Genomic DNA, 116,701 nt, shown 5'->3' on the forward strand with positions numbered 1-116,701 from the left:
AACAAGGAAATGGATTCTAGCCACTACTTGACTTCTTCTATTCTACGGAAATCGGTAAAAACAAGTTTTCTGTTAGTGTCTTGTTACCAGGATACCATTTTTCCAATTACTCAAAGAGCAGAGATTATTAACCCTGTGATTTTCTTCCAGTGGGACTATTCAAGATCGCACTTCCTGCCATCCACCGAGGTTAAATAATGAATTACGCATGGCACAATGGTAATGAAATTCTCAGAATGAACTTCTGTACGCTCCAAATAGGTTTTCTGGGCAGGGTGGAAGGGGGCAAAGAGAGGAAAGGCAAGCATTAAGAGTGTGAAGGTCTGATGGACCCAATTTGATTTTGTAGAACAGTGAGGAAGCCCCCAGAGCCTCTGCGAATGTACCCTAATTCCATTCAACAAACATGAAGCCACAGTATCTGGGAGATTTTAGAATGAAATGCAGCAGGAACCAGTTGCAATGGTGCCCGCTGTAGAACCTCTTTGCAATTTCCAGCGAAGGAGGACGGCTTGTCAAACTCTGACCTCAGCAGCCTTCCCTGTACAGAAAGGGAGTCGGTCTAGAAAGGCCTGCCCTGGCTCATTATCCCTTATATTGAGTTCACGGGAGATCTGTGAGGCCCTCAGGTGAGCCCCCCACGTGCAGGTCATTGAGGGGCAGAAATGGCTACAGCTGTTCCTAGGAGGGGCTGAGGGCTGAGCCTGGGGCTCTGGCTGTTTATCACACCAGCAAGCCAAGTAAAAGGCAGAGCAGCCCGAGAGCTTGTCGAAAATGCAGAATCATGGGCCCTACCCCACACCTTCAGAAAATGCATTTTAACAAGAACCCCAGGTTATCTGTACGCACATATAATTTGAGTGGTACTGATGTTAAGTAGCAGCCATGAGAAGTGCTGCATTGAATACAAAGCGGGACAGGGGGCGGGGGATGCCTCCCTTTTCAGCCTAAGCTTGCAGAATGTTCCAAATTTATTATTTTCTCAAATTTTGGCATGGCACGGAGGTGTTGGGAAGATACTCCTGCCGAGAAGCATGGCCTCCCTAGTTCACCCTGTGCCAAGAGGTGGAAGAAGTAGGAAGACTGCAGTAAAGGTTCTGTTGCAGGTGTAATTACTAATTCAGTCTGATGTCAGGCAAGTTCTCTGCCATTTCTGCATCTCATTTTCCCCGAAAGTGACATGAAGACTTTAGAAAGAGACCATCTTCTAAGGCAGTGACTGTCTACAGTTCTATCCATGACAAGAACAGTATCTGCTATGAGGTCTTCAATTTCCCCCCTTCACTGGCCCCTGGATTAGACAAGGCCCTCTTGATGGAGCCTGTTTTGATCTTTTAGGCTTTCTTGGTTATGCTTAGCAGCCTATCACTGTGCCAGAAGTACTCAGATTTACCTGGAGGCCAGCCTGGTCAGCATTTCCAGGTCTCTTTGCTTTAGGGGACCTCTTAGTCACTCAAAGGCACAGATTATGAAAGTCTAAGCTTCTCTCAGGACATAAGGCTCCTTCACAGAAGGAGGGATTGCACCAATACACAAAGACAGAGTTTATGAAGATGAATAGTTTAGCTTCTCTGGTATTTGCTATGTGGTGATAACTGCTAATATTTGCTATGTCGTGATAACAATCTACCACAACATAAGCCCAGCTGATTACCCTGAACACAGAATCCCAGGGTGAAAAGTCTCCATAAAGATCAAGTACCCCAATTATTATTTAAATATCCCCTTTAGAACACAATGGCAAGCACATCTTTCAGTCACTGTTTAAGTACCCTGATTTGGGGGAAACTCTCTCCTCCAAGAGAGCCCATACCATTCCACTTGCTCTCTAGAAGTTTCCCTCAGCTTATGGGTCACTTCTGGTCACTCTGCCAACTGGGTTTGTTCTTCCTCCTAAAGCCCCCCAGCCCCTCTTCTTCTGGGTAGGCTTCCAGCTACTGTTTTCTAATGAAGCGGTCCCATCCCCAGTTCCTCCTAAGATGTCGTTCCACCCGAACTTGACATCTGTACTCTGGCTGTGGAAGGGAACAGGACTCATCGTCGCTGTTTTGCTCGCTCTTTTTCGGGAAGGAGGTGAAGGGAAGGCATGATGTGGAAGGATGATGTGTTGAGATACATTTTATGTTTTGTGCTTCCTCTTTGTCTCACCATGCTACCCAGACCAGGTAGGGGGACCTTTGTGCTCCCACACTTCTGGGGTAGTTTGCATTGCAAAATTAAGAACAGAAGTTGCTCTCAGAACATTCTTGACTTTTGTTTTCCAGGATCTTATGCTCCTTGACAGACTTGGGAAATGGCAGGAAGAGCAGAGAGAAGGGGTGATGACCCTCGAAACAGAATGGGTGAAGCCAAAGAAAAAATTGAGAGATTCTTCTAGAATGAAAAGGGGATGGAGGTAATCCACAAAGTAGTGGTGACCTTTGCCAAAGTGATGTTTAAGAGATGTGGCATCCCATGCAGAGGACCCTATTACATTTTTAATAACCTTTCAATATATTGCTTAGGCGATGGTTTAAAACCTTGAGCCCAAAGCCAGAACATCTGGGTTTAAACCCTGGCTCTGTGTGAGTCTGTGTAACTCTGGGCAAGCTCGCTACCCAGCCAACATTTCAATGTCTTTATAAAATGGAGATAATAATAGTAGCTGGTTTGCAGGGTTTTGTGAAAATTAAATAACATAATCCCTATAATGTGCTTGGTACATTTCTAAGTGTTAATTAACTATTATACATGGAGGAAGTTGACGTGAAAACATTTGACAAAATTAAACACATCATAAAAATGTAAGTCATCATTATTAAGTATTTGGTATTTCAGTTGACTTGAAAAGAAATTTCCCCATTTCCTAAAATAAATTAAACATCTGGATCTAAACATATAGAATTATAACAACAAAAGGAGAGAAAACGTTTACATCCACAGATGGGGAATATTACTTATTTAGGCCTAGAAATAACCCAACACTGTCATATAACTTGGATCCTGTTCCATAAATAATCATAGGAAGGTTAGTGAAGGGACATTAAAGTACAGTATTCAAAACTTCTTTTCTGCATATACATCTGAATACGAACATCTTTTAAAATTAAAGTTTTCCTTCATCTGCCAGGCAGATAATACAAAGGTCTTATCAATAATTCATCCTGCCAAAGAAACTCATTACTCAGCCAAGGCTATGACGAAAATCCTGTCAAGAAGCCTTGTTTTGGCTAAATAAGACAACTTAATTTAGTGCAAAGTGAATAATCCGACTCTAAATCATTCATTCTGGGATTAAACATTATGGATTTCTCCATTATATATGCATCCCAGGCCTGGACATGTATTAACTTCTGTATTGCTTGGCCCTGAGGGATGGCCCCAAGGGTGGCCAACCCAGTGTTCTTGGAGCCTCTCTGAGGCTACGAGGTCTGGTGGGCAGAACAAAAGTAAAGGAGAGTTTTAGAGAAGCTAAGAATTTAGAGTTGGAAGTTCTCAAAGTCAACCTTTTGCATAATCTGGGTGTCCCCTCCGTAACTACTCTGAAGGTTGGTCATCCCCTTCTATGGGAATACTATCGTGAATATGGAGTTTCTTACCCATTTTAGTTAAAACTTTCTACATTTAAAAGAACAGAAAAGCCAACTCAAGCTAATAAAAGCAAAATGGCAATTTATTTCCTCATATAACACCACAAGAACAGTCTAAGATTATACTTTCAGTCTTGGCATGATGGAGGCTCAACCAATGTCACCAGGGTTTGCTTTTTATTCCCCTGTCTGAGCTGCACTTCCCTTTGAAGAGTCGCCCTTGTTTGTGCAAGCACAGTGGCGGCAGCAACCTCCCATTCTCTTCTTCACAGTCAGCAGAAAAAGATCAACATCCTGCATAACTGAAACAAAAGGCTTGGAATTGGGTCCTTGGGGCTCTAATTGGCCTAACTTGGGTCTTGTGTCCATCCCTGACCTACTCATTAGTGCGGAGAAGAGGGGTAGGGTGATGCAGTGCTCTGATCCCCCAGGCTCGGCTGGATAGCGGATAAGTCAGGTGCAAGGAAACTACAAATAATGGAAAGGCAGAAGAGAAGTATCAAAAAATCAGAACAGATGAATGCTAGGTAACCAAAACCCTATTCACCACATATTCGAAGTTATTCTGGTAAAGCATTCCTTTGGTTAGATAGAAATTGATTTCTGGAATTTAAAGTTCCCAGTCCTAAATTTGCCTTCTGGAATTACATAGAACAAGACTACATCCTCTTTTCAGTGGCAGTTCTTCAACTGTTTGTAACATATATCAAATCTCCCTTGCTCTATTCTCCTCCGGTTAAATGTACCAACATACCAGAAAGAAGACTTTTGGGATTAGAAATAAATCAATGCATACTATTAAACAGTAGAATCTTATTGTGGAAGTAAATATATTTTTGTTCTGTTCATCTTTGTTTCAAAGAAAATGGTTTTATTAATAAATTTGGTAATGATTAGTATTGGCAAGGCTATTGGGGAAATATACATTTTTAAGACCAATGAGTTCTGAAAATGTCCACTGGGTAATTTGGACTAACCATTGAAGACACGGAAGCCCAAACAAAATGCTTCTCAGTGTTCTTTAAAATATCAAAGAGCTGGGCGCCTGGGTGGCTTTTGACTCAGGTCATGATCTCAGCCAGAGTCCTGGTCTAGAGGCCCGAGTCAGGTTCTCTGCTCGGCAGGGAGCCTGCTTCCGCTTCTCTCTCTCTGCCTGCCTCTCTGCCCACTTGTGACCTCTCGCTCTCTGTCAAATAAATAAATAAAATCTTAAATAATAAAATAAAATAAAATATCAAAGAGCTAACAAAATAATGAAAAATCACTAGGCCTAAAACCAAAGAACATGCTAAATCAGAAAGGAAGTCTAGAACTCAAAGTTGCCTTTGTTTTGGAAGTGTTTTCTAATCTGGAAAAATATATCTACAAAATTAAATTGTGGTTTTGGCTGCCTCGTGAAGTTAGATGAAAAATGTCAGGGTGTAGAACTCATCAAATTTAGGGAGGTTGATAAACCATTCTCAGTATTAGCTAGATCAAAAAGGGCTATATTCTCAGGATAAGGGTGAACCAGTAGGAACTCTGGGCTCTCAGGAGCTTACAACCTGACTTCAAGTCATCTACGTAATCCGTGGAACTTGAAGCAGTAGACTTGAGTTATGATGGTCCTAGACTGACGACACACAACATAGCAAGTGCAAGTTCTTTCTGGAAAAGATCACAATATGCTGGGACTCAAATTATTCCTACAAATAAATACCAAATGCAATAACCTTCATACAATCAAGATAGCCAGGCAGACAAGAAGTTAAGACACCATGAGTAAGAATATGACAAGACAAAAGACAACAAAAACAGAGCCCAAAAGACCCCAAAGAGTGGAATTATCAGACAAGCATGCATAGTATTTTCAAAGAAATAAAGTTAAGCTTGAGTTCCAAGTCCATTCAATGGCAAAAAGGAACATCTCTTTAATAGATGGTGCTGAAAAAAAAAAAATAATAATAATAATAGATGGTGCTGGCACAATGGGACATCCACATTCAAAATAAATAAATAGATAAATAAAGTTGGACTCCCTACCTCATACCACACACAAATCAAAATGAACCAAAGGCCTAAATATAAGACCAAACCAAAACACTCTTAGAAGAAAACAGAGGTATATTTTCATGACTTTGGATTCAGAAATAGATTCTTAGATATGACACTAAGATAACAAGCAACAAAAGAAACCATATGCAAAATGGACTTGATTAAAATTAAAAACCTTTGTGTAAAGGACACTATTAAGAAATTGAAAGACTAAATATAGAATGGGAGATATTTTCCAATCATATGTCTGAGAAGAAATCAATATTCAGGATATATAAAGAACTCTTACAACTCAGCAACAAAAAAGACAAAAACCCAATTTAAAAATGAGCACAGGACTTCAATAGACATCTGTCCAAATAAGATGTACAGATGACCAGTAAGCATATGAAAAAATGCTCAAGAGTAGTAGTCATTAGTGAAATGTAAATCAAAACCAGAAGATAACACTTCATACCTACTAGGATGACTATATTTTTTTTTTCAAATAGGCAAATAACAAGTGTTGATGAGGATATAGAAAAATTGGAACTCTCATACATTGCTAGTGGGAACTTAAAAAGGTACAGTCACTGTGGAAAATGGCGGGATGGCTCCTCAAAAAACTAAACACCCAGAATTACCATATGACCCAGCAATTCTACCCTCAGGCATATGGCCAACAAAATTCAAAGCCAGTACTTGAATAAAGACTTGTATGCCAATGTTCACTGCGGCATTAGTCATGACAGCTAAAACACTGAAACAACCCAAGTGTCCATCTTTAGACGAATGGATAAACAAAGTATTGTATATGCCTACAATGGAGTGTTACTCATCCATAAAAAGGAATGAAGTTCTGATATATGCTGCAACACAGACACACCTTGAAAACATACACTATGTGAAATAAGCCATATATCAAAGGACAAATAGTATACAATGCTACTTATATGAAATATCTAGAATAGGGGAATTCATAGAGGCAAAAAAAGTACACGGTCATCATCAGGAGCTGAGGGAACAGGGAATGGAGAGTTATTGCCTAATAGTTACAGAGTTTCTGTTTGGGATGACAAAACATTTTGGGAATAGATCATGGTAATAGGTGTACAACATATAAATATAATTAATACCACTGACTTGTATACTTAAAATGGTTAAAATGAAAAATTTCATATTATATATATATGTGTATATATATATATAAAAATAACAGAAATAAATAAATTTCATTTAATGAATTTTTCATTTTACCCATTTTAAGTATACATATATTTAAGTGTACATATATATCTCTCTCCACAATGTTTAAAAATTATATATCTATTTATCTACCTATATATCCACAATGTAAAAAGAAAAAAAGAATCCAGATAGAACTCAGAGCCTTTTTCTTATATTCTTCACCATTTGGCAGAGATGAAAACACCCCTACAATGAACCAAGATATATGAGGTGGATTTAAAATTGAAATGAAAAGTAACCCAGCATACATCTTAGGGGCAATAAAAATTCAGTGCAGGGTCCACTCTCCACGTTTCTGGTGCTTTAAAATTAGGATTCAAGTTCAAAATGGTGCCCCTGCCATCTTTCTAGATCTTCATCCCATTGGAAGCCCAGAGGGGTGGCGAGTACAAAAAGCATGCATGAGAGGCAGGAGACAATGGTAAATGACAGCCGTAACTAGTACATAAAAGCTTCAGGAGTGACAGGGTCACTTTGATACAGTTTCGTGTGGAACACAAGATTAAGCCAGAGCCAAAGCTCAGGCAGGTAGGGGAAGCTGAAGGTATGAACCAGAGGGTGAGAATGTTCTGGGGCTGGCTATGGTGAACCAAGAAAGGACAGAATCAGAGCAAAACCAGAGCAGGGCACAGGGTCTGAAGACAAAGGAAGGTAAAAACAGGATCAGAATCCAGGAAAACGTGTCAGGGCAGAGTGGTCAGGAATCAGGCTAACTACCATGAAGGCTGCTTAAATGTCAACCTGTGAGACACACTCTCAGAGGATCCATTGCCCCATGCTTCAGATCTCTACCAAGATCATTAAAAATTCAGGTAGCAGGGCCCAATTCCAACTCAGTGAATCAGCATCTCTGGGGGGTGGACCCAAGTAAATGCATTTTAACATACTCTCAGATGAGTCTTAGGCCATCTAAAGTATGAGAATCCAGATCAGGGGACACACGTGTGGCTCCTGAGGTAGACCAGAAGTCTACAAGTTCAACATTCCAGTTCTGCAAGTGCACCATATGTATCCTCAGTGTGGAACTCTGCAGATCCTGCCAGCAACTTCCAGTTAACATAGACTGATAACTCTACACTGACTAGGGCTGTGGACCTGAGCTAACAACAGTGCCTACTAGTCCTAGAGCCGCTACCCTGTACCAAGCACCAGGCCAACTGCTTTTCTGGAATTGCTACACTTAAGGATGCTCCCATGACTATCCCATATTTACAAATGATCAAGCTGAAGCCTCAGCTTGAGATGGCAAGAGATGGCAAGCAACTTGTCCTGGGCTACCCGCCGGGCAAGAGCAGCTTTGGGCTCTAGGCCCATTTAACTCCAAGACCTGTGCTCTTTCCACACACCAACACATTACAAAATTTTCCACAATAGTTTAAAAAAAAAAAAAGGCCAAAAAGCAGGGGGCTGGCAGTGGAGGTTATAGCATTAATTGATGGTGAGTCTTAGGTTAATTAAAAAACTTTTTTCACTACAGCATACCCAGGGCATGGTGGTGAAGCAAGACTCTGCTCTCTTTTCTAATCTTCTTGATCCCCAAGCCAGAAGGTATTGTCAGGTAATGTAATCTTGTTCTGGCCTTTTCTTCATCTAAGTGAAGAAGGGGCTGAGATTAAGTTTGGGAAGAGATTGAAAAGCAAAGCTCAGAGGAACAGATTAAAATGATGCTGAGGCATCCTGAAGCAGGAGAAAAAAAAATGATAGGACTTTATTGATGGAGCTGCTGAAGGGAGATAAGACACATCTCAGAGGGACCAGAGAAGGGAAGGAAAGAAGCTGAGGAGGGAACAGAGATAAACAGAGTAGAAAGAAGAGATAAGAGGCAGCATGAGGGCGAGGCAGGGAAGAGGAAGACAGGATCAGGGGCTCTGCGGGAGAGTGGGACCCGGCCCTCTGCTTTCTCTTTTCTCAGGTACATTTTTAAAGGGGGAGGGAGCCACACTCATGGAATAAGTTAAGTGCCAGATCCTGATTCATCTCTGAGCCCAAATAGTCCCATTTGAAAGTAAGGCTAAAGTTGAGTCTCTTCAAGAATGTGAGACCCTCTGGCTTTGTGCCCTTCACACTCCCCCATCCATTTCCAGGTTGGCCCAATCAACACCGAACCTAAGACCCCCAGTGCAATCCCATCCACCTCAAAAGGGAGTAGAGTCATGAAAAGCTCACGAAGACCCTTCATACACCTGGAAGGTCCAGAGTGCAGGGTTGGAGATCATGGGCTTTGAAGCTGCTCCAGGGTTTGAACCCCAGCTCAACCGCAGGCTACCTATTTTATGAATCTGGACTTCCATTTCCTCAGCTGTCAAACAAGGATAAAACTGGCAACCCCCTCATAGAGAGATTCTTACGATTCAATACAATCATGCATGTAAAGGGCTTAGGGTAGCATCTGACATCCAGAAGGGGCTCAAGTAATATTAGTGATGACTACTAGTGCTGTTATTAGGCTCAGGCACAAAACTACATACACACAGTAGGCACCCCATGAAAATACTTATCCATTGGGTTGAGGGGGAATCAGGACATTTGTTTCTAGTCCTGTCTCACTCACCATGGTGGGAACACAGGCCGTGACTTTACTTCTTTGTGCTTCCATTTTTCTCCCCTATCAAATGGGGATGTGCTCTTGCTCTGACAGAGTATTGTGGGTTTGGAAACTCTTAGAAAAGTAGGAAACTGCATAGAAATACAGAAGAGGTTATTTCCCTTACTCTACCATTGCACTTTTACTCCTAGCTGCCTACTCTCTGACATACTTATGAAGTTTCACCATGGCTAAGAATTTTTGCCACAATTTTCTTCACTGACCTGGGCTGAATATTTCTGCCTCATTCCTCTATTGATGCCTGACATTCGCATGAGAGGTTCAGTTCCCCAACTTCAAGAAGGTGTGTATGCAGAAATCCTAAGCTTTTATCCTGTTTATATCCCTCCATTCTTTTTGCTACTCAGGTACATTAAAAATGATCCAAACATTTGGAATCACAAAATGCATAATACAGACGGAAGTGGTTCTGTAGACTGTAAGCCGTCAGAGAAGAGGGACTAGGTCTGTCCCGTTCATTTACCTGCCCCAGTACCCAACAGGACCTTTGACACACAGGAGACATCCAAGATACTTCCACTGGATGAATGTGTCAGAAATCAAGGTCGTTGACCCAACAGCCATTCCCAGTTTCTCACTTGCTGATTGAAAGTTTTGGCTAAATGGCTATGTGTACATCTTGGGGCTGAGTCATGTTTGGTGTAAATTAGTCCCAGATATTTCATTCTCCTTGGCCAAAGGGTAGGCATGTGATCCAGTGAAGTATATGGCCGATGAAACATACGGGAGGGTTTTCTGGTAACTTCTATGGCAGATTTTCATTTTTGATAAAGGATAAGAGTTATACTAGGGGGAAAGTCCTATTCCTTTCCATGTCCTTCCTTCCTGTTTGGGATCCTTTGGTGTGAGGGCACATCAGAGTTGTGATAGCCATCTTGCAACCATGGGGGAGGAGCCAAAAGAAGTCACAGAGACTCTAATAGCTCATTTCCATGAAGCTGCTGAACCAACCCTCAAACAGCCTATATCCAGATTTCTAGTTACATGAAATAATTAAGTCTTTAAGTCACCACTTTTTAGTGTTCTCTTACTTGCGGCTGAATACAATCTTTCTAAGACAATGAATAACTGTGCCCTGAGAAGGGTCTCCCATTATTTTTAGGTACAAGAGGGCAAAGAGTTGCCTATTTCCAAGTTCTTTACTCTGCAATGAAGGTTTCCACTTAACCAGTCTTCCATGTTTCTCTTATAATCTTAGCATCATTCCATTACCCCTCTGATGTCTCTGAAAGATTAATAGTACCACCTTGACCCCCAGACATTCTCTCTCCGTTTATCTTTTCTGTTTTCTTGTTATCACTTTCCACAGACCAAATATTATATCTTGGTTTTTAATTACTTTAATGGGCCTCATCCATAGTAATTGGGACATTTAGGTCATTATCATGTCTCCTCAGATCTTCTTGAACAATTTTATTGATCATCTCTTTGAGCAAAATCATGTGGGGGTACTAGACCCACATAAACTTGTAACTTAGGCCAAAAGTTGTCCTGATTAATTAGCAACATTTCCTTCTGGCACAAAGCTGCCCTCCCTTTAGAATCGTGGTTCTCAGTCATTTGCGTATTGAGGTGGGCTAAAAACTCCCCTGATAGCCAGGTCTCACCCATGCCCATTAAAATCAGGATCTCAGAGGGGAGTCAAACATCATTATATTTTGTTACTGAAATCCCCATATGATTTCCATATGCAGCTGACTTTGAAAATCAATCAATGCTTTAGGCCAGTTCTCAGTCTTTAATGTTCATAAGAATAACATGGAAACCTCGTTAAAATGCAGATTCTGATTCTGGTCTCTAGGGTGGAGATTGACACTCCGCACTGCTAACAAGCTCACAGGTGATGACCATGATATGGTCTGAGCCCCATGTATTGATTAACAAGGGTCTAGCATCTAGATTTAATAGTCTATTTTAAGACTGGACCATAGCAGCGAAAAAATGATCACCGCAAGAGAATCAAGAACTCAGGGTGGTTGTTTCCGTCTGGTTTAGTTACAGACTTCAGTGGACAAATCATCCCAGTTTGCCTGGATTTGTAAACATGTTATGGTCATTAGGGGTTTCTGAAGGGGTTCCCAGCATGCGGGACTTTGAGTTTTAAAATGGGAAAAGTGGGGCGCCTGGGTGGCTCAGTCGCTGGGCATCTGCCTTCGACTTGGGTCATGATCCTGGGGTCCTGGGATCGAGCCTCGCATCAGCCTTCCTGCTTGGTGGGAGGCCTGCTTGTGTTCCCTCTCTTGCTGTTTCTCTCTCTGTCAGGAGTGTGGATGGAATCTTTTTAAAAAAAAAAGGGGGGGACAAGTTGGTCACCCTCATTACAGGGTGTTCTTCAAAAAGGAACAGAACAGCCAAGCTTCACAGTTCCACATTCTCATTCCTCTTTCTGGGTACGGCAGTCCACCCCAGGGTCAAGGGTGTTCTGGGAAAGATGGTTCAAGGGAAAGAAACACTGAGTTGCATGCACCAGGAACTTAATGTGACCTCAAAAGGGTAAACAATCAGGTAGATCCAGGCTGACCTAGAAAAATCCAAGAACAGTTTTATGACATGGCCACAGAGAGAAGTCCAGGAGACGTGGTTTAGGTCTGTCATCTGGCCCCTTGTAGCCTGGGGTAACTCAGTCACCTTATCTGGGCCTCAGTTTCATCAGATAAAACATGAGAGTTGAATTGCTGGATGTATCAGGATCTTTCCTGGACACCCTCCCAGCCCCCACTCCCCACGCAGCACCAGTAAAGCACACAACTGCAGAACAGCACCTTTCCAGCTCAGATGGAAAGTAAACGCATCTTCTATTTCATGAGCAGCTAGCTCCAGCACACCCCAAGACCCTCATAACAATACCAACATTCATCTTACTCCAGCATCCTTCTCTTTGCTGCTTTGATGTTCAGAGAGCTGAGAACTCATGATGCTTTTTTTTTTTTTTTAATGGCAATAATATGTTGACAAATCCAAATGAAATTCTATTTTGAGACCCAGCCTTTTGGTTACAAGTGGCTTCCTCCTTCTGATCTTGCCTTCCCCCAGGGAGCTCACTTCTCAACTTTTTGTTTTCTTTGGAGAGACAAAGAGTCTCCCCAGCCACCCATTGCTGGATTCCTGTTAACCTTTCATTAAGCCCGCTGACAGCTGGCTCCAGCTCTTCATGAGTTAGTTCAACACATTCCCATTTAAATGTGTCCCACCTGGCTTCATTAAGGTTCCTGCCAGGTTCTCCACTTGCGGCTTCCTCTGCAAATGCAAATAAGATTCTGAGTAAGTAATATGGAGACAAGGGAAGATTGAGCTATAAAGGGGTTGGGATGGGGTTTGGGATGGGAGAACCATCAAAACACTCATGTCGCCGTGGATTTGAGCAAACTGAAATCCATTTGGGACCCACGCAAGCCAATACTGCAGTTCTATATGCACTGAATGTTAAATTAAGGCCCTGGGTGAAGTACAGGGTAGTGGTTAAGAGAGTGGAGTACTTCCAGCCTGGTTCAAGGCCCCGCTCTGTCATATGGGGTTGGTCCATGCGACCTTAGGCAAGTTCCTTCACCTCTCTCTGATTTTGTTTTCTCAACTCCAAAAGTAGGAGTAATATACCTGTTTTGCTGGGTTGCTGTGCGGATTCAGTGAGAAATGGCCTTGAAACAGTCAAGTACCTAGACCATAGCAAATGCTACTTAAGGATTGGATGTTATCTCTGATTTAGCTTAGAAAGACCAAGGTCAAGGTTGCAGAATTAGTTTGTCATAAATCCTCAAGGTTGGATTGTGGACCCACCATGTAAAAATCAACTGTAAGAACCGCATCTCCATCAAAGTCCTTCCTTGTGCAAATGGAAAATCAACACTGATTCCATTCTGTTGCATTACCCATGTATGTTTCATCTCATTTAAATTTTTAAGCTCTCTAAGGGAAGTGATCCTCTCTCCTGGGCCCTAGATATTAGGAAGTTATTTGTAGGTGGCTACCAATTCATCCTGATTTCATGGAGAGGGAAAGAGGAATTACTAGACCAACAGTCTCCTCTGAACAGGGAGTCTCAGCTTAAAGATTTATGTATCTTAATTCTTCATTTGGTAAAACCCACACCCTGCCTCCTAGACTTTGAAGTCTCAGACTGGTTTCCTTGTTCTAGCCTGTCATCCTGGGTTGCCCAGGACATTACTCTCACTAAGTTGGAGTGGTAAGTCCGTCCAGTGGACACAGACGCGTTCCACTCTGAACAGCACCAGCACTTCCCTAGCCTCACTCATCTGTAGTAGCTGCCTGGCCTCAGGCAGAGCCCAGGGGCTTCTTCCACACCATGGCTAGAAGTCAGGAGATAGGACTCTCTGATCTGCATTTAGAAAAGGAGATTTCTGCCACAGCGTAGAGAACAAATTGGAGGGGGGAGGACTAAAGATGGGAAGTCCAACCCACGCAAGCTTAAATGAGGGCTCTGACACCCACCTCCACCTGGACCTTTACCTCCTGCTGCAGGAAACTCCTGACTCTGTGCCACCACACCCATCCCCAGAGAGTCCTGGGTAAGGGAGAACCTTTTCTCAAAAAAAAAAAAAAAAAAAAAACGTGAGCCAAAATGATGGTGAAGTTCTATATTGCTTCTGGCATTACTGCTGAGACCCAGACCCAGGGTTGCTCTGACCATCCCTGGAGGGGGGCATGCACTCCAAAAGTTGGGCATAAACAGAGAGATACAAATGCATAGGAGGCAAGGGCAACTAGGGTCAAAAAGGAACCCAAAATTGTGTCCCAGATGCAAGGCAATTTGGAGAGACATGAGGCCCTTCTTCCTATATCCGGATAGCTGCCAAAGAGAAGAGAGATTACACATGTTCTGTGTAAACACAATGAGTTCAGCTATGACCCATAAGCAGATGCTATCTGGAGACAGACTTTGTTTTAAATATTTCTAAGTCTCAGAACTGTTCTGAGATGGAAGGATCTCCTTTAGATGTGGTAGTGAGCTCACCATCACCAAAATTATTCAAGCACAGTCTGGAAGATCACTTAGCATGATGCTACCTGGGAGATTAAAGCACCTGGCAGAGAAGGTGCTAAAGATCTCTAAAGTACTTCCACTTGTGAAATTAAGGCAAGACTGGACCATGACACCAGTGGAATCAACAGGGCTTTAAAAACAAAACAACACAAACAACACATTCTAAGACTTGTTTTGACTATCGATTCCCACATCATGTCCCCGTCCCCCATCCTGAGAAAAGGTGGCGCATTAGAGCGTGAAAAGACTGTCTTCGTCTTCTCTTCCATGCTGCATGTCACCAAAGTTGTTTTTACATTCTCCAACATTGTCTAGCCTGCAAGGAGAAAGGGGAGTCTGAGAATGGAAAACGCAATGACCAGAAAGAAATGGACGTTGTTCACCCACAACATAACTAGCCACGGTTGTTAGAGTTTTGAAAAGGGCTCAGACTCCGTCCCATCTAAGCCTCTTCATTCACACATGGGAAAACCGGCACTGTAGGAGATAAAGGGCTTTTGCCAGTCTATTCCAATAAGGGAATTAAATGTTTCTATATTAACAGAATATAAAATCAATATCACAATGTGTGTATGACTTTGGAAAGCTGCCTTGCTGAGTCTCAGTTTCCCTACTTGTTAATATTTATTTGGTAACAGATAATTTGGTATTGATGCAATTAAGGGAAGGCTACAGTCTTCAACAGAGTTTACACCGCTTCTTTTCATTTCTTTCCCCAAAAGCTATAGAACAGGACAGATGTCCAAAATCTCTTTCCAGAGATGCTTCAAACTATTTAAAACAAAACAAAACTGTTCTGATGGTCTAATATTGGGCAGAGGAACCAAACCCGAAGAATGATATTCTACATGTTTTTCATTTTCCACAGTGCCAACTCTCTTTCTCCATAAACTCCTGTTTAATAATGTCCTTTTAAAACGAATTGCCCAGAGTTGAACAATTCTGAGCACAGAGGACAGAGGCATATCACCTTCTTTCTTTTGCATGCCATGCTTCTATTAATGCAACCTGCCTTTGTATTTATATTTAAGAGAAATATAACAGTGTTAATCAAGACAAGGGTTAATGCGAGTTAAATCCCACAAATTTTTTTCACCTCTAATGCCACACTTCTCTAACCCTTAATTTAAACAGAACACAAGCACAAGTCATTAAACCACTGAGTAGTATCTAATCATTTGTAACAGCTTGTACAGTCATTACAACAATCAGTCATGCAAGATTAATTACCTTGTGTGTTTCGAGAAACAACTGGTTTTCATGACTTTCCCTGAAAAGACAAGGCCATGGGTAAGCAGGGTAGCCGTGCTAGAACATGTGAAATCCTGGGAAAGCCCAAAGCTGCCTTACTAAGAGCAGAGTTGGGCCAAAGGTGAGAATTTAGGGGCTGGTTTTGGCAGACAAAACCATTCCTTTTATTTTTTCGGGCCCCAAGGCAGTGCCCATCAGTTACGCATCTGTTCCCGCATTGTTGGCAATAATGTTAAGCTGCTTCATTCTTACGTCTTTGGCCACCCAGAGTTGAAGCACTCACTTGAGTTTTAAAACACTTCCTTATGAGACATACTCACAAATTCCAAAACTGTATGAGGACCAGTGGCCTCTGCCTTTACAAAGGGCTTTGCAGGAAGGCTAATCGCAGGCTTCCTACTGAGATCGGAATTTCCTTTGTCCGTGTTCACTAGGAACAGGTATTGAAACATGCAAGTTTCACAACTATTGCGTGAAAGGGCCAAGATGGTTAGCAGTTCTATTTCCTCATTTACCACCTCAAAACAGTTTCTATTAATGACTACAGAACAATTTCCCCCCATTTTACAAACAGAACCAGATGTCACAGACCTCTACTTTGCATGACAACTATAAACCCTGTTCCATGACTCCTTTTTGCAGTGTGTTAAAACTATTTTTTTGAAGAGGTGTGGTGGGGTAGGGAGGTGCAAGGTCACAGACAGGTGAGGAATCTAATATGACTGTGGGTCCCACCCCCTGAAAGTGCAAATCAGAACACGCAAGTACCTTTGCACAGGATTCCAAGGGAATCCCTTTCCCCTGAGGTCTCTCTGTGGAGCCCAGGTAAACAAAGCTTGCTTTAAGGCAAGAAGAAGCCTGAGGTCATTCATGGCTTTCTTCCTGGGGCAGTCCTAGCCAGAGCAGCAGGCTGGACCAGGGTTTCCTCCACCCTAAGACAATGATAATAATAGCATTTTTCACTTAAGGCAGTCATGAGGAAGAAAGGAGTTAGACACATCAGGAAAATAACAGCAGGACTGTCAGTGATTGAGTTTCCAGAAAAGTTCTTGCTTTTCTTTTCCAAAATATAAACTCCATCAGGAAGATGATACGTGAAGGTTTTAGCATCTGAGGGAGCATAAGTTTCCCTGCTACGGCCCTGAACAGGATGGAGTCAGTGATGGAAATGGGACTCTGGGGGAAGGAGACAGGGGCAGGAAGTGGAATCAGTCCACTCCCACATCCTCCTGGATGCTCCCCAATTCCGAAGGGCACCATCCCACCTGGGCCTGCCCTCCTTACCTTGAAGGAAAAGCGCCACAAGCAATGCCAACAGTACGAATCCCAAGGAGGGACCGATGATCATAAGCAGGTCGGAGTTGATCATTTTTACCTGGTGAGACACAGGGATGGCAATTGGGCCAGTCCTTTCTGAACATTACCCCTGCATGATTTTCCTGTCCCAATCATACCTTCCACTCGCCAGCAGCTTTACTGCTTCCCCCCACCCCCAACTTTGCCCAATAGGGCTCAAGATCGAGGCAAAGCAGCCTTGCAAATCAGAATTTTTAAAAAAATCTTTGCAAATCTGGAACATTTACCCAGACCACACAATTCTCTTGTCTTTGACATCAGTCATATGGGCTGTGGGGTTCTGAAGGTAGGAAATCTTCTGCCCAGTCCTGGGCAGCTCTCCTCACAGCTGATTTAGACCTCCAGAGGCAATAAGATTCAAGAGAAAAAGGAACTCATTTCAAATTTTCTACAGCACTGGTTCTCAAAGTGCAGCCAGGGGACCCATGAGATCAAAATGATTTTCATGAACATTATTTGCCATTTTCACTGTCATTCTCATAAGATGGACAGTGGGGTCTTCCCTGAGGTGGCTTGACCAGTGATGTGCTGAGGTCATCCTTCCAATACTAGAATATGTAAGCAGATGCGACATTCTCTCTGCTTCCCACGCAGCCAGATAGTCGAGAGATTTGCAGAAATGTAAATAATGCCACTAAGGCCATTTTTCTAATATGGTTTCATTGGGGAAAATATAGTTGTATTTCACGTTATTCATGTTCACATGTCATGGATTTGTTTTGTTATTCTTGCTTTTAAATGAAGTCATCAACATCGTTTTCAATTTCCGTTTTAATGTTTGTGAGTATAAAGGGGTCCTGACACCAAATCGTTTGAAAAGGGCTATTCTTCAGGCAACTCCTAGTTCTGGGGGGGCCATGTCACCCCTGCTGCCCAGGCCACGTCCATTTCCTCACCTGCCTGGCCCTTTCTCAGACACAGCAGCAAGGAGAGCCAGCAATCTCCCTCTCAGGAGGGAGAAGGGAAGGAAGAAAGAAGGGATGCAGGGGGCCTTCCCTTTTCGCTTATAGGTGTCAATTCTGCCTGCAGTTTTTACTTAAGCAGCTTGAATCACTTTGGTGACAATAAAAATTAATGAAGGGTACAGTCAGCAACTAAGAAGGATGCTGGTGGAAAGTGTCAGTCCTGCAGGATGTCACTAATCCTGGGCCACACACAAGGCACACAGGATGATTTTTCTATGTTTTTGTACTTTTTATTTCTTTTTGTTTTTCAAAACGTCTGCACATAGAGAGGTAACGATAGGAACATGATTTCTGCCAGGAGCACAAGGCACCAGCCTACAGATTGCTTAACTATTTCCCCTACCTACAGTTGCTGCTCAGATGTATCTGCTTCCCCAGTTCATTTCTGCAAACCTCTATTGTGGTTAAAAATCAAAGTCATATGCTTCCAATACTTCTCAAAAATTTTACCTGTTCTGATTCAACTCCATTTTGCACAAGCATTTCTGTCTCCGTTGCTGGGAAGGAAGAAGAGTGGGGGAGAAATGTTTATATTTCCTCTGGGGGAATAAAATACCACATCCTGCAACAGGCATTTCAAAGCTCATCTGGAATTTCAGTTGACATGTTTAATCTTTTAATCCCATCTTTCCTTTTTCATATAATTTATTTACAACACATTTGTTTTGAGATGGTTTTATCTGAAGCTCACCAGCTATCAAACATTATCCCCCAGGAACATCTCCATTTTATAGATGGATAGGACGGGGCATTGGTCCAGCAGGAGACTGGGTCTAAATTTTCGGCTGGTGCCAGCAATGTGTCTGGGGTTTTTATCCAGCAAGAAAACAGTCCGTCTATCAGTTAACAAATACTTTTTAAGCATTTGTCTGCTAGCTATACTATCACCCTTGTTGACAAAACTTACAAGTTAATGCAGAAAAGCAAATTTAAGCAAATAAGGTGAATAGCTGAAAAAATGTTATAATTGTGCAACGTTCTGGGAATAAAGAGTACAATGGTGCAATGTTCTAGGAATAAATAGTACAATAATTGTACAATAAATAGATATGTTTAGGGACATACCACAAGGATGGCTGACCTATTCCAGAGGAACAAGGGTAAACGTCCCTGAGAATGTAAATTTTAAGCTGAGACACGGACTCATTTATTTATAACTGATAGCTGAGTTCAACAAGCGAGACATACTCTGCTAAGCACTGTTCCAGGCACTAAGAATACTAAGATGAATTCAGCCCCTCCCCCCCCAACCATGAAATTCACAGTACATTAGAGAAGGCAGACCAGAAGGTCATCGCAACCTCACAGGCCACTGGTGATGATGGGGTATGCGAGGTTGCCAGGGAGCACAGGAGGAGGGAGAGGCACATAGCCCAACATCGTAGCTCAGTGAGAGCTGTTAGAATCAAACTCCTTGAGGACAGTGTCCCTCTCTGCTTCCTCAACAGAGGGACCCTAGCACACACTCGGTGCTCAATAAGTGTTTGCTGAATGACTAACATCTGAGCTGAATTAAGATTGTGTTAGAATTAGCAAAGAAAGATGGTAAAGGCCTCTTAGGTAGGGCAGCAACAGCAAAGCCATGGAAGTGTGAACCAATGTGATTCCGTGTGGAATGGCAGGCAGCTGTGAAGGTAGAAGATGAGTGGGAGGGGGGAACGGCAGGGATGACCACAGAGATGGGCAGGAACCAGTCAGGGAAGGCCTTTGTTTCATGCTGGTAAGTCTCCGTTTAATTCTGTAAGCAGTGGGAAACTGCAGAAACATTTTAAGCGTGCTATGGTCCAGTTAAGAGGATAAGGAAATAGCCAAGATGAGAAGATCAATTATCCTCTGATGCCAGGTCTGAAATGCAGAGCTAACAGAAATGAAGGGAGAGAGGCAGATTCTAGAAATGCTTGGAAGGGAGGTCAAGAGGATGTGGACATTGAACATGGGGGTGAGAAAGAACCAAGTCTTAGATAACTCACAGATTCTTGCTTGAGACTCTGGGCCATCGCCCCACTGTCCACCAAGACTGGACACAGCAGAAGCTGAAGGGTCAGTCCCAGGGAGACAGACACCAAGCTCAAATTCACAGTCATGGCGTAAGGCGCCCGAGAGACACACACAAACCCCAGTCACCTCACATGCAGTTGATGGATTTGAATCTGAATCAAACTCTGGGGAATGTTGCAGTTGCAGATATTGATTTGGGAGTCATCAGTCTCCAGGGAGCAGTTAAAATCCTCTGAATGTATAAGAAATCCAAGGGTCACGTGTTCAGAGAGAGAAGAGCAGGGATCCTAAGAAACCCCAGCTCCTGAAAGGTGGACAGAGAAGGCGGGGAAAAGAAACAAACAGCAGAAAGCAGCAAGTGAAACCAGGGTCACATAAGCCAGGACAGGAGAAAATGCCTAGAAAGGACGCGAAATCATATGGACAATAAAATCTGCCTAAAGAAAGAGAACATAAAGCCACACATATTCGAGGCCTGAGTAAAATAAAAATCAAGGTGAATAATTACTGAAATTGATCATTGTTTCTCCCAAGCTTCTTTGCACTCTAGGTGTGAGAAAAATGTGATGGGTTTTCTAAAGCTCATAATTTGGTACAAGAGAGCTTATTTGTTCGACAGGGAAAGTGACTTGTTGAATGCCTATGAGCCTAAAACTCTGAGGGGAAAATTCAGCATGTTTTCATATCCTACAACTCAGTTATTGTTGTTTTTCTCTCCGCTATTATTCCCTAGAGCTGGAAATTACAGGTAAGAATTCAAAACTCCTATCCCTGTTCTGTCAAAATCCTGTAGTATTACAATCATTTGTGATAGATAAGACCGAAATTGAAACCATCAAAGAGAAAAGCCCGCCTAGGTCAGTTTTGTCAGAGCTAATCTGTATTTTAAGTTGGAATTGTCGAGTAGGAGAGACATTTTGCAAACACAAACACTGCCAAGGAATACTGAACACTACTTCCTCTCCCCGCTCCCTTCCTCCTCCTCTTCCTTTTCTTCTTCTGAAAATGCCAAAAGCCCGAGTGGGAAGCGCTCCACAGCGACAGTGTTAGACACGGAAGAGCAGCAAGGAACACAAGTGGATGGCCATGTTTGATCCTTGGCAAACAGCAATGCTAGCAGCTGGTGGGGGGCGGTAGACAAGCAAAGACTACTCGTTTCCTGGTCTTCTGTGCTATCTTGGCCCTGACATTCTTAAGACCCTGAACCCTTAAACAAGCACATCCAGGCAAAGGCAGGACTGCCCCATACCCCAAACTTGCACAAAAAGCAATTCTGGGAGAGGGGAACTATGGTAGGTTGAATAGTGTCCTCCTCAAATGTATGAGCACCCAGAAGCCCCGACTGCAGACTTTTAGAAATAGGGCATCTTAGAAGCTGTAATTAGTTTGAGGATATTGAGATGAAACCATCCTAGATTTAGGATAGGTCCTAAATCCAACAGCAGGTGTCCTTATAAGGAGAGATGACACAGAGACACACACACACAAAGAAGGCCACATAAAGACGAGCAGAGATCGAAGGGACGTGGCCTCAAGGCAGGGAATCCTGAGGCCACCAGAAGCCGGAAGAGGCAAGGAAGTCTCTTCCCTTAGAGCCTTTAGAGAGAGCATGGCCCCCCTGACACCTCAATTTTAGGGCTTCTGACCTCCAGAATTATAAGATAATACATTTGTGTTGTTTTGCACCACTACATTCTGGTATATATTTACAGCATTCCTGGGAAATTCATACAGAGGCACAGACTCTGTACAGGCTCGTGGTCATTAAGATCTTCCATGGGAACCTCAGTCCTGGGGATGGGCACATGCGGGGAAGATTGACCTTTCATTTAAATGTTTTTTTGTACACTTTGTACCTTCACCATATATATGTCTTCTATCTAAAAGAAATTAATTAACATGTAATAATAAATAATCTTCAACTTAACTGTACTTTTCCCAGGTCTATGGACTCACCAATACTTCTGATTAATATTAGATTTGCCTACAGGGTGAGAACATATTTACATTAAAAGAAAATACCCAAATATGGACCCTCTAGGCAGAGTTCTCATTGTAAATCAGTAAATTGGCTTTCTGGTTTAATTTTAGGCTCTTGATTGAGTTCTTGATAGGCTCTTAATTGAGTTCTCGAGCAAAATGGAATTCCTACAAAACTTAACCCCAGACCTTGAGCACTGTGAGGCTGCCTCTGAGCTTCCCCTACCCTTCACTGTCACTGAGTATCTGTATGCCCCACATTTCTCGGCTGGGTGACCTCGGGCATGACATTTCCTCTCTCTGAGCCACAGTTTATTCATCCGAAAATGATGGTATTGCACAACTGATCTCATATGTCCTTTTTATCCTTTATATTTCTGGATGCCTTTTTACAAAAATTTGAATGACCCAAAGAAAATGATCATTTTACAGTAGTTTTTTAAAAAGGATTTGAAGCTATACTTAGTATAGGAAATGAATATGTAAATATTTAAGAAACACATGCATACCTCTTCCTTCACAAAGAAAATTTAAAAATACTGAAAGACTAAATACATCTGACTTTGGGTGGAAATATTATAAGCAATTAAAATTTTCTATCAGTACTCCTGTATACTTTCTAAATCTTCTCAAATGAGAAAACTTTAACTGTAGAATATATACCATGTGTTAATCACTGAAACTTGGCAAGATGCCTGAGTCAAAAGCCAACTCCTGTAGCATTTCTCTGAAACAACTCCATAGTGACCGTCTAAGTGAAACTTTGAAGACTGCTGTTAGAAACCCATTAACTCACAACTAAAGAAGAGCTAGGTGATGCTATTGGTAAAAGACACACCCCTAGATATAAGAGTCTGGCATACAAAGATGTTCAGGATATGTATATACTTTTTAAAAGATTATTGATTGATTTATTTGACAGAGAGGCAGACAGGGATGGGGGGAGCAGGCTCCCTGCTGAGCAGAAAGCCCAATGCGGGGATCAATCCCAGGACCCTAAGATCATGACCTGAGCTGAAGGCAGAGGCTTAAACCACTGAGCCACCCAGGCGCTCCTGTATATATTTTTTTTACTTTTTTTTTTTTTTTTTTGGATGGTTTTAAAGAATGAATGCATGTAAAAACTGGGGAAATCCAAGTAGAGTTTGTAGACTTGTTAACTGTATGGTGCCAATGCCAATTTCCTACTTTACCATGTGCTATAGTTATGTAAGATGTTGGGGGGAAGCTGGAGGAATGTAAAGATTTCTCTGTACTATTTTTGCAAGTTTGTGTTGAGTCTAAAATTGTCTCAAAACAAAAAGCTTTTAAAAAGTGGTTTAAATACCAGCATTTCATATGGTTCAATCTAGTATCTGCATGATACACAGTGGCTTTGCAATAAAGATTTGTTGAACAAAAATTATTGAATAAATGTTAAAGCAAGTTTGAAAATGATTTTGTAAAAAATTTTAAAATTTTTGTAAAAAATAATGATAGATGTTACTATGTCATTAGAAAAAGAAAATGAGCCAGAGCTCCTAGGTGGCTCAGTCGGTTAAGCATCAGGCTCTTGGTTTCAGCTCAGGTCATGATCTCAGGGTCCTGGAATTGAGCCTCACATCGGACTCCAAGCTATGCCTGGAGCCTGCTTCGGATTCTCTCTCTCCCTCTGCACCTCCCTCACTCTCTCTCTCTAAAAATAAATATTTTTTTAAAAAGAAAAAGAAAATGATCTGAAAGGATATAGACCATATGGTTAGAGCAATTATTTCTTCTTCTTGGTCATTTGGGGTGAGGAGTTGGGGAGAATGTTTGGAATGCAAGGAAATTCACTTTCTACTGTTTTACTGTTTTCTTTTACAAGAGCATGTGCTTATTTTATAATATAAAAAAATTAAGGGTACCTATGAAAACAATAACATAAAAACACTCGCTTTACCTTGAAAGAACTTATAATCCAGTAGGGTAGGAAGCAGTTTTCAGTGCCCGTGCTGGATGAGCCCTGTTGAAATAGACGCACACTGCCCTTTCTAAAGAATGTGTCATATGTCTGGGTGGTGTAGATCAAGGGTTGGCAAACTATGGCCTGAAGGTAAAATCCACTCTGATGCCCATTTTTGTACAGCCTGAGAGCTAAGAATCATTTCTACATTTTTTAGTGATTGAGAAAAAAACAAAGTATGACTAACTCCTAACACATGTAAACTACAGGCAATTCATATTTCCATGCCCATCGATGAAGTTTTATTGGAGCAAGGCAGTAACCATCTGTTCACTTTACCTCAGGCTGGTTTTGCACAAAAGGGCCAGGCTGAGTAGTTGAGACCAACAGCATGGCATGTAAGGCCTAAAACAGGTACCATCTCACCCTTTATAGGAAAAGTTTGCTGACTTCTGGTATAGTTATCAGAGCATAATTTTAATCTTAAAACCTTCAGACCCTCAGGCCCTAAGGTGATGAGACTTCCCCTTCAAGGTGATTATGCCTAAGTTAGGAGACCTGAACCCACCCACTGAAATAAAACTATGTGCTCTGTGCAAATCTGAAGTGGCACTGAATTTTTAGATAAGAAAATCTTTTAATATCCACTTTGAATATCACCGCTGTTCCATCCACTGGGCAGAAATTGGCTTCAAAATTACTTGGTACTCCCTGTCAAAATCAATTTATTGAGCCTTTATTGTCAGTGTGCCTGACATAGTAATAAGCACTTCATGTAAATGATCTCATTTAATGCTTATACTATCCATTCTACAGATGTATAAACTGAGGCTGAAAGAGTTTAAATCACTCACTTAAAGTAACACACATAATAAAAGGAAATTTGAACCCAACTCTGAATGACTCAAAAAATCATGATTATAGCCACTCCGAGAGAAAAGATAAAGAGCATATTAAAATCCTGTTTGAAAATACAGACTCTCTAGCCAATGGGCTTCATGCCAGAAATCACCTGGAAATAAAAGCACTCTATCTTCTCCGTGGGTACATTTAAAACTGATATTACATATTTTGATTCATTATTAAATTCATAGACACAAGGACTTAACTTGTGTCTCTCTACTTTTAAAACAAATTTAGTTCTGATATAAGTCAACTCAATGATACAATCTTAACACAATCATAGAATTTTTAAAAAGTGACAACTTGAGGCCTTCAGTAGTTCTTTCATGTCAGGATCTGGCTTATGCTGCCCCTCTCTGGACGACTGGTGGTATGGTCTTAAATAATCCAAAGGAAAGAAAAAAGATGCCCAAATCCGTCAGAGTATTTTAGACTTGAAAAGAATTAGAAATTATCTCCTCTGATACCCTCCTTTTTTATCATCACCAAAAGAAAAATTAAAATCTAGAGACAGTTTCATTTACTCAAGATTTCACACCAATGAGTAACAAAGGAAACGACTAGAACCCATATTTTCTGAACTTGCCTGGCAGCACTCACGCAGATCTGGAATTTCCAAAAGTCTTTTGAAAATAGAAACACACATTTATTGACTTCACAAACTTCCCTTAAATTTCAGAGACCATTGAATGTTTTTAATATGATCAATGATCAAAAAGAGCACTATGTACTTAAATAAATCAATCATTATCTCCGAGAGTCAGATGTTCTTTAGCACCAGGGGCAAAATTGGATGAGGACCTTTTTTTTTTTTTTTTTTTTTCAATGCTGGAAGGGAACAGAGACCAAAATGTTTTGGCACCCAATGTGGTTCCCAAAGCAGAAGGAATGGTGAGATGACTTCACTTTTTATGCTGATGAGATAACAGAAGGAAACCAGGGATTGTAGAATACCATTATTTAAGACTCACTGACCCTGGGTGGCTCGGTGGGTTGGGCCTCTGCCTTAGGCTGGGGTCATGGTCCCAGGGTCCTGGGATCCTGGGATCAAGCCCCACTTGGGCTCTCTGCCTGCCTCTCTGCCTCCTTGTGATCTCTTTCTCTCTGTTGAGTGAATAGATTAAAAAAAAAAAAAAAAGACTCACTGAGTTCCAAACTTGGCCTCAAGATTCCACTGCCTCTAAGGATTCCCCACCAACAAAAACATCATCATTGTGAGAACCCAGAGCTGTCACCTCAGGCTTCTGCTCTTACGTGCCAATATCTGAGGGTCTCACTGAGGCATAGATAAGACCCCATCCCTAATCTTTCCCCCACGGAATCCTCTCTGAAGGGCAATGTCTGTATGGCTCTTCCTACACCCAGATGATCAATAAATTTTGACTGAGGGAGATAGCAATGTCCTCATTTTACCAAGAAACCTCAGAAGTATTAACAACAACAAGAACAATAATAATAAATAGACACCATATACCAAGAACTAAACCATACTACATGCCAGGCATAATGAGAAGGACTTCCATGTTTGATCTAAAAAGAAAAATGCTCTGCAGGAAATTCCATTATTGTGCTCACTGCACAGTGAGAATCCTGTGGCCTAGAGATGTCAGGTGACTTGCTCAAGTCACATAGGTAGGAGAGGAAAGAGAAAATCTCAGAGCCAGGGTTATCTACCTGCAGAGCCCAAGCTCTTATCCTCTGAGCTCTACAGCCTTTGGAAAACATGGCAAGCGCTCACACACACGTGTTATGGAAAGATCAGTACTGAAGAGTGAATGATCTTGCTACTTGGTAGCGATCCATTTGGAATGGAACCCTAATCTTTGGCTGCTTTGGTGGGTGCGGTTTCTGTAAAGGAGATTCTAACTATTATTATTGGTGGTGATGATGATGAGCACGAGGTAAGCAGCTCGAAGTACACAAAACACTTTCACACTTATTATCACTTTTGAACTTCAAAATAATCTACTGATGGAGCCCTCGGGTGGTTCAGTTGGTTAAGCCTCTGCCTTCAGCTCAGGTCATGATCTCAGGGTCCTGGGATTGAACCCCGCATCGGGCTCTCTGCTCAGCGGGGAGTCTGCTTCTCCATCTCTCTCTGCTATTCCTCCTGTTCATGCTTTCTCTCTCTCAAATAAATAAATGAAGTCTTTTTTAAAAGTATTTTTTAAAAAAATAAATCTGCTGAGGTAAGTAAACTTGGGCAGAATTATTGCAAGAGGAGGAACCTGAAACTCAGGTCCCACATCTTGCCCAAGCCTGCGTAGCTAGTAACAATTGCTAATAAATGGTAAAGCTCTGCTCAGTGGTAGCGTCATAACCAGCCAGGTTTACCTGAGGCATGGTTATTGTTGATTGAAAAGTTTTCCCAGTTATATCTGCTTCCACACTCCACGTCTGCCCCTCGCACCTCCTCTGCCCCCCACCCCCCTACCCGGTGCTGTGCTTCTGAGCATTCCAGGCTTCAACAGGCTGCCAGGGCTGGGACTCTTGCCAAAGGGTATGGGTATCTTTAGCCAATGACTTGATCACAGTGGGAGAAAAGATGCTTCACCTCCTCCTAAAACTTGCCAAGGTGTACAGTTTATCCTACCCACTGGGAGACCAGAGATCTCTCCAGTGCCTAGCTCCGTGTCAGAGGAACATTCTGGTCTTCAGAGTGTCATCCAGCTCACTTGGTTTTCCAGTAACGAGGACACATCTTAGGGCGGACTCCGGGTTCTGTTTCAGTGGCTGGCACCTTCTTTCTATTTCACTCTGTTTGCTTTCCACGGCCATACCTCTCTTAAAGCTTGGCAACCCTCTTTGTTCTTATTCGGTTGACCTTTCTGAAGGTGAGCAGTTAGATGTTAGAATTACACAGATTCAATCCCAACTTTATTAATGAAAAAATATCATTTGTACAGTTGGTAGAATAGAAATACTATTGTGAGAAGAACCATGAGAATATATTCTTTGTCCTTTGCCTTTATCCCCAGACTGCCGGCCTACCAGCTGATTCGAGCCTGTGAAGAGCGCGGCCATGAGAGATAAAACAAATTGGCTAATGCCTCGCAAAAAATGTTGACTTTGAAATCAACTGCATCCAATTTCTTTCCTCCTAACAACGACATTTGTGAGTGAAAATGAGCTTTGCTTCATTCCCCTGCCTTCCTCTGTTCCTTCTGCTGAACTTGGACTGAAAATGGTAATCCCCCTACAATTTCTTTGTGTCCTTGACCAACTGAGGACCCAGAAAAATGTCAAGTTTTGACACGGTTCAATTTTGTCTTTAATAAAATAGCACAATGTAGGGGAAAGAGCTCTGCTTTGAGAGCCAGAAAAGAGTCCTACCTGGGGCCTCGTTCCCACTTCTCTTTGAACTTTTTTTAATGCCTCTCTGCCTCAGTTTCCTTCTATGTAGAACAAGGAGTGTGCACTACACCAGCAAATCCTAAATGCCTTATTGGGGCCAGGGATGGGCTAGCTTCAAAACAGTCTCCTGAAGAAGTTTGTTAAGCAAACAATTTCTTGGACTCACACCCAGAGGTCCTAATTCTGCAAGTATTGGGTAGACTAGAGCAATCCATATTTTTACTAAGCACCCTGTGTTTCCAGGCCATGGCCTAGTCTAGTAAACATGGACTGGATGACCAAAAAAGTTGAAGGTCTCAATTCCTCAGTGTTCTCCTGTTCCCCTGGGAAGTCAACATGAGATCAGATGGCTCCACACCTTCATGTATTCTAGCCTCATTCCCTTTTCTCTTCCCTCCATTTCTAAACCAAACCCTACCTCCCTCATGTTTGACTGATCCCCTTCTCCTATACCAGGACCACCCTTGCTCTACTCATTCTCCCCTTTTCTAAATTATTCATCCTCAAATCCCTTGAAAGAACACCTAACATTCATTTCTTAACAGTTTGGACTTATTCTTTAACATCTTGGACTTCAGTAACTCCACCCATAGAGCTAAGGCTGTTCTCCTAACGGTCCCCCTGTCACAGTTCACAGCCACCTAAGTGCTCATCTTATTTGACTGGCATTATGAATTTCCTAACATTGGACTACTCCCTCCATTACCTTTGTCAGCCCAGCCCTCTCTGCACTCGTGCTCTCCTGGATCCTTCCTACTTCTGCTGTCTCCCTCTCCACCTCCTCTCCCAGTGTGGTTGTTAGTTTACGAGCTTCCACCTCTTCATCTCCCTCTTCATCTCACACAGTATCTTTAGATGATTCCACAGGAGCTTCAGTTACTCCTGTGCTAATGAGACAATATAATAAAGTGCTTAAGAGCTCAGTTTCAAGAGCCAAGAGACACAAGTTCAAACTCTGGGAAAAAATTTTTAAAGCTTATTTTGTTTAGTTGGGGGGGTTAGAAGAGGGACAGAGGGAAAGGGAAAGAACCAGACTCCCCAATGAGCGAGCGTGGAGCCTGACCAGGACTTGATTCCAGGACTCTGAGATCAGGACCTGAGAGGAAATCAAGAGTCGGACACTTAACTGACTGAGCCACCCAGGCTCCCCCTGGCAAATTTCTTTTTTTTTTCCCTTTTTTTTTTTATTAATCATTTTTCTTCATTTATTTTCAGCATAACAGTATTCATTGTTTTTGTACCATACCCAGTGCTCCATGCAATCCCTGGCAAATTTCTTAACATCTCCAAACTTGAGTCACTTTCCCTTATAATGGATATAATAATAGAATTTTTCTCACAGATCCAGACAACGTCTCACAATAAGACAATGTACCCAGGCTTGGTATATAATAAGCAATCAGTAAGTATCATTTACTATCAATGTTTCCCCAAATTATATCTACAGCCCTGAACTGTCCCTTATGAGATAATGTGTATTAAAGTATTGGTTAAGTAGCAAGTTCCTGTTCAGATATTATGTGAATCACAGGAATTATTATTTGATCAGAGGTAAGTGCCAATCATCAAAGACCCCCATCCCCACCCCATCCATAAGTCAACCCAGCCCCACATTTCCAAGGGGCTCTTTGAACTCCAGCTCTCCCAAACAGATTTCACTCTTCCTCCTGGGGTTCCTTACTAGTTTACCTGTCACATCGATCTAATCTCCCAAGTACAGAGAATCCATCATCCTTCATTCTTACTTCGGTGACCAAAACCTCTCGATCTCAACTCCAAAGTGGCTCTGACTCTGTCGCCTCTCATAGTTACTGCTGCCATCATTCTAGTCTAGACACTCATCCCTGGCCTGAATTATTGCAGGAGGCTCCTGGGTAGTCTCTCTGCCCCTAGGCTTGCTCTCACTCATATACCTTCCACACTCTTACCAGAGCAATGTCTCCTAAAACAGAATTGGAAATGTCATTCCCTACCCAGAAAGCATGAATTGTTCCTTATCATCCTGGAATAAAAATCTAAATTCTTCAGCCTATCAATCAAGTCCTTTAAGAACCGAGACCATACCTTGCTTCCTGTCTCCACTAGATTAAACTAGACTATTAGACAATCTCTAAAGATTTCATGCTCTCAACAAATCTCCATCTCTTTGCTCATGCCATTCTACCTGCCTGTTCACCCTTCCCTGCACAAAGAAATGTTCTCATCCAAGGAGGAAAACTTTCCATACTTCTATCCCAAAACAAAACCCACTGGGTGATTGTTTGCTATGAACAGCCTGTCCCTCCCACTAAACTGTGACCCCTATGGAGCAGATGTCACAACTCTTTTACTCCTGTGCCATGTATAGAGAGGCCGCTCAGTCAGCCATGTTTAATTAATGACAGATTTGAAAGGCTTTTACCAAAAATCATGTTACCTATTTCCATGTATCCAAACCAAATGCCAAGATAAAGACAGAAAATCTCACGTCCAACCACTTTGTCCTCTGTGAACCCTTTGACTCCATGGAAAGGTCAGTTTGCCCTGGAGCATGAAGCTTGGGATGACTTTGTAAAATGGAAAGGTACAGTAATAGAACAGATCTTTCTAAAAGCATTGCCTCCCTATTCTCTCACTATCCTACCCTGGGACCAAAAAAAAAAAAAAAAAATACTATAAAACTCTTAAGAGGGGGGAAATATTATTATCAAAACATCTTCATGGGGTGCCTGGGTGGCTCAGTTGTTAAGCGTCTGCCTTCAGCTCAGGTCATGATCCTAGGGTCCTGGGATCAAGCCCCACATCAGGCTCCTTGCTCAGTGGGAAGCCTACTTCTCCCTCTCCCACTCCCCCTGCTTGCATCCCCTACCTCTCTGTCTCTTTCTCTGTCAAATAAATAAATAAAATCTTTTTTTTAAAGCATGTTCTTTTATTTTCTAATTTTATTGGATTGATAGCAAAGTCTTCATGCATATATAGGTGCCTTAAATTTGAAACCTTTCTGCAGCTTTGACTTCATGCTGGTGATGGGTATAATGCTCCATCTAGGGGCTGAGAAAAAGTGAATCCTAATACTTTAGGAGCAAAAATGAAATCTCCTCTTGGGGAAGCTCCATTGAGAGACAGTGGCTGCTAGTCCTCGAATAAAGGCCAACTATTCATGGAATCAGGAGAACTGGCCTCTGGTCTCATCTCTCTTCCCAAGTCACTACATGGCCTCTCAACTCACAAGCCTTTCCTAGGTCGTAGTTTCCCATCTTCTCAGTTTTCCAGTTTTCCACAGAAAACACCCCTCCCCAGGAGTTCATGAACACAAGTTTAAAACCCCTGAAACCTGGGTGTGAGTCTCAGCTCTTCCCCTGTCTAGCTGTGTGATCTTGGGCAAGTCATTCCATGTCTCTGAGCATCATTTCTAGGCAGCCTTAGAGTGGACATGAGGATTTGCCAGCCTGGGTAGGGCCTCTTCTAATGATGTCTGCAGCAAATGCCTTAAAAGTGGAGGGGGTACTGAAGCAGGAGATACATCCCTGTAGTTGTCTTATAAATGGTATAACATGAATCTGGAAGCTCTCCTATGACACACTCAACTACAGCTCTTTTTCCAGCATGACTCGGTTTCTAAGCCTACATTATAGAGTGGAGCCTCCCTACACTGAGCAATGTGAGACGGACAAAAATCAAGGGCAGAAGATGAACAGTGTCCAGAAGCAGGAATGAAACCAATAATTGGGAAATCTGAGGGCCCATGTAAAGGGACTCAGTGAAAATCTTTCAGAATCTCAGATTTCCTCCATCCGTGAGTAGAGAATGACTACTTGATATTTTATTTTATTTTTTTTAAAGATTTTATTTATTTATTTGACAGACAGAAATCACAAGTAGACAGAGAGGCAGAGAGAGAGAGGAGGAGGAAGCAGGCTTCCTGCTGAGCAGAGAGCCCGATGTGGGGCTCGATCCCAGGACCTGAGATCATGACCTGAGCTGAAGGCAGAGGCTTTAACCCACTGAGCCACCCAGGCGCCCCACTACTTGATATTTTAAAAGCTTTTCGAACTTCCCCAAGTTTGTAATTTTGTCACTCATTGGCTATTTCCCTGGTATGGTTAACAGTTTAAAAAAAAAATCCTTAAACCAAAAAGTGTCTGTGTACTTATAAGGAACAGCAAGCCAGCTGGGAGCTGGTGGCAGCGGCCTCTTGTCACCTGCTGGAGTGGCCTACAGATGAAGGTGTGTGAGTAGGAAAAGCAGAAGAGGTGGAAAGAAAAGAGGAAATAGGTGACGGGCAGGATGACTATCATTTACCAGCCACTAGTCTGTCTCATGCATTTCTTCACTGATCGTTCCTATGAACTAAGCATTCCTATTATCTTCAGTATACATTTTGAGGAAACTGAGATTTAGGAAAGGATAAAACAAGTAATTCACCTGAGGTTCTGGAAAAAAACAAAACAAAACAAAAAAAAAACCAAAACCCCCAAACAATGCCTCCATACACACACAAAATGGCAGAGCTGAGATAGAAGCCTGAGACTTGAGACTCTGTGGTGAGCTCTCAGTTCCCACTCAATGCTCTCTGGGAAACAGTGAGGGGGAAAGACTAGGAAGAAAGGATCAGAAATGTTACTGAGGCAGTAGAAGGACCAGAGGCATAATCAACGGAAGACTTGATCCCAGGCTAATTGATGACAGCTTCAGGGTCCCTCCCTAGTTAGAGACTAGATCCTAATGGAACAATCTGGGACCATTTCACACATTCCTGTCTAGCTGCCAAGAAAGCAATGAAATTAACGCTCAGGCTGGACAGAATGATTTGAGTCCCTAAGCACCTGGAGGGGTCAGAGCTTGTATTCCTCGAACAGACTCTCTTTAGCTGAGGGGAGACACCTATGAGTGTTTTTATTGTTGTTGTTTATGTTTGAATTATGGTTCCAAACCATCTGGAGCTTTGCAGCATTCCTGGAGAATCTCAAGAAATGTCCTAGACTTTTCCCTCTGAAAAAAAATGTGTGTGCACATATACACACAGAATGATATATATAATTTCATGGGGTTCATACCCTCTAGCCCATCCATAGACACTCCACCCAGGAGCCCATGGACATAGTCTAAAATCCCTGAGGTCTAGGTGTGATTCCCAACTCTCCCAGCTGTGTGATCGTGGGCAAGTCACTCCACATCTCTGAACTCCATTCTAGGGAGCCATGGAGTGAGGATGAAGAATTGTCACTCTGGGTTATGCTAATTTTAGGGAATAATAATTTTGACCAGATCTTCTTGAAGGATTTAAACCAGCCCGCATTTACGGAAGGCTTGCCGTCCAAAATTACATGAAGAAATGAGGAGGGGGTCGGGGATATTTGGCCAAGGGAAAAAACCCACAGAAACATGTGGGATCCGAAATGAGTTGAAACCATTTTCATGGGGATGAAGAAGTAGGATTCATTCTGAATCATTCTGTAAGTGGCTCCAGCGGAGGGTACTGGGTGGGGCGTGGCGGAGCGGGAAGCCGCTCAGCATGGTGTCAGACCCGCATCACAGTTGAACAGACACAGGTTACACTGAGGCTGTCATTGACCAGATGAGTTAATAACCGCCATGGGTTCTGAAACGGAGGTGACAATGGTACCCATCTCCTAGGATTTTGTGAAAAGTCAACTGAAGTAATGCGCTTAACATGCACAAGGTTAAAACAGAGACTTCAGTGGATGGCAGCTTTTCTAATAATGTCTCTGACCCTCCATTTCTTGTCTGTAAAAGGGGGATATTCTCTGAACCTGATCAGAAGGTCACTGTGAGATTTAAATCAGAAAATGCACACAAAACACCCTACCTACAGCACCTGATACATAAATTGAGTCCTCAGCAGGTGGGAAGTACAATGATGATTACAAAGTTTTCGTGACAAAAATCAATGGGAAGAGAGGACGGTAAAGGAAATGAACATAACCTTTTATTTCACAATGGAAGGGGAGGCAAAAATAAATAAATAAATAAATAAATGTGTATATATGTGTGTGTATATATGTATATGTATGAGTGTATATATATATAGTGTGTGTGTGTGTGTATATATATGTATGTATGTATATGCACAGACTCAGAGCTAAACTTCCTGCATCTGCACTTGAGAGCAGTGTGGCTTGGGAAAGTGGCACAAAATAGGGATATGAGCATCAGCTAAAAAGGAATTGAATGAAGTGACCCATGAGGAGAGCTTGGCTCCACACCAGCATATAACACGCGTACAATAAATCCTGGTTTCTTCCATAACAACTAAAAGCAACACAGAGACAGACCTTCTTATAACAAGCTCCTCTTCAGCGGTGTAGGCAAGCGTTCTCTCTCCTCTGGGATTTATCAAGGAAGAGAGAAATGAAATTACCAGGGATATTACAGAAAAGGGTAAAACATCAAGATGACCTCTTGTTCCCTTGCAATTCGGTGTAAGATAAGTCTGAGTTTAAATGGAATGAATGGTAACATTTTGAAAAGTCCTTGCCTACCTTCCATGATTTTTCTAGTGGCTACCTTTCCTTGTGCCAGAAAATAGCCCCCCACATTTACCCCACGCCATGGACAAAGAAGATTTGGAACTTGGGCATCTAGCTTCCCTTCAATTCACAACAACTAGTCCAGATTTTCTGTCTTGCTGCTGGAAAAGGTAGCACCTGCCAAAGCTTTTCAACATGAAATAGGCCTTGCATTTCATCTTGATTTGTAGTCTTCCTTCAAAACGTATCCCCCCTCCACTCACTCTTGTTGTCCCCTCCAATGTGTCTTCTGAGCCTTTGCGAGTGATGTCCCATCGCCTCCTTCACAGAGCTAAAGAACTATCATTTACTGGCTAGTAAACATATAGAAAGATGCTCAAACTCTTTGTTAATCAGAACAGCAAAAGCATAAGATGACATTTTTTCCTTGGGAGATTAAAAAAAATTAAACAAATGGTCATATCAAGTGTAGGAAGGATGTAGGATGGCAGACACTCTCTGGATGGGAAAATAAATTGGCAAGGCCTTTCCGGAAGACAATTCTGCAATGGCTATTGAATTTAAAAGTGGACATTTCTTTCAGCCTAGCATTTCTCCTTCTAGTCACCCCGCTAGTGATAGAAACACCAGCATAGACACTTAAGGCAACTGTCACATACAAGGATGACCCCTGCAAACTACTTATGGTAATGAGCTATTTGAACAACCTCAATATCCCTTAGTGAGCAATGATACTATAAGTATCCATAGTATAAAATACCATACAGCAATTTAACACAATGAAGCAAATCTACACGGACTGGAAAAGAAAGTGGTCCAATATATAACGTCAAATGAATAAAACAAAATGCAGAAGGCTGTGTACACTAGGACAGAATTTTTTAAAAAATCCACACACAAAACAAAGCTGAATTTTTTCTATATCTATACACACACATAAACAAATAGAAAAAGATCTGAAAAATGCTCCTTTTCAACTAATAGCAATGATTATCTCAGAGGAAGGGCTGGGATTCAAGACAGGGAGTCAAGAGAATTGTTTTCTACTCTTTTTATGTCTCCCTAACAAAAATACATTAGTGCAGTATTTGGGCAATCTACCATAAATTACTAAATTTTTTTTTAATGAATGAATGATTTCTGGCACTTCTACCTTCAAGACAGAAGCAGCTAAGGAAGAAGGGGAATCCCAACAGAGGGGCTTCAGAAATGAGGCAGAGGAGGGAAGAAGCCAGCTCGGAAGATGTTAGCACATTTCACTTTCATCCTAGCTTGTGGGAAGACAGAGGATGTGACCACAATGGAACCAAAAGAGCTGAATCCCAAGAAAAGCAGGCAGATGACAGATCAGGTTTTTCCCACGGCCAAAGACAAAACCACGCAGGAGCACAGCCCCTTACCGCCTGTCTGAGGAAAGGTCACTGGGTCACTCATCTCCCACATGGAGGCCTGGGATGTTGACTGGAGAAACCAGGCTTCAGACTCTGAAGGGAAAAAAAAAAAAAAAAAAGGAAAAGAGAAAACAGACTTAGTAAATACCTCTCTTTTTTTATTTTTGGTGCCTCACTGCCCCCTAAACTAACTTCTGTCATAAAAAATAAAAGAAAGCCAATGTTTACTGAGCATGTAGTAAGTCAGACAGTGTTCTAAGTGATCTCCGTGCATGCTCTTATTTAATCCTCAGAAAGAGACAAGGATGGGTGTTATTAGTCCCATTTTACCAATGTGGAAGCCAAGGCCCAGAGAGACAAAATAACTTTCCCAGAGTCACACAACAGATAAGAAGCAGGACTTAGGCCCAGGCACTGTGACTCCAGAGCACACACATGACCCCCATCATACTACCTCCCTATACTGTACTAATATAAGAACTGATTGATTTTTTTTTTTTTTACACTCCATAGATGTCTGCTTCCTTCTACTTGATTATAACCCCATAAGCAGTATCTTCTACTTGAGGCACTCAGCCGTGGCCATTATATGCATGAAGTTATACAGCTCTCCAACTCACCTGGGAAGAAACCGAGGCCAGAGACCCCCGGCAAAAAGGAGTAGAAGAGGGAGCCAAGGCTGGGCAGTTCTCTCTGGCAGCCCCATGGATGTGAATCATGCCTTATCTTTAGCGTAATCTCTGCCCTTGGGCCCTAGTAAATACCTAAAGAAGGCTTGAGGGATGGATGAAAGGTCACATGTATGAAAGAATTCTCCCTCTACTACAGAAAGCCAGTGAGACAAATGAGGATATCCCTCAAAGGGATCTACAGAGATCCTTGTGCTTGGAATTAGGATGAGACAGCTACGCACTACCTCGCCTAAACCAGAAAGGCAAATATTCCAGAGAGTGCTACCATGAAGAATTGCTCAAAAACAAATCAAGGTCAGTCCCAATCTCTCTCCCTCTCTTTCTCTCTCTCCCTAGCCCCCTTTCTCTCAAAGCCACAAGAGTGAATGAGCCACAAATATTGTCCAGTTTGTCCTAGAGGGGTTCATGGCACACAGGACCCAAAAGTCATTTCTAATCATCTGATTCAAAACTACTTTACTCTCCTCAGTGTAAGAAATGAGGAAAAGAAAAAGAAATTGTCCACGTACCTTTGGATGTCAGCAAGGCAGTGCTTCCAGAAGTCACCTCAGTGCTTCTCTCAGGGTCTTTGGAGAGAAAGAAAGTTTCTGACTCTGGAAGAGAAAAAAAGTTCAGTAAAAGGGAGCAAAAAATAAGTGTTTGTGCTGAGTGCTGGAATTTGGGGCTGTTTTTATAGTTGTCTTTTGTGCTTTTATATGTATTTCAGGTTTTCTTCAAGGATTCCAAGTAATTTTTAGGATCAAGGGGAGAAAACTATAAATATTATATATTAAGATGATTATTTTAAAGGCCAAAAGAATAAAAAATACATACAAAAATTGACTGGTTTATGGTTCATGGACTTTAGATGACTACTCAGAATATACAAGGACTAGTAAATTCAATGTCATCAAGCTATTTAAACTATTTAGGCCTTACTGAGGCAGCTGGGACACCTAAGAAAGCCTTCACACTATCTCTTAGTGGTTTTCTAATATTCTTACATAGGAATCAGAGGTTGAAACATGGTGGGACCTTTGATAAGCCCTGTAAGTAACAGAGCTAGTAACTCAATGAGGGTCCAAGACGCAGGATCAAAAAGGATTGGGCGGAGGAAGGGGGGTGGGGAAAGGAACAGAACAGAAGGGAGGGAGGAAAGAAAAAAGGAAGAAAAAAAAAATAAGGGACGTTGGGGCGCTTGGGTGGCTCAGTCGTTAACATTCTGCCTTCGGCTCCGGTCATGATCCCAGGGTCCTGGGATCAAGGCCCACATCGGGCTCCCTAGTTAGCGGGAAGCCTGTTTCTCCCTCTCCCACTCCCCCTGCTTATTTTCCCTCTCTCACAGTGTCTCTCTCTGTCAAATAAATAAATAAATAAATAAATAAGCGTAGAACTTGTTCATCATCAAGGGGTATTTTAGGCATCTGGAGACCTTTCCTCAGTCTCTACTGCCCAGGCAGAGACTTAGCCCCTGGCAAACTGAAACCAGATTCTGACCCTGGGTGACATTTTCTGGTTCTTCAGTAAATATCTCTGAGATTCCTGGAAGGTCAACTGGAGAACCAAAAAAAACAAAACAAAACAAAAAAACAACAAAAAAACTGACTTTCAAAAAAAGGGGAGGGGAATAGGGTGAAAAAAGAAAACCATAAAACAAAGAAAAGGAACACGTAGTGAAACCACATCCTTGCTGAGATCCACACACATGAACACATGCACACACACACTGCTGGGGAATTATATTCCCCAAAATTCATATGTTGAAATCCTAACCCCCAAAACCTGAAATGTGGCCATATTTGGAGAAAGAGGTAACTAAGGTACAATGAGGTTATATGGAAGGGCCCTAATTTGATATGAGTGGTGTCCTTATAAGAAGATAACTTTAGGCCACACACTCACAGAGGGAAGACCATGTAAAAACACAGGGAGAAGGTGACCATCTTAAGCCAAGGAAAGAGGCCCCAGAAGAAATCAATCCTACTGAGACCTTTATCTCAGACTTCTAATATCCAGACTGTGAGAAAATAAATTTCTGTTGCTTAAGTCTCTCAGTGTGCAGTATTCGTTATGACAGACCTAGCAAACCAGTACACACACACACACACACACACACACACACACACATCCAAGAGCAAGTCTCTGGACTGCCCCATTCAGTAAAAAGAACCCTGTTTCAAGAGACCAAGATGCATGTGACCAGCAGAAGGGAAAGAATGGCCAAATGTACCACGTACCTGCAGTGAGGATGGTCCCCTCTGTGGAAAGCTCAGTGGTTGGAAGAACTGTGGTGGCTTCAGAAAGAAATGTTGATGTGGCTGGAGGGCATGTCATTGCCACTGTTGTGAGGGCAGTGGTGGTTCTTGTCTGAAGTGGTGTTCTGGTTGTGAGATCAGGTGTAATCATAGCTGTTGTTGGAAGCACAGCTGTGGTTGTTGTCAGAGCAGTGGTGGTGGTTGGGAGACGTTTTGTGGAGCGCCTGGTTGATGGGGCTGTAACCAGTAGAAGATATGTCTGGTACCAATCAGAGACAGAGGAGAAGGGAAACCATAGAAATATATGTGGGATCTCTCTATTTCTCTTCATTTCTGCTGCCCTTACCTGGTCTCCTGAGCTGAACCACTGTACTGCCCATGAAAGTTAGGTTTCTTACCTCTACTCTTGGCCTTTTCAATCTGCTCTTCATAGATTGGTTAAAATAATCTTTTTAAATGACAAATAATTATGTCAGTCCCCTGTTTGAAACATTTTACTGGGTCCTCCATGCCCCTAAGATAAAGGACCCAATCCCCAAACTTGACCCACAAAACTCCACCTGATCCTGCTCTTTCTTTACAATCTCAAGTCTCCACTCTACTCTTCTTGCTTTACCCCAGCCCACTGACCTTTCTTCATCTCTTTGAACAGTGATCTCACCTTGGAGGGACTTTGTACATGTTGCTCCCTAGCCTCTCCCTTTATTAGGCTGACTCCTACTGAACCCTCTTGTAGCAGCTAAAAGGACACTGCTGCAAGGAGGTCACCCATATTCTGCCATTGTGGTTAGGTTTCTTGGTTTTGCACTGCCATACTTTGCCTTCACAGCATTTATTGCATTCCTAACTGCACATTTTATCTGACGATTATGGTTTAATACCTTCTTCTCTTGACTGCAAGCTCCACGAGGGGAAATCCGGTATTTATTTTGTTCTCTTCCACAAATCTAATACCTACCAGTGTTGGGCACATAGTAGGTATTCCAAAAACATTGCATCAGTGAGCAAATGAACAATTGCATCAAAAATGAGCCCAAACAGGGGCGCCTGGGTGGCTCAGTGGGTTAAAGCCTCTGCCTTCAGCTCAGATCATGATCTCAGGGTCCTGGGATCGAGCCCCGCATCGGGCTCTCTGCTCACCAGGGAGCCCACTTCCTCCTCTCTCTCTGCCTGCCTCTCTGCCTACTTGTGATCTCTATCAAATAAATAAATTATATCTTTAAAAAAAAAAGTGAAACCAAACATAAAATTTCAGTCAAATAAGATGAAGAAGCTCTAGAGTTGTGCTGTACAAAATAGTACCTGTAATTAACAATAATATATTATACACTTGAAAATTTGCTGAGTAGAACTCATCTTAGGTGTTCTTTCCATAATAAGATAAAATTAAAATCTAAAAAAAAGAGTGAGCCCAAAGTATGCAACATGGGTTGAGAATATAGTCTCTTTCAGATATTATAGGTAAACTTACGCCAACACCACTGACCCCTAATATTTGAATTTGGGCTCATCAGCCACAATTATTCTATATGTGCTACTCTCTCTTAAATATGGCAAATTTCAATTAACTCTAACAGATTCCAGTGAGCTTAGAAATGACCCATGGATATTGAGTTCAATAAGTATTTTATAAAATAATAGCTGGTTATACCAGGCTTGAAAAGAAAGTACTTGGATTAGCATCACTTAACTTCAATAAATCAGAAAAAATACCTTCTTTATCACAAAGTCACTTTCAGAGAAAAATATACTAATGTGTATGAATGTTCTCTAAGGAGAAGCATCCATATAAGTTGTTCTCAAATTCTAGAGTGCATTGAAGTCCCCTAAGAATCCTGTTAAGTGTCTGGCTATAAGCATATGACTCTGCCTCCCAAAATGCCTACCCAGTTACGAACAGAGCACAAGAATCTTCCATCTTTGATGCAGGTTGAACACAGAGCTTACTCTGAAAGGCTCCATTCCAAACAAGCAGGAAAGCTGATTACTATTAGCATAATTCAACCTTAGGCTGCTTTCCATGCATCTCAAATCTTTAAGAGTTCCACCATATTCCAGTTTCTTCAAAAGCAACTAATATTAACAGAAGGAAAGGTCACCTGAAAACTCTTACGATGGTCTCCAAATCTCATGCCCTTTCCCCTCTGCTGGAAGTCACAAACTATTGGCTGATGGGATGAAGCTGACCCATGGACACATTTTATTTAGTTTACATGGTAGTTCTTTTTTAATCTTAGGCAACATGCAAAAATCAATGCCATGCACATAAAAATTGGGAGATCTGAAAACAATGCACACAAATTTCTGCAAAGTGACAATCTCCTAGGTAAGAAGCAGATGCCTTCTGCACATTGATCCTGAAATTCACTGGTAGTCTTCTCCATGTACCCTCCACTCACTCATTTCTAAGGTCTTCTTGGCCCCCATGCCATTTGCTTCCTACTGTGGCTCCTCTAGCCATAGAGACACATCTTAGATTTCATCTGCCCACTCATGCTTAAGCACCTACTGCCTGCTCAACAGCACCCACTGAATCCATTCCTCATCCACTGCTGGCCTCTCCTTCTGCAGATACAAGCCCATCTGTGCACGTACCTCTCATCAACCGCAGGCGAATGTTCTTCTTCACGTCATTGAACCAGCCAGGGACCTCTATGCGGCAGCAGTACACACTGCTGTCATCTTCATTGGTGTTGAAGATGGTCAAGGAGACATCGCCTCTCCAGATAGTGCCCAGAAGTTCGTATTTTGGTGACTTCTTGGACAGCACCCACTTCCCATTGGTGTGGAGAAGCTCATTATTGCATTTGGATTTGGGACACTCACCCTTGCCCCAGCACATGCTGTTCCTGTTGTGAGACCAGGATGAGTATATACAGGGCAAAGTCACTGTCTGACCCAAATACGCTCTCACAGTCTCTTCTGCAGCTGAACCTGTGAGGAAAGATGAGAAAAATAGGCTGTGTCATTCTAAAATCTCTCAAATATGCTACATGGCATTTGTGTAGATAGCTGCTTCCAGGATGATGAAAAGAGTTGTAGTTATATATTTTTAGCTTAAATTCCAACATATCCTTAGCTGCTGCTGAGTCCCTAACTACACACTCTTTTGTACCCTAACTGGAGACAGTTGACCCATGTGAGTATCCAGACTTGTCTCCACAACAAGACGTTTTAGCTGATCTTGGGGCACCTGGGTGGCTCAATTGGTTAAGCATCTGCTTTTGATTAGGTCATGATCCCAGCCCGCAACAGGCTCTCTGCTCAGCAGAGAACCTGCTTCTCCCTCTCCCTCTCTCTCTGTCAAATAAATAAATAAAATATTTTTAAAAAGCAAATAAATAAATAAAAATACCATTTCATAAACAAAAAAATTCTCTCATAAAAAGACCATCACTTTAATCCAATTCCACTAACTCATATGAGCAGATCCAAAACCAACACTCTACCCACTGTATCTCAATAAGCAGTGAGCATGTACTACAGACCCATATGCTTCAAATGGGACTCGTTCCACCCTCCAACCCAGAGAATGCTATGGCAGTAACATAGGCTTTTGAACTACATTCTATTTTCCTTCTCTTCTTTCAGTACTGGATGCAGAAATTAATTGCTGTGCACCATTTACTCGTTGTTAGAGAATATGAAGTTAGGTGGAGTTTATAAACATTTTTAATGTTAGAACTGGAAAGGACCACAGAAATTAGATACAATGGCAGCTGTGACATACAGAAATGCTGGAAGGTAAGTCTTACCAGATAAGCTGTGTAAGATGGAAGGCATCACTATTTCTAAGATGAAGTAGTCATCTTTACCAGCTTTGGCTGCTCATCAGCATGACCTGGGGAGCTTGTTAAAAATGTAAATTTTATTGTCCAAACCTGAATCAGAACCTCTGAGGCCATGGAAATATACCTAACCAAATTCTCCAAGTCATTCTTTTTTTTTTTTTAAGATTTTATTTATTTATTTGACAGAGATTACAGTTGGCAGAGAGACAGGCAAAGAGAGAGAGGAGGAAGCAGACTCCCCGCTGAGCAGGGAACCCAATGCAGGTCTCAATCCCAGGACCCTGGGATCAAAGGCAGAGGCTTTAACCCACTGAGCCACCCAGGTGCCCCTCTTCAAGTCATTCTGATGTCGCTTGCTACTCACCCACTGTTTGAGGACCAAGAGACAAGCTCTTCTAAGATTACTTCCATCTCTGAGAATCTATTAAATATTTTCACTGCTGCAAATATCAAGCCCAGTAGTTTAAGAGAGCATCAGCAATTATTCTAATACCCTCATCCCCCAAAAAATGCTCTTGAAGACAGACTGAAGCTCCACACCATAAGGACTTCATCCTGCACCTGCTGGGGTCTATAGATCCTGCTTATTGTTTTCTCCAGTGTAACTTCCTGTGAGACTCTCCATTCACTAACTTTGTGGACCTATACGACTAAGCTGTATAAGACAAGGCCAGCATTACCAGGTTCCTCTCTAACTCAAGTGTCAGGAATGTCCACATATCCCTCTCTAGAAAAAGGTGACCACAAACTTTAAGAGTCACCAAATTCAGAGCAGCCTAGAGCCTTCCCTGAAATCACAGTTTCTTCATTTCATCCTAGTAGAAATGTTTCAATGATTGTAAATGCTCTGGAAGTCCCTTCGGCCCACCACAAAACAAGGAAAAATAAATAAATAAGAAATTCATTGTCATCACTTTCACCTATATTAACAACACAGAACATATGCTCCTAAAACTAGTAACTCCCACAATGTGAACTTATTCTTATATTTGGAAAATTAATAACAAATATGTGCAGGAATTATTTCTGCTGGAAATTGGACAGTTTATTTTCTTAGTATCATAGTATGGAAGGAGGTATCCTATTACTCAGTAAGAAAAGACCAGATACAGCAGACAAAACAGGCAAAGATGAGGAAATGTGAGCAGCCAGTAAATTTCACCTGTGAAACTGGCAAAAATTTAGAATGTCATTGATATTAAGGTTGGCCAGACAGGGACCTAGGAAATGATTTAGACTACTGGAGTATACTGGAATAAAATGGGAAGTTAATTGATAGAGCCAAACTATGGGGCAATCTGGCAGTTTCCATTAATACCAAACATGCGTATATCCTAGCTAAGCCTTAGCAATTTTATGTTTTATTATGCATACTAGAAAAACACATACCCACAAAGAAACCTATTTGCAAATGTTTGCTGCAGCTTTCATGTATATATGAGTGAAATGAACAATGCATGCATGGGGAATGGCAGAACCATGGCATATGCATTCCAAGGAATCATGAATGAATCATTCATTCCCTGTAACCATTCCAAGGTTAGTAAAAGTAGAGAGATCCATATCAGTTGACGTGAAAACTCCTTATTAATATATGAAAAGGACAAATTCATAACAATACATAAAATATAAAAGCATCTGTTAACATAAATAAGACAATTTGCTTTTTTTTTTTTTTTTTGGTGGGCACAGATGAATGAAGGCAAATGCATAGAAAAATGTCTGGTGAGATATACACCTAACTCAGTGTACCAGTCACCTCTGTGATCAGAGAAAAGGAACTGGGGCTGGAAGTAGTAGTCAAAGGGATTTTAGCTTTATAATGGCTACTTTTTTTTCACCAAGAGTATTTCTCTATCACCGATCTGATTAAAAATTAATATTAAAAAAAGGAAGCAGGCAATTTGGTGTGGCAGAAAAACACTCATTAGGCTTACATTGTAAACCTCATTCTGCCAGTTACTGCTTTTGTGTTCTTGGAGGAAATCTACAACAATCCTGACCTCATTATCATCAAAAGACAAAGGGGATATATAATACTTGCTTCAGAAATAGTTCAGAGTTTCACATGCCATGAAGTATCAAATGACACATGAAAGTAATAAAGTATTGGTACAAGTAACCAAGCATTTCAGAATTTATAAACAGGATGGGAACCTGTTCCTTGCCATTATAAAAGTATCTTGGAGTAGAGGAATCATTGGCATCAAATCAATTCCCCTCTTCAGAAATGGTAGGTGCAATGAAGGTTCTGGTGCCAGCTGGTTTCGTTCTCTAGCTGGTGACCTCAGAAAAGGTCCTTTACCAACCTGGGTTTCAGTTTCATCATTTAGAGAATAAAGGGTTTCATTCCACATCTTTTTCTTTTTCTTTTTTATGATTTTATTTACTATTTATTTGAAAGAGCAAGAGAGCGCAACAGAGGCAGGGGGAGGAGGGGCAGAGGGAAAGAGACAAGCAGGATCCTCCTGACACGAGGCTAGATCCTATGACTCTGGGATCATGACCTGAGCTGAAGGCAGACACAACCTAGTGAGACACCCAGGCTGCCCCTCATTCTGCATCTTTCAAGAGCATCTCCAGCCCTGACTGGTTCTTTGTGATTCTGAGCAGTCACTCTCCTTTAAATTGTCATTTTGGAAAAGGTACAAATGAAAAACAAGCAACAGACCATTCTCCAGGTACAGCTTCCTACATGTAAGGTTGGAGAAGCCCACACAATCAGTGTCCGGCCAGTAGCAGGAAATGTGGATCTAGACTCCAGCAACCTTCAACATAATGAAACCTCCACACCTCAACTTAACTCAGGACAAGATAAAGACGAGTGAAGACACTGATAAAGTGACAGGGACTGCCTTCTTTCGGTGAACTCCTACAGAGTACCCAGGGAGGGAGGCATTTAAATGATCAGTTACTTCAGGGTGATAAATTTTCTAACGAATGATTCCATGGGAGATAAGAACTCAGAGCAGAAACACCTAAACCTCTCCAGAGGCTCTGGGTGCTCAAGAAAAGCCTCACTTGGGTGGAGACCTGAGAATGCATGTAGTTTCAGAGGAAAGAAAGTCAGACAAAAATCAGCATGACAAAGGTTCAAAGGGTAGAGAGAATACATTTGTTTTCCTTGGAATGGGGTGTTTTCTCATGCAGCATATTTGAAAGATCATGTGCAAATAACTATGAACTTTAAAAAGTGCTAGGGACATTAGATACTGCCTAGTTCCAGAATCATGGATTGTTCAAATTGGTCTTACCAAAGCCCCTCATTTTATACATAGAAGAGACAGCAATTTTCGAAAGGTTCCCAATGTTAATGGTTAGTGACCAAGACACAAAGGCAGCTCAGTGCAGAGCATTTTGCCCAATGCTGCCAGGATGCAGAAGTCTAAGCTGGCCCAAACTGAGTGTATACATCTGCAGCATCCAAAACCTGGAAACAATGCACAGAAAAGAAACCTCACCTTGAAGCCTCATCCTCAGCAAAATAAAACAAACAAAAAGCAAACTATAACTCCTAAAAATCAAGAGGAAAAGTAAGAATTATAATAAGAGCTCTTGTAGAACAAATTCCCCAGACTCCAACTGTGCTAATAATACCTGCAGAAGAAATTTCTTTTTCCCATCTCATCTGACCCTTTATTTTGTGTTTCTTCTTAAATGGTCCTTTCTGATATGAACACAAATTATCCCACCCTAAAACTCCAAAACCAGTTGCAGGATAAAAATCCTGTATAACAAGAAAGGGGAGAGACCCTCAAAGAAGGAAGCCTGGAGGGAAGGAGGAATGAAGCAGGCTTCTGCTCTATGGAGGCCTGATCAGCCATGAGAATCCAACACAGGATGCCAAGCTATCCAGAGACTCCTGCATAGAAGGATTCAGAACACTTACTCAGAGAAAGCCGCCCAAGCTCAATCAGCAGCCAGAGAATAAGAGGCCCTTTGGACATTTTGATGGTTGGCAGGCCCCAGGAGTGAGTCTGCTGTCCAAAGCCCATTTCTTATACTCCAGTGAATGCTGACAGGGCAGGACATTTTAGTTTCATTTCTCTTTCTGCTTCATATTCTTCCCTTCCCCCCCTCCTGAATGGCTTCCCTCAATCTGGGATGTACGATAAAATGTGCTGAGCACTTTTCTCCTGGCCACTAGTGTATGTCAAATGTGTGCACAGATCATGAGGTTGCATGTATATTCCTTTGTCTATGTGTATCTAGGGATTTCCTACCTGTGTGTTAGCATCCATGCATGTGCTGATGTGTATGTGCATGTGGGAGCTGTGCTCAAGCTACAGTCCACCTGGCTACTGTGCAGCTCAGAATAAAATGCCATGAACTCTCCTCACTGACAGCTGTTTACAAATGGACTCCTCTTAGGGGCCAAAGGAAAGTTAGCCTAGAATTTGCCTCTGCTCCCTTTGCCTGTTTTACCTGTTTCTCCATCACTCAGACCTTTGATTCCTTTACCCCAATAATGGAAAAAGAAAAGCAGGGCTGCAATCAACCATCACATAATGGTGATTAGAGTTTACTAGACAAGGAAAGAAGAATTCAATAGAAGAAGCATACTGTGGCCATTACCGGATGGGCTCAGATAATAAAGAAACCCAAGGTCCAGACCCAATTCTACTGCTTTTTAAGTGAAGCCACTTGATAAAATATAATTCACAAACCAGATTACACGGTTTGACTCTATAGATTTCAATGATCTTTACAAGAACCACAGAACCAGTTATAGAAGGAACCAAATTAGTCAGTTGTGTTTTCTAAAATAGACTTAGGGGCACCTGGGATACTCAGTCAGTTAGGCGACCAACTCTTGATCTCAACTCAGTTCTTGATCTCAAGGTTGTGAGTTCAAGCCTCATGCTGGGCCTACAGCCTACTTTAAATTTAATTAATTAATTAGATTTAGATCATCATCATTGGTTATTGAATCCTTAGTTATATATCAGGCACTCTGCTACAGATACAGATGTATTATTTAATTCTCACAATCCTAAGAAATAGATATATTTTTTCTCATTTAACACATGAGGAAACTGAGGCTTAAGAGAGCTACATAAATGACATTGACAGCTAAGAAGGTGTGAAAACAAGGCTCAAGCCCAAGTCTCCCTGATCCCAAAGCCCATGCCCCTAACCACTGCACCCTCCTTTGACCTGTGATCCTTAGGGTAACACAGCCATGGGACTGCCCACACCAGTGGCCATCAGATCCCACCCAGCCCCAGAGAAGGAATTTAAGGATGCACAAATGCTCTAGATTTAAAAAAAAAAAAAATCCTCTTTTGATTGTAACCAGTCAACTGAGACTCAGACATTCAACATGGCTCACAGTAAAAGTATTGGTGAAAATACAAATATTGGATGGGGCTCTGGACTCAGAGAAGCCAGAAAAATGGGGAAGAAATGAAAATGAGGGATTCAGGGAAAACCCTCCCATTGAATACCCATTGAATTGTGGGATCCTCTCCCTAGGGAACTGGGGGGTTTATTCTCTGGATAAACTGAACAGCCCTAATAAAATACTTGCAGATACTGATATTTAGGTTTTCCCTAATAATATCAACACAATTGCCCTTCAATAAAGTCACCAGTGCATGAGCCTCAGTCTTGTATGCAGCACTCCTAATTAGTGTCATTTTAAGTAAAAACAGACAACCAAGGATCTGAGACATGTGGGGAAAGTCTTTAGGATGAAAAAGATGACAATATCCAAGATGACTTTTTCCCCTCACATATATAGCAAATTGATAAGATGACTAGAAGACCAAAGAGTTGGACAGGCAACCCTTTCTCTCCACATGGCCTTTCCTCAAGGCATCTTGGGCTTCCTTACAGTATGGCAGCCTCAGAGTAAGTGAATTTCTTTCATAGTATCTGGCTTTCTCAAAAATGAGTGTTCCAACAAGCTCAGGAAGAATCTGCAAAGGTTGTGACCTAAACCTACACATGATTCAGTATCATTTCTACTGCATTCTGTTGGTCAAAAAGTAAGTTATAAGGCCATCCCAGATTCAAGTAGAGGGAACAATATGAGAGTGTGAATATCAGGAAGTTCGCTGGAAGTAAAGGGGAAGCATCTTTGCAGACTAAGTTACCACAATGAGCAAAGCAGTCTGGAGCAGAAGGGCAGAGAGATAAGGTTTGTGGTGGTGGTGGTAAGTGTAACTGGTAGATCATCTCATGCATTTAGGTATTTTGAAAACAGATTCAATAGATCTTTGACAAAAAAGGGTAGAATGGTTTTGGATGAATTTTGATAAACACTTGGAACATTAAGAAAAGGAAAATGTGAGACAATTATTACAATCAGGAAAGATAAAATATTGTACAAGAAAGAATATGTAATTATGGTACATTTGCTCAATGTGAAACACAGTTATATGGTCATGATAATGTAAACTCCGGCTACTAGTTTAACACAAAATTATAATATGAATACATTGGGAAGATAGGCAGAGAGGAAGTGAGGGGGAGGGGAAGAAAGTCAAAGTCACCCTTAGAGGAGGTCAATAGATAGTGATCAGAGTAATCAGTCAAACAATACCAGTATAAGCACATTATTTGTAATATGGAAGGGGAAAAAAATATAACAAAACAGAAGAAACAACTCAGAAGAGCTTACATTTTATGGGAAGGAGTAGGAAAGGAACTATTTTTTTAGTTATGCCTTTTAAGATAATTTTACTTTAAAAAATGTACATATTGAGCACACCTGGCACCCAGATATTAGTTTCTAAACACCACTCTCCAATAGAAGGAACCAGGGATCTTTGAAGAAATGGCTGATTCTAGGACTAGGGCAACAAGTACTTCAGATGAATCTGGAAGAACATCTTGTACTAGAAAGTATGAAAGTGCTAAATAAACAAATAGATGTTCAATAGATAGATAATAGATCGATAGATCAATAGATAGATAGATGATAGATAGAACCCACAGTGGTGCAACTGTTAGTGGAATACAGGAGACAACTGAAAGAGTTCTCAATGACCAAAGCTGGAACAACCTGACCAACAAAATAAACTAGTACTGGATTATAGCACAAAATATAAAAAAGAAGTCTATACTGATCTAATGACTGAATCAATAAATAAGTGAGGGAGAAGAGACAAATCTTCCATTCAAAAGAATTCCAAATAATTTATGTAGAGACTTCACCCTTAAAGGGAAGGTGGAGCAGAACTCCCACTCCTTGAGTGTGGGCTGGACACAGTGACTTTCTTCCAAAACATCCAGCCAAGACAGTGAGAACAAAGATTACCTTTAGAGTGAAGAAATCTGGCAGATGTTACCTCAGGAATGTGATCAAAGTCAGCATCAACAGATAAGTCACGTTGATGGTTTGCACCCTTGATAGATGTGGTGTGAATGGCAATTCACCTCTGTGGTAAAGTCTTCCTCCCAAGAATACAATTCTAGTATAATCATGAGAAAAAACATTTAACATCAACCAAACTGGGGCACATTCTACAAAATTATTTGACAAATACTTCTCAAAACCATTGTGTTCATATAAAATAAGGAAAGTCTGAAAAAATGTGAACAGCCCAGAGAAACCTAAGGAGATGTGACAACCAAATGTAATGTGGCATCCTAGATAGGCTCCTGGAAGGGGAAAAGACCAGTAGGTGAAAACAAAGGAAATTTTGGACTTTGGTTAATAATAATGTGTTAATATTGGTTTATTAATCATTACATATACACCATTTCCACAGTGTAAGATGTTAACAGTAGGGGAAACTGGGTGTAGGGTATATGGGAACTCTCTATTCTATCTTCATCATTTTTCTGTAAACCTAAAACTATTCTAAAACAAAGATTTTCTTAATACACATATTCTTTTATTTTAAGAAATATAAATGTTAATTTAGTATCTGGAGGGGGTTACACACTGGAAAGACAGACTGAGACCAATCTTGGTTATCTTCTCTTCCTAAGTAAGGGTCCCTGGACAGTCTTTAGGGAATTCACAAACATCCTAATATTGGATGCTCAATTTGAATTGCTGTATTGAGGCATATTATTCTTGAAAAAGGACCATAGCAGTTATTGGTAATTCATGTCCTTGCCACCTTCCTCCTCTGCATATGGAGGTTTTTGTCTGGAGAGCCAGTCCTTCCTCATTCTCAGTCAGTGCAGTTTAGACAGCATTGATTTCATTCATGGCCATGGTGTTTGGATCAAGGATGAACAATTGATCCAAATAAAGTCAAGGATACATAACCTTGACACTTTACTTGGAACTTTTGAGAGACAGGAACAACTCCTACTTTCCACAGATTTTTCAACTATGAGGATATGAGCTGAATCCAAAAATATCCATTATGTCACCAATGGGTGAAGACTGCCTGATAAGAGAACCAATCAGGCAGAAGGTAAATGGAGAAATAGAGAATCCTAGGTCCTTGACAAAGTTTGAACCCCTGAAACAAGACACACCAATGTGCCAATAAATTTCCTTTTGAGCATAAGCCAATTTACATGGAGTCTTCAGTCATTTGGAATCAAAATGCCCCATGTTCTTAAACCTAGAAGGACTTCTATATAGTGGTAATTCAGCTGATGACTAAAGTTTTTCCAATATTAAGAGTTTATACAATTATCTGGCCCAGGTACTGCTTCACCAAACACCTGCTTCAGGCTAACCTTTCGATCATTCAGTGTGGCTTGTCAACCTATTATACTTTAGGCCTGTGGGAATTCTGCTAGGCTCTGGGGATAAAGACGAATAAGGCATAGATCCTACTCATCAGAACCTGACTATTCCAAATTTTAAGCAAAAGAGGTATTATATAAATTACTATTTAAAGATAAGGTTATTGGAGGCCATAGAAGATAAAAGACTGTTAAGTAATATGAAAGAAATAGAACCCAGGTTTTTAAATAAAGAGTTCTTTATGATAAACAATACTTCTGTTCTGGCAAATGAGGTTAAATATAACCCCACTCATTCATTTTTATTCATTCATTTCTTCATCAGTTATAGCAGAGGTCAGCAAACGGTGGCTCATGGACCAGATCCAGCCCACCGTCCATCTTTGTAAATAAAGTTTTAATGCAACCCATATGTTTACATATTATCTATGGCTGCTTTCACACTACAATGGCAGAGTTGAGTAAATGCAACAGATACTGCATGGTCCACAAAGCCAGAGATACTTACTATCTGGTCTTAAGAGAAAGAGTTCACCAACCTTTGAACTATATATTGAGCTCATGCTATGTGCCATGCACTGTGTTAAACACTAAGATGGGAATATTAGACCAGTCATTCTTATCCTCAATAAGCTCACAGGCTAGTGCCTACTAGTGGGAGACAAGCAAGTTAGCAGACAATATAGCATGTTGTGATAGGAAAAGGACAGAATAGTATGGGAGTGTTGAGAGAAGATTCCCAGCCAGTCTTGAAGGTGGAAGAAGAAAATCAAGGACACTTTTTAAATATAGACCTCAAGGACATTGGAGGGGGTTGGGATGTCATGGAAAGAATTTCAGGCAGAGTAAAGAGAATGTAAAATCTCAGTGATGATAACAGTGAGGTATTTTAGACTAACCAAAGAATTTCAGCTTCACAGGTCTTTATTATAGTATTTAAAAATAAATGTAGAACTGAGGCGCCTGGGTGGCTCAGTCAGTTAAGCATCCAACTCTAAATTTCAGCTCAGGTCACCATCTCAGGGTTGTGAGATTGAGACCCACAGAGAGCCCTGTGCTGGGCATGGAGCCTGATTAAGATTCTCTATCTCTCCCTCCTTCCCTTCTCCTTTCCTCTCTCCCTCTTAAAAAAAAGGTAAATGTAGAACTTAAACGTTCACACACACACACACACCGCCCAAATGAAGAAACAGAATAAAACCATGCTGTGTGGGGTACCTGGGTGCCTCAGTCCGTTAATCAGCTGCCTTTGGATTAGCTCATGATTGCATGGTTCTTGGATCGAGTCCCACATCAGGCTCCTGGCTCAGTGGGGAGTCTGCTTATCCCTCTGCCCTTCCCCCCACTCATGCTTCCTTGCTCGCTCGTTCTCTCTCTCTCTCTCTCTCTCTCGCATAAATAAATAAATAAATAAATAAATAAAATCTTTTTTTAAAAAAAGAAAGAAAGAAAAACAGGGCTATGTGTAGACCAACACTGAAACAGTGTAGTGATCTAAGGATTATGATGTGTGTGTGTGTGTGTGTGTGTGTGTGTGTGTGTGTGTAGTGTCTGTGCATGTGTACACGCTTGTGTGTGTAAATTTCTCCATGGCTGGATCTCAGATCAGGAGGGAAGAAATGGAAGTGCTAAGTGAGAAGGCTGGAACACAGGCCAGGGCAGATCATGAAGGACCTGATAAGCCAGAAGGTGGGCATTGTCTGAGAGTAAGACGAATCCATGTTTTTGGAATGATTACTGAGCTTGAGAGCAAAACCCATAAAAGAAAGAAGTCTATAACTGAGAGCATTTTCATCAGAATGTGCCTAGAACTAACTAGTTGTAAGATCTTTAAATCTCTTCCAGCTTTGGCAGGTTATGACTGTATTTCTGAGGTCAGGAAATGACTTCAACCTGGGAATGGAGCTATTTTCTGAGTTCTTTTACTGAGGGGTAGAAGGGTACTCTCTCTTGCTTATTATCAACCTTGGGAGTCTATTTGGCAAGCTTTCTCTCACTCAATGACCCCAGCATCAGCTTCTCTATTTTTTGTGATTTTCTGTGGGGTGAGAAATCACACTACCTGGGTTCCATCTTGACCACATACCAGTTGTGTGGCTATAAACAAATTACTCAATGTCTTCATCCTTAATTACCCTTTATAAAATGGAGATAGTAGTACCTACATCTTGGATTGCTGTGAGCACTAAATGAGATGGTCTATGGAAAGCACTTAGCAGAATGTCATGCAAATAGTAAACCCCCAACAAATAGTTATTATTCAAGTAGCTATTACCCAGGGAAAGTTAAAAGAACACAAAAGCAAGAATGACCTATTAGAGTGGACATATCTTCTCATTACCTACTCTGAATCTCTTCCTCTGTGGAACCAACCCTTTTTCAGTCTATGTGGATCCAGTCTGTCATATAGTAGGGTAGGCATATGCCTTAGGTATAACCTATTCCCTTGTGGGGATTGATACAAGGCAAAGAAAATAGACTGGTTTACTTGGAGAAGTTCGTTCAATCACATACATGGAGAACCATGGACTCTTGGAATCTTGGGGGAAAAAGACAAAGGATCACTAATTTACCCATCAATCTGAAACTTGATATATGTGGTCACACTTCTGCCTGCATATTTCCTTCCAAGCAGTCCATTCTACTTCTATGTAGCCTTACTTGTTAGGTAAAATAGAAAGGAATTAATAGTCACAAAATTGTGGCTATGTGCTAAGCACTGTGCTTAGGTGTTGTTCACATATAATCCCAACATGTATGTAAAAAAAAATTGTCATTTGCACTACACATACAATGAAAGAGGGATTAGAATATGTTTAAAATTTAACTTAAAATATAGCTGTTATTCTCTAGTATGTTAGAGCTTCTTTGAGGACAAGAACAGAGGTTCACTAATATTGCCTGAAGGAAGAGCTGACTTATGACATGGGCACACATAGTCTGGAATCAGTACCCCATCAGGAATCTCCAAGCTCTTGCTCTACTCTTGTGCTGGGTATCTCTGCCTCTGTCTGAACCTCTCCCCTTGACAGGCTGCTCATGATTTCAACTCGGTCATGGTCTCTGTCATACTCTCCGTCCCCACATCCTCTCTGTGACACTCAACTCAGCTCTCTGAGCCCATTGACTCATTCTCTTATTTCTAAATTCCAGATTTCTGAAAGAGAACTCCACTCCCTCCAGTTCTCATTTTCCATGGTAGACCCTAAGCTATAGATCACTGGCAGATCAGTAATTGGCTACCCTAGGATCACCCTTGTCCATGGGGAGAAAGATCCTGTGCAGAACTGAATCATTCCATTTGTAATTTGGGAAATGGGTGCTACGAATGAGGTATAGTCCCTCAGAAGTTGCTGGGGTAGACAGGCAATAAATAAGAACTCTAATACAAATAAGGTCCATCTGCTGAAGTTGGGGTAGGGACCTGGGGTCTCTGAGTTCAGGAGATGGAATATGTTGGTTTCCTGAAAAAAATTAAAGAAGGATATTAAGAGAAGGAAAGGATGTTGAGCAACAGATAATATCTTCTTTAACAGAGCACCCTCCAGGACACACACCCTGCAGCTGGCCCCATGCCAGGCAACTGACAGATAATTAGTTCTTGTTGAGTGAATGAATGAATGAATATTTTGATTCATTAAAGGGATAAACTAATAACAAAGAAGGAAAAAATAAGACTAGGGTAGCTGTCAGGAGATGCAAATATTTTAGAAATCTCCCTGAGACCTTGTCTCACCTCTCTGAGCCTCAATTTCTTCATCCATAAAATAGCACCAAATAATTTCTTCGTAATAAAGTTGATTTGAGGATTAAATATGACCACTTATGGGCAAGTACTTTGGAATCATAAAAAATTAGGAAGATATTGTTTTGATTTATAAGCTGTAGAAACAAAGAGCTTCCTCCTGGACACTGGCATGAGTCAATTGGCCTTTGAAGTCATCCTCATAAATAGAAAAGGAGAAATGGTGCCTGGGTGGATACATGTTCTGACTGGTTCAAGAAGTCACTGTTACATGGATCTTACCCTCTAAAGACAAAAGAGAGTTTCCATCTGAATAATATGGAAAGTGCTGAAATCTTGGAAACCCAACTCTTACTTTTATGATAAAACCAAAACTTGGATTAAGAAATTGAAAGTGGAAGAATTAGTGGTAAAAACTGAAAATGTACATCATTCAACTTCTCTGAGGACATCCTAGTTGGCTCAAATATAAAGAAATCACTATTTCCAGGTCCCATTGTATTGTGGAAACTCAGATGAATATAACTGGTGGTGTTGGGCAGTTGAGTTCAATTTGATTTCATATAGCTTAGTGATAGTTATTGCTACAGATATTCCAGTTATCTTCCAGGCCTACCATGGAGTAGCATGCCCACTCTTGTCATGTTAGATAAGGTCACATGACTTGATTTGGCCAGTGCCTATGGGCAGAAGTGTCATGGGTCACTTGTAGGTGGGAGTCTATATGAATTTTGTATACAATTCACTATTTTTCCTTCCCCCTGACAGAACAGCTGGCTCTAAATAGTGAAAGCTTCACAATCCTGGGTCCATGAGTGAGAACGACATCAAGCAGGAACCCCTCCCCCCAATGACATTCACTGAAAGTCAACAAAAACAAAAACAAAATTTATAGTTCTAAAACACTAGATTGTTTAACTGCAGCATCATGTAACATATCCTAATATCACCTGGGCCCTATGGAAGCAGCAACGAGGAGAGGTTAAGAAGATTCAAGTGATATATATACAATGGAATACTATGCAGCCATCAAAAGAAATGAAATCCTGCCATTTGTGACAACGAGGATGGAACTAGAGGGTAGTATGCTTAGCGAAATAAGTCAATCGGAGAAAGACAACGGTCATATGATCTCCCTGATATGAGGAAGTGGAGATGCAACGTGGAGGGTTTGGGGGGTAGGAAAAGAATAAATGAAACAAGATGGGATCGGGAGGGAGACAAACCATCAGAGACTCTTAATCTCACAAAACAAACTGAGGGTTGCTGGGGGGAGGAGGGTCGGGAGAGGTTGGTGGGGTTATGGACATTGGGGAGGGTATGTGCTGTGATGTGTTTAAACCTGGCGATTCACAGACCTGTAGCCCTGGGGCTAATAATACACTATATGTTTACAAAAAAATAAAAAATTAAAAAAAAAAGAAGAAGATTTGAGTGAGACAGTCCATAATCAGAAGCTCTGACACTTACTAGCTGCATGGCTACCATTTAATCCTCTGTGGCCTTGTTCTTGCTCCTGTATCAGTCTAGATCTGTGGTTCTCAGATTTGGCTGCACTTAAAATCACAAGAGAAACTTTTCTTTAAAATAAATTTATATATATATATATATATATATACATATATATATATATATATATATATATATATATATATAATTTATTTATTGAGAAAGTGAGACCGAGAGAGCATGAGCAGGGGAGGGGGAGGAGCAAGGGGAGAGGGAGAAGCAGTGTCCCCACTGAGCAGGGAGCCCAACATGGGACTTGATCTCAGGAACCTGGAATCATGCCCTTTGCCATAGGCAGACACTTAACTGACTGAGCCACCCAGGTGTCCCCACAAGAGAAACTTCTGAAAAATATGCCCAAGTTCTACCGCAAATATTGCGATGTTTTTTTTTGGTCTTGGGTGGGACCTAGACATTAATATTTTCTAAGTTCAAATGTGCAGCTAGGTTTGAGAACCACTTGTCTAGGATTCCTTAGTTTTACTTAACTGGTTCATCTTTCAACAGTCAGGCTGAGTCTTCTACAAAAAGTCTTTCTGAATTCAAAGTTCCCACTTGAACTTTGGTAGCAAGTTGGGCACAACTTATCTCTGTAATCAGAACATCGCAGTAAAGTTATCCATGTCCAGATGTACTTTCTAAATGGAGTGTTGAATCTCCTAGGACACAGAGACTGTACTAGAATCTTCTTGTGCTGTCACCTCATGTCATACTATGTATCAAAGTATATACCCAATAAAGTTTATTTATTTAAGCAGAGAAAAGACCACTTGATGAAAATTAGGAAACCACTGGTTACCCTTGAGAAAACAGATATAAGAGAAGGATGGGAGATATAAGTAATCATTCTACATTGAGAAATGAAAGTGAAGTTAAGTTTGGTTATCTATTTGAGGATGTTGTCTTGACACAAGAAGTAGAAAGCCAGGTGACGATGATCAAGAGAATGGGTTATTTTTAGGATGGCCAAAAAAGGAGGTTTTGCAGCATTAGGAATAATATCATTCAAAGGGGGAAATGTGTTTCTGCAAAAAAGTTCAATTTTTGTTAGTCAAAGATTCAGAAATAGAAGAAGGAGATAGGGGAAAAAGCACTGGTATACAAAAAAATGCCAAGAGCAGTTATTTCTATATGCTAATATCTGGGTGCGATGATTTCTTTCATTTCCAGCAGGTGCTCAGTAAGTATTTGTTCAATGAATAAATTCTCTTTGTGTGAGTGAATATGTACATTTCTTCACAGGTGCAGAGTGAAGTTCACCATACAGTTTAAGACAAAACACTTTCATGGTCTGTCACACCTCCTCCTATTTTCTCTGATATCTGCATACCTATCCTGGTTTTTCTTTAATGTATCAAATAAATGTCACTTGAAAGATGCATAGTATTGCTTTGTATGTTATTTTTTAATTTATAAAATATTTTGCTATAGATTTCATTCTGCTTCTCTTTTCTCACTTAACCCTATGCTCTTAAGATCTGTGTTATTATATGTACATTAATCGTATAGCTTCTAATTCAGGAATATACCCTTGTAGGCATGTCCCCTATTATATTCATATAATCTCTTAATAATAAATACCTAGTTCACCTCCAACTCTCCACTAACACACAAAAAAAGTATTTCATGAACAATCTCTCACATATCCCTACATGGATCAGAGAAAGGATTTCTTAGGGGTAAATACCCAGAAAAGGGATTGCTAACCCATAAGCTAGTCACACGCTTAATTTTCATAAGTACTGCCAAGTCTCTCTCCAAAACACCAGACCAGTTTTACTCCTATGAGCTGTGCATGAGAGTCTTGTTTGTTTCCCCACATCCTTGCTAACAAATGTCCCTCCCCCTTTTTTTTTTTTTAAAGCAGGTCACAGATCCACACTAAAGAGTCATTTATTAATGGTCTAGCCAGAAAAAATAAAATGGAAATCTGGAGAAAAACAAAGGTGCCACCAACAAAGGAAGACTTTTTCTCTTCCACAACAGAAAGAAATTCTGAACCTCCCATAATCTGGGCTAAAGAACCAACATTTACAAATCCAGGTAAACATCTGGGTGGCTCTGGCCCCTGCTCAGAACAGCTGGCTTCACCGAGGGACGAGGAACCATATCCCTATATAATTTTTGCCAAGCTAATGAATGTAATGTGCTGCTTTGTTCTCTTTAGATTTCTTTCTCTACTATGAGTTTAGTCATCTCTTCATCTACTGGTTAACTGTTTATGTTTCTCCTTTAGTGAATGGACTTCTCTTATCTTTGCCCATTTTTCTATTGTGTGTGTGTGGGGGGGGGTGTAATGTCCTCTCTAAACATTAAAAGTAATTTTTTCTGCTCCTTCATCCCTCTATCAAATTTGTCCATTGAATACTCCACTGAACTGAAATCCTTAATAATGATTTACTGAAATATCAAGATTTATCTTTATGACTTCTACTTAAGGGGACTCTTATTTGAGGGTTTTTTTTTTCCCACTCCAAGATTAACTACGATATTTGCCTGTAGCTTTTCCACTAATTTTATAGTTTGATTTTGCAGTTGGTCTCTAATTGGGCTCCCTCTGGAACTCACCATTATATATGATATGAGGTAGAAATCTAACTTTATTTTTTCTATATAATAAGCTAGTTTTCTCATTACTTTCTCCTCAAACTCCACCCTTTCTTCATTGGTTGGTTATGCTATCTCTATTGTATGCTATGTAGAATATTAGACAAGTAAACATATATCTGTGAACATGTGTGTGTTCTGTGCTATTTATTCTGTTGCATTTGGGCTTTTTGTTGGTATTCTTGTTCTTGTGCCCTTATCACATTATTTAATGTGATGGCTTGGTAATAGGCTTTAATATTAAGAAGAGTGGTTTTGAATACTCTCACTATCTTTGGTTTTATTTTTATTTTTTATTATTATTTGCTATCTTTTATTTTATACTTCTATGAATATTCTAGAATCAGTTATTGAGTGCTTAAAAAGATCCTGTTAAGAGGATGGGGAGGGTGCAGTGAAGGTAGTCAGAAGGCACAAACTTCCAGTTTTAAGATAAACAAGTTCTGGGATTTTGTGTACAACATGGTCACTGAAGCTAATAATACTGTATTGTATATCTGAAAATTGCTGAAAGAGTAGATCTTAAAAGTTCTCAACAAAGGAAAAAAACTATACATGAGGTGATGAATGTTGACAAAACTTACTATGGTCATCATTTTGCAATATGTACACATACCAAGTTATCACACTGTAAACCTAAAACTAATATAATCTTATAGGTCAGCTGTAACTCAGTTAAACTGGAAAAAAAGACCCTGTTAAATGACCTGATTTATTAAAAAAGAATTGATATCTCTACAAACGTTAAATCATTCGATTCATTAACTTGGCACATTGGGTTCTCCTGCATTCTTTAATAGAGTTTCAATTTTTTTTCATAAAGGTCTTGTGCATCTTTAATTAATTATAATATGCTACATGCTTTTTCTTGCTAATGTGATTTATGTCTTATTTTTATATTTTCTAGACAAATATTGCTGAGTTAGAGATTGCTGTTGACAGCTACTTTCTACTTCGTATTCAATTAACATAGAGGACCTTAAAAAAACTTTATGAAACAAAAGAGGAAAAAAGAGTAATATGAGAAGTTTGCCATGTAGGAAAAGTTTTCCTCTAAAGCAGGAAGGAAGGAAACAAGAACGTTTAAAGAGAAAAATGCAGTGGATTAAGTGAAGGAAGTTGAATAGATTATTTCTTGAAATGAAATAGGACTGAGAGGTTTAAACTACATCCCCTGAAGAAAGAAATTATTTTTCTGTTAGAAAACCCAGTCCAGTCATGGTGCTCAAGGAGTTAGTAGGGAAATAACTCTTCTCAAATAGAGTTACAGAGGGGTACATGGGTGGCTCAGTTGTAAGGCGTCTGCCTTTGGCTCAGGTCATGATCCCAGGGTCCTGGGATGGAGTCCCACATTGGGCTTCCTGATCCAAGGGAAGCCTGCTTCTCCCTCTCCCACTCCCCCTTCTTGTGATCCCTCTCTTGCTGTGTCTCTCTCTGCCAAATAAATAAATTTAAAAATCTTTTTTAAATAGCAGTGGTGATAACGGACATCCCTGCCGTGTTCCTGACCTTAGCGGAAAAGCTTTCAGTTTTTCTCCATTGAGAATGATATTTGCGATGGGTTTTTCATAGATGGCTTTGATAATATTGAGGTATGTGCCCTCTATCCCTACACTTTGAAGAGTTTTGATCAGGAAGGGATGCTGTACTTTGTCAAATGCTTTTTCAGCATCTATGGAGAGTATCATATGGTTCCTGTTTTTTCTTTTATTAATGTGTTGTATCACATTGATTGATTTGCGGATGTTGAACCAACCTTGCAGCCCTGGAATAAATCCCACTTGGTCGTGGTGAATAATCCTTTTAATGTACTGTTGAATCCTATTGGCTAGTATTTTGGTGAGAATTTTTGCATCTGTGTTCATCAAGGATATTGGTCTGTAGTTCTCTTTTTTGATGGGATCCTTGTCTGGTTTGGGGATCAAGGTGATGCTGGCCTCATAAAATGAGTTTGGAAGTTTTCCTTCCATTTCCATTTTTTGGAACAGTCTCAGGAGAATAGGAATTAGTTCTTCTTTAAATGTTTGGTAGAATTCCCCCGGGAAGCCATCTGGCCCTGGGCTTTTTTTTTGTTTGGAGATTTTTGATGACTGTTTCAATCTCCTTACTGGTTATGGGTCTGTTCAGGCTTTCTATTTCTTCCTGGTTCAATTGTGGTAGTTTATATGTCTCTAGGAATGCATCCATTTCTTCCAGATTGTCAAATTTGTTGGCATAGAGTTGCTCATAATATGTTCTTATAATTGTCTGTATTTCTTTGGTGTTAGTTGTGATCTCCCCTCTTTCATTCATGATTTTATTTATTTGGGTCCTTTCTCTTTTCTTTTTGATAAGTCTGGCCAGGGGCTTATCAATCTTATTAATTCTTTCAAAGAACCAGCTCCTAGTTTCGTTGATTTGTTCTATTGTTTTTTTGGTTTCTATTTCATTGATTTCTGCTCTGATCTTTATAATTTCTCTTCTCCTGCTGGGTTTAGGGTTTCTTTCTTGTTCTTTCTCCAGCTCCTTTAGGTGTAGGGTTAGGTTGTGTACCTGAGACCTTTCTTGTTTCTTGAGAAAGGCTTGTACCGCTATATATTTTCCTCTCAGGACTGCCTTTGTTGTGTCCCACAGATTTCAAAGTACCATCCATTTTTTTCAAAGAAATGGAACAAATAATCCTAAAATTTATATGGAACCAGAAAAGACCGCAAATAGCCAAAGGAATATTGAAAAAGAAAGCCAGAGTTGGTGGCATCACAATTCCGGACTTCAAGCTCTATTACAAAGCTGTCATCATCAAGACAGCATGGTACTGGCACAAAAACAGAAACATAGATCAATGGAACAGAATAGAGAGCCCAGAAATAGACCCTCAACTCTATGGTCAACTAATCTTCGACAAAGCAGGAAAGAATGTCCAATGGAAAAAAGACAGCCTCTTCAATAAATGGTGTTGGGAAAATTGGACAGCCACATGCAGAAAAATGAAATTGGATCATTTCCTTACACCACACACGAAAATAGACTCAAAATGAATGAAGGACCTCAATGTGAGAAAGGAATCCATCAAAATCCTTGAGGAGAACACAGGCAGCAACCTCTTCGACCTCAGCCGCAGCAACATCTTCCTAGGAACATCGCCAAAGGCAAGGGAAGCAAGGGCAAAAATGAACTATTGGGATTTTATCAAGATCAAAAGCTTTTGCACAGCAAAGGAAACAGTTCACAAAACCAAAAGACAACTGACAGAATGGGAGAAGATATTTGCAAACGACATATCAGATAAAGGGCTAGTGTCCAAAATCTATAAAGAACTTAGCAAACTCAACACCCAAAGAACAAAGAATCCAATCAAGAAATGGGCAGAAGACATGAACAGACATTTCTGCAAAGAAGACATCCAGATGGCCAGCAGACACATGAAAAAGTGCTCCATATCCCTCGGCATCAGGGAAATACAAATCAAAACCACAGTGAGATACCACCTCACACCAGTCAGAATGGCTAAAATTAACAAGTCCGGAAATGACAGATGCTGGCGAGGATGTGGAGAAAGGGGAACCCTCCTACACTGTTGGTGGGAATGTAAGCTGGTGCAACCACTCTGGAAAACAGCATGGAGGTTCCTCAAAATGTTGAAAATAGAACTACCCTATGACCCAGCAATTGCACTGCTGGGTATTTACCCTTAAGATACAAACGTAGTGATCCGAAGGGGCACGTGCACCCGAATGTTTATAGCAGCAATGTCTACAATAGCCAAACTATGGAAAGAACCTAGATGTCCATCAACAGACAAATGGATAAAGAAGATGTGGTATATATATACAATGGAATACTATGCAGCCATCAAAAGAAATGAAATCTTGCCATTTGCGACAACGTGGATGGAACTAGAGGGTATCATGCTTAGAGAAATAAGTCAATCAGAGAAAGACAACTATCATATGATCTCCCTGATATGAGGGAGAGGAGATGCAACATGGGGGGTTAATGTGGTAGGAGAAGAGTAAATGAAACAAGTTGGGTTTGGGAGGGAGACAAACCATAAGTGACTCTTAATCTCACAAAACAAACTGAGGGTTGCTGGGCAGAGGGGGGGTTGGGGGGGGTTATGGACATTGGGTAGGGTATGTGCTATGGTGAGTGCTGTGAAGTTTGTAAACGTGGAGATTCACAGACCTGTACCCCTGGGGGAAAAATATATATATATATATGTTTATAAAAAATAAAATTATTAAAAAAAAAGAAATTGATATGAAGTAAATGTTAAATACTTAATTTTCAAAATAAAAAAATCTTTTTTAAAAATAAAAAATAAAATAAAAATGTTTATAATGTTAAAAAAAAAAAAAAGAGTTACAGAAGCCTAGAATTGAAGAACTAGAGTTGAAGAATTGAAGAACTAGACCTTCAGGAGAAAAGAAAACAAGATCAGAATGAAATCTAAACATTATATTCTCCACCTACTTCCCCATCTATAAAACGAGGAGACCAAACGAAATGATACCTAAACTTCCTTCTACTTCAAGTCTCTGAAAATATTCTTTTTAGAAAATGAAGCAGCAAGAGTGGAAAAAAAAAGAATTTAAGTGTGAATTCATCTCCTGTACTACCTCTCCTCTTGTACTGTTCTCTGTGGCAAAGAGAATTTTGAGAAGTTTTTCTCTTTGGGAACCCGAAGGGAGTATGTTCAGTTGATGTGACTGTCCGGAGACAATTTGGGAATGGCCACTTTTAGAAAGAAACTGGATTATTTTTGTCACTGGCATTTTGGCGGGTTACTGCATCGGCTCTTCCCTGCCATCAGCTACCCCCACTCTATTACTGAAGCTCTTCTCAACTGGCCCAATGCATTTTAAAGTTTTTTTTCTCACTTGGGCAGAGAAGAGGAAGAGGGAGAAGTGAAACTTCTGGAGTTGCAGTGTTAAAGAAAACTTGTTCTTCTCAGACTCTTTGCTGCCAAATTTTTACTCCAAGTTCCTCTTTTGTGAAGTAGGAGGGTTTTTTTTCTTCATATTGAAAAAAAAATATCCAAGACAAAGTACAAAACCTACCACCTGAGTGTCTTATGTAATAGCTATTTCTTCACTCAGCTGTGTTCTGTTTCTCATTTCCACAGCGAGCCCAGTCCCCTCACCAACAGCGCTAGGGGAACTTGGAAAGAAATTAAAGTCACGCTTTTGAAGAATCGTGAATCTGAAAATCAAACAATTCATCTCAGAATGCAAAAGTACATTTGCAAATAGGTGGAGATACAAATAAATTATTAAAGATGGATACAAGATGATTGCTAATAATAGCACCAGACTGAATATAAGCAATTGTCATGTGTGACCAATAAAGAAATTCATACCACATCATCAATATAAAGATTCAGCGACCTCTGACAAGCATGTTGTAGGTGTATATTTATTGCTGTGAAAAGATCTTCAGGATAGAAGTGAGGAAAATGATCTTCATGATAGAATGTGGCAATCAAGACACAAAAGATCACATACAATCTTAACTGTCTTTGTAGGAAAAAGAACACACACACAGACACAAGCCTGCACAATGATATAAAAGTCATGAATGGCGGTCCCCTCTGAGCAGAGGAAACAGGTAATTTGGGGTTCCTTTTTCTTTATATATCTATATTTTTAAATTTTGTATATCAATGAATTTACATTCTCACATTAAAAGATCCAAAGAGAAAGGAAACATAAAAAATGAAAATGGAATGAATGCCAGATATCTAGGTCTTAGTGTTAGCTCATCCAGTGGACACGACAGAAAAGTTTGAGTAAAGCACCAAACTTGCCTTGTGCCTTAGTTTCCTTATCTGTAAAGTAGGAAGAGCTGCCTTCCTCTGGCACAGTTTTTGTGATGAGTCAAAACATCTTCCCTCAAACAATTAGCACTAAGTTAAAAGTACGCTTGCCAAGGGCACAGCAATTCCACTCTTAGATATTTGCCCAAGAGAAATAAAAATATGTTCACACAAGTACATAAATGTCTGTAATATTCCCAGTAATCAAAAACTGGAATGCTCAAAAACAAAATGCTAGTCGGCAATAAAAAAAGAGGACACTACTGATACATACAGCACTAACGAATCTCAAACACATGAGGTCAGGTGAAACATCTAGACACAAAAGACTATATACTATACTATGTCATCTATAGGAGATTCTAAAACAAGGCAAAACTGTAGACATAAAGCAGATCAGTAGTTGCTTGTGGCTGGAGAGGAAGGGAGGGGATCGCCTGCCAAGAGGTCCATGGGAACTAGTGATGGAAAGGTCTGTGTCTTGAATGTGGTGATGATGGTAGTTACATAAACACACATAGTTGCCAATATGATATATACTTAAGACAACTGAATTTTATTATATGTAAGGTATATTTTAATATAGTTTCTTTTGAAAGCACACAGCAGAACTTAGGAGAAAAAAAAAACACACTATCCAGCAAAGTATGTAAAAATACATTGTAAAATGTAAAGCCCTCTGGAAATGCAAGGAATTTTTCTTAAGTGAATTTCTTTTAAAACTAAACAAAGTACAAAGAAACAACCTTGGAATATATTCAGCTAATGACAATTTCCCTTTGATAAATGGGGGAAGTGGGTGTAAGCAAAGAGGAAAAAGAATAATTGTTATCTGTTCCTTTTTCTTTTCAGCTGTGTTAAATTTTACATAATAGTTCAGGGGGAAAATATATATCCTTTAAATTATTTCAATTCTTTTCTCTGCTAAATACTTAGTTGGAAAGTAGAGAGGAGAAAATAGAGGAGAAAAAACTTGTTCAGTTTCAACTCCAAAACCTGCCATTGGAAACCTAGCAAAAACTGCCATTGGATGTCAAATATTTGGAAAGCCTTCAAGCTCACATTCTGTGTTTCTAATGACGCTTTAGAGAAATGGACTCAGAGTTGTGAATTCCTTGCCTGAAGACTCATGCTGGCAAGTCGGAGAGCCAGACGCTTCCACAAGCTCAGAGCCTGGACACCTGGCCACCACCCTACTCTGCCTCAGAGAGAAGCTTTCTGCAGAATACATATACAGTAAGAACCACTGTATATATACAGGAAGAACGCCCTCCCAGAGGGGGTCTTAGAAGAAGAAGGTTTTTGGAAATAAGAAGTGCAGAAGGTGAGGGTGCATAAAAGGAGAAGGAGCCCAAAGAGGAAATGGTGAGGCCTCCGAAGTCAGATCCTTCTTTCACAGTTGTGGCCTGGCTGGCCTCTGGTGCCCCTTACTGTGGGCATTGGAGAGAGTTGCCCACATGACACAGCCTGGACTGTGCCTAGGGTGACTGCCCAGTGTGCCTCGGTCATGGGATGGGTGCTGAGGGCTCCCTGAATCTCTGGGTTGAAAAGGAGCAGCTAACAACCCTACTTGTTTAACGGGAGGACATTTACATTTTGTGTCTGCCTCCTTTCCCAGGTTCTGGGCTCCTGAGGTATGACGATCCAAGCATGTGTTGCCTGGCTTCACTCTGTATTTCCTCTTTAAAGAAGGTGGTTTGAGGGCACTGGGAGACCTGCAGGAAGCCACAGAGGTTTACACCCTCTTTACAGCGTTTTATTTCTGGGGTGTAAATTTAAATTATTTAAGCTTTTAATTTTTAAAATTTTATTATTTTTTATTATTTTTATTTTTATTATTTAAAGTATTTAGTATAAGATGATATCCATTGGTTTTATATTAGTATTATCACAAGGTAATGAATGACCATTATGTATCTCTCTTTTCTTTGTTTCCTACAAAGGAAAAACAGGACAAATAGCTGATTGATCCCACAACTAATTGATAGTGCTATGATGTATATCCTGCCTTTCATAATCACACGGGGCATATCTTAGCTTTGGTGATCAGCTTTTTTCATTTCTTGTGACATGAACATGCTCCATATTCTCAAATTTTATTTAAATGCTCTTTTTGCTGCATATTTTTAAGTGTCTTCAAGTATCGATCATGTCATAATTTATTTAAATAATTCCCCTTTACTAGATGGTTAAGTTCTTCCCCTCAATGTTTTACTGTTAGAAAGAACACTTTAGTAACACTTCTTATGAAGTGTTTTCCACAAAAATATTGAAATTGGATCTAATCAAACACTTAGCTGTAACTTCGAGTTTATAGGAAATGAAACAATTTGAAAAGTCCACAAGGTGGGACATTTCAAAGAACAATCCCTCTAGTTTTTCAGCAAGTCAATGGCATGGACTAAAGGGAGGAGTCACTATTCAAGATGAGAAGAAACTGAAAGACAAAACAACAAAATGCACAGCAGTCAACAAAACAAAGAGGCAACCCACGGAATGGGAGAAGATATTTGCAAATGACAGTACAGACAAAAGGTTGATATCCAGGATCTATAAAGAACTTCTCAAACTCAACACACACAAAACAGATAATCATATCAAAAAATGGGCAGAAGATATGAACAGACACTTCTCCAATGAAGACATACAAATGGCTAACAGACACATGAAAAAATGTTCATCATCACTAGCCATCAGGGAGATTCAAATTAAAACCACATTGAGATACCACCTTACACCAGTTAGAATGCCCAAAATTAGCAAGACAGGAAACAACGTGTGTTGGAGAGAATGTGGAGAAAGGGGAACCCTCTCACACTGTTGGTGGGAATGCAAGTTGGTGCAGCCACTTTGGAGAACAGTGTGGAGATTCCTCAAGAAATTAAAAATAGAGCTTCCCTATGAACCTGCAATTGCACTACTGGGTATTTACCCCAAAGATACAGATGTAGTGAAAAGAAGGGCCATCTGTACTTCAATGTTTATAGCAGCAATGGCCACGGTCATCAAACTGTGGAAAGAACCAAGATGCCCTTCAATGGACGAATGGATAAGGAAGATGTGGTCCATATACACTATGGAGTATTATGCCTCCATCATAAAGGATGAATACCCAACTTTTGTAGCAACATGGACGGGACTGGAAGAGATTATGCTGAGTGAAATAAGTCAAGCAGAGAGAGTCAATTATATGGTTTCACTTTTTTGTGGAACATAACAAATAACATGGAGGACATGGGGAGATGGAGAGGAGAAGGGAGTTGAGGGAAATTGGAAGGGGAGGTGAACCATGAGAGACTATGGACTCTGAAAAACAACCCGAGGGTTTTGAAGGGGTGAGGGGGTGGAAGGTTGGGGGAGCCAGGTGGTAGGTATTGAGGAGAGCACGTATTGCATGGAGCACTGGGTGTGGTGCAAAAACAATGAATACTGTTATGCTGAAATTTAAAAACAAAAACAAAACAACAACAAAATACAGTCTACTAGACTTGTTGGGATACTGATCTGGATGTATCAGTTATAAACAGACACCTGGGGGGGGGGAATCAGGGAAATCCAAATAACTGGTATTCAATAATGATCTCTGGTTTTATAGGTGCTATAATGGAGATGAAATAAAAATTTTATTTCATATATTAGAGATGTATACTGAAATATTTAAATAAATAGCCATCACTTTAAAATGTATACTTGTTCCTAAAAATGTTGAAGACTGTGAACAAAGAAACAAAAGTTATAAAGATGAAGCAAATGGCAATCATGGAACTGAAAAATACAATTAATAAAATAAATGAAATGAGATCTTGACAGAATGACTCAATACTAGAATGGAGATAATAGAGAAGAAAAGCAAAGAACTTGAGGACAGATTAATAAAATTTACTCAATCTGAGTGACAGAGAAAAAAGATGAAAACAACAACAACAAAAAACAAACCCAGAGTCTTAGCAACCTGAACCACTACTAAAACAAGAGTTCACATTCACATCATTGAAGTTCCAGAAGGAGAGGCTAGAAAGAGTGAAAGTGAATTAATGGGAAGAAATAATGGCTAGAAACTTTCCAACTAGGCAAGAAAGAAAAGTATATTCAAGGAGCTGAGAAAACCTCAAATAAGAGAAATCAAAAAAATCATTCCACACCAAGAAAAACCACAGTCACATTTCTGAAGTTAAAGACAATGGAAAAAAGTCTTAAAAGTAGAAGAGAAGAATGACTCATTGTTTTGGAGGAAAACACTAATTTGAGTGACTGTGGATTCCTCATCTAAAACCCTAGAGGTCAAAGGAAGTGACAGATTTCAAGTCATAAAGAAAAGAGCTGTCAAACATGAATCCTGTATCTGGCAAAAATACCTTCAGGAACAAAGGGGAAATAAAGACATTCTCAGATGAAGGAAATTCTTAATTAAAGTGGAGGAACCATTTAACACAATTATATTATGAGTGGGAGGAGGTGAAGGGAATTAAGTTTCTATACTTCATCCAAACTGGTAAAATATTGACACTTGTCAGTTTTGCATGTACTATGCAATATATAGAGAAACCACTAAAAATCTACACAAAGAGACACACTCAAAAACATGACAGATTAATCAAAATGAAACTCTAAAAAACATTTAAGTAACCCACAAGAAGTCAAGAAATAGAAAATAGAAAGAAAAACTGAATAAATTAAAAAATGAAATACAAAATGGGAGACTTAGCTCTTAATGTATCAATAATTTCATTAAATGGAAATGATCTAAATACTTCAGTTAAAAAGGAGAGATTGGGAGAGTAGATTAAAAAGCATGATCAGTTTATAAACACAATCAGCTATCTATACTTCAAATATATACAGATAAGCAGGTTGAAAATAAAAGAATAGAAATATACTATTATGGGCTGAATTGTATCGCCCCCAAATTCATGTTCATGTTCTAACTTCCAGCATCAAAAAAGTAACAGTATTTAGCCATAGGGCCTTTAAAGAGGTAACTAAGTTAAAAGGGTCATAGGATTGGTCCTAATCCAATATGGCTAGTGTCCCTATAAGAAGAGGGAATAGGACACAAAAAGAGGATGACAAAGCAAAGACACAGTAAGACTTAGCAGCCATCTGCAAGCCAAAGAGACCTCAGAAGAAACCAAACCTGCTGACACCTTGATCTTGAAGCTCTACCTTCCAGAATTGTAAGAAAATATACATGTATGTTTTTAAAGATTTTATTTATTTATTTGAGATGTAGAGAAAGAGAGAGAACAAGCACTTGCAGGGGCAGTGACAGAGGAAGAGGGAGAAGCAGACACCACACTGAGCAAGAGCCTGATGCGGGGCTCAATCCCAAGACCCCAGGATCATGACCTTAGCCATGAAGGCAGGTACTTAACTGACTGAACCACCCAGATGCCCCAAAAATATATTTTTTAAACCACCCAGTCTATGGTATTTTGTTACGGAGTTTCTAGCAAACTGATACAGATACTACCATGCAAACATTAATGTAAACATTAATCTCAGAAAGCATGAGTGGTTATATACCATCATATAAAGTATACTTCAGTCCAAAAAATATTACCAGAGGCAGGAATGAACAATGACCCATCTAGCCAGATGTAACAATCCTAATTTATATGCATGAAACAGCTGCAAAAAAAAAAAAAATGTAAAGCAAAAACTGACAGAACTAATGGAAGCAGAAAAATTCACAATTATAGTTGAAGACCTTGAGACTCCTCTCTCAATAACTCAAAGAATAACTGGACATAAAAATCAGCCAGGATATAAAAGAATTCCACAACACTACAGCCAGCAGGATCTAATCAACATCTATAAATACCCATCAATAGCAGAATACACATTTTCTGTTTCACGGAACATATACCAAGACAGACAATATCTTGGGTTATTAAACAAACTTCAACAAATGTTTAAAAATTGAAATCATCTAGGGTATGTTCTCTATCCACAGTGAAATCAAACTAGAAATCAGCAACAGAAAGCTACCTGGAAAATCTCCAAACACTTGGGAACTAAACAACACACTTCTAAATAGTCCATGAATCAGGGGCGCCTGGGTGGCTCAGTGGGTTAAGGCCTCTGCCTTGGGCTCAGGTCCTCATCCCAGGGTCCTGGGATCAAGCCCCATATTGGGCTATCTGCTCAGCAGGGAGCCTGCTTCCCTTCCTCTCTCTGCCTGCCTCTCTGCCTACTTGTGATCTCTGTCAAATAAATAAATAAATAAATCTTTTAAAAAAAGAGTCCATGAATCAAAGAGGATCTCTTGAAGGAGTGAAAAATATGCTGAGCTGAATAAAAATCATGCTGCAACTTGTGGGACACAGCCAAAGCAATATGGAGAGGAAAATTTATAGCACTAAGACATACATTAGGAAAGGAGAAAAATCTCAGTCAGTAATCTGACCTCCTACCCCAGGAACCTGCAAAAAGATGAGGAAAAGAAACCTAAGCCAAAAGAAAGAAAGAAATAAAAAAGGAGCAAAAATCCATGAAATTTAGAACAGAAAAACAATAATAGAAACCAACGAAACAAAGAGCTTATTCTTTGAAAGAACAGTAAAATTGGCAAAACTCTCACCAGAATAACCAAAAAAAAAAAAAATGTAAAAGGAAAGAAAAACAGAGAAGACAAACTACCAATACCACAAATGAAAAAGGATACCAAAAAGCTGCTGAAAGAAACTTGATAATTTTGTAGCTATGTATGATGACAATGTTAACTAGATTTATTGTAGTGATCTTTTGCAATACATGCATATATCAAACCATGACATTGTGTACCTGAAATTAATGTCATTATTAATATAATGTCAATTATACCTCAATACAAATAAGAGAACCCGGAAATAAACCCACACAAATATGACCACTAATTTTTTTAAAGATTTTATTTATCTATTATTTGAGAGAGAGGGAGAGAGAGAATGAGAGAGAAAAAGCATGAGAGGAGAGAGGTCAGTGGGAGAAGCAGACTCCCTGTCAAGCAGGGAGCCCAATGTGGGACTCCATCTGGGATTCCAGGATCATGACCTGAGCTGAAGGCAGATGCTTAACCAACTGAGCCACTCAGACACCCGACCAATAAATTTTTTGACAAATGTACAAATGCAATTCAACAGAGAAAAGACACCCTTTTCAACAAATAGTTCTGGAACAGCTGAACATCCATAGGCAAAAAAAAACAAACAAACAAAAACAAAAAAAAACAAAAAAACCCACCTCGACCTAGCTTCAAACCTTATACAAAAATTAATCATTAAAATGGATCATGAATTTAAATGTAAAACATAAAACTATTAAGTATTTAGGAAAAATTATAGGAGAAAAGTCTCCTGGATCTAGAGCTCAGCAAAGTGTTTTCAGCCTAGACACTAAAAGCGTGCTTCACATAAGGAAGAATTGATAAATTGGACTATATCAAAACTGTCAACATTTTCTCTGTGAAAGATCCTGTTAAGAAGAAATAAGATAAGTTACAGACTAGGAGAATATATTTGCAAACCACATATCCAAGACTAGTATCTAGAATATATGAAAATTCCTCAAAACTCAACAGTAAACAAAACCAAAAATTCTAATCACAAGATAAACAAGACGTGAATGGAAATTTCACTGAAGAGGTTATACAGATGGCAAATAAGCACATGATAAGATGTTCAACATCATTAGTCAATAGTGAAATACGAATTAAAACCATAATGAGGTACCACCATAACCTATCAGACTGGATATAATTTAACATAGCAACAACACCAAAGGCTAACAAGTATCCAGAGACACTGGATAACTCAGCTGGTGAGAAGGTACATGACACATCTGCTCTAGAAAACAGCTTGGCAGTTTTAAAATATCTGATGTGGAAGTAGGTCCAAGTAGGTCTATTTTTTTTAAAGATTTTATTTATTTATTTGACAGACAGAGATCACAAGTAGGCAGAGAGGCAGGCAGAGAGAGGGGGGGAAGCAGGCTCCCTGCTAAGCAGAAAGCCCCACGTGGGGCTCGATCCCAGGACCCTGGGATCATGACCTGAGCTGAAGACAGAGGCTTTAACCCACTGAACCACCCAGGTGCCCCCTATTTTTAAGTAACCAAAGCAAGTTAGAGAACATTGTGTATAATTTGATCCTGTTTTAAAAAACACACAACACAGAACAAAATGTGTATTATATGGGTATTTATATTTGCATTTGTTTATAGAAAGTTGTGGAAGGATACACAAGTAACTGTGAATAAGGGTTACCTCTTCATTGCAGAATGAGCAAGAAGACCAAGGAGAGTACTTTTTCCAGATGTGATTAGAGGAAGTCTCTAGAGCAGCAGTATTCAACGGAACATTCAGTGATGATGGAATTGTTTCATACTGTGCTTTCCAGCAGGGAAGCCACTAGCCACATGTGGCAATTGAGCAACTGAAAGGCAGCTAGTGTGACTAAAAAACTGATTTTTTTTTTTTTTTAAGCAGGCTCTATGTCCAACATGGGGCATGAACTCACACACCCAAGATCAAGAGTCACATACTTTTCTGACTGAGACAGCCAGGCCCCTCAAGAAACTGAATTTTTAATTTTAATTAATTTAAAATATGGCTAGCGGCTAACTTATTGGACAGCACAACTCTAGAATCAAAACTGATGGAATCAGATCCTGTTTCTAGAATTTCTAAGTGTCAGTCTCTGAACTCAATTTGTTCACTTGTGGAAAGGGACTTTCTATTACTCAGTTATGTGTAATCTGCTCAACACTACACTTCAAAAAACCTTGGTAATATAATTATCACAACTGGGTCTGAAGCTAAAGAGATCTGACTGTAATAGAGATTTGGGGCTCACCAGTAACTGGGAAATAGATGTCAAAAAAGAAGCACGTGGTAGATTGAGTCTGGGGGCACATTAACACTTAAGTACATAGAGAAAGAGGATCCAGCCACAATACTAAGAACAAATGCAGAACAACAGGAAGAAAATCAAGATAAATGGTATCGCTCCCTGAGAGCAAAAGGCAGAGAAAGTTTTAAGAAGTATGGCTCAGTTAGTGGGGTCAAATGCTACAAAAAGTTCAAGTGTGATAAATATTAAGAAATAGCTATTGCACTTACATTGAACTTTTGCTTAATGGCTTCATTGGAGGAGTGGAGCCAGAAGTCAGATTGCATTAGTTTAAGGAGTAAATGGGAGGTAGGGAAATGGATATTTGGAACAGAAAAGTTTGGCTCAAAAGTAAAGGAAGGAGAAAGGAGAGTAGCCAGAGGTTTTTAAAGGGTCAAGGGAAAGTTGTTAGGGGTTTTTGTTTGTTATGCTCCCAGGCAGATGGGAAGGCTCTAATAGAAAGCAAAAGATTGGAGACGTAGATAAGAATGGAATGTACATATATTAAGACCTCTTATAAAGTTCTCATAGTCGTGGTCCTTGTTCAAAGCCCAAACTAGATGCTTTTCCACTAAGATCAGGAAAAAAGAAAGGTATTCCCTCTCCTTTTCAACATCATACTGGCAGTCTTAACCAATGAAAAGACAAGAAAAAGAAATAAAAGGTATATAGATGAGGAAGGAAGAAATAAAACTCTTTTGTTCACATGTGACATTATTGTCTACATAGGAAATCCCAAAGAATTGACCCTCCCCCGGTCAAAATTCCTGGAATAAGCCATTATGGCAAAGTTACAGGATACAAGGTTGATATCCAAAGTCTATTGCTTTCCTATATATCAGCAATGAAAAATTGGAACTTGAAATTACAAACATAAAACCGTCTATATTAGTACCAAAAAAATGAAATACTTAGATATAATCTAACAAAATTTGTGTAAGATATATATGAAGAAAGCTACAAAATTGATGAAAGAAATCAAAGAATTAAATAAATGGACAGATATTCCATGTTTATGAATCAGAGGACTCAGTATTGTTAAGAGTTCAGTTCCTCCCAACTTGATCTAGAGACTCAATGAAATCCCATCAAAATCCCAGAAAATTATTTTGTGGATATTGACAAAATGATTCTAAAGTATAGAGAGAGAGTCACAAGACCCAGAACAGTCGACATAATACTGAAGAACAAAGTCTGAGGATTGACATAACCAATTTCAATCTTTATTATTAAGCTACAGCAATCAAGACAGTGTTCTATTAACCAGAGGATATAAAAATAAATACATGGACAAAACAGAGAGCCAAGAAAGAGAATCACAGTAGAAAAATAAATACATGGACAAAACAGTGAGCCAAGAAAGAGAACCACACAGACATAGTCATTGCTCTTTGACAAAGGATCAAAGGCAATTCAATGCAGAAAGGATTGTTTTTTCAACAAAAGGTGCTAAAACAACCGGGTATCTGTGGGCAAAAAAAACAAATCTAGATGCAGACCTCACACCCTCAAAAAAATTAGCTCGAAATGGATCATTGTCTGAAATATACAGCGCCAAACTATAAAATTCCTAGAAGATAATACAGGAAAAAATCTGGATGACCTTAGGTATGGCAATGAATTTTTAGATACAAGACCAAAGATATGATCCATGTAAGGAAAACAATGATAAGCTGGACTACATTAAAATTTAAAACGTCTGCTCTGCAAAAGACACTGTCAAGAGAAGGGGAAAACAAGCCACATATTGGGAGAAAATTTTTGCCAAAGACATATCTGATATGACCAAATGCAAAATGCAAAATATGGAAATAACTCTTAAAACTCAACAGTAAGAAAATCAACAACCTGATTAAAAGATGGTTAAAATATCTGAATAGACACCTGGCCGAAGAAGATACATAGATGGCAAATAAGCATATAAAAACATGTTCAACATCATATGTTATTAGAGAATGCTAACGAAAACAAGGGTGTTACTGCGTATCTGCTAGAAGGGCCAAGGTTCAGCACCAGCCACTGGCAAGGCTGAGGAACTCCCATTCACTGCTGATGGGACTGCAAAATGGCTGCTCTGTAATATAGTTTAATAGTTTCCTACAAAACTAAACCTACTCTTACCATGCAATCCATCAAATATGTTCCTTAACCTGCAGGTGAATGTTCATAGCAGCTTTATTCATAGCTGCCCACACTTGGAAGCAACCAAGATGTCCTTCAAAAGGTCCGTGAAGAAACACGCTGTGATACAGCAAAACAATGAACAACAAAAAGACGATAAAAGGAAATTAGCTATGAAGCCACAAAAAGAAATAGAGGGACCTTAAGTGCATACTGCTTAGTGAAAAATGAATCCGAAAAGACCACAGACTATCCAATTCCAACCACATAACATAACTGGAAAAGGTGAGGGGGAAAAACGTTAATGGTTGTTCCAGGTGTTGGGGGAGTGAGAGGTAAAGAGGTGGAACATAAGGGCTTTTTTGGGTAGCACGATTATTCTCTATGATACTATGATGGTTATACACGTCCTTACACTTTTTCCCAAACCCACAGAATGCACGATGCAAAGCATGAACCCCCATGTAAACTGCGGACTTCGCTCGATAAAGGTGGGTCTGGGTTGGTTCACCAGTTGTACCAAATGCCCCACACAGGAGAGAGGTGTTGATGGTGGAGGAGAATGTGTGTTTAGGAGAGAGGAGGGTACTCTGTACTTTCCACTCACTTTTGCTGTGAGCCTAAAACGGCTCTTAAAAACTTTTTTTAAGAGTCGGCTGAGAAATGTGTGAATCGGCCATCATCCAAGGTCCAGGAATTTCCAGATAGAAAAAACCCCATCTCAGCAATCCACAGTACAAAACAAAGAAGGTTACCTTAGAGCATTTCCTCACAGGCCAAAGGGGATTTTCTTCTTTGCTTAGTTTTACAACTTGTGGAAGAAAACATTTAGTTCTTAGGAGTCCCAGGGGCTGGCAGCTAGACAGCCACGGGCCAACTTCCTGAGAAGCTTTCCAAACGCATGGTAGCGTCCAGACTTCTCGTTCCCAGGGCTGCCAATATAATGCTGTTGCCATGGAAGCCAGGTAGGGCCGGTCTGCTGTTAACCCAGCGGCACATGCCCTTTCTGACTTGCTACTCATCTGCCCCAGCCTGTTGTTGATGTTTTTTTGATGTTTTCTTGTTTCAGTTTGTACTCTGTTGTGTTTTCCAGAGCGCTGGTCACACAGAGCAAGCAAACATGCTGTCGCTTCCCCTCCCCCTCTCTCTAGGTCGGTGGTTCACAGCCTCAGCTGTACATTGAAATCACCTGGGGAGACTGACGAACTATAACATCTGGGCCCCTCCTCCTGAAATTCTGATTCAGTTGGTCTGGGCACAGGTGGGTTGGCCAAGCTTCCCAGGTGATTATAATTTATAGCCAATGTTGCAATTTCCTGGTCTCAGGGAGTCCTTGAGATTCGCACAGACTCCTTCCCTCCAACCAGTCATAATGAAAAGAGTTGTTTCTGTCTCATAAAGGAGTTAAAGACACTCTTCCCTTCCCCATCCCAGCACACACGGGAAGGTTCTAGGAGATGTTCTTTCAGACAGTTTATTCACTCCTGTTCATAGATAAGTATTAAGCACCTATGTGTGAATGCTAAGCGCTGAGAAACCAGATACTTCCCTCAAAGAGCTCAGTATAAAAAACATTATCAACCAATACAAAGGACCGAGTTAGAGGGTCCCTATTTAGGGTTGTAGTTTGTACAGACGCCATTTGACAGGTCTCTGCCCTGACTCAGAGCTGTGTCAGCCAGCAGGAGGAGGGAGCCTGTTTCTAACTCACTCAAAGATGCCACACATGCTAGGGAAGGTGCTGGCCTCATGCAGAATAAGGGACTGAGCTAGGCCTCAGCACCGCGGTTGGCACAGGGGAAGCACTCTGCTATATTCCCCGAGTGAGCAGGAAGGGCTGAACAGAAGTATTCATAAAACGGCTTTAATACCATCCAGGAGAATGAGGTCCAGGCAGGCTGAAGAGGTTACCCTTGAGCTGAGCCTTGAGGAATGACATAGCCAGTGGAGAGGAAGGAGACCAGCATCCCTGGGAGGTGAATTGACCTACAGAGTAGAGAGTGGGTATCTGAGGCATTTACATCCTGTTAGGTCCGTTATTAAACGAAATGAGACTGAGACAAAGTGAAAGTTATTTAAAGCTTTATTTTATGGAAGTTTGACTGATTGGCCAGGGGAATGAGACTGAGACAAGGGGAAAGTTATGCAAAGCTCTACTCTATGCTAAGCATTAAAAGTCAGACTGACCGCCTCCGAAGAGAGCGACCCCTCCGCATCTTACAGACTACCTTTTATAGAGCAAAAGTCTGGTCACACATAGGTGGCCAATGAGATTGTAGTCATGTTAGGTCACACGCAGGTGGCCAATTGAATTACAATTTACCCTATAGTAGCTGTTTGAGCTAACCTATTACTCTGGTCAGAATTGGTGCTCAAGGTTGGCGCCCAAACGGTGGGGTTTACATTCTTTGGTGGTTAGGGAAAAAGTATGTGAGTTTCTTATTGATTGGATGTCTCCACCTGGCCCGACTCGTCCTTGTATTCTGGGCTCTGTTATTCGGAACTGGCTGACCATATTTTACTGGTTTCCCAGACTTGCTTCTAAGTAAGTTTCTCGGAGGGCGGGTGGGCAGGGTCAGTTTAAGTTTTACTGCACAAACAATAAAATGGCTTTTAACCAAGATGGAGTTGCTCTGGCTAAATAGGTCCTTACACATCCCACCAGAGCACGGCAGAAAGGGGCTGCACGAGGCAGACAAGGAAGCTGTGGAGGCTTATGACAAAGTGCAATTTTTACCCACTGGGGAACAGTGGGAGCCTTTCAGCTAACATGCTACACAATCCGATCTCGGTGTTTCAGATTATGCTGAGGGCCCTGTTGGGGGAGGACTGGAGGGAGTGGGGAAAGACACTAATGGCAGCCGAAGACTCTCAAGTCAGAGCTGGAAGGGCCCTTGAGAGGCCCATGGGAACTGTATACAGTTAGCTCTCTGGTAGTGCTAACGATGAGACTCTCCCACAGCCCTAGGTACACCGAGCTCCCATGCCACATCAAAGCTACTTGTCGTCATCTGTCATTGCCTTTGCAGTGGGTGGAGGAGCGCCCTTCTGTTGTACTTCCTCAGATAACCTGATGTCATCAAGAGCTGAAGAAACCAAGTCTTGGGAGGATATGTGTGTCTAAAGCAGCCCACAGTCAACTGACAAAAGACCTTGATCAGAGGAAGAGCAATGGCAAATTGTTGTTTCTTTCCTTCTAGAGAGCACTATGAACCTGGAAGAAACATTTCTTCATGAGACCATGAAATGCAGTGTCCCGGTATGCCTCCCCTACATTTCTTACCGTTTTCCTATATGTGGAGGACACTGAGGAATTTGTTTAGCCCCAAAACTGGCATCAACTCCCTGATATGAGGAAGTTGAGAGGCAACATGTGGGGGTTGGGGGGTAAGAAAAGAATAAATGAAACAAGATGGGATCAGGAGGGAGATAAACTATAAGAGACTTGTAATGTCTCAAAACAAACTGAGGGTTGCCTGGGGGAGGGGGATTGGGAGAGGGTGGTGGGGTTATGGACATTGGGGAAGGTATGTGCTATGAAGTGTGTAAACCTGTACCCCTGGGGCTAATAATATATTATATGTTAATAAAAAAATATAAAATTTTTAAAAACCTGGCATCAAAATACCCATCCACTCCAGATATAAAGTTGCTGCATTCATTTCCTGAGAGTCACTTCTGAAATAAGTAGAAATGAGGGGCAATTACATGCTCTTATTCCTACATATTCTTTCATGAAATCTGAGTATTTTGGTTGAAATATAAAATAATTTGCAGTAGCTTGTCTTCTGTAATTTAAACAAACAAAAAAGTAAATACTTACGTGCACCTGAATGGCTCGACTAGAGCTCAGGTCATGATCTTGGGGTCCTGCAATTGAGCCCCACATCAGGCTCTGTGCTCAGTGGGGAGTCTACATGAAGTTCTCTATCTCCCTCTCTCTCTGCCTTCCCCACCCTCTCTCAAATAAATATTTTCAAAACAAATAAATAAGTATACATTCATACATACATTCATACTTGGGTCCCACCTGTCTTATGAATCTCAGTCTCTGGGAGTAGGGTCCAGGAGTCTGTATTTTAATAACCTCCCAGCTTATCTAACCTTCTGCCTGCCTGACTCCATGCATCTACATGACCTTTGCTATCCTCATGTTGCCCTTAGGCTATGTCACTCAAGTTGGTTTAGATTAATTGACTGTAAAATTGCAGTCATCCTGAACAATATCTATTCCATCATGGTCTTTTTAATGTATTGTTTTCCAAAAGTGCACATCAAAACCTATCTTAGAGAATCTATTGGGGGCCAGCTAAAGGCACCCTTGCACCACCCTACTCCCCGAAAGCGGCAAGTTCGGGAGGAGTGGGTCCAGCTCTTGCCGGGTCCAGGGTGATAGGAGGCAAACTGGCACCCTATCCCTGTTCTTCCAGGATCTTCCAGGATGCCTCTTGCTAGGCCCCTGGGGCCCTCACACAGCCCTTGGGAAGCCCCTCACCACCAGGATGCACCGCCCTTCCCCTCTCCTTCCCCTTCTTGTTATCCCAACCAAACTAACTCATAAGGTTTGATCTGAGAACGGTGTCACTGAAACACAGTGAGGAGTATTATAATTTGGTGATGGAGGGCAGGTTTAATCCCAAATACGCACAAGCGCTTTGTTTGCCAAGAGTGGGACTCTTCTGACAGATGTGTTCACGGAGTCCCTTCCCCCCAGCATCTTGCCAGTTCCTGTTCCCACTTCTTCAGCGCCATTTCCTGCCAGGGTGGGGGGGGGGGGGGGTGGGTACTGCCGCAACCATACCGGTTTTCAGTCCTCAGAACACACTTTCTCGTAATACACGAGATTCTTCCTCTGACACAGGGCCTTTGCATGGGTGGGCTCCCTGAAGAGGCTGCTGCCTACACATTCATTTGGCTTCAACTTAAATGTCACTTCATACTCAGAGGCAGATCCCCCTACCAACCCAGATAAAGTGACACCAGTCCCCACAACACCCACATCCTCCAGGTATCTCTCTCACAGCGGCTTTCAACCAGAGGTGGTATTACCTCTCAGGAGACATTTATAGTTGTCGCTACTGGAGGGGCCCAACTGTCTCCTCCAGTGGTTAGAGGACAGGGGTACTGCCAAGTATCCTACAATGCACAGCACAGCCTCCATAATAAAGTTATCTGGCCCCAAATGCCACAGTTAAGAAGCCCAGTTACCACTACATTCTTTTTCCCCTCCATATTAGTTAGTACCACAATTGATGGTTTGGGGGTTTCTTCCCTACTGAATTGGAGCTCCTCAGGAACTGGAGTTAAATCTTGCCCCACAGGCCCTGGGAGTCCATAGCAAGTTGAAGATGCCAGACTCCAACTAACAGATGAAACTGAGAAAGCAACAAGTCAATTTTCAAAATGAAAACAAAAATATCTTTTATTAATGTGTACCCACAAACAAACTAGTCACAAAGAGTCCCTCATACTATCATGTACTCATAAAATTATCTTAGTGATTAGCAATTAGTGAAAAGATTGGTTCTGCTACTCCTTAAGACGAGCAGAATTTCTCAAGTTTAAATATCTTACTTACACCAGTGTCCTAAAGTCCCAAGATAGACTGTGGAAAATGGAAGCTCAATTGTCTTGAAGGATTGAAAACAAAACTCAATACATTCTACAAGATGGATATACACACAGGAGGGAATTAAGTATTAACTAAATACCTCCCCTTCCTCCCTTCTCACCTGTTCATCCTCTACAATACACATTTTTCTACAGTATAAAATTAGCCAAATTACCAAATATCAACTTTTCCAAAAAAGATATATTACTCCTGCTCCCCCCAAAAAAGTACCATATAGCAAAAAACATATGAATGCAACACCACTGGAATTATTTACTGAGCACTAAGGCTAAATCATTATTGCAAACTCGACCAAAAAAAAAAAAAAGGCAAAAATAAAACCCAAAAAGCTCTTTGCATTTCTGTAGTGTTTTCCACTTTCCAAAGGCTTGAAGTAACATGTCGTTGGAATTACTGCTACACACCAATACAATTATGGGAATAATTATGCATGATAAGATTAGAAAATGCCGGCAGCAAGATTCACCCTAATGTCATCCAGTGTTTCTTTTAAGAGTTAAGACTAGAACTCAGGTCCTAGTCCTAATTCTGTGTACCACCTCCTTCCCCACATGTTCTTACATACTGCTTCACGGAATGTTACTCGTTAGGCTGGTAGTCACTGTGTTCACGGGTTTCAAGTAAGTTTTGGAAATGCTAGGTAACATTAACCAGACTCTCAGAACTTTTAATGTGCCATCATAAATCTCCAAGAAGGGTATGGAGAAGAAAGCTGTCAGAAATTCAAAGTGCCAGTCACAGAGCAAGGAACAAATGTGTGTGTTCAGGAAAGGCGAGGACTAGGTATGGGGGGGGGGGGGCGTATAGCACCATTTAATGGGGCCCTGACTATGTAGGAATGCCATCCAATGTTGCCAGGTCTTTCCAGAGAAGCTACAAATCCAGGCTTTAATCTGAAATCTCCATGTTTATGCCTGTTATTTTGAATTTAAAAGAAAAACACTACAGTTTAAACAATAAATTTCTTGGGACAGATCACTTGGAAAACCCAGTATAGCATGTTTAACAATCCAATTTGCCCATATAAACCTTTATTTGGAGGTCCTATCCATGTCCTAGAACCCCACAGACCAATGTCAAAGATGTTGTTCAGAAATAAACACACATGCTGCCCTCCTAGACCACTATGGAGTAACTCTGAACCCTAAGCAGGACTTCTTTCAAGGTCTACTCAGATTGAAATTAATACCCAGCCTCCTTAACTGTTCATGTAGCAAAGCTCCTAGTGACTAAAGATATCCTTGCCATTAGCCTTTGCTTAACTCTTGGAAAAACCAAAAATTTAACTGAACCATGAAAAAAAGGAATAGCACTGGAATTGTTTTTGCTATTTAAAAAAACACCCCTCATCTTTCCAGAACAATTTTAAAATTGCAGTTACCTGAGGACAATTTAGAATTTTGATTGAAACTAGTAACATTCTCAGACAACACTGTTACCTTTGCAAAATAACTTTTCTAAAGCAGGAAGCCTTTTAACCTTCTCCCTCTTTTTCTTCTATTTCTTTTAGCCTTCTCCCTTTTTTTCTTCTATTTATTTCTGCCCTGCCTCATTCTAAAAATTAGTTCAGAGAGCATGACAATCGTATATACAAATGCTTGGAACTGTGGAACTGATGTAGCAGAAATAGCATGCAATAAATCACAGGGCAACTGATTTTTTTCCCTGGTATCTACTTGGTCCACTCCCTACCCTAGTTTCTTCTAATTGCTAAAACACCCACCCCGGGTCCAGGGAAAATCTTAATACTGTGTATTTCCAGAGCCATGCAAAATCAGATTGACCTGTAGTGGTGAAATCACATTCACTTCTATTTCCCCATGGGAGAAATAAAGACCTGTGTACCCCTGTGATTTGAAAGCCTCTGGGAACCTAAGAAATGTTAACATTTGGAGTTACAAGGTAAAAAACAAGAGATTATCACGAAACTGTTTCCAAGTGAAGTCCTTTAAGTCCCACATCAGCTCTGCTGATTTTAACTGCTAGTCTGCTTTTCTTGACAGCTTTGGTGACCAAAGTGGTAGCTCTTCTCTCACTGGTGAGAATTCTTGATGGATATAAGGTTCATATGATCCAAAGAGAATATGTAATTATAAAGTGTTCACATTTGGGAGAAACAGTGAATTAAGTTTTAGCATAAAAAATTAGGACTCTATGGCCAATGAGGGTGACTATACACAGATGAACCAGTCACTCTACCCAACATAACTGACATGTTGGACTATCATTGGAAATTAACAGAAAAATCATTCTAGGGCTTACAAGAACTCAGACATGGTGGTATCTTGTCATTGTCTCCCACAGTTAAGGACATAAATCCTTAGAGGGCCACTGGGTCTTAATCCATGACATAAACATTGTCCTCAATAACGTAGATATTGTCTTCTGCTCGGATGCCCACTTCGGCTGCACTTTGCAAAGCTCCAGTCCGAGGGTCGTTCATGGAAACCATGCTACAGAAAGAATAACATAAGCCTTTTAGGAAAAGCAGACCACTTCTAAAGGATGACAAGCACATTCATGTAGATGCAGGCAAGGCTGGGTATTTGCAACTCCCAGAGCCCTATGAAGTGAATAGGAGATCCATATTATGTTGTAGGAGAGTCTGTTTAATAAGGAGGTAGAAAATCCAAGTATTCTCCTTGAGAAAACTCGTGCAATAGAATACAAAAGTGGAAAATCTAAGAAGACTGGTGTCAGACATCAAACTGAAGTCCTAAGTCAAGCTGCATATTCTCAAGAGTAGCTAAGAAATGGTTTGGCTGCTGTTTTTCTAACTGTGGACCGTACCCTTCTGGAGAAGGTAATTCAATTTATTTAGCAGTCTACAACCTGCATTTAGGATAAACCCAGAACACAAAATGTATCAGAACATGTTAAATACAGTAAAATACTATTGCTTCACATAAGTGTGTACTGGCTCATGGTGTCCACAATCTTCCTGTTTCCGTGATTCGAATTTGAAAGCCATGGGTTAGGCAACGTTCCTGACACATACACTCATACAGTAAGTGTACAGAAAGGTCATGTGTGCCATTTGGATACAGCTGCTGTTTTATAATTGGTAAAGAGTGCCTGTTTGCCTGACCAGAAATGTTCATGGAACATACTGAGGCTTTACTCAGCTCTAATCTTTAAGCGACCACTCATACATGTTTGAGAACAGGTTAGGTGTCAGGAGCTTAAAATGAGTCAGTGTGATATAAGTGCAAAAAAAAAAAAAAAAAGAGAGAGAGAGAAAAGTCACAAAGAAATGCTCAGGGTTTTTTGCTCTTTTTTTATATTTATATTTTTTTATATTTTGCATTTTTATAAAATATATTTTATATTTTACTAAAGTAAGTATTTTCTTTTATCATTAGGTGATAAAAAATCAGCCATTAGAAACAAGTTAGCGGTGAAAGGACAGAGATCAGCTAAAAGGATGCTGTGTGCCATGCTTTTCTGAGTATTAGGAGTAATTGCTATCCTCCATTCTTGGACGCACATAGTCAAAAGCTTCTCTAAGTATGGGTGTGGGACTCTAAAAGATCAAAGACTGAGTTTTTTTTACCTGCCATGTGGTGTGCCTTTGGATGTCACTTAACACTTCTAAACCTGTTTTCCAGTCTGTCTGCTGACAGTAACAGTTCCGCTCTCATGGGTGTATTGTTACAACAGGCATAACTGCCATCATAGAAAGCATAGAATTTGCCGAGCATTGTTCAAGGTGCGTTCAGCGGATTGGTTCATGTAATTAACTCAGATCTAGGAAAGACTGGGGGCAGTCAGTCAATGAAAGAGAACTAAAAATAATGTGTGGCAATCTAAGAGGGATGGGTTTTGAATTGAAGACCTTGCTTAAGGCCCAAGCTGTATGTACCAAATGAAGCAAGCTACTTGGATTTGGAAGTTAGTAGCGGCTTCCTACTATTACAACTATTCTAGCAGAGGACCACAGACTTCCATATGCAAGCAAAGGGGATTTAAGTTTTAACTGTGCAACAGGATGGATTTATAAAAATTGTAAATTCCATTGCCTGTGGGTCTAGATAACCAACAGCCTGGGAATGGAACAGCAGGGGAAGACAGGAACTATAGAGTGGGAGGCACTTGCCTCACCACAGTGCCTTTGCACTTCTCAGCCTGGAGGTGTCATCTTCCACATCTTTACAGAGCTGCCTTCTGTTCTTTGGGACTCCCTCAAATAGCCCATTACCTTTCTTCATCTTCTCCCATGGTATTTGTCTAGAAGCATAAAAAGGACTCTGTTTATTTGCTTATGGTTTTCTGTCTGTTTGCTCATCTCTTTGAAATATAGCAGACCCTCAATAAACATTCAATAAACAAAGCACTGAGTGAAATTAAAGAACAAACCAAACAACTCATTCAAATGTTCCATCAAACAAAATTTGTGATCTCCTGCTCCAAGAGGTTAAGACTGAGGTGATCCTTCTGTAACAGGGGAATTCAGAGAAATATAGAAAGATATATCACTAGAAGTTGTGCATAACAACCATTAAACCAGATTTAATGGCTCATTAAACCAGATTTTCAGAGCTTAGGAGAAAAAGAGGAGAAGGACAGAGAGAAATTTTTCTTTATTTTTGGCAGAGTAGAAATACCAAAATGTACTGATACAAACTCTTTCGAACTTACTTTAGTTGTTCCAGCTTGTTTCTTATGCAGAAATATTCTAAATTGGAAAAGAGTTGAAGAGAAAATTAAACACATTGAGATCTTTTTTCAAACAAGTATATTATTTCTATTATTTTCCTATGAGCAAAATCTGCACAGAGATAGAGCCTGAAAAAATAAGTTTAGAAGAAAAAAATGTTTTTAAAAAAAAGGAAAAAAAAAAAACACCCAAACTGGACAATATCCAAATTACTCTGGTAACTCCTTTTGAATCAGCAAGACCCAAAGAAATCTCTTAGTATAAAGTATTTCATTTTCATTAATGGTTTAATGTATTCACCCACATGCCTAGGCTTACTTTAACACAGTTATTTTTTTTTAAAGATTTTATTTATTTATTTGACAGAGAGAGATCACAAGTAGGCAGAGAGGCAGGCAGAGAGAGAGAGGAGGAAGCAGGCTCCCCGCTGAGCAGAGAGCCCAACTCGGGGCTTGATCCCAGGACCCTGAGATCATGACCTGAGCAGAGGGCAGAGGCCCTAACCCACTGAGCCACCCAGATGCCCCACTTTTACACACTTATTAATAACTGAATTTCATTTTAAAAAATGAATCTTTCATAGGAGACAGGCTACACACACACATACCACACCCCAAGTGCAAACGCAGCCACATGCCACACACCCACACGTGAACACGCAGACACCACACACACACACACACACACACACACACACACAGCAGACACATCCCCAAACACAACTGCTGGATGGCTACCTTTTTTTTTTTTTTATTTGACAGAGATCTCAAGTAGTTGGAGAGGCAGGCAGAGAGAGAGAGCGGAGGAAGCAGGCTCCCCGCTGAGCAGAAACCCCGATGCGGGGCTCGATCCCAGGACCCTGGGACCATGACCTGAGCTGAAGGCAGAGGTTTAACCCACTGAGCCACCCAGGTGCCCGTGGATGGCTACCTTTTGAAGCCCTTCTAGCCCTAGCCCTGAAATCAGTTTCTCGTCCAATGTTTCATCTGCCTCTCCTGTTAAGTGGGTCTTGTAAAACTCAACAATATCATCCTTCATGGGGACAAACACTGGTTTCTGAGGGGAGTGAGTATAAAAGATCTGAACAAATCATATATATAATAATGGCGTGTTACCTTCCAAATCCCAAGTCTACCCAAAACAGTCTCATTTCTTTAATATTTAATTCCATCTCTGGAGAATTTATATTGCATCTTTCTCTTTATAGGCCAGTAATTTAAAAAAAAAAAAAAAGAGAGGGAGAGAGAGTAAGAGAGAGATTAGAAAACAGAAATGTATGTGAAATCTCAACCACATGGCTGTTTGCCTTGAGAACCCTTGCTCTGTTCCCGCAGGTACCTGCAGTGACTTACTTTTGGTAATCACGACGACCAGCACGGTGAACAATACCACAGCAGTAACGCAAATGCCAATGTACAGTCCCTTACTGGTGGTCATCCACGGATTCTGTGCCAGTGACACATGCTGAGGAAACATCAATGCATCGAAAACACATCTTGTTAGAGTTATGGATACAAGACATTCCTTAAGGGGCACCTGGGTGGCTCAGTCAGTTAAGTGTCTGACTCTTGATTTCGGCTCAGGTCATGATCTCGGGGTCATGAGAAGGAGCTGGGCATAAAGCCTGCTTAAGATTCTCTCTCCCCCTTCTCTCTGCCTCTTCACCTCCTCCTGCCCCACCCCACCCCATGCTCTCACCCTCCCTCTCCCAAAAAAAAAAAAAAAAAAAAAAAAAACATTCCCAAAAATAATGTGCTTGAACCCATCTATCTTTGCTGGCCCTTGGCTATTTCTGGCTCAAGAAAGGTAAGACCAAGCTGTCTGAGACAGTAATCATATGGTGAAATTCAAAGACCATTTAAAATTCAAAATGTATTTGGGGATGGTAGAAATGTTTTATATCTTGAGTGGGGGGTATTTACATAGGTATGTGCATTTGTCAAAACTTAAACTGTATGCCTCAAATGGTTGTACTTTATTATAGGTAAATTATACATGTTTTTAAAAATCAATAAGCTATTTCCATTAAATATATCCTGATACAAAAAAAACCCACAATTTTTGTTCATATGTAAGCTGGCCTGGTGATAGTATCTGAATGTGCTAAGTTACTGAATTTGGTCTTTGCTTAGAGTCCTTTTTTTTTTTTAAGCTGTAATTCAAGATTCTTTGTCTAAATAATTGGACTTGAAAGTAGGTGCTCAGAGACGTGGCCCTCATTAACAACTACCTGAGATGCTGTTAGCTGGGTGGAGATGCAGAAATTTGTCTAAACATCCTAGTGCAGTTCCTAAGGGCTCACCACGTTCTGGAATAAGCCTGAAATACGCCAAGCATCACACTCAGCCCTTTTACATAGCTTAGCTCTAATCCTAAAGACATCCCAGAGGGTAAGTATTCAACAGAAAAGAAGACCAGAGAGAAGTATCAAGTCTCTTCCTGTATAAAAGTTTAATCTCAGGATCAGATCAGATCAGAGTCAGGATCCCCTCTCTTCGACTTAGTTGTTGTGTGACCTCGGACAGGTTCTTTAGGCTCTCTGAACCTCTGTGTTTGTGTCTGTCAACTACAGATGAAACAGGGTTCTTGACAAAGGTACTTTCATGTACTCCTTGATAATACTCTGAGGAAGGTAGGGGATAAGGGAAAGTACTTAGTGTTTGGGCTTAAAGGGGAAATGGCCAGGGTCTGGGAGGTTAGAGTGGTGTTGTCGTTACTTGACCAATGTTGGGGGTGGGGAGGGTAAAGCGGTTAGATGTAACATGGGGCTGCAGGAGGGAGGCTTTGCTTTCATTTTTTAAAATATGACATAAAAACTGAATGTTCATTTTAGAATGTGCAGCTAAGCATGAAAAAAGGTAAACTAAAACCAACTATAAACCTACCTTCCAACACAAACACTATTACCATTTTTCATTATATATTCTTCTAGAACTTTATCCTCCTATCCTTCTCTTAACAGAAGCAATTACTATATTCAATATATGCTACTACACACACACACACACACACACACACACATATACACACTATTTTAACGGTTGCTTTTTCCCCTTAACAATCAGTACTGTCTTCCCATGTCAGTAAACACACTGCAGTGACTACATTCTTAACGGCAGTGTGCAGGCATGCTTAACTGACTAAGTAAGTAATCCCTTATTGTTGAACATGTACATTGTTTCTAGCATTTTCGTGATTATAAACAGCAACAATTAGAACAGCTTTTCTCATACATCTTCATGTACTTGTTCAATTCTCTCCTTAAAATAGAGTCCAGAAAGCTGACCTTCTGGGTCAAAATATATGTTGCATGTTTTCAGGATGTGGGGAATAATACCTCTCAATGTCCTCAGAGTCTAGACACAAAAGGCCCATGATTTCACTGCTGCCTGCTGTGAACTTGCTTCTAAATCACTACTACTCGCTCCTAACCACACCTGTCTACAGGGAACTGAGGTCAAGAGCAATCTCACCACTCAGAAGGTTATTTTTGTCTGTTTTGTTTTTTGTTTTTTGTTTTTTTTAATCCAGCATTAAGTCTAGCCATATAGCAATAGAAGAATCATTTACATAGTGGTCGTTCCAACATTTAGTAAGTATCTACAAATTCTACCCATATCCATCAGATCCATCAGTGTCCATGCCACATAAGTTGTTAAAAAAATTTTATATCACTCCTATGTAGTATTACCACTGATGGATGTGACATAAAGCCATCTGACTCCATGCTAAATAACCCCACCATGCCCGAGCTTGAATTTCTCTTATCATGGCTATGTTGTCATTTCTCACTACTTGAGACCAGAAAGATTATTCTCACACCTCCAAACTCTTTTTGTTTGCTGTTTTGGAGAGTTATTTGCATATACTAAAAAGAAACTTATTTCTTCCAGAGAAACCAAGAGAAAAAGTTCTACTGACAAACTTGTCTAACTTATTTGCAAAGATGAGACTTTGATGAGCATCATGAGATGAGGACCCCTTAGATTTTTCTCAAGCTCACTGTGGGAAAAGTATAAGAACATATTTCAAAGTCACAAATTTACTTGGGATGCCTCAGTGGCTCAGTCCTTAAGCGTATGCTTTCAGGTCCCAGGGTCCTGACATTGAGTTCCACATCTGGATCCCTGATTGGGTCCTGCTTGGCTCCCTGCTCAGTGGGGAGTCTGCATCTCCCTCTGGCCCTCCCCCTTGCTCATGCTCTCTCTCACTCTCTCTCTTGAATTAATAAATAAAATCTTTTTTTTAAAGTCACAAATTTATTTAAGATGTTAATACCTTAATATGTCATCATACCGGGAGGTTTATGTATAGAAAAAATGTCTATGAAGGACGGCAATTGGGTTAGAAAAGAATATGAGAATTTACTTAAGCAACTACATGTTCGCTAACATAATGTTTTTGTTCTGGGTAGCCTCCACTCCATTGAGTCAAAATGTGTTATTTCCCTAATGATAACCAAAGTCTTCCTTGGCCTATCATGTTAACTCATTCTCCTTAAAGTTGTTCATTCTTTCTTGCTAATTTCTGGTCAGGAGAAAGCCTGTAGTATGTGTTATGTATGTATATGTATGTGTACACAGAATACAGTATCATTTATCAAACTCTAACAAACCAGTCCACCTGTATGAACTTTTCAAATTAATTAAAGTATCCCTATCTGAGTCTAATTATTTTCTTATTTTTTTATTTTAACTAGAAGAATCAATCTGTGGGCTAGTCTTACAGAAATATTCTCTAAATGTAACTTGCTTCCAAGGAGACATACAAGTGAATTCAGCTAATAAAGCAGGAAGAAAAATGCTTACAGTTTGATTGCTATGCCAAAGGCCATCTGAAGACTGTGTCACAGTGCCATTCCCATCTGCTCAACAAGAAAGAAAATTAATTATAATTACAAAAAATATTGAATTTTCACTGTAGACACTAAATATATTCACACTGCCTTCCAGTAGTGAATGAAAAGTTGAATAATAATATGGCAAAATGCTGCAAACACTGCAGAAGTCATACCAAGTTACTAAGCTGTATTAATTTATCCTCTAAGGTTGTGTTTCTTAACCATTTTGTCTTGGACCCTTAAAAATGGACACTGTTGGGGCGCCTGGGTGACTCAGTGGGCTAAGCCTCTGCCTTCGGCTCAGGTCATGGTTCCAGGGTCCTGGGATCGAGCCCCGCATTGGGCTTTCTGCTCAGCGGGGAGCCTGCTTCCTCCGCTCTCTCTGTCTGCCTCTCTGCCTACTTGTGATCTCTGTCTGTCAAATAAATAAAGAAAATCTTTTTTTAAAAAATGGACACTGTTTTCCATCTTTACGGGGAAAAAATGCACACAGACACAAAGTTTTATCTACAGAATTAGGGGAATTGCAGGGGCCCATCCTTGGAAGTGAGTTAAGAATGCCGATTAATGGTAGATAATCGGTATTTTCATGCCAGCTAAGAACCTGTCAATGAGTGTCCAAAGACCACATGCACATCCAAAGATCAGGACCACTCTATTCCGAATGGACATTATAATGGTTTTATTCAGAATGTGAGTAAAATGTACTAAGAGATCTAAAGCAGGTGGTAATGTAACTCCTACATTATATGCCGATGTGCCCAGACTTTGATCCAGAAATATTTTATAAAATATCTGTTACATCAGCTGTGAAACTAACATATCTTATACTGCCAAAAGTCCTAATATAAAAGGATATTATGCCTTAAAGCTTTGACTGTTCAAGTTTTACTACTAGAGTTTTGAAATATCGATTTTGTAAATACAGCTAGAACTATAAGCTGTAACAGTACCCCTCTCATGAAGTTGTCGAATTGGATGATGTACATTAAGGACTGAACACTATTATTAGGTAAATATTAGCTGTTATTAATTATTATGTTACCCTGGAAGAAGCAGCAGGGAGAGAGGGAGACGCTGTGCAATGTACCTCCCAAATACCACGTCCTTCTATCATCTTTAACATCTAGGGGCAAATGCCACCATCATGCCCGTGGGCATGCAGTCAGTGGCAGGTCATGGAATTGGGAGCTGCCTGTCTCTAAAGCAGAACTATTGGGCTTCCCTAATCTAGCAACAGCAATCAACGAGACCTGCCTTCAAAGAATTAAGTGAGAGAACGTATGACAGCTTCCCAGCATATCCCTCTATCCAGTGTGGGTGGCGGCCATATGAGCACCAAAATCCCTTCCAGCCTGAATGAACATTCTTCACTCCTTTGAGTCTTCAGTTTGCTGAAGGCTGATGCAGGCATGGTGAGGATTTGGCTCGAGACCCTCAGGCACGCTGCCAAGGTGGCATCGATTGCTAAGTCACAGGGGATGCAGCTGCTCCCATGTCTGTTCCACCGTGGAAAGCTCTACCTTGACCGGGTTTTAGTCCTATGATTCCCGACTCCGATGTGCTTCCCACTCGCACATGTGGTGCGGCTGCTTCCCCCTGCTGCTACCTTGTGTTTCTCTTTATTTCCACTTTGTTTTCCTGCCCAGAAGCAGTTCACACTAAGGATTCCACTTTCAAAACCAAATGTCACCATTATCTAATCCCAGCTGAACAGGCCCCTCTGTGAATCTCACTGCAGGTCCTTTTTAAATTAACCAGCTTCCAGGAATGACTGGCAAAAGGTAAGCCATGGCGGGAAGGGGGAGGGCCCTACTAACTGGCAACTCCTGGGCACAATGAGTCACAGACATTACAGAGGAGTCTTCCAAGGTTGAACCTGTTTGGATTCAGCACAAACACAAGCAGAGGTAAACCAGCTCTGCATTACAAAGGGGTTCAGCCTGTGGCACTCCCCAAAATAACCTCTCTGGGTAATGGAATTATCTGGGGCAAATGAGACCATTCAGCATCACCTTTCTCTACCACAGGAAAGACAGGCGAATCTTGGGTTTCAAATAAACAAAGATTATATGAGACCTGCCCAGAATGGGAACAGTGGGACCAAAATCGGAGAAGACAATAGACAGTCCCAGGGGACATGTGTCTTGGGGCTAGTGCTGATGTCCTCAGCCCATCTCAAAGTGTCCACATGCAAGCCTCACAGGGTAGCAGGGGAGCCTCCTAGATGTACTTAGGGTCTGGGTCTTCGATGAAGCATAAATATGTTTGACCAGTTTGGTTTGGATACTGGAGAGCTGGATTTAGTTGATGTATGGCTCTGGCCCAAGACAGCAAGCCCACTAATAAGTCTGGAGTAAAGAGCAGTTCATCTGATTAAGAAAAATAGTGCTATGCATGTGGGTGTGCCCAAATCATACAAGCTCCCTGGGCCAGTCAGGTGTATGGATTCTAGACTTTGAAGAAAGAGTCGCAGTTGCTATTGTATCTATTACCACCTTTTAACGAGGTATTAGTGTTTTCATCTCATTTAATCCTCAAAAGCATCCTACAAGATCGTTGCTATTCCATCCATTTCACAAATGATAAAAACTGATTCTAAACGAGTAAGACATTTGCTCAAGTCACATGGCTGACTGCAGTGGCCAGTATCAGCACTCACATCTGATGTGCCTTAATCGGAATGCGGTCTTTTACAATGTCTCAGCAATTATCAAAATGTGAGTACTTCCGAGGATCCAGGAAAGAAAAAGGAGTTACCGGTGGAGCAGGAGTACAATGGTGAATTGGTGGGCTGTCTTGTGCTCCTTTCCCATGGCCCAGTAGGCTGGGTTCCTGCTGTCTGCAGGGCAGAGGATGAAGTAGTTTCTGGAATGAAAAGAATGAAAGAACTGTGCTCTCCTTGCAGAGGAACACTCCTGCCCTCAACAAAAATAAAAAAACAAAACTAAAATCAGGAATCACCATCCACTTCCCAGCAGCGCCCACAGCCAGCCAGCCCCCGAAGGCATGCCTCCTACACACCCACTTCCATTCTTTCCAACTTCCTCTTAGAAAGGTATTCAAAGATGGCCTTGAGCCACTAAACAGCCATCTAGGTGTACCATTATCATGAAATCTGATCTAGATAATGATCTGGAAAGTTTATCCGTATCTAGAGTTATTTAACAATTTTTCTACTCCTAGGATCTCTCTAAATGTCCAAAGCCTACAACAGCACACCATACATAGGACATCCAATTAAGCTTTTATTCCTACAAGTAATACTTCACTTTCACAGGAATAGGGCATGGGAGTTTGGGCTAACTTGCCTGTCCTCCTCCCAGATAGCCCTATCCAGATTTCCTGGCTTTATTCAAGGTCCACATTATCCATCCACACATCTTTCCAGGAAGGTACACATATGGATCAGCACAGAACACATACGGACATTACTTAATTCCTTGAGGTCTCTTTCCAGGTGACAACACTGTCCAATGTCTGAACTTTGGTGATAATTAACAACTCTCAAAGCCCTGTTCTCAGTGGACCTTGACCTGGCTCCTTCAGCACTGGCATTCTGGTCACTCCTTTTGTAAGACTGATTTCCCGTTGTTATCTGATTCATCTTCAGTTTTGCACCAAAAAGCTTCAGTAAGAATTTTCAGTATGGGGCCAGGTTTCCCTTTCCTTTCTAAAATCATTCCTTTCTAATATCTCACCTTACGTGTAGCTCTGATCACTTGCCTCTCTGTGTATTTTCTTAACATTTTAAATATTACATTTTATATACTTTCCTCACAGAGCACCAGAAATTTTAGACCATGTTAGTGGTGCTGGCAGGATAAGAACTCCCAAACCTGGGCTTTTCTTCCCTTTCATTGGTCTTTCTGTTTTCCCTTCCCCACAGTGGTCTCCACATTTCAACATCACCCTTTCCTGTGTTCTGAGCTATTTTCCTGCTTCTCTCTAATGCTCAAATCTATAACACGGTGTAACTCTGTTTAAGAACTAAGAACAGGGGTAGCTCAGTGGGTTAAGCCTCTGCCTTCGGCTGAGGTCATGATCCCAGAGTCCTGGGATCGAGCCCCGCATTGGGCTTTCTGCTCAGCGGGAAGCCTGCTTCCTCCCTTCCTCCTCTTTCTCTGCCTGCCTCTCTGCCTACTTGTGATCTCTGTCAAATAAATAAATAAAATCTTTTAAAAAAAAAAAAAAGAACTAAGAACAGGACGACAGTGAAGTCAGGTGATCAGAATCCTTACTCAACTTGCATGGGTGTGAAGACCTCTTGGGCTTAACTTTTTTCCCCAAGTTTGTGTATTAGCAGGCATCTTTTCTCCCTGTCTAAAACGTTCCACCCAACCATGCCATGAATACTTTAGGCAACTAGGATACAGAAGAGACACTGAGCACAGGAAGAGCATGGATGTAAAGATAAACGTCCCACACTGGATCTGCTCCAGCACACACCTCCTTTCTGTTCAACTCAACTCAAACTCGGGAGAAAACCATCAAGACAAGGATAAGTCTTAATCAGTACTATCCCTGAGAAGGTCACATGGACATATTGGCCAACACTTTTCTTCTGAATCTTTGCTTTAAACATGCATGTTCACCAAACCAAGGCCACTAATCCACCCCCATTTGCAGGCACAAACTAAGTATTACAAAGCTAAATCGATACTGAGAAAGTCAAGTGTGTTCAGCTGCCTTGAATGAACAAAACTGTTTTTCTTACAAACTTTTATGGCTCCCAAATCCCAGTTTTAACCTAAAGCCCCCTCTTCCAAACTCAGCTCAAGGCCCAATCCTTCAGATCCCTCCTGATTAAATATACATGTGGTTCAATAGGGGTCCAGGGAAATCAGTATGTTCCACCAGATTTTTCTGGCTAAGAGGTTGTGACATCTCTGGTCCTCCACAGAATCCAGCCCCACTCCAAGGGGTCAAAGAGGCTTTACAAATCTCCACTAAAAGTTATCTTTTTAATCCTAGAGCTAGAAAGTTTGCACCTAAACTTGTCCTCAGAATGGCAAGCTACTTTTCTACCTTTAAGTCAAATTATTCTCCATCTGTATTAAATCTAAGGCCTTATTTATCAGAAGTTTAAAATATGAACCATGTGGTCTGAATGAAAAAAAAAAAAGATGTGTAAGTTCTAAGTCCCTGAAGTCTTTAAAATCTGATGTTTACTTTTTCATCAGTATAAATAGTATCTTTTGTTATTTCCATGCTGCACAAATAAATTAAAGGATGATGGAAGCAAAACTGTGTAAGCAGACTGACTGCCCAGAGAAGACAGGGTAATAGTATAAAGGATTGTTCAGTGAGGATGTCAGATCAGGACAAATTCATCCAAACATAAGCTCAGTGCTCATGGTAGAAGGCACAATCCAATCGTTAAAAGCACAATCCCAAAATTCAAATTAATGGAGATTCAAGTAGTTTCTATCCATGTAATTTTCCACAATGAACTCAGACTCTGTGCCTTAGTTCTCACAACTATAAGATGGGACTGAATCACACGTATAGTGCATCAGGGTCATCATAAGAATTAAGAAATAGAATACTCAAAAAGTACTTAGCATGGTTCTGTCACAAAGGAAACAAAGAAAATGTTAACTTCACTGAAATTTCACCCTCACGTGGAGGTCTGGCTTCAGAATGGACTAACTGATCTCTACTCAGAGCTCCTTGTAAGAACCGAATCTCATTACCTGGACCCTTGTTCTCTGGCATTCCTATTTTTTTCCTCAAAAACCTGTGCTCAACTGGGCCAAACCCACTCCACCCTCATTAGATGTCTAAGATCAGTGGTGAGGCTTTTTGGGGGGTGTTGCTAATAATCAATGCCCTGGAGAATCTGGCCAAAAGCTATGAGTTCCCTTGCTCTAAAAATGATTATCTATAAAAAGGTGTATATGGTTTTGTATGTAAGGGCCTCTTCAGCCAGAGCGGCCCCACCCTGGTTGAACTGCCATTTTGTCGTAAAACTTAAATTGACCTTGCCCCCTGCCAGGGGAACTTATTTAAAAGCAAGTCCGGGAAACCAGTCCCAGGTAACAAAGTCCAAGCACAAGGGTGGGTCAGGCCAGGTGGAGGTATTCAATCAGTGGGGGTGCAGACTGTCTCCTAGCTACCAAGGAGTATGGGCCCTGCCCTTTGGGCACCTTTTGGGCGCCAATTCTGAACTAGGTGATAGGCTGGTTCAAATGTCTACTAGGGTAAACTGTAATTCAATTGGTAGCCTAGCATCACTGTGGAGTTTCCTGTGTGTGTTACAATCTCATTGGCCACCTGTGTGTGGCCAGGCCCAACCACATGGCCTTTGCTCTATAAGAGTTAGTCTGGAAAGCAGGGAGGGGTTCTTCCTCTCTGTAGGGGCAGCCCCCACCAGTCTGTTTGACGGTTGGTCTGATTCTTGATGCTTGGCGCGAAATAAAGCTTTGCTTGACCTTCGCTTTGTATCAGTCTCGTTCCTTTAATCACAGACCCATTATTGGGGTACCCAATTTTTGGAGGACCCAACAGTTTGGGACAGGGGTTCACAGACCCTGTGAAGCCCTGCTTGGAAACCAGGTAAGAACCCTTAGCCTAGACTGTACTTCTGCCTTAACACAATGCCTTGGACAGTCTACATCCTCTCATTAGAAGACCTCGGGGCTCAAGAAACACATTGGTTTACCTGGCTTGAGGTTCTGCGTGGGTGCTGGAGTTGAAGAAGTAGAGGTAAAGACCCTAGGCAACGTTGGAACACTGGTGACCTCAGCTGGAGTTAGAAACCAACATGAAAGCAAGGATTAATCAAGCAGCAAGAAACAAGAGCCTTGTGCTGGGCCCGTGACTAACACAACCAATGAGAGGCTGTCCCGGGGCAGAAATTAGGCACTAATCTTCCCTGAACTGAGAGTTCTTGTCATCGGTTAACTAGAATCTGTGACAGAGGAGGGCTTTGAAAACATACTTGCAAAAAGGAAACAGCTGCACTAAAATGTATATATTTGGGGAGGTTCAGAGGTGAAAAATGTCACCTGGGATTTACACTGAAGCACTTTGAGAAGACCAGTCATGCATATCAGATTTATGTATCTTCATAAACATCTGTGAGGTAAGGAAAATGTCCAGAGCCTGGAGCAGCCTTTATCCTCTCCATGGTGAAAGACTAAGACTTCAGTAGGAGTTCCCATGCCTAGAATGCTTACCAAATAAATAGCATTCAGTCCAGTCAGGCCTGAGGGTGACATATGGACAGAGGGACCTGCGTCCTAAATGAGGACTAACTCACCATTAGCATATGCTAGATGAATCACACAGATGAGTTACATTTGGTTAGAAGGTAAACTAGACCTTTTACGGTTCCTTCCAACCTAAGATATAACAACAGCTAATACCATACCGTCCTTGACTTTCCAGATTCTGCGGTGGTATAGGATTCTAAATCACTTAGTGGGGGTATCAGAGCTACCCAGATGGAGCAAAAACCAGAAGTTAGCCCCCACACAGGGCCTGGTACCAAAGCAAACCAATGAAGGACTGAATCAAGAATGTATACTTTTGCTCTCACTGGGCACCCTTTTCTCTGCAAGAAGTTTCCTTACATTTTGACCTAACTACAAAAGAAAACCATGTCTCTTAAGTAGGGTTCACTTGGTTTGCGAACTTTTCTTTCTGAAAGATGCAATTTAATTTAGAATCTGAAGAGGAAAACACTTTTTTCAACAAATATCTGTGAGTGTCTATCATAGACAAAGCATTAGTCCAAAGCAGACGTCAGCAAAGTTTCTGGAAAGGTCGAGACAGTTAATGCTTTAGGTCTCGGGGGCACTTGCTCCACTCCCCGTTAAAGGGAAGCCACCAAAGACAATATATACGCATGGCTGCTCAAATAAAAATGTATAAAACAGTGGGACTATTCTGTAATCTGATCTACAGCCCTGATCCCAGGGCTAGGGTTTGCTGACCCTGATCTAAGTTGTAGTTGGCGACTCAGGAAAAGAGTACAATCCAATCCCCTCCTTCCAGTTTAAAATCTAATCTACAGGGGGAAAAGCACACATGCAAAACATCTGATCAAAGGAGAGTAAGGGAAGCAATAAAGAGGGGTAACCTAATCAAACTGTCTAACGAGCTTGTTTTCTTCAGTTGGCAACGATTTTCCCCAGGCTGAAGGGAGCAAACCGTACGCAGATGCTGGTATAAAAAAGCCTGAACAGAAGTTTGAAGAGTAAGCTTAGCCAGTGAAAACCACAAGCAAAGTTAAGCAAAGAATTGGTTACTGGAGGCAGAGTCTCCTTGGCTCAGTTACAGACCCTCTTCCCACTTGACAGAGCACCGACCTTATAAGTGCCCTCCTACTACAGAATTCCGAAGCACTTTAAAAGTATCCTACTCATTTCTCTACTAGGTCAATTTCTAACATTCAGCCATACCAATAATAAGTTTTACAAATCCAAGAAAGTTGTAATCACAATCTCTTCTCCACGGGCTGCTTCCTGGCCTCTGTCTAGAGCACAGGATTATCACCAGCCTCTTTTGGCTTCCCTAAATTGCTTCCCCCAGATGGTTTCCCCCTCGGTCAGCTAGTTTCTCCATCAGAACTGACCTTATGTCGCTAGTCTTCACAAAAGAAACAAACCAAGTCCAAAAGCCGGGAGATTGCAAAAGCAAGTTCCTCTTAAGAAAAGAAAGAAAGAAAGAAAGAAAGAAAGGGAGGAAGGAAGGAAGGAAGGAAGACACATAGTTTATTAAGGCCACAGGTATTGGGTTCCATTGTCAGTATCAGAGCTTAGTGGTGGGAAATTCATTAGGAAGGAACACCAGAAACTGGGAAATCCCAAGGAATCCACTCTGTTTACCCAATGGTAAAGAAAATGAGGATTTTCACATCAAGACGGATTTTTGGATTTCATCAAATTCTTAAAAACAACTGGTGAGTAGTCATTGGGATGTAAATGTTTTCATATTGCAGTATAGTCACTTTAATTTTTAAACAAGCAACTTTGTGATATGATATGAAATGTGCCTCAAAAAATCCCAGGCAGGGCAGGGGGAAGGATGGAACTATATATCCCTTTACGACGTATATGCAACTAGACTGAGCTGACGATTGTTATACCTGGGTGCTATCCCTACTTGACAAGACCTTGTATTATATTACCTATTCTATATGTTTGAAATTCTCCAAAACAGTTTTAAAATGTTCATAACATTTGAAAATTCTTCTAAAACATAATCTCAGAGAATAAAGGGCAGTTCTTTAAGTTAAGCAAATTCAGCTTGGTAAGAATGTTCACTCTATTTCACAAAGGAACATTAAATGCTTTTTCATGAACCTACTAGCATTTTTAAAAATTTATTTAAGACAGAGAGACAGAGATAGCACAAGTGGGAAAGACAGGGAGAAGCAGGCTCCCTGCTGAGCAGGGTGCCCAATGCAGGGCTCAATTCCAGGAACCTGAGATCATGGCCTGAGCCTAAAGCAGACAGTTAACTGACTAAGCCATTGAGGCGCCCCTGAACCAACTAGCATTTTTGAAAACCTGCTTTAGGAGATAGTTTGCTGACTGGGAAGATCCTCTCCCCTATGGTCTTGCTCAAGATTGGTTCTGAATACTTCATTTTATACCAATAGAAGTTATTCTACTTTCCAACAGTTACTGAAAAACAAGACTCGAGGAACCTCCCCTTTCCCTATTAAAGGAAGAGAAAGTCACTACCAAACAGGAAACATCTCAGTTCACCCACATGAAGTGATCAAAGGAAGACAGAAGACAAGCTCACCTGGCTTTATCTCCAGTGACAGGGTGAGTTTCATATCATTGAACCACCCCTTGTGCTCAACACGGCAACAGTAGAGACCACGGTCAGTCTGGGCCACATTCTCTATGGTCAAAGACACGTTCCCTCTTAAAATGTTTCCCTTCAGCTTATAACGTGGGTGCTTCCGAATGGTGACATGGGATCCATTAGTCCAGACCACGTCATCTGAGCAATGGGACATGGGACATGCCCCTCGGCCCCAGCACATGGTTGTGACTCCAGGAGCTGTTGAGTAGGTGCAGGGCAGCGTGATGGAATGACCCACCACTCCAATCACTTGAGTGTAAGAAACTACAGCATCTATAAATAAAGAGAAAACAGAGCATGAGGACTCAATCTTTTAATTTTACATGTATTTTCATTTTTTCTTTTTACATAGTTTATTTCATTTGTAATCATAGAACTTTGCATCTTCAATTTAAAAATTTGTTGTAAGCATTTTTACATTAACATATTCTTTAAAAGCATTATTTATTTGATATTTGTAGATAAAATATAATTTAAACTTTTTTCCTATATTTAGGATTGTTTTCTAACAGCACAGATGTCTAAGAGAAAAGTTACCAGGACAAAAGTCACCGATATTTTCAGCCTCTTGATGAACATGGCCAAATTTCTTTCTAAAAGGTTTGAACCAAATGACACTCCAATAATACATGACTCTGTATTTCATTCTGTGTCTGACAGGTATATATGCTTATTCAGTAGGTAAGACTTGTGGCTTTCCTCCTCCCCCAGATTCAATCACTGCCTCAATTGAAATATGTTTGAAAAATTCTATTGCATTTTAAGTTTTAATTTTTACCCCAACTTTTTAAACTGCTATTGCAAGTGAAGTCATCGCACAACACCTCTCTTGTAAGAAAAGCAGAGCTCATGTTTTGTTTAAAGCAGCACTGGCTTTCATCTGCAACAACATGGATGCAGCTAAGCAAAGGCAGTTAAAGGAAGACAAATACCATATGCTGTTACTCATATATGGAATTGAAGAAACAAAATAAATGAACAAAGGAAAGAGAGAGAGACAGAGAGCAAGAGAGATTAACCAAGAAACAGACTCTGAATTACAGAAAACAAGCTGACGGCAACAGAGGGAAGGTGAATGGAGAGATGGATAACACAGGTGGTGGGGACCAAGAGCCTGCTTATTAGGATGAGCCCTGAGTAATGTACGGAACTGCTGAGCCACTTATGTACACCTGAAACAAGTACCACACTATGTTAACTATACTGGAATTAACATAAAAAACTGATTTAAAAAAGTATTATTGGCTTAAAGGCAGAAGTCTAGTAAACTCTTCAGAAATCAACTTTTAGAAAATGGGTTTTTAGGGGCACCTGGGTGGCGTAGTAGGTTATGTGTCTGACTCTTGGGTTCAGCTCTAGTCTTCATCTCAGGGTCATGAAATCAAGCCCTGCATCAGGCTCTGCGCTCGGTGCAGAGTCAGCTTGAGATTCTCTCTCCCTCTCCCTCTGCCCCTGCCCCTGCTCACACTCTCTAGCTCTCTCTAAAATAAATAAATAAAATCTTTTTTTTTTTTAAGAAAATGGGTTTCTAATACTTCTAGAAGGAGCTGCGGTTTATAATGGGCTTTATAATCAGTCTAAAAAAATCCAACAGGGACCCCATCTCGTAAGTTGATGCTAGCCCCACACTGAGTGAGGCCCACTTATCCCATGAAAACAGATAACTGGAAAATAATCATATACTAAATTATGCCACTTAAAAACAAGAAGTCTCTCCTGGAACAGTGGTATAAAAACCCCACAATGCCAAATGCAGTCAAGGTAGCCCTTAAAAGAAATCGGAAATTCACCAACCAGTTATATTTAGAATTGGGCTATGCCTTTGGGAAATGCTCTAGAAATAAGAATGCTCATGGTTACATAAAATAAGAAAGTGACTTTTTCACTGAATTCTTACAATATTTTATTTTGCCTAATATCACTTTTGGATTACAAATAAAATATGTTAATCATAAAAATCAAGTTATACAATGTAATAAGAAATGAACTTTCCCCCATAATTGGACTTCTGGAGATTATTGTTTTTTAAATTTCAGATTATGTCTATTCCTAACTTTGTGAGATAAAATATATTGAAAAGAAATAGTTGCACATGATTTAAAAAAAAAAATTCCAAAGGACACAAGATAGTTTGATGAAGGACTGGTATCCTTTCCATCTTAGCCCAGTCTCCTCTCCCCATCCCCTCCCACTCATGCTAACACTGTTACTATATTTTTACATACACTTGAGTAGTCCATGCTCCTAGAACTATCTAACCCCCTTTCTGTTTGTTTGTTCAAACGCAAATGGCAAGATATGACACACAGTTCATCATACCTGGTTCACTCACCCATGGATTTTGCAATTCATAGCATTTAAGCAATTTCTTTTGAGTAAGATTTAGCCTGGTTCTTTGCTTACCAGCTGACCCACTAGCTCCCACCAAAGCCCAAGCACATCCATCCTCCTACACCACACTCGCACATCTCCTACACTCTCCCATCCTCAGGGCTTCCCAGACGCCAGCCCACCTATTTGCTTACCTGTCAGAAGTAGCAGGAGGCCTGAGATGGCTACCCAAGGTTGCATAATGGTTACGGCCTGAAAGACAGAAAAAGCAGACTGGTAGGTGTGTGCCTTCCCAGATGGTCTTGGAACAAGTATTAATTCTGAGTTTGCAACTTCTCCTTTCACCCTGACTGGGTCAGTCACATGAGCCTGCTCCGTTAGCGATGAGAGACCAAGCACAACAGCTTCAGGTCTCCGTCAGCTCTGGGATGGCTGACCCTTCTTCACCTTGCAAGGGACAGCAGACCCTCAGGTTCAGCTCCTTCCCCAACAGAGTCCAAACTGCCCCCTGATGCTGACACAGGGGATAAAGGGAGCAAGCAGGAAGGAAACCAGAGGCAGTTTCGAAGACAGAAACTCTGGGCTCTGTAGCTAGGATGGTCAGTGCCCAGTCTTCATCATACTGTCAAGTTTGCCAGTAGCAAGAATTCATGAAGACTGTGAGTCACTGTGCCCAAGCATTCATGTTACAGGAAGCGATGACTCAGACTGTATCTTACTGAGTGATGACAAGAGAATGCTTTCAGGAAGCACATTCTGGACCAGACTCGGGTTCTGATCCCAGCTCTGCCACCTGCGAAGTTGGGGATCCCTGTGGGTTACTGAGCACCTCCAAGCCTTGATTTCCTCATTTGTAAAAACAGCTCTAAAAATACTTGCTCTGTCTCGCTCAAAGGATGGTTATAATGAGCAAAAGGGATGTGGGAGACCTTTGAAAATGAAACTTAAATATGCACTGACGCTAAGCAAGGTTTCTGGAGAACTTACTGTGTAGTGGGCTCTATGCCAAGCACCCACACGCACTTAATGCTCACAGACCCCCTTAGGCAGGTGTTGCTACCAACTTCATTCATGGAGGAGGAAACTGAGTCTTGGGGAGGTTAAGTGAGCTGAGGTTCCAGCCCAGGTCTTCTGACTTTTGCTCGTAATTATTAAGCCATAGAAGTATGTGTAAGCCTGCCTAGTACTTCATTAACTGCCCTTCTGGTCCAAAAATTCAGTCACTCCCTCCCAAGGAAGCACTGATACTCCATCTCTAGGCTGCCTGCAGCCCAACACGGGCTTCGTGGAAACGTGGATGGTGGGCTGGGTATGTGGCGCTGGGTCCCATGCTACCTGGAAATGTGACCCCCAGACTCCAGCAGTCTCCGCACTTGGACAAAGACCTAAAGCCTGATGAGAGACCAAGCACAACAGCTTCAGGTCTCCGTCAGCTCCATCAGCCAACCGGGGGCCTGAAGACTGTATTTGGCCCACAGAAGTACTTTGTACCATGGTTTTCAAAATTCATTTCTTAAGGAATGGCCAAGATTTGAAAATCTAGAGAGCATGTATGAGAATTCGGCTTTTCGGCTTTGTCATGAGATACAGTGAGATGGCCATTCATGGCCCATACCACCCAGCACCCTTAGAGTGTGCCCTTTCAAGCCTGCTGCCACGCCAACCCTGGGGATGGGAGGGGTGGGGGCAGGATTTGGTGTCTGTAGAAGGCCTTAGCTAGAGCAGGCCCTTGCTTTAGACTCTGTTCCACATCCATGAACACAAGCTCCTTCCTGATACTGGGACATCACAGAAGCTGTCTACTGGCCTATTTGCTGAAATTCACCTCTTCCATAAAATGGTTGTACTATCTGATCCGTAAAAGCCCTCCTAGCTTTTCAATGCCCCACACCTGAATCCAAATAGGTAACAAGATGAGTTCTCGCAGGGGAAACACTCATTTCTGGACACCCACTTTGTTCTTATTCTCTGCCTTTATATACTTGGAAGGAATAAAATTGACCCCTACCTTGACCACCCCCAAAAGTCAGGGGACAAATTCTGAAATGCCTCAAAAAGAATTAGGTCATACTTTATATTAATTAATTTGGGAGGCAAAATATGTCTTGACTAGTTTTGTTATACTCGGAGACTCAGCCAAAGCCCACCAGGTCAGTGATAAGGATTTTTCTAATTTAATTCGATCCTACCAGTTATTATCCATATATGGAGACTAATGGGACATGACTCAATAAACCAAGAATGAAAAAACCCAGGATTGTGCAATCGGGTAGAGAGACAGGTAAGTAAGCAACTAATAAAACTGGGCAGAATGATGTAAATGGTAAATATACAATCAGATTATGACACTCTTCCCCTTACAACACTCCCATAGCTGTCTCAGAAAATTTAAAAACAAAAGCACTCACTTTCTACCCAGATGTACAAAGTCCCCCACAGTGATTTGGATTTCTTCTGTGTCTCTCTCCCCTGCCACAGGGCTCCCACCATTTGGGATTCTTTCAAATGTGTCCCCACATTAGGACTTTTCCCCTAGTGGTGCCTCTGCCTTGATCTCCATTACTTACCCCATCAGTTTCAGATTTCTCCTTTTCTTCTCAACCTCTTCTTAAATGTCGCCTTCTGAGACATCCCTCCGTCCCTCTGTCTAAAGGAGCCAACCAGTCACTCTACTACATTCTCTCCTTTACCTATGCAGCATTTATTACCTTGTTTCCCTTAATTGTGTGTGTGTGTGTGTGTGTGTGTGTGTGTGTGTCTGTTGTCCATCCCCCCTTTCTCTTGTACTGTTAGAACCTTTCACGAAGATGGGGTTATTCCAGAACATGGGTGTTGTGCAACATAGTAGCTGCTAGCCACATCTAACTACTGAGCACTGGAAATGTAACTAGTACAACTGAGAAGTTTTTTTTTTAAATGTTTAATGTATTTAATTTTAATTAATTTAAACAGCCATGCATGGCTCTGGTCTTAGAAAATACTCAATTCTAGACCATAATCTCCTCCAAAATGGTATTCCTGCTGTATTCCTGAAACACTGTAAGGGATCCAGTTAGTACTGATTAAATATACTAATGGAAGCATGAAGGCATGGAGGAGGGGTGATCATTCAGTGAGTGGGGTGTGGGGGCAGGGGAGACAGGAAGGAGTGGAAGAAAAATCCCTTAAAAAAGTGACATGTAAGGTTCATCATCAGAAAATGGGGGAAGGGCAGAGGGTGTTTTAAGTGGAAGAAGTCATGAACAAGAGCCACAATGGGGACCAGAACCAAGGTTCTGAGTGGTCCACTGACTGTACAATTTTGTAGGACTGAATTTTCTGGCAAGTCCCTCTCCCATGACAATCTCTATTGTGTCCTAAAGGCCCTCCCACAGCACAGTTTTGTTCTGTTTTAATTTGAACCAAACAACCTCCATGATCACTACTCTTTAGTGCCAACCTTGTGACCCCTGGAAGGCTCCATACCGAGTTAAGGGGTAAGGTCCAACAGGTGACAAGGCTCGGGCAGCAAACATGAATTTCCAGCTGCTTCCTCTACCTGAGGAGCGGCCAGTGGGTGCACCGAAGTGATGGCATCAGGCTTACCTTTGAGAGGGGCTCTGGAGCTGCTGCGTTGAGAAGCACGAAGACCTGTCAGGAGACTTTTGAAGCATGTCAGGAGAGAGGAAGGGATGAAGAGTGGATCGTTGAGGCTCTAGATGTTTACAAAGCAGAGCAAACAGGATTTCCTACAGGATATGAGGTGTAGGCACTTAAACATGACTCCAAAGGATTTGGGCCTGAGCCAATGGACCAACTGGAAGTGCCACCAACTGACCCAGGGAAAGCTGCATGTGACACAGGCTTGGGAAGGACCAGCCTGGATTTTCAAAGTGTTGAGTTTAGGGGGAGGCTGTTGGAGTTCAGGAGATCGGTCTAGGACAAAGATACATATCTGAGAGTCACTGGTACAGAAAATGGTATTTTAAAGTCATGAACCTGGACGAGATGCTCAAAGGAAGGCTTGTGGCTAAGGATTAGGCATGGCAGGGGGAGGGGGTGGGTGCCTTCCCGAGAAAGTTGGAGCAGGAGAGGCACCAGCACGCACACAGAAGCAAAGCAAGGAGGTAGGAGGAAAAGCAAAAGATAAATGGGATCCCGGAAGTCAAGTGAAAAATTGCATCCAATGAAGAGGCAATGTTCACGCAGCAACCGTTGCTAAGGCAAAGGATGAGATTTGTCCAAAGGATGGAGCCACCTGGGAATCACTCATGACCTTAGCAAAAGCAGGTGTGGTGAAGAGCCACTGAGCGACTGTTTACTTTCCCAATGGACGTTACCCCTCAGAGGAAGACATTCACAAAGAAAGGGAAAATCGAGAGAGCCCTGGAGACAGGGAACTCTTTCAGGGAGTTTTACAGGGAAAAAGGAATGGAAGAGGGAGTTGGGGAACAGGGTCAAGAGAAAGATTTTGAAAATGATAAAAAATAGCAGCCCATTTGTATGATCTGGAGATGATCCAGAGGAGGAAGAAAAACTGACTCAGGGGAGGGAAAATGTGTGGAGTAACGGAGGGATGAGATCCAGGGCCCCAAGAGGGGACTTCACTTAGACACGTCCAGAGCAGTGCATCTGTAAGAACAAATGGACGCAGGACTAATGTAGGACCATCTGGCAGCAGGAAAGTGCCCCGGGAGGTGGGGGCATGAAAAGGAGGCCAGCCCAACAAGCTGGTGCTGCTCCCTGGCTACCTCAGGCACAGGCAGTGGATGAAGGGTGGGAGACTCTATATCCCAGTAACTTTTTTTAAAAATCTTTTCCAGTCTGTCTCCCTTCCTCTAAAGAATCTAATCAAGTGTCTCCCCCACCTTAAAACTATTCAATGGCTTCCCAATGCCCAAGCCCAAACTCTGAAAGCTGCCCACCACCACCCCCAAGCTGACCGCAACTTTTGACTCCCAAGCCTCACAAAACTAAACTAAACCATCCGCATCTGCTACGTTTTCTAAGCCCAACAGTCTCTGACACAGAAGCGACCATGATGAAACCTGCGAAAAGTCAGAAGCCAAAACAAGGCTCTTCCTCGACGGGTTCATTATACTTTATACAAGTAGTTATCTTTTACAGCTTACAAGTATTTTTACAAATCACAAAAGTCAGTAAGCCAAACCGCCAGTGTAGCTGTGCTCGAGACACACATATTCCCACTTTCATGGTGTTATATAATACCCACGGCACAGAGGAGGGGAGGCCCAGCAAAGGTATGTGTTGACTCTGTGGTCACACAGCCTTCAAGTAAGCCTCAATAAATATGGCTTCCTCCACAGTTACACTATTCCTCTCACGGATGTTGCCCAGGAAAAGCATGAAAACAACACAGACCGTGAAAGACCATCATGATTCTATTTGACTGAGAACATTCTTCCAAAGAAATACAAAGATTTCCCCTACTTTATGTGAATTTCCCCTAGTTTCTCTTGGCTTACTCATCACTGTCCTAATAGCCTGCATAATACTGAAGAAGCTCCAGCAACAGAGCTTCTGGTTTCCAGAGGACTTACCTACACGTAAGATAGGATGGAGTTTTCCAGCTCCTCTGGTGGTCTGTCACCAAGCCTCCCTCAAAGGATTTTATGGAGAAGGACGACTTTCTCCCAGCATTCCGTTCTTTATCTCTTTTGCCACACCTGTCTCTTTGAAAGTTAAGTTTCTCCAATCTCCCAATCTTTTCTGCTGGAACTGATCTATTGACTAACAGAGGTTATAAGGAGATGTAAGTGTGCTGTTCTATGCCAGTCAGTGTTCTCTGCTTCCCAAAGATTCAGCAGAGATCTTGATGTTACATCAGGCTCCAGACCCGGAAAGCCATAGAGACTTTGAGACTGCTTCCACATGAAGGGACCTTAAATGGGGGCCAAACCCCTCAATCTTACAGATGAATACAACAAAGAATAAAAAGAAGTGTGTGCGACCCATAGAGGTCACTCAGGTCAGATGGGGTAGTGAGAGCCGGGTTTGCCTCTCTACTATTCTTGTCGCTCAACAAACCTGATTTCATCAAGTGTTTATTAAGCGCCCACGCTAGACAACAGAACACTCTAAGCACATAAAGCGAATCTCCAGTCTCTGCCCTCGGAAGTTTAGGAAAACAAGCTGCCGCCTTTAATAAGAAAGAGGTAAAGCTATACTATGCTCCAATCGGATTTATATATTCATCTTTCGGAAGCTAATAACATGCTGGTGAGACTGAGTTTGGAAGCTGTGACAAGGTCAGAAAGCTAGCCGTGAGCCGAGCCCCTGCTCGCTCGCTAGGGGGCACTGTTTGCATAAAGCAGAAGGTTTCCCCAAGACGTTTTGAGATTACAGGCCTTTTTTTCCTGCCTGAAACTAAAACAATGTTATCTACTTAAAAACGACCACAGCACTGACTGGGTTTTGATTAAAACCTTCAGTCCTCACCTGTGTCTCGCTGTATGATCACAGGATCCTGAGATGTTTCATTCACACCCATTTTAGGGAAGCTGGGGGATCAGAGACAGGTTTTTGTCAGATAGGGTTAGGACGGTTTTCCAAAGGACTCTCCCAAGCCAAGACCATTGCAGGACTCCGGCAACAAGTCCAACACATTGCCTTGCTAGTAGCAGTTCGGCAAAATATACACTAGACTCTATCGAAACCCTTGGCAGGGCACCGTGTTGGCGATGGGCATTGCAATTTTCAACAATATCCACGACAGCCTCTGCTCAATAATGATATATTTGGATAGAGTGTCAACATTTTATTGGAACACTCACATAGAACTGTTTCCAAGAAGTATTAAGTGGGGAAAAAAAGAACCTCACACAACAATCTATTTCAGAGAAATCCATTTTTGTAAAAACACTGTGACCAAATGACAGCATACATGTATGCATGTGTATCTACATGCTAAAGTCGAGGCAAAGGATTGGGGGTACCCACCCAACATGCTCAGTGTCCTCTCTGGTAGGGAGGCAAGCAGAGGCAAGGGGGACTTTCAGTTTAAGGCTGTGCATATATCAGTTCAGTATTTTTTCTTTAAAGAATTTATTTATTTGACAGAGAGAGACACAGTGAGAGAGGGAACACAAGCACTAGGAGTGGGAGAGGGAGAAGCAGGCTTTCCGCTGAGCAGGGAGCCAGATTTGGAGCTCAATCCCAGGACACTGGGATTATGACCTGAGCCGAAGGCAGATGCCTAAGAACTGAGCCACCCAGGCACCCCCACTTCAGCATTTAAAAAAAATCTTTTTTTTGAGGGAGAGAGAAAAATGCAGGGAGAGGAGGGTGGTGCACAGAGGGAGAAGCAGGCTCCCCGCTGAGCAGAGATTCCCAAGCAGGACTCCATCCAGGACCCCAAGATCATGAGCAGAAGGCAGACCCTTAACCAAATCAGCCACCCAGCACTATCATTTCAGTATTTTAAAAACAACAATGTGCCAGTGTACTGCTTATACAATATATGTAAAATGTTTTAACCACAGAAAATTTTTAAAAAATCAAGCAAGTCCCCAAACTGCGTGTTCCTACAAAAGCAGAAGTCTTTTACATTTGTGTAACATATTTTTCACAACCTAATTACAGCCATCCTTCTCTTTATCCCAGATGGAAAAGAAAGCAGCTTAGGTTGCCTAAAGCCACATTCAGACATCACCAAGCACATAGAAAGATGGCAGATTATGAAATAATGCTTTAATCAATAAACAAGTGCTTATATCGTAAAGCGCACGTTTTTCTACAAAATAGAAAATACCTCAAGTCACTCTGTGTTTACTCGTGGAGGGGGTGGCTCTGCCATTAGAATCTGTGACACTTCATGCATTCACCCAATTAACAATTTTTTAAAAGATTTTATTTATTTATTTATTTGACAGATAGAGATCGCAAGTAGGCAGAGAGGCAGGCAGAGAGAGAGGAAGGGAAGCAGGCTCCCTGCTGAGCAGAAAGCCCGATGTGGGGCTCGATCCCAGGACTCTGGGATCACGACCTGAGCCAAAGGCAGAGGCTTTAACCCACTGAGCCACCCAGGCGCCCCCCAATTAACATTTTTTGAGCACCTACTGTGTGCCAGGCCATCTTTATTTTATTAGAGTCCCTTGGAATTTTAGAGTCAAATTAAGGTATTGATAAAGACAAGGACTAGAATAGGAAGGAAAGAGGGGGAAAAAAATGAAGATATCACCAAAAAAAATGCTTTTCTGTATTATTCAGAATCTAGCAGGCTGGTCTGCTATCTGCCTATGGTCTTTCATTGTAATCAGTTGCTTCATGCTAGGGCTGCCCTGATGAATGCTGACTTCTTTGAGGGAAAAACTTGCAAATCTTTGTTTCTGTGGCACCTGTGTCCTGGTTTGAGTTTGCCATAGAGCAGGTGGAGATTCATCCTGTGGGTTAGTCTACAAACGCTGGTCGGGCACCCACTACAAGTCAAGTGTTGTACTGGGCATCTGGGATGGGAGAGGAAGGATAGAATACTCTGGAATTGAGCATTAGGGAAGACGAATCACACGCCGAAAAGGTAAACAGATAAGGGAATCTCCATCTCAAACTATGTAGGAAGTAAAGTAGACCAAAGCTAGGCAGGTTGTGGTACTTTCGATTGGATGGTCTGGGAAGCCCTCAGCTGTCATGGAACCAGGGAAGAAGAGGAAGGCAGCTCTGCAAAGGGTCCGAGAGAAGTATTCCAAACAGAGGGAACAATTCTGCTGCAAAGGCGCTGGAACCAGAAAGAACTTATTTTGTTTTGGAAGCAGAAAGCAGACCAGCATGGCTGAAATAGAGTGAATAAGAAGACATCGGTGAGGTCAGAAAATATCCAGTCCCATGAGAAACTGTTGAAAAGTTTTGAATAACAGAGCAATTGAATCTGGTTGATGACTTAAAAAAAAAAAAAAAATACTTGGGCTTCTGTGTAAGGAGAATAAGATTCCCAGGAGAGCAAAAGTGGGATGGGGGATCTCGGCAGGAAGCTGTTTCTGGGATGGATGAGTGGGCACATGGATGGAATGAAAGAAGGAAAAGAGGAAGAGAGGGAGGAAGGGAGGAACAGAGGGGGGAGGGAAAGAGGTCGAGAAGAAAGAAGGAAATGAATGAATGAATGAATGAATGAATGAATAATAACTGTGATTACAATGGACCAGAGATCACAAGTAGGCAGAGAGACAGTCAGAGAGAGAGAGGGAAGCAGGCTCCCTGTCAAGCAGAGAGCCCGATACAGGGCTCGATCCCAGGACCCCGGGATCATGACCTGAGCTGAAGCCAGAGGCTTTAACCCACTGAACCACCCAGGTGCCCCCTTAAACTGGTTCTTAAGCCAAATTTCAAAAAAACAAAAATAATTCTGAGATGAAGGAACATTGCTGGAGTAAATAGTTTTCTAAAATGGCTGTTAATATACATTTAGCAATACAGTGATTGGCATACCTATTTTAAAAATATACTGTTCTGGGGCACCTGGGTGGCTCAGCTCAGTGGGTTAAGCCTCTGCCTTCCACCCAGGTTATGGTATCAGGGTCCTGGGATCAAGTCCCCACATCAGGCTCTCTGCTCAGGGGGAGCCTGCTTCATCCTCTCTCTCTGCCTGCCTCTCTCTGCCTACTTGTGATCTGTCAAATAAATAAATAAAAAATCTTAAAAAAAATATTGTCCTATAGTCATAATACTTGAAACACAATCATAACTTTTGATACTACAATTCCATACCTAGAACCCTATGCCTTGGAAGTACACACATACACATAGGTCTTTGTATAAAGGATGTTCTTTGCAGCCTTATTTGAAATGGGGGGGGGCACTAAATATCTATGCATGGGGAAATAATTTAATAGATGATGAAGATTTGTTCTACTTAATACTACCGTTATCTCTGTGAAGGCTTTTGTCCCATATAATCTGACATAGACCAATCGCCTTTTTCAAACAGTGGAAAAAGTAAATTGCAATGTGTGTCTTTGTGTGTGTATGAGAGAGAACAGGGAATCATCTAGAACTGTACTAATATTGTAGCCACTAGCCACATGTCACTATAGGGCACTTAAAATGTGACTAATCAGAAATGAGATGTGCTCTAAATAAAAAAAATACTTACCGGAGTTTCAGGCATAAAATGGGGGGGAAGGAACTCATTAATGATGTTTAGATTTATTCTACACTAAAATAATACTTTAGATGGTTGAGTTAAAAAATCTATGAAAAATTAATTTCACCTGTTTCTACTTACCTTTTTAAATGTTGCTAAAATTTTTTAAATTACCTATGTGGTTTTCATTATATTTCTACTAGATGGTGTTGGCCAAAAAGAATGAAGCAATAACACTGATTCTTCCTGGGCAGTGGGATTGGGGAGAAATTTTGATAAGGAGGGCAGGGAATAGGGATACTGACCTTTAACCTAAACTCTGTTATAGTTATCAAAAAGCACTTAACTTAAAATTTTAAAAATCAATAACAGAATTCCAAAATCTGTAGTTAATAGTATTATAGCAATGCTAATATCTTAGTTTGGGCAAAGGTACCATGGTTACGTAAGCTGTTAACATTAGAGGACACTGGTGAATGAATATAGGAACTCTGTACTATCATTGCAATTTTTCTGTAAACACTAAAGTATTTTAAAATAACAAGTTAAAAAACAATAATAAGGGAAACAAGCAATCTAACAAGATGTTTGTCTTCCACTTCATAGAGATTCTTACTTACGTCTTAATATACTGTTAAGCTCCAAATTGGCTGTCTAACCCAGAGTGCCCCTTGTAAACATATTTGCTTAAAATAAGGGAGCTAGGATAACGTCCTATTTCTTGGTTTTTACCTGAGATTCTGTTAGTTTGGATGACTCTTTTCTCCCATGGTGATCAGAAGCTATTTGACTGCTGTTTACATAATAGGAATTTTTGTTGAAGTCTGAAGGTTGCCGGAGAGAATGATGGAAGGCACCACTCCCCCGAAAGAACCTTCCAGAGATCCCGTAGCCGGAAGCTTTTAATCTCCTTCCCCTTGGATCCCTACTTTAACTGTCAGATTCAACCAATACTAAGGTCAAGAGATGTTTTTAAGACATAGTGGTGAACTTTGGGATAAAGAAATGAATCAAAAAATCTGCATTATAATATAGCTATAATATATTACAGTATATAGTCTATTTGTTACAATATAACAAAACTGTGGGAAACAACCTTCCCCTCATTTTTACACTTGTTACTTTTTACTGAAGTGTTTTCTGAACAAGAACTAAATTCAGCTGCATTAATCAGTAAGGGCAAATGAAGCTGCACGTAAAATTTAAAACAGATTAGATACAGATGTACAGATTACAGATATTTCAGAGCTGACCAAAAGAAGGTAAACACTGCATTCAAGTAGAAACTATTTCTATTTTACATGAACTAGGTTTACATGAATGAAAGAGTACAAACACAAAATACAGAAATTACAAAGGACACATATCAACTTATCATGAAACATGTTACAAGTATAGAATATAAAACCATAATGAAATATTTTCCAAAGGTGACCCACCTACAAAACAATCACATTAAAATAATGTGCACATTTAAACAGATGTCCCACTGCCACCACAAGGGAAGAGCTTAAATAATCATTAAAACAAACAAACAAACAAACAAACAAAAAAACACCTCACTGCTTTCTCAGGAAAAGGAGAGTTGCACCATAAGCTGAAGGAATTCGAACAATAATTTACAAAAGATTATCACTGCTATGAGTGAATGAGTAAATGAGTGACTTGGAATGACCTCTATAACTGTGGTCACCATTACTGAAGAAATGACACAGAGAATCTACAAGCCTAAAACATTTCTGACTCATATGCTTCTTCGCACAGATTTTCCAGTGAAAACGACTAAAATATGAGCCCTCCTCAAGCTTGTGAACCTTTCAACCAAATAATCCAGCTTTCCTTTTCCCCCACTTCCCAACTGAGTCCCAGAAAAAGATGGTGGAAAAAATCTTAAAAATTGCTGCTCTGGGACATCTATCTATACTTATCTCCAGAAGGATCCAGACTTTCTGAATAGAAACTGGAAACAAAATTGTGTTCAGCTTAATTTTTCAAATTTATATTTAAATGAAAATTAAGTTTAAATGAGAACGGGCATGAGAGGGTACCCAAAAATCCAACTAAGGAGGCATTGACCTGCTTGGAACTTCTGCCTTGGGAATTCCAAATCTAGAAGAAGTGATACGCAGATAAAACACAGTCTTGCTATGTTTTTCAGTCTCAAATGGTCAAGAAGTGCCCCTGTCCCATGGGTCTCCTATGGAAGAGCTGTGGAGGAAAAATGCTGAGATGCTTCTAGGAGCAAGCTACACAATCTTATTACACTGTTTTTAATTAAGTTACCACTTATCTCCCAGGCTCTTTGTAGTAGCCTTGTAGGGGTTTGTTCCCCTTTCTGCCAACTTCCCCCTTCCATATAATTGACATAGAAGAGATTCTACTCTGAAAACCAGGATTTCAGTCCTGGCTTGCTGCCAGCTTTGACCTTAAATCTAGCTTAACCTAGTCTTCATTTCTTTCTATTATCAGGAAGACAGACAAGAAGACAGTGCTATAATGCTTAAATCTAATTTTCTATTACAAAAAAAAATAATTCTGACAATTATAAAAGCACATAAAGGACAAAGTCTGTCACATGACCATTTGCCCCTGTGGGGTAGCCATATTAATTTTGGTGTATTTTTCCAGATTTTTTTAAAGGCAAAAGAAAAAAATGAACATCTATTACATACATTGTTCCAGAATTTTTTTTTCTTTTCCTTACAATATAGTGTTCTCCTCTGACAAGTAATGTAAACTCCATGAGAGCAGGGATTTTGTCTGTTTCCCTTGCTGCCATATTTCTAGGGAGAAGAACAGTGTCTGGCACACAGTAGATACCAGTAAATACTCACTGACTGAATGAATGGAATGAATCCTCCTTACATCAGATCAAATGAGTTCTGTGGGGTCCAGGATAAGTCTGTTTGGTCTCTCTCTACGGTCTCAGCACCAGAACACCTGGCATATAGTAGACATTTAAATATTCATTGAATTAGGAAAAGAGTTCAGCAATGAATTAAGACCACTTAATTCTTTTTAATTGCACCAGTGTGTTGAAATCACAATAACCAACGATTCCCCAGGCGGTGAAAAAAGTCTCTTACAAGTACCGTTGCAATGATCATCCTGGGTACATTACCCTTGTTTAAAGATTTTTGTAGGATAAGAATCTCTTTCTGCTGGGGAAACCATTGAGCTGATCTCAATAGGTTCTGAAATCCCTTCCCTCTAGAATTTTATAACTTTAAAATATTCATGATTAATTCTTAGTCTTGTATGAGAGCTGCTGCCTATCATTTTGCAAAATGATCTCCC

The 116,701-nt window shown here is 40.9% G+C and overlaps 2 protein-coding genes and 1 long non-coding RNA gene across 4 annotated transcripts; all 3 read right to left on the bottom strand.

The window, feature by feature from the left end:
• Positions 1–14,622: 14,622 nt before the first annotated feature.
• TIMD4 (T cell immunoglobulin and mucin domain containing 4) lies at positions 14,623–46,735 on the bottom strand. Its single transcript, XM_032851652.1, has 9 exons — positions 46,633–46,735; positions 41,548–41,886; positions 38,935–39,189; positions 37,228–37,311; positions 36,036–36,119; positions 18,457–18,503; positions 16,970–17,060; positions 15,665–15,704; positions 14,623–14,750 (listed from the first exon to the last, which is right to left on the bottom strand). The coding sequence occupies exons 1-9, from the start codon at positions 46,688–46,690 to the stop codon at positions 14,666–14,668; spliced, it is 1,083 nt and encodes a 360-aa protein (XP_032707543.1). The 5' UTR covers positions 46,691–46,735; the 3' UTR covers positions 14,623–14,665.
• Positions 46,736–54,807: 8,072 nt separating this feature from the next.
• LOC116864239 lies at positions 54,808–77,026 on the bottom strand. The gene is made up of 3 exons (XR_004381973.1): positions 76,800–77,026; positions 76,045–76,164; positions 54,808–54,865 (listed from the first exon to the last, which is right to left on the bottom strand). It is a non-coding gene; the product is annotated as an uncharacterized LOC116864239 (long non-coding RNA).
• Positions 77,027–83,607: 6,581 nt separating this feature from the next.
• Positions 83,608–107,081, bottom strand: HAVCR1 (hepatitis A virus cellular receptor 1). Of its 2 annotated transcripts, XM_032851653.1 has the most exons (9): positions 106,915–107,081; positions 103,524–103,581; positions 100,933–101,271; positions 97,838–97,921; positions 93,934–94,041; positions 91,142–91,197; positions 87,686–87,797; positions 86,315–86,351; positions 83,608–84,129 (listed from the first exon to the last, which is right to left on the bottom strand). In XM_032851653.1, exons 2-9 carry the CDS (start codon positions 103,567–103,569, stop codon positions 84,015–84,017), a joined length of 897 nt encoding a protein of 298 aa, XP_032707544.1. In that variant the 5' UTR covers positions 103,570–103,581; positions 106,915–107,081; the 3' UTR covers positions 83,608–84,014. The 2 variants fall into 2 exon arrangements, with proteins under 2 accessions (XP_032707544.1, XP_032707545.1); XM_032851654.1 differs by lacking the exons at positions 97,838–97,921; positions 106,915–107,081 and having other exon boundaries at positions 103,524–103,999.
• Between the last annotated feature and the right edge of the window lie 9,620 nt (positions 107,082–116,701).

The sequence above is a fragment of the Lontra canadensis genome, unplaced genomic scaffold, assembly GCF_010015895.1.
Source record: "Lontra canadensis isolate GAN:19392208 unplaced genomic scaffold, GSC_riverotter_1.0 scaffold5, whole genome shotgun sequence".
NCBI classification, from domain to species: domain Eukaryota; kingdom Metazoa; phylum Chordata; class Mammalia; order Carnivora; family Mustelidae; genus Lontra; species Lontra canadensis.

Coding starts and splice junctions, on each gene's coding strand:
- TIMD4 (XM_032851652.1), bottom strand. CDS start 46,690: ATGTCCAAAGGGCCTCTTATTCTCTGGCTGCTGATTGAGCTTGGGCGG. Junction 36,120..37,227: donor TGCCTTGCTGACATCCAAAG/GTACGTGGACAA, acceptor TTTTCCCTTCAG/AGTCTGAAGCCTGGTTTCTC. Junction 14,751..15,664: donor TGTTTCTCGAAACACACAAG/GTAATTAATCTT, acceptor TTCTCCTTGCAG/GCTAGACAATGTTGGAGAAT.
- HAVCR1 (XM_032851653.1), bottom strand. CDS start 103,569: ATGCAACCTTGGGTAGCCATCTCAGGCCTCCTGCTACTTCTGACAG. Junction 87,798..91,141: donor TTTGGCATAGCAATCAAACT/GTAAGCATTTTT, acceptor ATGTTTCCTCAG/CATGTGTCACTGGCACAGAA. Junction 84,130..86,314: donor AACAAGCTGGAACAACTAAA/GTAAGTTCGAAA, acceptor TTCTTTCTGTAG/CATGGTTTCCATGAACGACC.